General features: G+C 39.8%; 2 protein-coding genes, 1 long non-coding RNA gene and 1 pseudogene across 4 annotated transcripts in view; 2 read left to right on the top strand and 2 right to left on the bottom strand.

Annotated features, from left to right (window-relative positions):
- LOC143670249 (uncharacterized) overlaps positions 1–27 on the top strand; it is a 1,817-nt gene extending 1,790 nt beyond the window's left edge. The window contains exon 3 of the long non-coding RNA XR_013169304.1: positions 1–27. This exon is cut by the window's left edge and continues 102 nt beyond it. This is a non-coding gene — a long non-coding RNA (uncharacterized LOC143670249).
- Positions 28–33,522: 33,495 nt separating this feature from the next.
- On the top strand, positions 33,523–41,812 carry ZBTB33 (zinc finger and BTB domain containing 33). Its single transcript, XM_077145636.1, has 2 exons — positions 33,523–33,760; positions 36,191–41,812. The coding sequence occupies exon 2, from the start codon at positions 36,193–36,195 to the stop codon at positions 38,206–38,208; it is 2,016 nt and encodes a 671-aa protein (XP_077001751.1). The 5' UTR covers positions 33,523–33,760; positions 36,191–36,192; the 3' UTR covers positions 38,209–41,812.
- On the bottom strand, positions 41,506–92,001 carry TMEM255A (transmembrane protein 255A). Of its 2 annotated transcripts, XM_077145643.1 has the most exons (10): positions 91,813–92,001; positions 85,136–85,278; positions 76,311–76,373; positions 74,104–74,193; positions 69,025–69,093; positions 67,563–67,634; positions 67,073–67,161; positions 58,209–58,371; positions 51,523–51,666; positions 41,506–44,024 (listed from the first exon to the last, which is right to left on the bottom strand). In XM_077145643.1, exons 1-10 carry the CDS (start codon positions 91,868–91,870, stop codon positions 43,866–43,868), a joined length of 1,050 nt encoding a protein of 349 aa, XP_077001758.1. In that variant the 5' UTR covers positions 91,871–92,001; the 3' UTR covers positions 41,506–43,865. The 2 variants fall into 2 exon arrangements, with proteins under 2 accessions (XP_077001758.1, XP_077001757.1); XM_077145642.1 differs by lacking the exon at positions 67,563–67,634.
- Positions 92,002–108,077: 16,076 nt separating this feature from the next.
- Positions 108,078–109,005, bottom strand: LOC143671310 (mediator of RNA polymerase II transcription subunit 27 pseudogene; annotated as a pseudogene).
- Between the last annotated feature and the right edge of the window lie 35,174 nt (positions 109,006–144,179).

The raw sequence follows: 144,179 nt of genomic DNA, 5'->3' as shown, positions 1-144,179 counted from the left end.
CAAACATATATGTGTCCTGGTATGTATACTTGGGATACTCCATTACCCCCTTGACTGGAATCTGGGACCACACATGGATTTGTACTGAGCCCAGGAGGAGTGGAGGAGGTGCCAGCATGGGTGCCATTCCCAAATATTGTAAAGTTGTCTGTTCTTGATTCAGTGTGCATCTAGTTACTGCAAACTTTTAACTGTTTCCCGGACATGTGAGGAAGATGGTCTGCCAATTTCCAATAGATGTTCAAAGATTCTGTGACGGAATGGGATGCTGGAATGTCTCACACCACCATCTTGATTGACTGGAATCTTGAGTGATATTGTTTTGAAGACCAGAAGTTAAGCATTGGAGTCAAGGCATAAATTGGGTCAGTTTTTTGGGGTTTTTTTTTTTTTTTTGAGTCTTAGAAATTTTATTCAAGTGGCTCTCAGATATGATGTTTGGTGTCAATGTAGTGCTTTTATTATTTTTACTTTGACAATGCAAAACTTCAAATAAGGCTCAGAAAAATAATCACCAAGGCAGGGTTCAGCAGTTCTAGGTGTTATACTGACTCACCTTGAATAAATTGGATGGATTCTAAGAGGTTGCTCATACTAGCTTGGAGTTAGTGATTCATCTGCTGCCACACAAAGCAAGTGGCCATAAATGGATGTGGGCCAGAATTACAACTCCTAGGTAAATTCACCATCTAGGACACTGTTCACTGAAGGCATCAGAAGTGACAAGAGTTGTGGAACTCACAGGTGAGATTTCAGACTAGCGAGTTTCAGGGAGATGCCCCAGCCCGTGGGGGAAGGGCGGGTAAGTATGGGCAAGAAACATCTTCAGTATTTACATTTGTTGAAAACAATATCTCTTGTTTTCATATTGTAGACTCCTGGAAGTAAAAGTCTAACAAGATTGCTCTGGCTCCGGAAGATAACAGAAAATACAGAGCATCTCCTCTAGGGGCAGTTTCCGGTTGTTCATTAGGAGGCACATTAAAGGCGACTGGGACACCGCGGGGGACATTTTTACCATTTCCCTGAGCAGAGCAAAGGTTGTGGACATGCTCGCACCCTGGAGAGCGGGTCAGGCTGACCCAGCAGCCTGAAGGAGCCCCCCCACCCCGGTCCCTGTCAAGCTGCATATCCCCCTCCTCAAGCTGCACATCATCCCGCAGGCTACACACACTCTACCACTTCAGGCTCAAAGTCGTCCCCGACAGGCTACACTTCACCCCACGACACCCCTCAAACGTGACATCACCTCACAGTCTTACGTCTCCCCACCAGGAGCAGGTCTGGAAGGCGCTGCTCAAAGTGTCGGGTATTGGGCCAGGACCACCCTCTCGCAGGAGCGGCGCGGGCCTGAAAGCACAGCAGAGGGCGCCCGAGAGCCGCGCGCCACAGACTGAGCCCCAGTTTCGCTCCCAGGCAGGTTGCTCCTCCGCGTCTCGGTTAATTTCCTGGCGGGTAGGAAGCTTATTGAGCCAGTCGCCGCCTTTCTAGAAGACGAATTAATCTTTCTTCCTGTCCTTTTCTGGTCGGCAGTGTTTCCGCTATCCTTCTGTGTGAGAGAATTTTAAGTGACCCTATGGGAATCTGTAAAGTACTAGCTCTTACTAATTATTTTAATCAGGTGTATAGGTAGTGACAGGTGCCCTTAAGAAGAAAGAGGTCAACAAAGGGAGTGAGCTTTATTGGCGCAAAGTTTGTATTTTGGGATGCACATTATTTAAGTTAACTTGTATGGTCAGTTTACTTGAAGACCATAATCACATGGAATCTTGACTAGGGTGTGAGATCTTGTTAGTTTGTACAGATTAGTGTGCTGCCCCCATATATTCCAGAGTAATTTGGGCAAAGAATAACAAAAGTATTTGCAAAGTCACCTGCGGAGAAAGGAGGAAATGTTCAACTTCCCCATCTGGGGAATTCCTGATATTCTCGCAAGCAGTGGGGACAGACAATGCAATAGGCTGACACTCCGTCTTGGGGCTCACCCCTAGGAAGCTTATTTCTGCAAAGGACAGGCTAAGCCTATTGATAATTATGCCTAAGAGTCACCTTCAAAGAGCCTCTTTTGTTGCTCAGATGTGGTCTCTCTCTAAGCCACCTTGGCAGGTGAACTCACTGCCTTCCTCCTTCCTGGGACATGACTCCCAGGGGTGTAAATCTCCCTGGCAATGTGGGAAAGAACTTCTGGGGATGAGGCGGGACCCAACATCATTCAAATGAGAAAGGTATCTTGACCAAAAGGCGGAAGAGAAAAATGAGACAAAATGAAGTTTCAGTGGCTGAGAGATTTCAAAAAGTCGGGAGGTTATCCCGGAGATTATTCCTACGCATTATATAGATATCCCCTTTTCAGTTTATGGTGCAGTGGAGTGGCTGGAGGGAAGTACCTGAAACTGTTGAACTGTGTTCCAGAAGCCCTGATTCTTGAAGAAGATTGTATAACTATATAGCTTTTACAAAGTGACTGTGTGATTGTGAAAACCTTGTGTCTGATACTCCTTTTGTAAGGACAGATGAGTAAAAAAAAAAGGATAAAAATAAATAAATAATATGGGTAGACTGAAATACTGTGGGTCATAATCTTGGGGTTTGTTCATATGAAACTTAACTCCACAAGGGATAGGTCAAGCCTCCTTAAAATTAGGCCTAAGAGTCACCCCTAGGAGAACCTCTTTTGTTGCTCAGATGTGGCCTCTCTCTCCAGCCAACAGAACAAGCAAACTCACTGCCCTCCCCATGTCTACGTGGGACATGACTCCAAGGGGTGTGGACCTTCTTGGCAATGTGGGACAGAAATCCTAGAATGAGCTGAGACTCAGCATCAAGGGATTGAGAAAAACTTCTCCACCAAAAGGGGTAAGAGTGAAATGAGACAAAGTGTCAATGGCTGAGAGATTCCAAACAGAGTCGAGAGGTTATCCTGGAGATTATTCTTATGCATTAAATAGATATCACCTTGTTAGTCAAGATATAGTGGAGAGGCTGGAGGGAACTGCCTGAAAATGTAGAGCTGTGTTCCAGTAGCCATGTTTCTTGAAGATGATTGTATAATGATATAGCTTTCACAATGTGACTGTGTGATTGTGAAAACCTGTGTCTGATGCTCCTTTTATCTGCCTTATCAACAGACGAATAAAACATATGGCATAAAAATAAACAGGGGGAACAAATGTTAAAATAAACTTCGATTGAAATGCTAGTGATCAATGAAAGGGAGGGGGTAAGGGGTATGGTATATATGATTCTTTTTCTGTTTTCTTTTTATTTCTTTTTCTGAATTGATGCAAATGTTCCAAGAAATGATCATAATGATGAATCTGCAACTATGTGATGATATTGTGAATTACTGATTATATATGTAGAACGGAATGATCATAAGAAAGAAAAATACTGTGGGTCAATGACCGGGAGGGGTAAGGGGTGTGGGATGTATGAGTTCTTTCTTTTTTCATTTTATTTCTTTTTCTGGAGCGATGCAACTGTTCTCAAAATTATCATGGTGATGAATACACAGCTATGTGATGATTTTTTTTAATTCAACATACCAACATACAAACACATTTTTACCATATGATCATTCCATTGTACATATATAATCAGTAATTCACAATATCATCACATAGTTGTAGATTCATCATCATGATCATTTCTTAGAACATTTGCATCAGTTCAGAAAAAGAAATAAAAATAAAACAGAAAAAAAATTCATGCATTCTATACCCCTTAACCCTCCCTTTCATCAATCACTAGCATTTCAATCTACTAAATTTATTTTAACATTTGTTCCCCCTATTATTTATTTTTAATCCATATGTTTTATTCATCTGTCTATAAGGTAGACAAAAGAAGTATCAGACACAAGGTTTTCACAATCATACTATCACATTGCAAAAGCTACATCATTATATAATCTTCAAGAAACATGGCTATTGGAATACAGCTCTATATTTTCAGACCGTTCCCTCCAGCCTCTCCATTACACCTTAACTAAAAAGGTGATATCTATTTAATGCGTGAGAATAACTTCCAGGATAACCTCTTAAGTCTGTTTGGAATCTCTCAGCCATTGACACTTTATTTTGTCTCATTTCTCTCCCCCTTTCGGTCGAGAAGGTTTTCTCAATTCCTTGGTGCTGAGTCCCAGCTCATTCTAGGATTTCTGTCCCATGTTGCCAGGAAGGTCTACACCCCTGGGATTCATGTCCCACTAGAGAGGGGGAGGGCAGTGAGTTTGCTTGTTGTGTTGGCTGAGAGAGAGAGGCCACATGTGAGCAACAAAGGAGTTTCTCTTGGGGGTGACTCTTAGGTCTAATTTTAAGTAGGCTTGACCTATACTTTATGGGGTTGTTTCATATGAACAAACCCCAAGACTGTTTGAGCAATAGGGGCTCAGCCTATTGCTTTGGTTGTCCCCACTGCTTGTGAGAATATCAAGAATTCTCCACATGGGGAAGTTAAATTTTCTCCCTTTCTCACCATTCCCCCAAGGGGACTTTTCAAATACTTCTTTATTGTGATGATATTTTTTTAAAAAAATGGTTAAAAATAAGAAAGAAGTGTCTTTGGGACGGATGTGAGCTTGTACACGAACTGTTTTGTTTCTTTTTCACCTGGGTTGTGTGATGTGTTGTTTCAGCATGTAGTGTTTAAGTTCCTATGCTTTTTAAAAATACACATACACACACACACACACACACATATATATATATATGTTAAAAATTGTCTTTCTGGAGAAAGGTACTTTTTACCCAGAGTGATTTGACGCGGTTCTGGTGAAGTGCATTAACTTTCCTTTCCCAAAAGATTGAGGGAAAAAGAGTGAAGGGTACAGTAATGCCATATATCAAAGAAAACAAATAGGGTGTGATGAGACCAGTTCAAATATCTGAACATCGCATTTTTAAAATTGCATCTTCAGGAGGAATAAGGTCGATTAAGTTAAAGAACGTCAGAGCTAGAAGAACGTTGAAAATTCACTCACCTTTTCATTGTTATATATGTGGAATAGCAGATCCAGGGAGGATAAGTGACTCATCCAAGGTCACAAAGCACTTGAGTGCAGTTGGGGCTGACTTCTACTCTGTATCCCAAAGGGGAAGTAGTATCTTTCAGTGAAGGGACAGCAGGGGTGAGTTTTTAAGCTTTTGTTCTGTCCTTTATCACATGATAATTGTGGGGGGAAACTGGAAAACAGAAATGTTTTTACTTACTGGGAATCTGACCATTTCAGGATAATAATTGCTAGTACCTTTGCTGTATAATTTTCCAACATTTTAGTATATCAATACTGATAAAATGGTATATTTACTAAAACTAGACCACACTATCCATACTGTTTATAATTTTTGTTGCTCATCAACATATTTTGAACACTGTTCCATGTCAATTAATGTACATCAAATCTCCTGACAGATGAATAACCCTTGCATTGAATGGATGTAACTTCTGTACTTTAACCAATCCCTTATTGTTGGAATATGAGTTTTTTCAAATGTTAACCTCTTATACATACTACTGAACATTCCTGCTCATACGTCATTCACACACTATTTACCAGTGTGAATTTTTGTAGGATGTAGCATAACGATGTAGACTGGGTTTGATCTCTGGCCTGGGAAGTTAGAGAGTGTCTTTACTGAACTCACAACCTTTCTATGCCCCAATTTCCTCACCTTTAAGTGGAAGCAATCATAGTACTGATCTCCTAGGTATCTTGGGAGGATTAAGTGAGATAATACGTGCAAATTAATTGCTTAGTGCCTAGAATGTAGCACATCCTAAATCAATAGAAACCATTATTATGTTATTATTATTACCACAAACCCTGACAATTATGGACTCTTCAAAAGTACTTGATAGTTTTCTCTTAGTCTTTGAACATGAGTAACCAGAGTTTTGTGAGCAAGTTTTTAGGTGCTGAGCTCTAGTAAGTAAAGCAACATTTCCTTTTTCTCCACTTAGCTTGTCCAGAGGAAACACAATGAATTTAAATGACATTTGGCTGTTGTGCTACTTACCATGTTCTGGTTATAGAACTTATTGCCAATCAAAAGAGAAGAGCAGCCTTTCACTGACAGTTCTTAAGTAACAAGCAAGTCCTTTGTTATAAACAACCCCCTTGTGATACTTTCCCCTTTGGAAAATGCTCAAAGCACAGCGTATTACACAAAACCTACAGAATTTCTTTGCTATCTTAGGTTCTGCTTCGAAGTGCCTTCAAGCTGGTCTCCTGTGCTCTTCTCTTGTACCTTGCACCCCACTTGTATCCATGCACCTATTAGTCTTAAGAGATGTGGGTGACAGCACACCTGCCCCTGAAGTTGTAGCCTCTGAAACTTTGTTTATACTCTAGGGTGATATCCCTGAGTCACAATGGGACAGAAATCAGGTTGATATTCCCACCTAAAGCTTTGGAAAGTGATGATGATTCCTACAAAAACACATACAGCTAATCTTACCTATGTGTTACCCACACCTTCTGCCATGGTGTGCCATCCTTCCTTTCAAAAGTGACCAGTGACTTTCTGAGTTTGAGCTGGTCACAAGAAAAATTTCTTAAATATTTGGGAGGTGGAAGTAAAGCAACAGCCATTATACTCCAAAGGTTGGTGGAGGATCAGATGCTATAGTTGCTGGCACAGGTTGGTCCCAATCTCCCTGCACAGCTTGTTGATTTGGGGGACCCACGGCTCATCCAGTTCAACCTGGTCTCCTTCAACTTCTCCAAATCTTATCCAGGTATGCTTGCAGCCCCCATGGCAAATGATGCCAATTTCTTCCATAGGTTGGAACCAGTAAGAGACAGACACAAATTCTAGTCTATCTTTAAAGGTTTCAGTTTGTTCTCGTGGGTTTAAAAGTATCTTTGCCAAGTTCCGTTTGTCCATGCTCTCTCCCACTTTACATCCAGTTTTCCTTGCAAACTGTTGTCCCTGAATATTTACAGCGACTTCAAACCCATCACTAAATGCAGAGGTCTTCCACAGACTTCTTTACCATCTCCCAAGGTGTACAAGGTTTGAGCGCTTTACTAAATTTCTTATTCTTTATCACTATGGCTCTCTGATAAAACCCTACAACTGTGTTTAGGTGATTGTTGTTTTACATTTCAAATGTGACCACAGATACACGATTATACAAGTAACAAAAGAATTTTTGATTTTGCAGATAGAATTTGTATGTGACACTTAAGTACTCATCTATTACTCTCGTTTTGCTTTATGTCAGACTTCCTTGGATTGTACTCTATGTTTATTGACAACTTAATTTTCTTCCTCCTATTTTCATGACTACTGCCTTACAAAACACTCATTGAATTTACCATGGACTTGACAAACACCAAATCCAGGAGCCAGTCTACTTTACTTCCTCATACCTCTCAACACTATTGGCCCCTTCCTCTTTCTTAAATTTGGTTTCCATGACTCAGATCTCTAGGATTTCCTCCCCCCTCTCCAACTTCTCCTTCTGTTTGCTGGCTTCTCTTTTACCCCACTCCCCAAATTGTAGTTGTTGCCCAAAATCCAGTTCTTGGCACTCTTGAATTCTCACTCTTCCTTCTCCCTCTTTATGATAGCCCTCTACTGTCATGGGCTCAATCATCATCCCTTCACACACATGACTTACAAATCTGCACCTTTTCTCTGCTCTCTCTCCTGAATGCCGGGATTGTGTTTTGTCAGAGTCCATTGAGTCATACATGAATCTCAAACTCAACATATATAAATTGAATCATTTGTTCACCACAACATGCACTTTTTCCCATGTTCGCTAACTTGGTTAATGGCATTGACGCTATTCAGTCACTTGTGTTCAAAACTTCAGGCAGGGCTGTTCAAGACTTTTACCACCAGTGTGTCTCCCGATCCTTGAATTCTCTGATTCTCCCTTTTTCCCCATTCCCAGGTCCTTATTCTGTCTTGCTTGTATTGTACTATTATAAAACCACCTACTCAATACCTAACTTTAGCCTCCACCTCTCTCCTTCCCAACTCCCTGCAGTCTGTGTTATCTTTCCAATACATGAATAGGCTTATTTCACTTCTCCATTCAAAATAGCTTCTAGTTCTACATTGCATACAGAATAAAAACCTGCCAATCTCCTACCGCATGGCCTCTTCTCTGTTTCTTCCCTATCAATCTTACCTCCTACTCTACTTTCATCTCCCTTCCACCACCCTCACCATCTATGGGTCCCTGGCTATACTCCATCTCCTAGACATACTCTGCTTGCTCTTGGCCAGGGCCTTGGCTCAAGCCATTTCTGATTGAGCTATGTGTTCTATTGAAACCTTACCCATGCTCCTTGACCAAGCTTAATTATCACTCCTAGCTGAATAGCTTGGGAAAGAGTCTCTGAGTTAGAGAGACTATCTATAGCACAGGAGTACAAATGCATAGAACAGCAATAGCTCCCATTAATCACACACTCATTGTTCTAGGCACTGTTCTATGTGCTTTACTTATACAAATTCTTACATTCTCACAACTCTATGATGTAGCCACTAATATTATCCCCATTAGTGAGGATTCTAATATGGAAACTAAGGCCTAGAAAGTGTTCTAGCCTACCAAAGCTGCCAGAATGCAACACACCAGAGATGGATTGGCTTTTAATAAAAGGGGATTTATTTAGTTAAAAATGTATAGTTCTTCAGAGGAAAGGCAGCTAACTTTCAACTGAAGTTCTTTCTTACATGGGAAGGCACAGGGCAATCTCTCCTGGCCTTCTCTCCAGGCCTCTGGGTTCCAACAACGTTCCCCGGGGTGATTCCTTTCTGCATCTCCAAAGGCTTGGGCTGCGCTATGTTGAGATCTCTCATTTAAGCTTCCAGGAAATTAAATCAAACATCATTGCCAAGTTGACAAGAGGTGGACATGTGGTAGTTAGGTTCAGGTGTCAACTTGGCCAGGTAAAGGTGTCTAGTTCTATGGCTGTGTACATAAGCCAATGGCATGTGAAGCTCATCTGTTGCTGATTACATCTGCAACATGCAGTTGGCTAGGAGGTGTGCCTACTGCAATGAATGATGTTTGATTCATTGATTAACTCTGTGTCCCAGTGAGCTGTCACTGTCACACACACACACACACACACACACACACACGAGGCCCACCCAGAATTACTTTGAGGAGTGCACGAATTAATACGTGTACAGCATTAAGAACAGTGCCTGACGTATAATGAGAACTCAATGTGTTTGCTGTTATTAATATCCTGGTTTTTATCCTTACTAATAGAACATGGGCAATTACCATCGATCTTGTAAGAAAACGATCATAAAAGGGCCTGTCATGGTCAGGTTCATGTGTTACCTAGGCCAGGTGGTGGTGCCCGGTTATTTGGTCGGACAAGCGCTAGCCTGTCTACTGCTTTGAGGACATTTCATGGACTTAAATCTTGATCATGTTGGGTACATCCACAGCTGCATTTGCAATCAGCCAAGGGAAGTGTTTTTTGCAATGAGTGATGCTTAATCTAATCACCGGAAGGCTTTTAAGTATTCAAAAGAGACAACCACTCTTCCTGCTTCAGCCAGCCAGCCTCTCCTGAGAGTTCACTGAGGACCCTCACTGGAGCTGCCAGCTCACGGCTTGCTCTACAGATCTTGGACTCTACATCCCTACGGTTACGAGAGACATTATATTTACAGATATTTCCTGCTGATTCTGTTTCTCTAGAGAACCCTAGCTAATACAGGGCCAATTTGGAAGTAGTAGCTTGTAAGAGATACCTGATTCCAGGTGAATTGTTAATTCTTTCCTCTCTGCTGTATATTTATTTTGCCTTGTATATCTCACTTTTACTCAGTTTTAACTTATTTAATCTACTAATAATTTTTAATATTTTAAATATTAAATAATTTTTAATTATTTTTGTTTTTGAGATAATTCTAGACTCATGTGCAGTTGTAAGGAATAATACAGAGGGATTCTTGCACTGTTTACCTAAGTTCCCCCAATGGTGACATTTTGTACAACTATAGCACAATATCAGAACCAGGATATTAACATGGATATGGTCAAGTTACAAGGCAGTTCCATCACCATGGTCCTTCTATAGTCACACCCACTTCCCTCCCCCTTCCCCAGCCTTGTCCCTAATCCCAGAGTCAACTAGTGTGTTCTCCGATTCCATAAATCTGTCATTTCAAGAATGGTATATAAATGAAATCATGCAACATGTAATCTTTTGAGATTGGCTTTTTTTAAACTCAGCACAATTCTCTTGAGATTCATCTAAATTGTAGTGTGGAGCAAAGTTTGTTCTCTTTTATTGCTGAATAGCACCAGCAATGTATGAGTGATCCAGTTTCTCTGCATTCTCATCAGAATTTGGTGTTTTCACTATTTTTTATTTTAGCCATTCCGATAGGTATCTTACTGTGGTTTTATTTTGCATTTCCTTAGAGGTTAGTGATGTTGACCATCTTTTTATGTACTTATTTGCATATCTTCTTCAATGAAATGTCTATTCATATCTTTGCTTGTTCTGTAATTGAAATGCTTGGTTTTTTTTACTGTTGAGTTTTGTGAATTCTTTAGCTAGTCTACATACTAATCCTTTATTGTATATACTGTTTGCAAATATTTTCTCCTAGTTTGTAGCTTGTCTTGTATTCATTTTAAGCAGATATTTTGCAGAGCAAAAGTTTTTAATTTTTACAAGATCCAATTTATCAATTTTTCTTTTTAAGGATCATACTTTTGGTGTTAAGTCTAAGAACTGTTTGCGTAGGTAGCCCTAGATCCCAAGGATGCTTTATGTTTTTTCTAAAAATTTTTATAATTTTACATTTAGCCTATGATCCATTTTGAAGTCATTTTTGGAAGAGTGTTTATTTAACACAAATAAACCTCTCAGATGAGCTATCTATTCTTTTTCTTAGTTGCCACTGGGCATTGGAATGGCCAGTTGGGCTGCTCTTTCCATGATGGCTTTGTGATTCTTGTAAGAAATCTTGTGAACAATTTCAGCCCAGAAAGATTAGTTGCACATCAGCAGAACTCCCAGTTCCTTGACATTGTGGACCAGGAACTTTCAGAAGCCACTGGGCAGCATGTGCTTCATTTTCCTGTTGCTCCCATAACCTATGTTGGGTGTCAATTCCTGGCTCTTGAATCTTCTTCACACTGTTTGTCAATGCCTTTGGATTTCCTACAGCTAAACTTAATTTTGACATATTGGTATGACTTGTGCTAGATGAACACTAATGTTCAGAGCATAAGTATTCACAAAGTGGAAACAAACATCAAAATCTATTAATGATATCCATACAATGGAATCTTACTCAACCATAAAAATGAATGAAGTACTGACACATACTGCAACACTGTTGAACCTTGAAAACACTGTGCTAAATGAAACAAGCCAGACACAAAAGGCCACATATTGTATGATCCTATTTACAGTAAATATCCATATTAGGAAAATCCATAGAGACAGAAAGCAGATTAGCATGTTGCCAGGGGTTGTGGGTAGGCAGGAATGGGGAATGACTGCCTAGAAGGTACAGAGTTCCTGTTGGGGGAAATGAAAAAGTTCTGGAAGTAGATAGTTGTGATGGTTGCACAACATTGTGAAGGCACTTAATGTCACATAGGGCATAGGGATAAATCTTCATGATACGTGTTTTACTTTCCTAGGCTGCTCCAGCAAATACCATGAAATGGGTTGGCTTAAACAGTGGAAATTTGTTAGCTTACAGTTTTGAGGCAAAGAAAATGTCCAAATCAAGGCATCATCAAGGTGATGCTTTCTTCCTGAAGATCAGCTGGTGGTGATTGCTAGCTCTGCCACATGGAAAGGCATACTGCAGTGTCTGCTGGTCTCCCTTCTTTCCCCAGATTTCGTTAATTTTAGCCTCTTGCTGCTGTGGCTTTCTCCCTCTTTGTCAGAATTTCATTCTCTCATAAAAGACTCCATTTATAGGATAAAGACACATCGTGAATGAGGTGGGTCATACTTTAACTGAAATAGCCTCATCAAAAGGGCCTACCTATGATGGGTTTACAACCACAGGAATGGATTAGACTAATGTTTTTCTGGGCTACATACAGCTTCAAACCTCCACACCTTGATTGGCAAAAGATTCTTAGATATGACAATAAAAGCACATGGAACAATAGAAAAAAATAGATAAATTACACTTCCTCGGGCGGGCCGCGGTGGCTCAGCGGGCAAGAGTGCTTGCCTGCCATGCCGGAGGACCCCGGTTCGATTCCCGGCCCCAGCCCATGTAAAAAACAAACAAACAAACAAAATATAATAAAATAAGAAAATGTTTCCCTTTCTTCCTCCCTTCCTTCCTTCCATCCTTCCTTCCTTCTCTGTCTTTCTTTCCTTCCTTTCCTCCCTCTCTCTTAAAAAAAAAAAAAAAAAATTACACTTCCTCAAATTAAAAATTTTTGTGCGTCAAGACACTAGCAATACATTGAAAACCTACAAAATGGGAGAAAATCTGCAAATCATACATTTGATAACGATCTTGTATCTAGAATACATATATTTTTAAAACTCTTACAACGTCAACAACAAAAATAAACAATCCCATTAAAAACTGCACAAAAGACTTGAATAGACATTTCTACAAAGGACATATACAAATGGCCACAGGAAAGGCACAAAAAAAGATGTTGAACATTATCATTAGAGAAATTCAAAGCAAGACCATAATGAGATACTACTTCACATTCACTAAGATGTCCATAATAATGAAAACAAAACAAAATAGCAAGTGCTGTCAAGGATATGAAAAAACTGGAACCCTAATACTTTGCTGATGGGAATGTAAAATGGTGCAGCTGCTGTGGAAAACATTTTGGTGGTTACTCAATAAGCTAAAAATAGAATTACCATCTGACCCAGCAATTTCACTCTTAGGTGTGTGCCTAAAAAAATGGAAACAGGTGTCCACCAATAGGAGCATAAACTTTGGAATATCCACGAGACAACTATGGAATACTATACCAAAGTACAAAGAATGATATAGACCCGGGTTTCTCATCCTCATCATCCTTGATATTTTCAGTGAAATAATTCTTAGTTGTGGGGAGCACTGTAAGATGTTTATCAGCATTACTGGCTTTGCTCACTAAATGTCAATAGCACCACTCCCACCAAGTTGTGACAACCAAAAATGTCTCCAGACATTGCCAAATGTCACCTGGGGGTTAAAGTAGACCCAGTTGACAATCACTGATGTAGACTTATACGTACTGAGGTGGAAAAGTCTCCAAGTATATTATTAAATAATAATAATAAATGATAAATGAGGCCAAATGATACACAAAGGATGATCCAAGGTATGTATGTCTTTGAAAAACTATATATTTATATTGGTAATTTGATTATATATAAGAAATACACAGGAAAAAAGTCGAGAAGGATACATACCAGATCAAAAACAATAGCAACCTCAGGAGAGAGGGAAACGATTGCTTGCATATTTAGGTATGTTGCAGGTGTGAGGTAAAGAGGGACTTCTTTTTACTCTTTGCATTCTCAAAGTTTTTACAATAAAATGTATTCATAAATTATATTAAAAAGTTAAAGGAACTTGAAGAAAGCACTTTATAGACAGTAGGGCAATACAAAAATCTAAGCTACCATATTGTTTGCCAAAAGACATTTGTACAGATGTCTGATTGTACTAAGCTCTTGATTTAATCCTCAAACAAGTACCTATAATGCACAATTTCAGTTACAGATTAAAATGGTATTATCATTTCTCCTTCTGATCAGCTATAATCTACATTTAATATGTTACATGATTCTTTAGGGCAAGGTGATTCTTCCACTCTTATTGAGATGATGCCTTCAATTAGTCTTTGTTCATATACAAAATCCCAAGCAGCAGCATCAGACTCAGCTCAAGTAAAATTAAAGTGGTTTGATCATCAAGTCAAAAACCACAGATTGATACTACTTACTGAATTCCATATTCACCCCTTGCTTCTACCAACACTGCTTCTTCTCTTTTATATCCCCTGTGGTATTAGGATCTACTTCCTTTATTTGCACCTTAGAGCAAACACCCAGAGATCTTAATCTTATAAAAATGTTTTGTTTTAGCTTGGTTTTGGTACACATATCTTATGATCTTGGGTAAAAAAAAAGTTTGCTCAGATACCAATCTGCATTTTCCCTAGCTTTGGGCTTCTAAATCAGACCTTTATTTTTGCAGAAAATATACTATGGTTAGGTTTTGGGATACCAAGAGTTTTTGCACTCTATAATGGAAAGAAACTGCTATCAACTGCTAACAATAAAATGATGGTAAATAGACTGTTTTGAGGGATTTCGGAGCATTTCCTTTACAGACTTCTGAGGTGTACATCACATTATCTAGGTATCACTGAATTCCAGTCCACAATGTCCAAGGCCACAAAACCAGTAAAACCTAGAATAAAGACAACTTTGAAATTAACAAAGAAAAGAAACAGTAATTAAGTTTCTAACAAGCATAGTACTTAATTCTTCAAACAGGAATCAACATTGTCACATCACAAAAACCTTATCAGGTAGTCTTAACTTTGTTCTACAAATGAAGATACAGAGGTTTAGAGAAGCCAAACTCAAACTGCATATCTAAATTGGAGAACAGATTCAAATGGAAGCGTGTCCAACTATAATATAAAGTTTGTGTATTTCCCACCCAGGTGTACAACTGAGCCCTTTTAAATTGATCTCCTTTGCCTGTCGCTAATACACACCATTTTAGGTGTGTATTTTAAATGAAACTTAGATGCTTATAGGATTTATAATGTTTAAAAATGTACACCAGTACATAGAAAAGCAGTCATTAAACACCCATTTGCAAATCTTTTTAAAAGTAATGAGCAACCATTCTTTAGATCAATAACTTCCATTCTTTTTTATATAGGCCAGTACAATCTTAGAAACGATTTGGGAACCGAGGACAGTGTCACCAAGTTTTTATTTTGAAAAATATTACTATATAGAAATTACCAACAAGAGAGGTCTCCTGCAGAATAGAGCCTAAGGACATGGGTTGTAGCACAAATACCAGGTCTGACATTTCCTTACTAGTGTATGACCTTGGACAAGACATTAACTGAACTTACCTCAACCCTGAAAGACTGCTAGCACCAAGGTCACCTTACCTTTGAAACAAAGTAAACTATTCACTCCTGAGGCAACCCTGTTTTCCTAAAAATAGATAACTATTATTGCAATTTATAAAGATGAGTGACCCCACAGACTGATATCAGAACTTTACAAATATGACATTCTAGAAAAAGAAATCATTACTGAAAAAAAAACCAAGTTAACAAGACCAGAGCCCCCAAAATAGAAATCAATCCACTAAACTTCAGAATGAAGATGGTGTGCTCGTTTGAAACTGTTGTGTACCCCAGAAAAGCCATGTCCTTTAATCCTCATTCAATATTGCTGGGTGGGATCGTTTTTATTGTTTCCATGGAGATGTAACCCACCCAATTGCGGGTGGTAACTTTTGATTAAATGGTTTCCATGAAGATGTGTCTCCACCCATACAAGGTGGGGTTGCTTACTGGAGCCCTTTAAGAGGGAACCATTTTGGAAAAAGCTTTAAAGCCAAGACAGCCACACAGACAAGAGACCTTTGGAGATGCAGAAGGAGACCATCCCTGGGGAATCCTTATGAAATGAGAAGCCAGGAGAAAAAGCTAGCAGACGTTACCAGGTGCCTTCTCAGCTGACAGAGGTGCTCTGGACCCACTGGCCTTTCTTGAATCAAAGAATCTTTATCTGGATGTTTCAGTTTGGACATTTGCACGACCTTAGAATTGTAAACTTGAAACAATAAATTCTCCTTTTTAAAAGCCGTTCTGTTTCTGGTATATTGCACTCTGGCAGCTTTAGCAAACTAAAACAGATGGTAACCAGGACTTCTTAGAACATACTATTTTTTTTAAATAAATGTATAGTTTTATTAAGTCAGAAACTGTGTGGTATGAAGTTCACATTTAAACAAAGTTTTCACAGAAATCTAACACTTGCCTAAAAAGAGTTTATAATTTAGCTCTAGATGGTGCCAAGAACAGATGGATTTCATGATTCAAGACAAAGCATTTTGGGTATCAGTTAATTCTTAGGGTTTTTTTTTTTAATTTTGTTTGACGTGAACCACTGCCCCAATGTGAAAGTTTAATTTCTCCTGAGACCAAGGCTACTGAAGTCATTCAATCCTTGAACCGATTCAACGAAACTTGTGCTATCAGTGACTGAACCCTGCCACCAATGGTTTCAAAATTCAAAAAGCAGAGCTGCTCTAAGAATTTTTCACTCTTAGAACATGGGCCCTTGTTTTTCCCTATTCTCCCATCTCCTATACCACCCTCTTCCCCTCCCCCAAATCCTCAGCCAGTGGCTTGGATGGACAAGCTGATATATATATATATATATATATATATATATTGTTTTAACTTTTTTTTATTGTACAGTATAATATATATACAAAGCAAAGAAGTAAAAAAGCAATCGTTTTCAAAGCACTCTTCTAAAAGTGGTTAGAATAGATATCTGAGTGTGTCATGGGCTACCATACAATTCTCTCATATTTTTCTTTCTAACTGCTCCAGAATGTAGGAGGCTAGAGGGCTTAAATACTTTTTTTTTTTTTTTTTTTTTTTAAAGAGAGAGGGAGGAAAGGAAGGAAAGACAGAGAAGGAAGGAAGGAAGGAAGAAAGGGAAACATTTTTAAACATTTTCTTGTTTTATTATATTTTGTTTGTTTGTTTGTTTTTTACATGGGCTGGGGCCGGGAATCGAACCGGGGTCCTCCGGCACGGCAGGCAAGCACTCTTGCCCGCTGAGCCACCGCGGCCCACCCCTAAATACTTTTTTTTATCATCACAATCGACATTTTTTTCCTTTTTTTGTGAACAATAACATATACAAAAAAGCTAAAAATTTCCAAGCCAGCACCATAATTAGTAGTAGAACATATTTCAGACTTTGACATGGGTTACAATTTCACAATTTTAGGTTTTTACTTCTAGCTACTCTAAAATACTGGAGACAAAAAGAGATATCAATTTAATGATTCAGCATTCATATTCATTTGCTAAGTCCTACCTTCTATGTATAAATTCACCATCATCTTTGATCTTTACATAACTCTCATTGGGGTTGTTTGGGCTATGGCAATTCTGAATTTTTGATACTGGAAGGCTATGTCACTAATATGGGGTAGGGAGATGGAACTATCTGATGTTCTGGAGAAGCTGGGCTAGATTTCAGGACAAAGCTGGACCCAGGACCCATCTGGTGGTTGTAGGTTTCTGGCAAGTTACTCTAGTGCCTGGAAGCCTTGTGGAATCTTATAAATTGCCCTAGGTGTTCTTTAGGATTGGCTGGAATGGTCCTGGTTGGGGGTTGACAGGTTATGTTAGGTAGCAAGGTCTAACTGAAGCTTGCATAAGAGCAACCTCCAGAGTAGTCTCTCAACTCTATCTGAACTTTCTCTGGCACTGATACTTTATTAGTTACACTTCTTTTCCCCCTTTTGGTCAGGATGGAATTGGTGATCCCATGGCACAAGGTCTGGATTCATCCCTGGGAGTCCTCTCCCACGTTGCCAGGTAGACTTTCACCCCTGGATGTCATGTCCGAAGTAGGGGGGAGGGCAATTATTTGACAAGCTGTTATTTATAACTTAACTGGAAAAGAAAGGGTCTTCTTGTGAATTTCAAGAATTAGTACCTCAAAGACAGAATGATCTGCCTGTGTATATGCTCCAATAAAAGACTTTCCCTCCTCAGTTTCCATCTCCAAATGGTAGCTTTGGTAAATTACCAACTGGTTTAGTCCTTTGTGGGAGACAGCATTTAAACTCAGGCAGGGAACACCTTTTTTGGCTTGTAGGTTTCAGGCTTTCACAGCTTTGAAACAGTCTCTCACCATCCTCATATACGCAGCCAATGACATTTTTGAAGGGGTAAAATATTCTGGAGCTGTGTTTCAGTAACCAAGTTTCTTGAAGATGATTGTATAATGATATAGCTTTCACAATGTGACTGTGTGATTGTGAAAACCCTGTGTCTGATGCTCCTTTAATCTACCTTATCAACAGATGAGTAAAACATATGGAATAAAGATGAATAATAGGGGGAACAAAGGTTAAAATAAATTTAGATTGACATGCTGGTGATCGGTGAGGGGGGTGGGGGGTATGGTATATATAAATTTTTTTCTGATTTCTTTTTATTTCTTTTTCTGAATAGATGCAAATGTTCCAAGAAATGATCATGATGATGAATATGCAACTATGTGATGATATTGTGAATTACTGATTATATATGTAGAACGGAATGATCAAAAGTTAGAATGCTTGCATTTGTTTGGTGTTTTTTTTTTGGCATTAAAAATATAAAAATAAAAAAGATGTTCTGGTTTTTTTATATATATATTTTTTGTATTTTTTATTTTTATTTTTTTCTCTATATTATCATTTTCTTTCTTTTTCTGTTGTCTTGCTATTTCTTTTTCTAAATAGATGCAAATGTACTAAGAAATGATGATCATACATCTATGTGATGATATTAAGAATTACTGATTGCACATGTAGAATGGAATGATTTCTAAATGTTGTGTTAGTTAATTTTTTTAATTAATAAAAAAAAGAATAGAAGGTAGAAATGTGCCTTTTTAACCTACAGTAAAATCTGAAGCACAGATACCTCATTATCTCCCATTAGTGACTAAAATTAAGAGTTGATATTTAAAATATAAATTTGCAAAAAGTAAAGTATCACTGTTGGCTTAAACATGACTAAAATAGAACCTATTGGACTTAGAATTCAAAAAGTAACATTTTATATTATTATATAATATAAATTACTATGTATATTAAAAAAAAGATGTTCATTGTCATCCTCAAGACAACCCTTAAGAAAATAACTTTAAAAAAATACAGTAAAATAGAAAAAGGAAATTAAAAAAGTACACTACCAAATAGCTATCTAACACAAAAGAAGACAGTCATGGAAAACTAGAGGAACCATAGAAAACATGTAGGAAAAAACCATAAATAAATATTTTAAAACAAATCATGAAATGGTAGGTTTAAATTCTGCTTTATCATCAATATGTTAAATGTAAATGGCTTAAACTTTCTGATAAAAGGTGGAGATTGGCATAGTGGATTTTTAAATGTACATATTTGGTCCAACTTTATTCTGTCTACCAGACCCACTTTAGAATCAAACACACAAATAATTTGAAAGTTAAATGATGGAAAATGATATAGCGTACATAAAATAAAAAAGAGCTGGGCTGTCTATACTAATATCAGAAAAAAAATGAGAGCCAGAAATTATTAGATATATAAAAGGACATTTTATAAGGATAAAAGGGTTAATGCATAGAGAAGAAATAACAATTTTAAACATATATGCACTGAACAACAAAGACTCAAATACATGAAGTAAAAACTAACAGAATTAAAATGAGAAATAGGCAATTCAACAATAACAGTTGGCAACTTCAATACCCCACTTTCAATAATAGATGGAAAAAAATATTCTGGACAAAGAACCAAATCTTTAGTTAATTGTTTTTTCCACTGCTTTAGCATTTCCTTAATTAGGCCCCAAATTTCAACAAAAGTGATTCTTTTGTTAAAAGAGACAAAGAAGGATACTATCTACTAATAAAAGGAACAACTAAACAAGAAGACATAATAATCATAAATATTTACGCACCGAATCAGAATGCCCCAAAATACGTGAGGAATACACTGCAAACACTGAAAAGGGAAATAGACACATATACCATAATAGTTGGAGACTTCAATTCGCCACTCTCACCAATGGACAGAACATCTAGACAGAGGATCAATAAAGAAACAGAGAATTTGAATATTACAATAAATGAGCTAGACTTAACAGACATTTATAGGACATTACATCCCACCACAGCAGGATACACCTTTTTCTCAAGTGCTCATGGATCATTCTCAAAGATAGACCATATGCTGGGTCACAAAGCAAGTCTCAACAAATTTAAAAAGACTGAAATCATACACAACACTTTCTCGGATCATAAAGGAATGAAGTTGGAAATCAATAACAGGCAGAGTGCCAGAAAATTCACACATACGTGGAGGCTCAACAACACACTCTTAAACAACGAGTGGGTCAAGGAAGAAATTACAAGAGAAATTAGTAAATATCTCGAGGCAAATGAAAATGAAAACACAACATATCAAAACCTATGGAACGCAGCAAAGGCAGTGCTAAGAGGGAAATTTATTGCTCTAAATGCCTATATCAGAAAAGAAGAAAAGGCAAAAATTCAGAAATTAACTGTCCACTTGGAAGAACTGGAGAAAGAACAGCAAACTAACCCCCAAAGCAAGCAAAAGGAAAGAAATAACAAAGATTAGAGCAGAAATAAATGAAATTGAGAACATGAAAACAATACAGAAAATCAATAAGACCAGAAGTTGGTTCTATGAGAAAATCAATAAGATTGATGGGCCCTTAGCAAGATTGACAAAAAGAAGAGAGAGGACGCAAATAAATAAGATCAGAAATGGAAGAGGAGACATAACCACTGACCTCACAGAAATAAAGGAGGTAATAACAGAATACTATGAACAACTTTACGCTAATAAATACAACAATGTAGATGAAATAGACAAGTTCCTAGAAAGGCATGAACAACCAACTTTGACTCAAGAAGAAATAGATGACATCAACAAACCAATCACAAGTAAAGAAATTGAATCAGTCATTCAAAAGCTTCCCAAAAAGAAAAGTCCAGGACCAGACGGCTTCACATGTGAATTCTACAAAACATTCCAGAAAGAATTAGTGCCAACTCTGCTCAAACTCTTCAAAAAAATCGAAGTGGAGGGAAAGCTACCTAATTCATTCTATGAAGCCAACATCACCGTCATACCAAAACCAGGCAAAGATATTACAAAAAAAGAAAACTACAGACCAATCTCTCTAATGAATATAGATGCAAAAATCCTCAACAAAATTCTAGCAAATCGAATCCAGCAACATATTAAAAGAATTATACATCATGACCAAGTAGGATTCATCCCAGGTATGCAAGGATGGTTCAACATAAGAAAATCAACTAACGTAATACACCATATCAACAAATCAAAGCTGAAAAATCACATGATCATCTCAATTGATGCAGAGAAGGCATTTGACAAGGATGCAGAGAAGGCATTTGACAAGATTCAACATCCTTTCCTGTTGAAAACACTTCAAAAGATAGGAATACAAGGGAACTTCCTTAAAATGATAGAGGGAATATATGAAAAACCCACAGCCAATATCATCCTCAATGGGGAAAAATTGAAAACTTTCCCCCTAAGATCAGGAACAAGACAAGGATGTCCACTATCACCACTATTATTCAACATTGTGTTGGAGGTTCTAGCCAGAGCAATTAGACAAGAAAAAGAAATACAAGGCATCAAAATTGGAAAGGAAGAAGTAAAGCTATCACTGTTTGCAGACGATATGATACTATACGTCGAAAACCCTGAAAAATCCACAACAAAACTACTAGAGCTAATAAATGAGTACAGCAAAGTAGCAGGTTACAAGATCAACATTCAAAAACCTGTAGTGTTTCTATACACTAGCAATGAACAAGCTGAGGGGGAAATCAAGAAACGAATTCCATTTACAATTGCAACTAAAAGAATAAAATACTCAGGAATAAATTTAACTAAAGAGACAAAAGACCTATACAAAGAAAACTACAAAAAACTTAAAATAAATCACAGAAGACCTATATAGATGGAAGGGCATACCGTGTTCATGGATTGGAAGACTAAATATAGTTAAGATGTCAATCCTACCTAAATTGATTTACAGATTCAATGCAATACCAATCAAAATCCCAACAACTTATTTTTCAGAAATAGAAAAACCAATAAGCAAATTTATCTGGTAGGGCAGGGTGCCCCGAATTGCTAAAAATATCTTGAGGAAAAAAAAACCAAGCTGGAGGTCTCACGCTGCCGGACTCTAAGGCATATTATGAAGCCACAGTGGTCAAAACAGCATGGTATTGGCATAAAGATAGATATATCAACCAATGGAATCGAATAGAGTGCTCAGATACAGACCCTCTCATCTATGGACATTTGATCTTTGATAAGGCAGTCAAGCCAATTCACCTGGGACAGAACAGTCTCTTCAATAAATGGTGCCTAGAGAACTGGATGTCCATATGCAAAAGAATGAAAGAGGACCCGTATCTCACACCCTATACAAAAGTTAACTCAAAATGGATCAAAGATCTAAACATTAGGTCTAAGACCATAAAACAGTTAGAGGAAAATGTTGGGAGATATCTTATGAAACTTACAATTGGAGGCGGTTTTATGGACCTTAAACCTAAAGCAAGAGCACTGAAGAAGGAAATAAATAAATGGGAGCTCCTCAAAATTAAACACTTTTGTGCATCAAAGAACTTCATCAAGAAAGTAGAAAGACAGCCTACACAATGGAAGATAATGACATATCAGATAAAGGTCTAGTATCCAGAATTTATAAAGAGATTGTCCAACTCAACAACAAAAAGACAGCCAATCCAATTACAAAATGAGAAAAAGACTTGAACAGACACTTCTCAGAAGAGGAAATACAAATGACCAAAGGGCACATGAAGAGATGCTCAATGTCCCTGGCCATTAGAGAAATGCAAATCAAAACCACAATGAGATATCATCTCACACCCACCAGAATGGCCATTATCAACAAAACAGAAAATGACAAGTGCTGGAGAGGATGTGGAGAAAGAGGCACACTCATCCACTGTTGGTGGGAATGTCAAATGGTGCAACCACTGTGGAAGGCAGTTTGGCAGTTCCTCAAAAAGTTGAATATAGAATTGCCATACGACCCAGCAATACCATTGCTAGGTATCTACTCAGAGGACTTAAGGGCAAAGACACAAACGGACATTTGCACACCAATGTTTATAGCAGTATTATTTACAACTGCAAAGAGATGGAAACAGCCAAAATGTCCATCAACAGACGAGTGGCTAAACAAACTGTGGTATATACATACGATGGAATATTATGCAGCTTTAAGACAGAATAAACTTATGAAGCATGTAATAACATGGATGGACCTAGAGAACATTATGCTGAGTGAGACTAGCCAAAAACTAAAGGACAAATACTGTATGGTCCCACTGATGTGAGCCAACATTATAGAATAAACTTGGAATATGTCATTGGTAACTGAGACCATCAGGAGTTAGAAATAGGGTAAGATAGTGGGTAATTGGAGCTGAAGGGATACAGATTGTGCAACAGGACTGAATACAAAAACTCAAAAATGGACAGCACAACACTACCTAATTGTAATGTAATTATGTTAAAACACTGAATGAAGCTGCATCTGAGCTATAGTTTTTTTTTGTTTGTTTGTTTGTTCTGTTTTTTATATATATATTTTTTTTTTATTTTTATTTTTTTCTCTATATTATCATTTTATTTCTTTTTCTGTTGTCTTGCTATTTCATTTTCTAAATCGATGCAAATGTACTAAGAAATGATGATCATACATCTATGTGATGATATTAAGAATTACTGATTGCATATGTAGAATGGAATGATTTCTAAATGTTGTGTTAGTTAATTTTTTTTATTAATAATAAAAAAAAAAACACAAATTCTGTCTTCTGCCCTCTTACATCTTCACTTGAGAAAGGGGATAGGAGTCATTCTGGCCCAGAGATCCTACCGCTTCAAAGGGACACAAGACGAGTCTCCACCGAGACCAGGAAGAGGGTCTTCTCCTTTTTTCCCACTCTTCTCCTCCTCCAAATCCAGGAGAGCATATTATTGTAAAGCTCAGAAGCAGAAAACCTTGCCTTTGAATGTAGTTTGTGGCCTTCAACATTCTTGAGAGAACCTTGGTTCCTAATGATTAAACACTGAAAGGAAACCTTTTGGTTTAGTGCTACTCAAGGTTAAAAAAAAAAAAGGCATGAACAGAGAAAGAGAGAAGTCCAGCATCACCTTGATGACGCCTTGATACAGACATTTTCTTGGCCTCAAAACTGTAAGCAAATAAACTCCAGTCGTATCCCAGAGTGATTTGAACAGTGAATAAAGAAATATTTGCAAAGTCCCCTTTGGGAAATGGTGAGAAAGGGGGAAAATTCAACTTCTGCATTTGGAGAATTCCTGATATTCTCACAAGCAGTGGGGGCAACCAAACCAATAAGCCAAGCCCTCAATCTTGGGGTTTGTTTCTATGAAACTTTTCCTCACAAAGTATAGGTTAAGCCTACTTAAAATTAGGCCTAAGAGTCACCACCAAGAGAACCTCTTTGTTGTTCAGATGTGGCCTGTCAGCCAACATAGCAAGCAAATTCACTGCCTTCCCCCTTTCTATGTGGGACATGACTCCCAGGGGTGTAAACCTCCCTGGCAACATGGGACAGAAATCCTGGGATGAGCTGGGACTCAGCATCAAGGGATTGAGAAAACCTTCTTGACCGAAAGGGGGAGGGAAGAGAGAAATGAGACAAAATAAAGTGTCAAAGTGGATGAGAGATTTCAAACAGTCGAGAGGTTATCCTGGAGGTTATTCTTACACATTATACAGATATCCCCTTTTTAGTTTAAGGTGTATTAGAGTGGCTAGAGGGAAGTACCTGAAACTGTACAGCTGTGTTCCAGTAGCCATTTCTTGAAGATGACTTTATAATGATATAGCTTTTGCAATGTGACTATGTGATTGTGAAAACCTTGTGTCTGATGCTCCTTTTATCTACAGTATGGACAGATGAGTACAACATAGGGATTAAAAATAAATAAATAATAGGGTGAACAAATGTTAAAATAAACTGATTAGAGGGAAATACTAGTGGTCAATGAGAGGGAGAGGTAAGGAGTATGTTATGCATGAGTCTTTTTTCTTTTTCTGGAGTGATGCAAATGTTCTAAGAAATGATCATGGTGATGAATATACAACTATGTGATGATATTGTGAGCCACTGATCGTACACCAAGTATGGAATGTTCATATGTTATGAATGCTTGTGTTTGTATGTTATTTTGTCAATAAAAATACTTTTAAAAAATCCTGTTGTTTAAACCCAACCCATTTCATGGTATTTGTTTGAAACAGCCTAGGAAACTAAAACAGATGGTTTAGGGGATTATTATTAATATACTGTTTGAAATAACAGTATTGTAGTTAAGTAGGAAGATGTTTTTCAATTTTAAGGTGTAGAATAGAATAAAAGAAAAGAAAGTGGGAAAATGTGAGATGTACTTAAAATTCTTCAGTTAATAACAAAAAATGAAGATATACACCAGATTTAAACAAGTGTTATTATGTATTAAAAAATATTTTTAACTACTTACTCTGGTTCAAGATTCTATGAAGAAAATCCCCATACTTCAGGAGCTACCAATTCTCCAATTCTCTCTCTCTCTCCATTGAACTCATAAAAGATATAGGCCTGTCAATTATCAACCAATAGGTGTATTCTGTTTCCTAAATAAACTCTCAGATTAAACAGGAGTCCAGTCACAGTCCTATTTTCACTGTTTGCTTTAAATTTTAGATTAATAAAAATCTGGTGAAACTGTAAACTCAACATTTAGGATCTGATGTTCTGATAGTACATATCAAATTATAGACAACAGACAGACTGAACAGCTGAGCCCTGCTCCCAGACTGAGCTCAAATACAGTCTGGGAGGGTATCCAGTGTTTCCTTTCTACTGTATGCATGACATGGCTCCTAAATTATTGCTCATTTCATCTTCAATATGTGACATCTGAAATAATATCATTTGTTTATATATATATTTATGAAAGGAAAGTGAAGTCTGTTTGAACTTGGTTAAAACTTCAGTGTTAAGAAATTCAGGAAAAAACAAGGACAACAAAAAATGAAGCATTAGAAAAAGTAAAAAAGGGAGGGGTTCTGTTCCTGGAGCCTGCATCTGCCAAAAAAAAAAAAAAAGTAAAGGGAGCTCTGAAAATGAAAGAAAAGTTCTATGTGACAGCAGTTATATACATGGAGATTCTGTTATTCCCTTTCTCCATTTCCCATTTAGTTCTTTTTTGGAAAAGCAGTACATTGTCTATGTGCTCTTTGGAGGACATTAAAATTTTTTGCTTTGTTTTATTGTAATGTTTGTGATTTCTTCTGTGTTAATTTTTTCTATTATTCATAAATTAAAAAAAAAACACTGAGCTCAATTCTCCGAATTCTAGTTTTTTAAATGTCTGCTTTGTTTTTTTAAAAAAAATACTTTAAAATTATATATAACTGGGTTTATGTGAATAAATTATGCTTTACTTCTTTAGTCAGGGGAAAAGATAATAATGAAGAGTAGTACTCAGGGGACATCTTGTTATAAGAGGCAGATAATCTTGAAAGGAGACATACATATAAGCACACCTGGAATATATGAATATAGGGGAAAGGACGCCTGCCAGACTAAAGAGCATGTAGTCCTGTCCTCATTCCTGCTGCTATCTGGCTTTTTCTCTTAAGATAAACTATTTATATACTACACACACAAATGCAAATTTCATCCAAGCTGTTTTTACATCTTTTGGTTAGGCATCTGCAAAAAGTTGTTTATTTTTTATTGACACAGATGAAGGGAACCTTTCAGAAAAATTTAACTTGGAAAGGTATGTCTCCAACCTAACTCAGGACTGTTTTTACTGTTTCTGCTTCCAGGCATGAAACACTAACAGTAAATGACACTTATGGAGTGTTTATTATGTTCCAGGCACTAAATCATTACAACCCTAAAAGAGTTGGTGCTATTTTAATCCCCTTTTCGCAGGGGATAAAATAAAGCTCGGAGAGGATAAGTAACTTGCCCAGAATCACACATCTATTAAGTGGCAAAGCAGGGCTTCAAACTCAGGTGGTCTGAATCTGGAGGTTGTTCTCTTCATCACTCTGCTTTATTACCTCCCACTGCTGGAAGAAATTATGAGGACATTCTCTCAATTGTTAGAACTTCATTCAACCTGCCCCTCAATGTCTGTAAGTTTTTAAAATTTTCTCGTTTTTTAACATACGGTGTATGTAAAGCACTTAGTACAGTGCCTGACACTCTAAATAAACCTTAGATATTAATACTTACACAGTAATAATCATAACTCTTTCCCTTCTTCTTAAACCATCTTTTTTCCACTCCAATATCAGTCCCATTAGAGGGATTTCACCCTCGCCTCATTCTTCAAGGTCGAAACCGAGACAACACCATTCTCACGGTAGCCTCATCTACCAGATCACTTTTCCTACATTCATCCAATCATCTTTTCTCAGAGGAAGGTTTTCCTCCTCTCCAATTTAAACACTTAATCTCAACCCTTCCCAACTCTTACAAAGAAATCCCACTTACACATTCAGTTATTATATCAAACCTATCATGTCCATTCATTCAACACGCAATCGTTGAGCATCTACTAAATGCCAGGTACTGAAATAGGGTTCCCTCTTTCATGAACTCAGTCTAGTGCGGGAATAAAGTAAAAACATGCTCACGAATGATAACACAAGGCAAATCAATGCTGTAATTCGGTAGGTCTGCTGCTCCCGGGCGGCCGGCTCCACGCCGGGAGGTGGATAAGACTGAAGGGACCCCAGAGCACTCTAGGAAAGCGCCCCAGGATGCGTGAAAATGTAAGGGGAGGAAGAGGGCGAATAAGGGGTTGTCCTTATTTGGACACGTTCTTATTGGGACATGTCCTTATTGGGACATCTTTAAGGGTTGTCTTGAAGAAAGGGATGGATACCGGCGCAAAGGAGGCAGAGGGATCGAAAAGTGAACTGTCAGAAGCGAGATGAAACGTGGAGCAGGCTAAGAAAACGAGTGGGCTCGTGCGAGGGTAGGCGTGGTCGTCTCACTCACTTCTGTTGCAGGTTCTCCTCCCTCCTTGTCTACAGCTTGTCGCCCCCGTAGGGATGCGAGTAACCGTCACAGGCGGACGAGGAAGCCGAAGCGAAGGGGGTGCCGCGAAGGCCTAAAAGAGCGCTCTCTAGACAGAGACCGCGAGCGGGAGCGGTAGGAAAGTTTCGGGCGCCTTGGCTAAGACCCGCCCCCCGCAGCTGATGTCCGAGGCCACGAGCGGCGGCCCCGCGGGGAGCGGGCGGCTTTGCTGGGCTTGGGGCTTTTCGACAAACTGCGACGCTTCCCAGCGGAGCCCGAGGCTTCCCAATCCAGGCTCCGCGAGCGGAACACCGGAGCCATCGATGCCGCTGGGTTCCTGAAGCTGCGGAAGAAAAGGGCGCTCTCGCGAGCCTGGGAAGATCTCGATCTCGTTGCCTCGGATAACCCGTCGCCTCGCAACCGCTCAAAACCCAGCAAACCTTGGAAACAGTTCCGGGTACGACGGCCAAACGAGCCCACTGAGCTTCCAGCCGACGTGAAGATGATGTGTATCTGTGTAAATAACCCGGCAAGGCAACAGGTTCCTTGCATCCTTCAGGTTCCGCGTGAGGCTCCCCAAATCTAGGCTGGGTTAGGGACCACGTCCTTTCTCAGTCTGGAACTTGATATACCTGAAGGGAAGAACGGCGGACCACAGGATACATCTCACAGAAATAATAAGGGAATCACATAGCGCCCGTATGAACAACATACTCAATTTTGCTTGTGTTCCGGACGCTTCCTATGCTGAAACCTAAGTACATGTTGGATTTTTTTCTGAATGTATCCTGAATTAAAAGAAAAATTTAAATGGGACAGGAAGACAATATATTCAAAATATTTCCTGCACAACCGACAATGTTTATTTTAGTGTTTGTCAGATTAGCAAATAGAAATACAGCAGACCCATTTAAATTTGAATTCCAGATAAACAAAGAATAATGTTTGAGTATAAATACATCCCATAAAATGATAATGCAATATAGAATAATTTCTTTCTATTAAAGATGATATGATGACCACTGTTGCACCTCCTCCCTCCTCGCCCACTGCCTCCAAAATGTGTTCTTTGTAAGTCTCAGGCTTTTCACTTGCTGTTTGAGAAGGAGTAGGGGACAGCCCCTGCTATCTGGAACTAGCACTCACAGTTAGGACATGTGCTTCTCCTGAAGGACATAAACAATCTCCAGAACATCAACATCAGACAAGGTCACTCTGAGACTGTGAGGAAGAGAAACAAAACGAGACCACTTCACAATTCAGTCTAAGCACAGATAAACGAGGTCACTATGCCACCTAAAAACAACAAATATCCCTCTCTTTGCCAAAACATGTGACTGTTACTTTACCAATTGTAGCTTTATTCTCCTTCTAGTCTATCCTCCCTACAGATAAGATTTATTGAGCTGCCCAATCATACAGTTGCCCCCGCATTCAGACAGCATCTGATCTAGAGTGAACTCCCACTTCCTTAGACCTTTCTTCAAATTCCCCAATTCCTATAATAGATTATTTCTGACATTCTTTTACTGAGACACCCTGCAGTTCCCCATAGTGTGTGTTCTCGTTCTCCTTCTCTATGAGTAATACATCAGTGAGAAAACAAACGGCAACTTGTCAACTAAAGCACGCTCCTGGTTGTTTATGGCTAAAGGACATTAGCATACTCCACTGCCTAGAATATTCTTCCCCAGATAGTCGCAGGGTACTTTCTCTTAGTTGATTCAGCTCTTTTCTCAAGCATCACCTTTCAGAGAGCCCGCCTCTTGACCACATTATCCACAATAACACCTTTATCATTCTCCATCCCTTTACATGTTAATTTTTCTTCATAGCACTTATTTCTACCTGACATTATATTATATATTTAGATAGTATGTACATATATTTGTAGGTTGTAGATTTTATGAAAATTGGGACTTCAACTTGATGAGTACTGCGTCCTGGCTCAGAGCGGGCACTAAATAATAAACATATAATGAACAAATGAATTAATGGATATTTATTATGTCAGATTTATAACATTTTCATTCTGTCACGGAGTCAGAATCAACCCTGTTGTTTTATTTTCGTCCTCTATTTAAACAGAGTGACTCACTACAAAATCTCCATTCTTAATTCCTTTTTTTTTTAACTCATTTCTCTTCATATGACTTCACATTGCCAGGTAATTTTTTTTCACAAAGTGCTCATGGGTAGTATATGCCCTCATTTTTTTTCATGTTTGAAATAAGCTGATTGTTCCTTTTAAAAAATAGATTATTTATTGTTAGCAATTATCCATTCCCTCCTTCCCCGAATGAGGGTTATATATGTTTACCCCCATTCGTTCTGGAAGGTTTTAAAAATAAAAGTGCAATAAGCAGCATTAAACATGTCACTTAAGGAGAGAATTGTTGGGATTACGCAGAAATGGAGCTAGTGATGAAAAATGAACATATATTTAGCACTTATTAGGTTCTAGAAACTCATTCAACATTAAGCAAACATAGCTATTTACTATTTATTGATTCAGGGCAGGCTTCACAAATAAGGCATGCTTGAGTTGGGTCTTATGGAAGACCGGGCCGTTGCCAGAAAACAGGAGAGGTGAGGGCAGGCACAGATAAATGGAGGCAATAAGCAGCACTGCATATTCTGGGAACTGCAAACAGTTTGGCACTTTATTAGGTTAATTCATTTAATCCTCAAAAGCACCCTATGGGAAGGTATTATTATCCCTGTTTACAGATGAAGGATCACGCTGAAAGTCACAGAGCTAGTAAATTGCTGTTATGGTTTGAAGCTGTGTGTACCCCAGAGAAGTATGTCCTTAAAGGTAATCCAGTCCTGTGGGTGTGGAACATGTGACAGAGGAGTCCAGAATTGCTGGCAGCTGGTCTTGGAAGAAAGCATCATCTTGATGATGCCTTGATTTGGACATTTTCACAGGCTTCCAAATTGTAAGTCTGTAAGCTAATTAATTCCCATAGTAAAAGTCAACGCATTTCATGGTATCTGCTTTTGGCAGTTTTGTAAACTAAAACAGTGGCAGTATACCAGAATTCTAACCTACCCATATCTGCCCCTCAAGTCTTTGTTTTTGTCACTATAGGGTTTCTTTTTACTTGCCCTGTGACTTTACCATGTCTGTTTAACGTAGCTCAGGGGAAGGACTCTAAGAATGAATGAATGACATTCTTTCAATCTTTTATCACCATCAATCAATGTACATTAAACTCCACAAGATTCTTGGCATTTTACACAGGAACATTTCCTCACAGAATTCACAATCAAGTTCAAACAAGGCCAGCACAATACTGAAAATGTGGTTAAGAACCTTACTGATTCCACTATCAGCCAATCAAAAGTCTTTCCAAAAAGTGAAACAAATGCTACCTCCAAGACCATTTGATAAAAGTTCTTCTCTTTAAAATCTTTTGGTTTGAAGAAGACTCAAGCCTGCAGATAAAAAAAAGTGAAAGGTAAAAAGAGTCTTTGTGAATCATCCTGTTTACTTGTGAAATTGTTGAGAAATAGAAAGCTAATGAAATTTTCCAGTGTCCCAAAGACAATTATTAAGACCACTCAAGTTTCTTGGTCTGCTCTGCTTTCCTAAAACTAAAATTCATTTCCTGATAATTATATCGCCTTTAATTATAGGTAGCTTTTAATTTTAGTTTAGTTTTTCTGGGCTTGTGGGTGGGAGGTGAACACCTTCTCAGGTGAGAAGGGAACAGAAAGTTTCCTGTACTTCGAATTAAAGTTGGCGGCACTGGTGATGTTAGTTCTGGTGCAGAAGGAATTGTGCTGCATCTTCCAACTTACTGAGAGGTAACCAACAAATATTTGATAGCAAGAGTGGCAGCTATTCCCACTCTATTCCAGATTTCAGAAATATGGAAGGGAAATGCCTTATGTTTCATTTTTAGTTTGGTCAATTATGCTACTGAAAGATAAATAGATCCTAAATTTTCAAGATATAAGTTTTCCTGTTTCTTCGGATTTTTTTTCTACTGAATTTTCGGAAATGATGACTCAGGAAAATTGTCATTACGCTGATAACTAGTTTTCTTAATTGTTCAGTTGCCAGGAAAATACCACCATCAATTCAAGTTTCTTTTGTAGCTGTGCACTCTTATTTACCCCAAAATGTCTTTATATTAAGTAGTTGAACTTTCAAAAGTTTAAGTCCTAATAAAAAACTGATTATACAGTAATTCCCACATAGGTTATTTTATCACAATAGAACATCGTGAGAAGAGCTTAAGGAATTTATTTCCACGTGAAAATACAACTATATTACATCACTCTGATGCTTTACTATTTGGCTTCACTTTGTACAGGAGAATGTAAACTATTTTAGTGAGGATAGTTGATGACAGTTCTGTCTGGTTTCATGTCGTAGAAAATTAAATGTAGTTATGTTCTAACTCTGGAATGACCAGACGGACAATTCCAGCAAGATTTTTGTAGGACATAGGCACAGGGATTCTGACTGAAAGGTAAATAGAAGTCAATTCAAATTTTTGGAAGCCAATGCAATATTATCCTATACATATCTTTTTTTAAAAAATGAATGTAATGAGCGGCCTTCATTTGCTGCAGAAAAGGCTATTTGTTTTCTTAATTGAATGTGATCAATAAACAGCCTACAGGAAAATATTTTACTCTCCAAATACCCACCTCATTGCTTCATTCATCATGGTTCTCAGAAGTGCGTTACAAGAAGATTTTTTAAAGTGATGCAACTCACAACTAATTAATATTCATTCATTCATTCATTGACAATTTTGAACACCTACCATAGGTCAGACACTAAAGTCCTCAGAGGATGAAATGCTATGGAAATAATGATAAATTAACAACGCAAGTGTTATCTTTCAAGATACAATTCAAGTGGCAACATTGTTTGCTATTCCCTTCTCCGTACTTCCACACCTTGTACTAAAACTTTTATCCGCGACTGCGTGCCTATCGACTGAACTCTTTGAAAAAATAGAGACCTTGGCTTATTTATTTTTGTGTTTCACAGATCCTAATATAGGGTTTGCTGGAGATCAAACAGGCGGCCATAAACCGAAATGAAATGAAATAGGTGAAGTGAAGTAATCAATATTTTACTGCATCATTTGGTGTTCAAATAAGATAGTTGTCCAAACACTAGATTTCTTTTTTAAAAGTAGACACTGTAATGCAGTTTTTGACTTATCTTAGCACATGAATTATCATAATGCGCTGACAAATTTTATTTGTATTATATTTCTTCAGATTCCAGTTTCAGGTGGTCTATCGCGTAAACAAACACGCTAATAGAGCAGATCCAAAATTGCAACCGAAATGAAATCTGCACGGTCTCTAAAAGCTTTTGTACCCTAGAGACGCGCACTGTCTTGAGATGAAAGCGACCAGCTTTCTTTCCACTCCAGTCACTTGCGGCCGCATCATTCCGTCTTTCCCGTTCCCTTTTCCCACCCTTTCACCCTCCGGAAAGAGCCAAACCCTTCCAGAGCTTCCCAGTCTTCCTCCGCCCCTTTCCGGACAGAGCGGAAGGTTGAGAAGGGCGCGGAAGCGGAGCCTCCAAGAGCTCGGGCCCTTCCGGAAAGACCCGAACTGCGCTCGGAAGAGGAGGTGGGGTGCGGGGGGGGGGACGTTGAGTTCCGCCCTTCGCCCTCGCGCTGTGCCCTCTGTTGGCGGCCCTGTGCAGCTGTAACGGCTACGGCAGCAGCGGAGACGGCGTCGACGTCGACCAAGACTGGAGCGACGTTTAAAGAAGGAGCAGTACCGCCGGGGAGTTCGGCTTCTTGTTGTCGGAGGACTCCCACCCTTCGGCGCGGCCCGACGAGGAAAACCGGCGGTGCGAGGAAGCAGGTGAGGACCCAACCCGGATCTGGGAGGGGGCGAAGAAGCGCGCCTGCTTCCTCGTTCTCTGGGCCGCGCCGGCGTTTGCGTTCTCCTCACTTGAACCAGGAAGCCGCGGAGCTGGAGGCTGCGTTCCTCCGGCCCTTTCTTTGTGTGGGCCACGGAGTGAAGGAGGGGACGAACCCGGAGGGCCGTGGCGGCGTCCCTTTCGCCGCCAGAGGGGCTTCCGGTGCCCCGGTTAGGCCTGGGGCGTAGGAAGCCCGCCGCAGACACCCTCTTGGCTTTTTTCTCGCCCCTCTCCCTTCCTTTTGATGTCGCTTTTTCTCTTCCTAGTCCCCACTTGGATTTAGAGGTTTTCTGCCAGGCCCATCGTCCCCTTCCCGGGGCATAACAATGCCGCCTGCTTCGCCTCGGTTCCCCCAACACCCCACCCATCTGTTTGCCAGCTTCTTTCCCAGGCACCCCTTATTCCCCCGCCCTCACGCTGCTGTTTGCACTTCTGTCTGTATTTGCAAGAAGCCGTCTTTTCAAGGGAATGGGGGTTAAAAAGCTAGGTTGCTGCCGGCTGGGTGCAGATGGAGAAGAGGGAGGTGGAGGAGGGGAGATGGGGTTCAGTTGCTGCAGGGGAGCCGCGTGTCGGATTGTTTCACTCTTCTGACCGGTGGTTTTCAGCTTTTTTCTCTCTTGACCAACTCCTCCTTCACCTGCCCTCGGTCAAGGAATTTGCCTGGCAATGATGCGGAATTTGCTTTTCCACGACCAGGTCGCAAATTTGGGGTTGGTTCTGACCGACTTGTGCTGTCCCCGGGCCCACCCTGACCGGGAGGAGGGGAAATCTAAACAAAATGAAACCAAGTGCCAGTGTCACCTGGACGCGTACACTTGACGCGTGCGTACGTTGGAAAAATCCTATTCGCAAAAGACAAAAATCGGGGGACTGTACTCAGAAAACCTGTCTACTTAAAAGTGACTTCTGCCGAAATCCCCTTATTTCGGAAATCCTGGTTGTTGTCCAAAGGTCACCCTTTCCGATGAATGCCTTTATGACAACCTGGAATTCTTTGGATATGTTAACAAGGAACACCTTCTCATAGATGATGTTTTAAATACATGGCTTGTAGACTTCTTGCCTACTTTTTGTTCCTAAGCCATAGTTTTGAAAAATTCAGAAGGTATTTGAGACGTTCTACCTTCTGCACGTGTCTAATATTGCTCATAACTTAAGCGCTGTGACAGTGCTACTATTTTGGTAACTTTAAAGGGAACGATTATTAATAGAAAAAAATGTTTCTTTACCACAAGTACTTATTAGCTAATTGTTAATATTAATATGTAGTATTAAATTATACATATGCATATACATGGGCTTTTTTCTATCAACTCTTAGCATCATTGTTACTGGGAATATCTTCTGTGAAGTTCAAAAGTGTTTTGGAGGTGGTACACAGCAATGTTATTTAGTATTATTCTCTCTCCCTCTTTTCTAGGGTAATGTCTGCTCTTATGTTTTAATCTTCACTAGCTTATTTGGTGTGAAAAAAGTTCTTGTATCAATGCACATAATTCTTTACCAAGCAATGAAATAAAGTGTTCTATGTTTCCGTGCCAAAAAGCATTAAGAAATAATAACCTTTCCTTTTCCTTTGTCTAATTGTTTTCACAATAGCATCTATTGACTCCAGTTGGCACAATTTTTAACATTCTGCCTCAGAGATTGTAAAGGTAGAGAGGTAGGGGAAAAGGCAAGGGGATGAAGAAAAAGGAGAGGGTAGAAAGATGTTTGATATAGTTCATCAGGATGAAGCACTTCAATTTAAATAAGAGAAAAATAATAGGAAGTTGGGTAATAATTGTCAGTGGTTTTAAATGCTGATTCAGTTATTGGCTGCAGGGAGTAGCTTTCGAATGTTCTTAAAGATAAGATTAGTTAAAATTTTGGAAGAGTATGTATTTCGAACTCAGTATTACACACACTTAAAAGCTTTTCTGACAGTTGAGTCATTCATTTACAGATGAAAGAACTTCTATACATGCATGATCAAATTTTTAAGAAATTGAAAAGTTAACTCTTAACTTGTCTTGAGGAGAAGACCCAAAATTGAGGAATAAGAAAATTAACCTTGAAAATTGCTTAGTGGTAATGGGTGTATCTGACTTTCAAAGGAAGGTGACTATGAACAGTACTCTTCGAATCCGAAGAGCAATTTAAAACTTGTGTGACACTTCTTGGGAGAATGTCGTAAGATTTATGTTGACATATGGTCCAAAAACTAGCCTGTATGAACAATTTATATAAAAGCCAAAAAGTTATACCAAACTTCAGTTAAAACTTGAATGAACTAATGATTTTGTGGCTTAAATTCTGAATGATTAAGTACTTCTGTTTTTCCTCCCTAATCCTGCCCCTCTCCCAACCCCTCCTCCTCCTTTCTCTTATAGATATGGAGAGTAGAAAACTTATTTCTGCTACAGACACTCAGTACTCTGGCAGTCTACTGAACTCCTTGAATGAGCAACGTGGCCATGGACTCTTCTGCGATGTTACTGTTATTGTGGAAGACCGAAAATTCCGGGCCCATAGGAATATTCTTTCAGCTTCTAGTACATACTTCCATCAGCTCTTTGCAGTTGCTGGGCAAGTTGTTGAACTGAGCTTTATAAGAGCAGAAATCTTTGCAGAAATTCTCAATTATATTTATAGTTCTAAAATCGTCCGTGTTAGATCAGATTTACTTGATGAGTTAATTAAATCAGGGCAGTTATTAGGAGTTAAATTTATAGCAGAGCTTGGTGTACCATTGTCACAGGTTAAAAGCATCTCAGGTACAGCTCAGGATGGTAATGCAGAGATCTTACCTCCTGGTTCTAGTGACAAGAACCTTGAAATACAAAAGTCAAAAGATGAGGCCCAAGATAATGGGGCCACTATAATGCCTATTATAACAGAGTCTTTTTCTTTATCTGCTGAAGATTATGAAACTAAAAAGATTATTGTGACTGATTCGGATGATGATGATGATGACGTCATTTTCTGCTCTGAGATTCTGCCTGCAAAGCAGACTTTGCCGAGTAACAATACAGTGGCACAGGTCCAGCCTAACCCAGGCTCTGTTGCTATTTCAGAGGTTGCACCCTGTGCTAGCAATAACTCTCCCCCTTTATCAAATATCACACCAACTCAGAAACTTCCTACTTCTGTGAATCAAGCAACTCTGAGCCAAACACAAGGAAGTGAAAAATTGCTGGTATCTTCAGCCCCAACACATCTGACTCCCAACATTATTTTGTTAAATGAGACACCACTTACTACACCATCAAATGTCAGTTCTTCACTTCCAAATCATATGTCTTCGTCAATCAATTTACTTGTACAGAATCAGCAGCCACCAAACAGTGCTGTTTTAAAAGGAAATGAGGCCAACGAGGAGGAAGAGGAGGAAATTATAGATGATGATGATGACACTATTAGCTCCAGTCCAGACTCAGCAGTCAGTAACACATCTTTGGTTCCACAGGCTGATATCCCCCAAGACAGCACCTTTGATGGATCATTGATACAGAAGATGCAGATTCCTACACTTTTGCAAGAACCACTTTCCAATTCTTTGAAAATTTCAGATATAATTACTAGAAACACTAATGATCCTGGTTTAGGATCAAAACATCTAATGGAGGGCCAGAAGATCATTACTTTAGATACAGCTACCGAAATTGAAGGCTTGTCGACTGGTTGCAAAGTTTATGCAAATATTGGTGAAGATACTTATGACATTGTGATCCCCGTTAAAGATGATCCTGACGAAGGGGAAGCCAGACTTGAGAATGAGGTACCCAAAACATCTGGCGGTGACACAGCAAACAAACGTATGAAGGTAAAACATGATGATCACTATGAGTTAATAGTAGATGGAAGGGTCTATTATATCTGCATTGTATGCAAAAGATCGTATGTCTGTCTGACAAGCTTGCGGAGACATTTTAACATTCATTCTTGGGAGAAGAAATATCCCTGCCGTTACTGTGAGAAGGTGTTTCCTCTGGCAGAATATCGCACAAAGCATGAAATTCATCACACAGGGGAGCGAAGGTATCAGTGTTTGGCCTGTGGCAAATCTTTCATCAACTATCAGTTTATGTCTTCACATATAAAGTCAGTTCATAGTCAAGATCCTTCTGGAGACTCAAAGCTTTATCGTTTACATCCATGCAAGTCTTTACAGATCAGACAATATGCATACCTTTCTGATAGGTCAAGCACTATGCCTGTAATGAAGGATGATGGTATTGGGTATAAGGTTGATGCTGGTAAAGAACCTCCAGTAGGGACCACATCTACTCAGAGCAAGCCAATGTCCTGGGAAGATATTTTTATTCAGCAGGAAAATGATTCAATTTTTAAACAGAATGTAACAGATGGCAGTACTGAGTTTGAATTTATAATACCAGAATCTTATTGAACTCCTTTGAAATATTAGAAAGTTTTGGTTTGGGTTAAGGGGCAGGGGTTTCAGAAGACCTGTAAAATAAGTTAAAGCAAAAATAAATTAATTTGATCTGCCACATCTGAAGGTAGAAATCTAATTGGATTATTTGTTGATCAGTTTTAGAAGCAAATTTTTCTAAAAGTTTGGGTAGAGAATGAGAGAAGTCCTCCCACCCAAGTATCTGTTTATGTAGTTAGCTTTTGACTCATTTAAAAGAGGAAAAAATAGCTTGGAGAGATAGTTTTCTGAATAGAATTTGAAGCAGTCTGAATGTTCATTGAAAATACTGGAGTATTAGCATACCCTAGTACATCTTACAATGTTCCCCTTCCATGTTAGCACTTTACTGATTCTCAATTTTGTTAACATTGAGACTCTAAATGTGTTGTGTCTTGTATATGGCATAAAATGTAAACAAGAACTTGTAAAGTTGTTCTGGAAAATTTCAGAATAACTCCACTTGGTATGTATTCCACTAGTCCAGATGAATAGCAAACCCCTATCCCTTGTGAAATTGGCCATGCAGTTAAGTCTGTCATCTGAAGAATGGATTAGTCTTGGCTAATTAGAATAAGGCTTGCTTTTACTGCCATAATCTGGAAAAGACAGGTGGCTGGACCACTGTATACCTTTGCAACAGGGAAAAATACTTAACGGAAAAACAAATTTCCATAATGCAGATAGTAGATGAAAAAGTCTGCAACATTTATTTTGAATTCTGTGCTCTTACATGATAGAGACAGAAAATGGAATTGAGTGGAGAGTTCTATTTGCTCATTATGGTTAAAATATTTGTATAAAATTTTTCAGATTTCTGAATCTGAACACCACCAAATGACTAATTATGTATAAATCTATAAATGATAGACTTCTACATATCATAAATGAGACTTCTACATATTCTGGGCAGGAAGCTACTGGCATTTATTTTTAAATGTTCATGTTACATAGAATTCTAATAGGAAAATTTCATTTGAAATATTCAACTCAGTGATCTAGTATTTTCCTTTTGGCAAGACCTTTTTGGTTTTTACTCCTAAAATGAGTCCCATTCCATCTGCAAATTGCTGTAATTGGAAACTACATATGAAATGTTCTATAGGCTTGTCAATTCATATTTAGTTTGAGAACAATAAATAGCACCTTTATTCCTTTTAAAATGATATTTAAACACTTAGAAAATAAGATCAAAACTTATCATTGAAGCACTAGTACTAAAAGCGAGCGGGTTGGAACAAATGTATAGCCTAGCATTTATAACAGACTTGTTGAACTTCTGTAAATGACTTTTGCAAATGAAAAAAGTTAATAGATAACTGAAAGAAATATTGTTGTACATAGTTATTAGTCATTTGTAACCTTGTTTAAATATTCTTAATTCAATGTAGTATTTTCTTTCTCCTTGACTTATATTTTTAAAAATAGTCTATTTCTTGACTCTGAACTTAAAGCTTTAATCATAATTTCTCATACATACATCATTCTTCTGATGGTAAGCTGGATTTAAAAATAATGGTTTCAGAGCTTCTTAAATTGGTAGCTGATGGATTCAGGTATCATCAGTATTTGCAACAAAACAAGGAGAAAGAAAAATCTTTGCTTACCAAGGGATAGAGTGATGTATATCTGTTTTCTGTTCTGTGAGTCTAGGACCTTCAAACCATTCTGTAAACTAACCCTTGGAAAATTTGAAATTAGCTTTACCATAAGCCTGTGATCTCTGGAATCACAATAGCTGTTTTCTCTCTGTGTAGATAATTGATAACATTACTCCTTGACTATAGGGTGCACTCTGAAATGTTTTCATTGGAAATTTGAGTTTTATTAGTGCTATTTCACCAGTTAAAACATAATTACTTCTACAATTGTGAAAGATGCTAATGCCAGCAGAGCTTCCAGACCTTTCAGACTTAACTGCTAGATAAATTAGTTTGTCACAATAAAACCTGGTAGTTTCTATTAGCCTCTTATGACAAAACCAGGAGTTAATTCTACTGTGGAAAACTATCCATTATGAATAATGTGGATATAATGATTTGCTGCTGCTGGGCTCTTTGTAGTTCTGAATATAAATTTAAACTCTCTGCCTACTAAAGGTGTCTTCTGGAGTTTTTTGGGAGGAAGAAACTGGAAAAATTAACTTTTAAATGTGTTTTTTGCCAGAGAACTCTTACTTGCATGTGTCTCAGGGTCTTCAGTTTTCCTAGGTGAAGTTTCCATATCCAAGGTCTGAAGTTCATGTGGAAGACTCCTTTGGGGCTAAAACCCTTCCCACCCAGTATTTACTGGGCTGTAAATCTATTAGTAAGACTCTGTTTAAGATTTACTGTGGAGTTCTTCTACTTTATATTTCGTTTTCTGGCTATTAGATTTTTTTTTCTTTCAGGTTGGCTTCAAATTTGCTCCAATGCTAAATTACCTGTAAATATTCTGGGTAGGGACTGTTTAGAATAGTAATTTGTTAAAAGAAATGACATTTCTGAAAATGTTCAAACTAAGCAACTATTTTTTTGGGGGGTTGTTAAACTTTTATTAGCCCTACAAATGCAGGGGTTATAAAAATTTCATACAAACTTTGGATAACTATATAGCATATAGGTGTGTAATATACCAACTAAACAACTTATTTTTAAATGCCATAGCAGTCTTGCAAATCTAACTTTAAAATATGTTTTACGTGTTATGATTTTGGTGGTAAAAATCCCCCACATACGGCTACTATGAGGAACTAATGCCTCATTTTTTATCTTTACAAAAAGATAAATAGTAAAAATTGATCAAGGTATTTTGTATTATCAAGGCATGCATATTCAAATGCCAATTCGACAACACTGGCTTCCTCTGCTCTGTTATTCATGTGAAACCTTGTTCATTTCCCTCAACACTGTAATAGTCATTCTTGTATAGCCTTCCCATATCATGACTTTAAGTTCTACTTTTCATTAATCGTTACCTGATATTAGTTTTTAGTGCTTCTTACAGCAGAAATAAAATGTTTTAATTCTAAATTTTGAGTGTATTTCTTACAAGGTTATCTTTCATAAATTATATAGACATTTATATTTTATTGGTTTTCGATTTCTATAGCAGGAGATTGGAGGTATACTTCTGATGACAGCATGGCAACATTTCCCATTACGTTTTATGTGTCGGTTGATGACATCCCATTTACCTTGAGCCATAGTAGTCAAAAGTGAGTCAGCTGCTGTCAGTTGTTATAGAGAGTTTGCTATACTTTTGTAGATGCCAGGAGGACACATATAAGTGGATAAGGAGGAGGATAGTTTTATTAATTTGAAATATCACAAAAGCAATCTGGTTTTAAACATGGCAGTGATACAGATTTTAAGCAACATCCAGTTAATACAAGTTCTGGATTAATGTTTTAATGTTTCCATGCCCAGTTCAATACTTTAAAGCAGAATTAGGAACAAAGCAGTAAATATTACAAAATGCAGTCAAGGTACATATTGGAAATACAAATTCCTTCATTACCGCAAATGTTTTGCAAAAGAGTAAAGCAGCAAATATTAATTGTTCTAAGGTAACGTGCACTTTATATAGTTCAATGTAATAAAAAAAGAAGCTCAAATTAAGTGTTACAAAATCTATACTTTCAAGTTATTTTGTAAAGTAAGAAAAATACATAGAAATGAGTCATAGAATCTTAACACTTTAAGAAATGTGATAAATGTTGGATATACTGTGTAATGGTGCCTTTTAAAAAATTAAATACCTGTACACATTCATTAAAGCAAAAGGTAAGGTGTAAATGGCAAAAAAAATTCATTGCATATTACAAGTTGATATTTATATAGTAAGCCAATTGTTGATTAGTCTCTATTTGAAATCCAATAGAATTTTAATATGCTCAGAACTGTAGAAAATAATAGTAATTTTGTTTAATGCAAAAGGATTATAGTGTTTCAGATCTGAAATCTGGATGACAACATTCATGATGCTGAGAGTTGAATGTTTTGCAAACATTTACTATGAACAGTGAGTGCACTTTGTTGTGCCTTGATGATTCTTGATGGCTGGGTGTCTACAAGGTAGATGGGAGCACCAGCATTTGTCTGCTACCTTTAATCTGTCAAGTGTGGAGGTAGCAAAATTGGCTGGAAAATTTCCCAGTGTGTGTTCTGTATTCACAAAACTGTTTAATTAGGTACCCTCCTGTAGCCCCTGTATTGTTACATTATGCAAGTGTAGGATTATCAATCTTCCTTTATATCAGTCAATCCAAAGGTTAACATAAAATCCCAATGGAAGTGTTTGTTCTGAAGTGAAGGCATGAATGCCAAAGTGTTTTAAATTCATCAGGTTGATGGTTTGAAGCTATGTATAATTAAAAGAACAATACTTATGTGCCAGATGAGTATTAAATCTACAATAACACTTAAGAATTTATTTGGGTGCATGGATGGTTCAGTGGGAGGAAGCTTTCCTGCCATGCGGGAGACCCAGATTTGATTCCTGGCCCATGTACCCCCCAAAAATAAAAAAGGAATTTATCGAGTTGGCTACATTTGAGGTTTTGCAGACTTGAAGCGGCATTGTAATACTCTCATAATCTTGTATTGAATGTTGTCATGATTGGTCTCAACAGAAAAAGGGACCAGTAAGAGTGGTGGCTTTAAAATACAGATGATTCTTTTGGAGTGGTGTGCAGGGTACGTGCGGTTTGCAGGGGTTGAAGCACAATATTTGAAGATTAAATAGTCACAGAGATTAGAAACAATTCATATCATGACCCAAGATCCTAATCTAGCATTTTTTTAACTCTGAATTTTAACCATAAGCTTTATATTTCCTGTAGCAAGTGTACTTTGTAGTACTGCAACTTGTGGCAGAACCACTGTCTCCTAAATTATCAGATGTATTTCTGAGATCTACTTAAAACATCTCATGTTACCCTGTGTTTCTCAGTGCTTCCTGAACAATCAATCCCGTTCCCCACTACTCAAGATGAGGGAATATTGCACTTTTCCCTTTAGGAGGTACCAATAACAAAAAGCTGAGCTAAATGGTCACAATAGCCATTTTTACAATACTCACAGAGAAGAAAGGAGTAAGAGATATGGGCAGCTTTTTTCCAACATCCAGACATAAGCAAACAAAATCTTAGCCAGAACTCTCTGTACTGGAACTACTGTGTAGCCTTGTCAGCTGGGAAATTTTCCTTAGGGAATGACATTAGTGGTAGGGAGAGATAGGGCCTATAAGCCAGGTGCCTCAATTGAGGGACTAGGGTGGCCATCTGCCAGGAGCCTGAGGACAACACTCCTTTTACATAAAGTGTAACAGATGGCAACCAGGCTTCTGCTGAATACAGAGGTGGAGTCAGTGGGTAATGCAGGTCCAAACATAGTTTCTTTCCGGATTGACTCCCCAGCCTTGCTTAGACACTGTGAGCAGCCCGTCTTGGAAGCCCTGAGCTCTGCCTAGCCATTTCTGCTCTGCACTGATAACAAATAAGCTTCATCCCTATTTTTCCCTAGCCAGACAGGCCATTGTAAAACTTTAAACTATGCATAAGCATCACACTTTAAATTTTGTACCCTACACACTTCCACTAAAGCAGAAATACAAAAGCCACAATAATCTCAATAGCCAGCAGGTATTCCTCTTTAGGGACTGTAAGGTGGTGGCTTTTCAAAAGGTGGATAGTAGGGCGGAGAGTAACGGGGTGGAGCACTTGAGGACCACATGTAGCTGGGCGAGGGAGAGGCAGACTGGGGCTCGTCAGAAAGTCCAGAGGGAGGAGAGGATGGAAAGACATTGGAATGCTGTGTAATAAAAATAAAACATCAAGTTAGGCAGTGAGTTTGCAATTTCCTGGACAGTCATTACTAATTAAAAATGAATACGAACAAGTTTGCTTCTGTGTGGAATGACAAAGAGATCTTAAGCCTCACAAAGTTAATGAAAGGCATGAATCAGGTGGCCCCACATTCTCTCACTCTCCCAGGCTGGAGACCTCATGCAGAGATATCTTGGAATCTTCCTCTCCCCTTGAACTCCACATCCCGTCAGTTGCCCAATCCTGTTGCTTCTGCAGTATTTCTTGAATCCATCACTCCCTTTTCCATATTTACCATTCAAACCTTCAATAACTCTCCCCTGAGCTATGGCAACAGCATCTCAACTAGTCTTCAAAAATGGTAGTTTCGGCCTTAAGAACATTTTAATGGTAGTCTTTATTATAAGAATACACCACAGGGAGGTAGTAGAGTGGTCAGTAGCCCAGTTCATAGTTTAACAACAATTAAGGTCAGAGAGGTTAAGTGGCGTCTTCTGACTCCTAAGTTCAACATTTTCTCTTTCACCTTAACTGCTGCCCCATCACCTCCAAGTGCACTGTAGTTGGAGACCAAAGAAGAACAAAGTTATGGAAGTGGGAATACCAATGGTAAAAAGGACGAGCAATTTGTCAGGTTGCAGAGAGACACTGATGATTCAATTTTACTTTATGTTGTCTAACTTTGGCAGTCTTTAGGAGGGGAGGGAACATGGATAAAAATACTCAGTGAATCTCCACATGTGAGAAGTCATTTGCTGTTGCTTCTCTTTCCCTGACCCATGTACACCCTTGAACTGAATGATTTTCATGCTTAAGGAGAGGTGGCCTGTTTTGTTCATTGCTGTATTCCTCGACTTTAGAACTGTGTTTGGAAAGGCATAGGTGCTCTATAAATGTTAAATGAATTAATATAACTTCAGGAGTATATCAGATGGGCTTACATGTTTTGTTTGTTTTTTTAATAAAATCTCAAAGAATAGGGTAACAATCTGTGGGTACTGTTGCCTTGCTTCAGTGGTGGGGCAGGGCTCAGGTGAAGCCTGATGGCTGAAGGAGACTTAAGAATAGCAAACATAAACCAGCAAACAGAGCTGGTGGCCTGCAATTATTTTGTTGTGTCTTAGCTCTAGGAGGAGCTGGTGAAAAAAAAAGACCCATTTACACCAAAATTTCTCAAGAGTTCATGCCTTTACTTTGTTCTGCTGGCCTAAGAGTCTGAGTAGACTTTCATTTTGCCAGGCCTGGGGCAATCTAGAGTGAGCCTTGACATGAGGTTTGTTGAGCGTGAGACCCCTTGGTTGATTCTCCTCATCCCTACTCCTGACCTCTACACCCCTGGGAAAGGGATGTCTAGGTTCTAGGTCTTGTTTGATCCACTGGAATATCTGTCCCCTACCACATAATGTTAGGTCTGAGCAGAGACTGTAGCTGCCATCCTCCACCTCGCCCCCTTCCTCACTCCATACATTATCTTACCTGAGTGAAGGAATAATAGGGTCATAGAACCTGAAGACTCCTTAACGGCAAAATAGCTTGAGGCAGTGGACTTAAGACAAGACAGATTTCTTCCTAAATCTCAGTATTTCTCCTCCCTCCAAGAAGATGCCTTTCTTAAAGTATCAGTGTAGTGATTTCCTAGTTTTCTACTCCACACTCCAGAACTCTCTTTCTCCTCTCCCTCCCTCCCTTTTCTGTCTCTTTCTTCATTCTCCTTTAACCAGAGAGGAGAGCAAAAACTCTCAGGAACAAGAATCTCTGTGCTTGGGCATGTGGTATTCTGCCCTTCTAAATCTCACTGTAGGGATGGTGAGAATCAGGAGGCCAGTTTTATATATTTGCAGTCACAGAAGGGAGAGGCACATTTCCTACATTAGACCTTCTAATGGCAGTTCTGTCCTTGGAGGCACTAAAAGGCATTTCTGTTCTTGAAGGCATTAAAAGACTTCTATGGGCAGCAACTGCCATGGGTGGCAGTTGTAAACTTTGATAATAAAAGGGGGTGGCACAATGGCCCTTGGGTTTTCACTCTTCAGTTTCATGTTTAAGAAGTGTTGTGGGAGAAAAGGGGTTCCCGGGAGTCTTAAGGATAAAATTGAAGGGCTCCTGGCAGAGCTAGGGAGGTAACTGGCTATGGTCCATATACCCTTGGGGTTTGGGAGGGATATAGATAGGTAGGTAGGTAGGTAGGTAGGTAGGTGGTAGGTAGGTAGGTAGGTGGTAGGTAGGTAGGTAGGTAGGTAGGTAGGTAGGTAGGTAGGTAGGTAGGTAGGTAGGTAGGTAGGTAGGTAGAGATAGATAGATATAGATAAATAAATGCCCACAGTACCAGTGTATAGTTTCCTAGCAACAGGCAGGCTCTTTGGGAGAGATTTGGCTTCGTTACAGCTGGGGAGCTGGCCTGCTGCACAGCCTGGTGCATTTTGGTTCCTGCCTGAGAGTCTGACTTTATTAGTGGGATGGGCAGCTCAGGAGACAGGAGCTTTGAATCTTTCTTGCACATCACAAAGCATAAAAAGCAGTAAAGCATCTAAATAGTCCACTGCCAGGCCTAATCAGCTCTGACTTCCTGGGCTAAGGCTTAGAGGCTGAAGTGACCAACAGACTGATGGTACTAAAGTGGAGCACCACTCGTTTAGAAACCCCTTTAGCCTGTCTCTTCTCTGCCTGATGGCTGACCCACTCTTCTCAGGACCAATGTGCATTTCTGTCAGGGACTGCCTCTCTCTGTCTGAGCCCTGTGGGGCTGTGACTCTGAAAATAGCCCTGGAACTGGCTGGGTGATAAACATTACCAAGAAGAGATGCTATGTCCCCAAGGCAAAATCCTAGGATCTCTCTGCATTCCTCCTCTGTTCTGCCTTAAAAGTGGGGAGATGGAGAGAAGAGTGGATGAAATGAAAAGGAATAAAAGTCAGAGGAGGGGGACAGAAACAAGAGAAAGGAGGAGAGGAATGGAAGAAACTTGGAAGGAGAATGGAAAAAAAAGAGAAAAAGTTGAAAGTCAGTAGCAGCAAACTTTCTCAGGCTCCTGGTAACCTGTGCCATAAACTGCCTCCCACATGATTAAAGCAATTCTTTTATTAAATGGGCCCAGTTTATAAGGGGTCATTTTTAGTGGCTAAGATGAAACCTAGAGTATTCTTGTGTGATTTAATAAAAAGCATTAACAGAGGTGTTTGCATTTTGCGTAAGCTGAGACTTTTGTTTTAAGCTTAAACTTGGCAGATCACCAAATGGACAGAAAAGGGACCAATCCATGGTTAGAGCAGACTGACCCAGTAAGCCAGACCGGGAATTAGGGCTGGCATTCTTGAGGGCTTTATATAGAGCTATGCTGGGTTTAATTTCCTAGCAGAAGTGGAAACTGATGCTTTCTACCCTACAGAATTTGAAGTACTTGGTTGAAGCTGAAGGGGTAGTGGAGCACAAATGGAACGAGAAGTAAAGGAGGCTAATGTAGTCTCAGCATATATCTTTCCTGCTTTGGGGAATGGAGTACTCACTAGAAGCAGGGATACCTTGAAGTCCAATGTTTGAGAGTCCTGTTTTTCTAAGCTCATCACTCATACCTTTCTCAGGGTCAAGTGGCAATGAGAAATGTTTTCCAAGTTTCCTAACTGGACATCTACCCAATAGGGACATGGCATTTGAGAAGTTAAAACATCTCTTTCCTTTTCCTTCTATGAGCCTTAACATAAAAAGGATACCCAAACTCACATAAATTGTCCTATCTGGAAATGACCAAAATGGGGTAGTCATTCAGAAGAAAGTCCAGAAATGTCAATTTTCAGGCTGTAACATGGACCATTTTACAGTCTGAGAAGAGGAAGAGGGAATTCTAGCTTTTTTGGGGTTGCAGGTAGATTTGTGTTTCTGGTGTTTTTTTTTTTTTTTTATCAGAACAGGTATGTGTTTTGCAGATTGCTTTTTATTTATATGGGAACATAAGTGGATATTCCCCTGGCCTCTTGGTTTCCCTGGGTAGACTGGTATTTCCTCCTATGAAATATATAAAGCAGTGGGACTTGGTGAACAAAAGAGAGCGCAACTCAAGTGCAAAAATGAAGAAACATTTAAGTTCTAGAGGGAAATTAATAAGTTAAAAATCATACCCCTCAAGACCCACACAATACAACTATAAACAGTGGAGCCTAGGAAAAGAACCAGTAGAGTTCTTTTCTGTTCAAGTGGCCTCTAGATTGGAGAAAGCATGAAGGAAGGGAATCCCTTTTCAGGAAAGAGAAATTCAATAAATTAATAATTAAGAAAGAATAAAGAGACCCTTTATGAGGCTATCATTAGGAACTCAATAATTTAAGCCAGTAGAAAGTGTGAGGTTTTAAAATATCCTAAAACTAACTGGGAAAAGATCTGTGCTGCACTCAAAGTTACAGCTTGTACAAAGAATTCCTCAAGCCAATCCCTTGAGGCAGTATAAGAACATGGGCTCTGGGGTCAGACAGACCTGGGTACAAATCCTTGCTTCTCCACTTACCACCTCTGTGACATTGGGGAGATCACTTACCCTCTTTGTGAAATCTTCTTATCTTTAAAATGATGATGGCAGTAATATTTCTCACATAGGACTTCAATGAGTTAATATATGTAAAGTACTTAGCACAGTGCTTGATACATAGTGCTCAATGAATTAGAGGTGCTATTAAAAAATAGTAGACCTGTCCAAAATGGCAGCCTCCAGCCACACACACAGGTGTTAGGTATTTACTGTGTGATGCTGCAACAAAGCAAGCATTTCAGTGCTTATGCTGTCCGGAGGATAAAAGATATCTTCAGAGAAAATGAAAAGGTAAAGGATCCTGTAGAAATTCAAACTCTAGTGAATATTCCAAAAGAGACTTTGGAATAATTCATTGGCAGATCCACAGCTATACTCAACTAAGCTGAGAATCAAGTAAAGCCCATAACTTAGGGGGCTTGCGGACCAGCCACCACTGGCAGCCATGGACCACCTTCAGCATCCATTTTGCTCCTGCGAAAGGGGTTCCCAACACACACAAATGACCTCCCATACCAGCTTAAAATAGCCTCTTGCTCTGGCTGCCCTGTAGGAGCTGATAAACCAAGTCATGTTTCCATTTTTGTTTCCAGCCTTCATGAAAAAGGACTGTTTCTCCCTGTTTCAAGTGTTAGAATGTAAAGCTGGAAATACACTCAGAATAATGCTGTTATTGTGTCTCCTCTCCACTACCAACATGATTTTGTTGCCCATTGCATGTGTACAGAGCATATCCAGACTGTATTTCTTGGTCCTTGACAATATTAACAAAACTGTCTCCCTAAAAAGTCAAGTAGTAGAGGTTCCACGAGTCTCTGACGTCCCTGCTATAGGCCCACAGTGTAAGTTTGGGGTAGGTGGCTAGATCTGGATCCCTTCACTGGGTTAGTTACCCTGTTTTTCGGTTTCCATAGAACTCTGGGTAATAGTCTATTTATCTTACTGTTGTCCTCTGCCTTTCTCAAGTTCCCAGACTGATCTCTTGATGCAGGGACTGTCTTATTCAATCTCTATATCCACAGCTCCCAGTGCAGCCCAGCACATGGGAACACACACATGGTTGAACTAAAACCAACAGCCTTGGTCACAGTTGGCATTGTCAATCTTGATTTCATCCCTGGGATATATGGCTTCAATGAGGAACAATGGACAGAGAAATGGCTTCATACCCTGTAAGAGGGGCTTCCGATCTTAGAGTTTGCTGCAATCATCACTGGGGAGATTATTGTTCCTACTTCAAGGGTTCATTATAAAGTGAAAAGTCCTAGAATGACTATATTTACCTCAGTATAAGAATGGAGGAGGACTTTTGGGCTGGATCCATGTGTGGCCCCTCTATCCCAGGATAACTTTTTTTTTTTTTTTTTTTTTTTTTTAAAGGAAAGACAGAGAGAAGGAAGGAAGGATAGAAGGAAGGAAGAGAGGAAGAAAGGGAAACATCTTTTTAAACATTTTCTTGTTTTTATTGTATTTTGTTTCTCCGTTTTCGTTACATGGGCTGGGGCCGGGAATCGAACCGAGGTCCTCCGGCATAGCAGGCAAGCACTTTGCCCGCTGAGCCACCGCGGCCCGCCCCAGGATAACTTTTTATTATAGGGGCCGCAAGGGAATGGTGACCCTCCTTGTGTTAGCTTCAACACTGCATTCTCTTAAAGGACTTCAAATTGCCTCTGTTGCTCCTGAAATTATCTATCTATTTTCAAAGGGAACCTATTTATGTTTTCTAGTCTATACCACCTATTTGGGTAAGAAGTTCCCTGAGTTTTCTACCTGTGTATACAGTACGCTTTAAAGCAAGTTCTAAAATTATTGTTTCCAAACTTTGACATCTCTTTGTTCTACTAATGTATTTTATAAATAAATATGGTGAACAAGACTAGTTTCACATTTTATTTATTATTATTGCAACATAGTGTCCTAGACCTCCCCAAATAGTATCTAAATCAAAGTAAAACTGCACTTTATTCAAATAAATAGGGTTTTCCAGTTTCAATTATTTGTTAATCTGAACCTGAAATTAGGTTGTCCAAGGGCTTCATATTCCTAAACTGGTTGGTCAATTGGAAGTACCCCTAAAGATTTTTGCTTTTATGTCCCCTTAGAGCATCCATGTGCTCTTAGTCAAAAGAAGCAAAATCATTATGAACTTCCCTTCCTTCAAAGGTATCTCCTCTGGTGCCTCAACTTTGAATCAACTAGATTTTAGTGTACCCCTACTCTTCCATGGTCCAGGGTTTACAATCACTTTAAATGCCTAAGGGACCATTTTACTTATTTTCTCAAAGTGCCTTGTTCAGTGCTCTGTGCTTTTGTTGTTGTTGTTGTTGTGTTGTTCTGTACTTGGTCTCAGCTTAAAAGGAGAATGGGAAAATGCAAATTTGGTAACACCATCTCTGACCTATGTGATAGTAAGGCAAAAAAAGGAAAGTGTTATAAAAAAATTTTCATTGTGTAGTTAGAAAGTCTGGCGAATATGAAATAAAGGGACTTCCACCTCATGACCAGTCTGATTCAAATTCTTGTATGGCTCAGAATGTTCTTGTGCCAAGCAGCAGGGCTAGACTGCTCCTTGTGATAGAGGAATGACAAAAGCTACAGATGGACAGGGGTCCATGGTGGTATAATAATAAGCCACCACTTCTCAGCCAAGTCTTCTTCTTCTTGATGTAGGTCAAGGCAATCTGGGACACCTCATTCCTACCTCCTCTTTCTTTTTATTCCATTTCTGTTTCTTCTCCTCTCATCCCTTTCCAACCCTCCTCATCTCTCCCATCACCCCCTGCTTATAAACCTTCAGCTAGCCACGTGTATCCAAAGGATGCTAAAGGCCATGAAGGATAGAAAGCGTAGCTACCTCAAACATATTATGAAAACGATGGTAAGATTCCCTAATTGAATTCAGGAGGAGAAAAGGAGAGTATGAGCAAAAAGCAAAGGTAATGGAGAGTTCTTTTTCTCTGGAAACATACCTGAAAATCATAAGCAGAATATGGTGGCAGGTGAGGAGGGCTATGGTAGTAAGTATTGTAGGATGCCACTTGGGGACGAGCATAGTAAGAGACAGTTGGATGGGCATTTTCAACAGAACAGTTCAGTGCTGGGAGAGTTGGGCTCTGTAGAGAAACAAATTAGAAATAACATAAACATCCATCACTAGGAGAATGGTTAAATAAATCATGGAATACCATGTAGCTATTATAAACCATGAAGTGGACCTATATAGCCAAAGAAAGTTGTCCAGAATGTATTGTCAAAAAATGCTTAAAAGCCACAGATATATCAATATAGCATGATTCCAATTTATGTTTTAAAAGACCCCCCCAAATTATATATGTATGTATGTTTGTAAATGCAAAGAAATTAATCTGGAAAGATTCACAGCAAACTGTTAATTGTGGGTCTCTTTGGAGAGGCAAGTAGTATTAGGAGATAAAGGGGACTGCTCACTTTCTACCCTATATACTCCAAAGTTTTTAAACTAATATGTATTACTTGTGTCATTTTCCCCAACTTTATTTTGAAAAATTCAAACTCATGGAAAAGCTGAAAGAATAGTTTATGCAATTAAAAAAAATTAAAATGAAAAAAAAAAAAAGAACCAAAATATACACTGTCACATAAGCTGAACAGGGAAATGTGTTGTGAGATAAATGTGTTGGATCACAAAGTGTTTGTAAAAGTTGTCCAGGAGAGCCAGGGCCAAAGTACTGCTAAAGGAAATTACCACTGCTCATTAGTTCCCAAGTAGGACAGTGTTTTGTACCTAATGAGTGTCACGTGGGTCAAGGAGAGAAGTAGGTGTTTTGTGTTTCTTTACTCCATCTTCTATGTAATTGGCTCCTCTTCCAGTTGTGTGTATAATCGAGAGCAAAATCATTGTATCTTCTCTCTGGTACATATCTACTCTACATTAATGGAGAGCAGAAGCTTCCTCTAAAGTTGAAAGTGTGTGGGCAGACTTTGGCAGTGGCACAGGCAACCATGTTAGTGTGTTGGCAGGGGAAACACCCTTACAGCAAGTTTGAACACAGTTCTGTTGCTCTCTTCCTTGGAGTGGGTTACTGTTTATATTGCTCGGAGGTTTGAAGAGCTACAAACCTCAGTAATTACAATGCAGCTTACAGACAACCAAAGAAATGTTTGTCAGTCTCTCTAATGTGTGGGACAGGGCTGAGATTTGAGCATTCCAAGGGCTGGCTGCTTTACAGAGGAAAAGCATTCAGAAATGCCCTCACCTCTTCACCAGAATTCTAAGAAGAAAAATCTTACTTAGGGAGGTCCCAGAAATCATGTTTCCTTGGCCTCCTGTCAATTACAAACACACCCTCCAGCTCTTGCAAAATAAAACCAGCTCTTCTATGCAAATAACATAAGCCTAACTATGGAGAAACAATCACACAAAATACATTGTATCTACAAAAGGTTTTATGTGTGCAGTGAGGCCAGGGGTCTAGAATAATCTTTGGAAGGAAGTAGGCTATTATAGGAAAGAAACACAAAAATATCAGAGGAAGATTGCATGAGTAGTAAGGAGACCATTGAGGAGAAACGAGTCAGGAGTGGGAACACACAGGGCGACAAGAGAAAAAGAAAGAGGGCGCAAAGGGAGATGGAGGTGAGGAATCAGGTAGGGAAGGGACAAAAGAGATGGCCCAAAAGATTGGTCTGGTTGTATTTTAAATCACTTGCTCTGACTTTACAATAAATGTGGGCTCTGTATCTATTTGTGTATAAATGCAGGAGAGTGTGTGTATTTCTGCTAAAATTCTGGGGCTTAAGTTGTGAGACTCCCACTCTTGATCAGTAGCATTCTGAGCTCCAGTAAAACAACAGGTTACTAGGTAGCACAGGAAGCTATAAAAGCAATCACAATGAAACTATAAAAGCAATCTTGCCTGGACAAAAGTGTGTCTATTCTAAGACAGTGATTGTAGACTTTGGAAAGAATGTCACTTTTATACCTCCCAAGTTTATTCCAAACTAGAGATACCAATTAGGAGAAAAGGCAAGAGATAACTACCCTCTGAAGATTCATTTCAAGTCCTTTTATCTTTGTTTAATAAACACTTCATCAAACCTTTCTTTATTAAGATTCTTTTCACCAAGCATCTCTGGTCAGGGAAGGAAGGCATCATCTTTCCTTTTAGGATCCCACAACTCTGGAAATGGTGGCTCCTGGCCGATTCTGTTGAAGGCTGCGAACCCACTGCTTTTGACTCCTTTCCTCACTCCCTGGGAGTAGCTTCTATCAGCCAGCACCCCAGGACCTGCCTTCAGACCCCAGGGGGGAAGCACACCACAAATCACCAAATACATGTGGACCCAGGCCGAGGATTTTGTTTAGCCTCACCTGGTTGATGTTCTGGGACCACACCCTATTCTGATTTTAAAGAAAGTGATCAAAGTAATGCTTCCTCCCTGGTTGCCACCATCCTATATCCCCGCTGGTGTTTTCTCACCTCATGAATCAAATATCTGGTCTCTGGTCTCTGCTTTCATTTTCCCTGCTGGTCCTTATTTGAGTCAACAAGTTTCGCATTGATGATGCTTGGTACTTCCCTTGGTCTCCTCCCTTACTGCTAATGCAGCTCACAACATTTGGAAACAACTCACTTTTAATTAAAAAAAAAATTAAAGCAACTAAACAAGGAGACAATGTCTGTTAAAGCAGAAGGGCTATCCAAAAGTTAGTTAGGGGCAGCCGGTATGGGGTAGAAAGAGCAAAGACTCTGGCCTCTGATAAACTTGGGCTCCAGTCCCAGCTCTGCTGTTTAGCTCTGGGCAATGCGCTTGACCTCTGTTTCCTCATCAGGTAAATGGGGGTAAAAAATTTACCTCACAAGGCAGTGGTAGTGGTGAGGAGTGACTAAAGTAATTGTGCAAAATTTCTTTGTAGAACTGCTACCTATCAGTAATCAGGTACAGACAATCATCAAATCCTTTTCCTCTAGAGATCAAAGGGTGCAGTGAAATTGAGATTCCAGAAATAAACACATGTATTGATGGTAAACTGATTTTTGACAAGGGTGCCAAGACCAATCAATGGTGAGAGAACAGTCTCTTCAATAAATGGCGCTGGGAAAACAGGACATCCACATGCAAAAGAATGAAGTTGGACCCGTAATTAATGTATACACAAAAATTAACTTAAAATGGATCAAACACACAAATGTAAGAGCTAAAATTATAAACCTCTTAGAAGATAACAGAGGGGCAAATTTCCATGACCTTGGATTCGGCAATGGATTCTTGGATATGACATCAAAAGCACAAGCAGCAGTAGAAAAAATAGATAAATTGTATCTATCTATTACAATTAAAATGTTTGGGATTCAAAGGACACTACTTTCTTGTAGTACAACCCATAGAATGAGAGAAAATATGTTCAGATCATATATCTTCTAAGGGTCCAGTTTCCAGAATATATAAAGAAATCCTAAAACTCAACAACAAAAAGATAAAAAAAATGAATTAAAAAATGAGCAAAGGGCTTGAATAGACATTCCACCAAAGAAGTTATACACATGGCCAATAGGCAAATAACAAGATACTCAACTCTTTAGACATCAGAGAAATGCAAGTCAAAACCATAATGAGGTACCACTTTACTCCCACTAGAATGAATAGAATAAAAAAGGAAAATAACAAATGCTGGTGAGGCAAGAATGTGGAAAAATTGGAACCCTTGTGTGAAATGGTATGGCTGTTGGGGAAAATGGTTTGGCAGTTCCTCAAAAAGTTAAACATAGGTTTACCATATTACCCAACAATTCTACTCCTAGGTATACACCCCAAATAATTGAAAACAGGGACTCAGATACTTATACATGAGTGTTCATAGCAGCATTATTTGTGAGAGCAAAAATGTAGAAATAATTCAGATGTCCACCAATGGTTTAATGGATAAATGTGGTATATCCATTCAATGGAATACTATTCAGCCATAAAAAGACATGAAGTATTGACACAACAATAATGCAGATGAATCTCAAAAACATTATGCTCAGTGAAGGAAGTCAGACACAAAAGGTCACATTTTGTGGACCCCATTTAACCTATTTAGATAGAGGTGATGGTGCACATCATTGTAAATGTACTAAATACCAATGAATTTGTATACTTGCAAATAGTTAATTTTATGCTATATGAATTACACCTTAATTTAAATAATGGGGGAAGGGGGTGCAAGGGTAGTTCAATGTAGAATTCTTTCCTGCCCTATGGGAGACCTGGGTTCAATTCCTGGTCCATGCACTTCCCAAAAAACAAACAAACAAGCAAAACAAACAAACAAAAATTCAAAAAATGATGCTGCAATAATGGGGTACTCACTTGGAAAAATAATGAAATGTGACACCACCATACAGCATACAAAAACAATGGGGGAGGCATAGTGAGGGAAAACAGGAGTCTTAAGCCAAGGCTGAAAGCTTGGCAGGGCTATATTCCTTAGCACACCACCTTTCTGCTCTCCCACTTTCTTCCAAGTTCCACAAATTTCTTGAAGAAAAGTGTCCATTCAGTTGCCTTCTCTGTCTTCCACAGATACCCTTTGCCTTCTCATCCCAATTCCTTCTGTCATGATGGAAAAGGATTTTATCAAGTCCTATGCACTGAGTGGTTAGTAAGTTAAGGTATTATGCACCTCTGTGGCATATTAGCTTTTCTCTTTTCTCAATACAGTTTGAAAGTGGACAAGGAGAAAGGGGACAATGCCCAACTTAAAGTAAGGAATGGAAAATGATGGAAGTTTTATGACTATGACTTACAGAAGTCATTGGGGAGGGCAGAAGCCTTGCAGGAACCCCATAAAGCCCACCAAGTAGCCACCACCTACTCCATTTGTGCATCAGAGTAGCTCTGTCACCCAAGCCTGAGAGCTATAGAAACAATTTAGAGAACACTTAACACCCTGCCCCAATGTTCCATTATCATCTGGCTAACCCCAAGCCAGAGAGAGAGCTTCTTTCTCAGCCAAAGTGGCCCAGATTCTATACAATGCCTCTGCTTTCACTCGCCCCCTGGGGAAAGTCTTCAAGAACAAAGGGAAGCCCAGTCCTGAAACAGCTTTCTAACCTCAAACTTCCTCAGGCCCAAATTTACAGGAAATTATTCCTCCTAGGGCCCCACCTACATGGATGCGTCCCTTACTCCCTAGTCCTTGGACTTCCTGGAGTGGAAAGAGGGCAGTGGGAATGAGAAATCTGTGTATCAAAAAGAGAGAGAGAAAAACAGAGACAACCAGACAGACTTGGGGTGGGGAGGGAAGGATTTCTCTTGACTTAGGGTTACCAACCCGTCCAATCCTGGTGGAGATTTACTACCAAATAATGCAGAGGTTTTTCTTTTTTTTCCCTTGTCCTACTTCACCTTGCATTTTCCATTACCCACTCTCTTAACAGTGCGGGATCAAATTTAAAACTGACTTCTAGGTTCCTATTTTCTCTGGGACCCCACAATGGCTCAGACATAGCAGGGGCCAGGGGATCATCTCATTTCAGGATCAAAGAAAAGCCCCTTTTAGGGACAAAGTAATTCCCTGAACAGATATGGGGCATTCACTTAAGGCAGTGGTAAGCAATCCTGGCAGCAGCTCAGAATCATCTAGAAAGCTTTTAAGAAAATATTGTTGCCTGAGCCTGAGTTTAGACCAATTAAATCAGAATCTTTGGAGGAGGGCCCCATGCATCTGTGTTTTCTTTGTTTGTTTGCTTAGTTTTTCTTTTTAAACATCTCGTAATTCTAATGTGAAGTCAGGCTGAGGACCATAGCACTACAGCTTTCCTTCTATAATTACAGATCAGGGTTTATTAAATCAGCAAATAAATGCTTAGAATTGCTTTAAGAGCAAAGGAAACGAGGAGCCTACGTTACCGGCACCTACTAGGTGCTAGTGCACCTTCACAGATACATACATGAATATAATAAATGATTTGGAAGGGAAGAAAGGGAACATGTGGGGAGGCTGAGTTTGAGGTTGAAGGCAAGACCTGTCAAGCAGCTTAGCCTAAGGCTGGCCCTTCAAATGCAAAGTGAAAAGGAGCCCAGATGTTGTTTCTGGATAAACCCCAGGATTAAATTCCTAGGAAGGGTAAGAGTAGAATAACTCATACCTGTAGCTAAAAACAAAAACAAAAACAAAACTCTTTCCTTCCTTCTCTTCCAAAGTCTGTTAGGGAAAAAAAACTACCCCAGAAGGTTTCTGCTGAAAGTGTTGGGGGTAGGGTTGGGGTGGGGATGGGGGTTGAGGGGGAGTATGAAAGGCCACATTTACATATCCAGTGTGAACAGAATTGAGAACACCCCTCCCACCTCCCTCCCAGGTTCTGCCTCAAGAACACAGGTAACCCGTGTTAACAAGAAATATTTGCAAACTGATGACATTACCTTGCTCCTTCAACGCAAGACGTTTTGAAGGCAGCTACGTTCTTACCTTTTTTTTTTGCATGGGCAGCCACCGGTCTTCGGCATGGCAGGCAAGAAGTCTGCCTGCTGAGACACTCACCCAACGGCAGCTACGTTCTTTACAGAGGTCAGTTCATTCTTGTTTCTGTTTCTTCCTTTCAAAATACATGTCCCCATTGCCCCCAACCACCTAGCCTCATCCCCCACCCCCCAACAGGAACCTCTGTGGAATGGGGAATCACTTCCTTACCATGTCCTTAAAGCCTCCGAGGACAGCGGCAGTGATGATGCCCAGGAACAGGCCGACAATGTTGAGGATGGTGGCAGACCAGAGCAGGTGATAGAGGTGGATGATGTCCTGGCAGCTGCTGACATCAATGTATTCATAGTAGCCGCCGGTAATCTCCACCCGGCTGGACAGAGAGGAGTGCATCCCAGTCAGTCCCCAGGGAGCAAGATCCCTAGGGCTTTAGCTATTGTGCAGCTCGGGTGAAAAGACAGGAGGACAGGTGGGGAACTATCATAAGGGACATCATAGCCATGATTGTTTATCCAGAGAAAAAAAAAATCCTACCTGCTAGAGGAGCACTTGTTGCCAGCACTGGCACTAATCCTAAATAGCATTTATTGACACTTGCTATGTGCTAGGCCCTGTTGCTAAGCCCTTTACATACATGAGTTCATGAAATCTATGTTGTCCAATATGGTAGCTACTATCACATTGCAATTTAAATTTAAATTAATTAAAATGAAATAAAATTTGAAATTCAGTTCAGTCTCACCAGCTATATTTCAAGTTCTCAATAGCTACATGTGGCTAGCGGCTACTGTACTGAACAGAGCAGATTGTAGAATATTTCCATCTTTACAAGAAGCTCTGTCGGACAGTGCTGCAAATCTTTCCAATACCTCTATAAGGTAGGTACTATCACTGCCCCCATTTTGCAGATGAGGAGACTGAAGCACAGAGAGGTCAAGGAGCTTGTCCAAGTCATAAGTGGTTAGAGCTGGGACCAGAATTCAGGCTTCAAAGTCTTCAGTGTCTCCCCTCGCAAAACAAAACAAAAATCAAGCAAACCAACCAAAGACAATGCCCCATGTAGTAGCTAGGTTCAGGTGTCAACTTGGACAGGTGATGGTGCCCAATTGTTTTGTTGATGTGGACTTAAATCATCAGCATGTGAAATTAATCTATGGCTAATTAATCTGTGGTCAGCTAAGGGGAGTGATTTCTGTAATGAGTGATTTTTTTTAATTTAAAAAATTTTTTAAATACCAAAAACCACCAAACAAACGCAGACATTCTTAACTTTTGATCATTCCGTTCTACATATATAATCAGTAATTCACAATATCATCACATAGTTGCATATTCATCATCATGATCATTTCTTGGAACATATGCATCTATGTAATGAGTGACTCTTAATTTAATTAGCTGGAGGCTTATAAGAAAGAGGTAAGAAGAGGGCTCAGCAACTCAGACCCAGATGTTTGGAGATGCAGAAAGGACACACCCTAAGGAAAGCTGTTTGAACCCAGAAGCTGGGAGAGAAGGCCAGAAGTAGTCTCTGTGTGCTCCCCATGTGACAGAGAAACCCGGATGAAAGTTAGCTGCCTTTCCTCCGAGAAACTGTAAATTTGTAACGAAATAGATCCCCTTTATAAAAATCAGTCCATTTCTGGTGTATAGCATTCTGGCAGCATTAGCAAACTAAAACACCCCAAAACCTAAATATCCCTAAGATTGGGAGAAGGATCAAAGAAGAAGGAGAAGTTATAGCAGAAACTAACAAATGAGTATGACTACTGAATCATTGTATTGATTCAGTCTCCAATGTCTTGGAGCAGCTAGAAGGAAAAACTTGAAATTTTGGAACTGTAACCCATACCAAACTTTGAAATCTGTTCTATAATTACTTGTTAAAATGTACTTTGAAACTTATTGCTTTTTTGCATTTATGTTATATTTCACAATTAAGAATATTAATTAAAAAAAAAAGGCAATGCCCCAATAAAGAACTAAAGCCGAGCTGTTGCACAAAACCCAAATTTATCACCTCCTTGGAGAGGTCTTCCCTGACTGCTCTGTCCAAAGACACACCCGCCACCTCCCCAGTCCCAATGCTGTCACATTACCCATCTCTAATTCTTCTGTAGCATTCATTCCTACATGAAATTATCTTACAGATATGTCTACTTTATAATTGTCTGTCTCCCCAACTTCAATGTGAACTCCATGAGGGCAAGAACTTGGTTGATTTTGTTCACCGCTGGGCTTGACACATAAGTTGTGCTACATAAATACCTGCTGAATGAATTAAATGAAAATCCCTGTCTATCTGGATGTTGCAAATTGGTTTAAAATATGCCCCCCCTGGAGGTGATAATAAATCTAAAAACACTGTGGTACATAAAATTAAAGTCACGCCCAAACACCCTGGCATCAGTATGGCTATTACATATGACTCCCCTTCTGCAAAAACACTGAAAATGAGAAAGGAAAAAAAACGCAAGTTTTACCTACAAAATGAATCAGCCAGAACCCAGGAATTATTAACACAAGATAAAAAAACTTTTCAACTTTACAGATAAATTTATCTTAAGATTCTTTTAAACCAGTATTTCTCTGAGGAACTGAAAGCAGTGTGTGCTATTACATACCCCAGAAATGCCATGTTTTAATCCTGATCCAATCTTGTGGGGGTGGCTGTTTCTTTCAATCCTGATTCAATATTTTAGGGTGGAAACTTTTGATTAGATTATCTCCACAGAGATATGATGTGCCGAATTGTGAATGTGGCCTTTTGATTAGATGGGTATGGTAGATATGACTCCATCCATTCAGGATGGGTCTTGATTAGTTTACTGGAGTCCTTTAAAAGAGGAAATATTTTGGAGAGAGCTCAGAGTTGACACAGATGCAGATGCTTGGGGAAGAGTTGTTTCTGAGCTGACAGAGCCAACAGGAGACTCAGACATTTGGAGAAGCAGGGCCCAGCAGACATTGCCATGTGCCTTCCTATGAGATGCTAAGCAAGCCAGAACCCAGAGTTGTGTCCCAGAGGAGCCAAGAGAGGACTCACAGATGCCAAGTGAGGAACCCCCACAGAAAACAGAGGCTGAAAGCAACAGAGCCCAGGAGCAAGAGACCAGCAGATGCCAGCCACATGCCTCCCCAGCTGACAGAGGTCTTCTGGGTGGCATCACCCTTTCTTGAGTAAAGGTAACCTCTTGTTGGTGTCTTAATTTGGCCATTTTCTTGGCACTAGAACTGTAAACTTGTAACTTATTAAATTCCCCCTTTAAAAGCCATTTCATTTCTGGTATATTGTTCTCCAGCAGCATTTAGCAAACTAGTACAGTGTAAAAGGAAGACTGCATCAGAATCATTTGTGTTTGTATCTATGTATGTCTGCTTGTGTATGTCAGTGTGTTATTTATGTGTGTCTGTGTATGTCCATGGGTGTCAGCTCTTTGTGTGTGTATGTGCCTTTGAGAAAATAAACTATTAAACATGTAGATTCGTAGGTCCAGCACCAGTGAATCTGGTAGAATCCTGGGGTGGGGTTCAGTAGTCTGAGTGAACAAGCTTACTAATGTTTGAGACCCACTGTTTCAAATACTAAGCTTCCATAGTGAAATTTTAAGTGTGTTTCAATTCATCAGAATTTGAATTAGATTGCAGTAGTTTTCAGGAACATAGCTGAAGAGACCACCCATAAGCATACATTGAGTGTCTCCTGGTATTTCACACTGTGCTAAGCCCTGGGGATGGGGCAGAGAGGAAAAACAAATTACTTACTGCTCAAAGAAGGCACAGCTGTATGAGGACTATCCCCTAAAACCAGCAGGCCTGAGTAAGGGTGAGTGTGGGGTGGCAGAGGCAGGAGTGGGAGGTAGATGCAGTAGGGGCTTGGGAGTCAGCCTCTGACTTCCTCCAAATTATCTTTACCTACCTCCTAATACACTCAGGATAGGCTGGAAATATACAGTAGAGATAGGCAGTATAGCATGGCAGACTCTGGAGTGAGAATGCCTTTGATTCTGGCTTTGTCACTTATTTTCAGTCTGACCCTGAGTAACTTTCTTAACCTCTCTGAGCCTGGGGAATTTAATGAGAGATGGCGTGAAAGCAGTGCTTGAGCACATAATAAGCATCCCCTCCAAAAAACATGTAGCTATATATTTTTCCCCTCTAAGAGCCAGCTTCTGGCAACATGATTCAAACCAATGGAGCCTATTCTTTAATGTATTAATGCTTGAAGTACACAGGCCACATCACAGGGCTAGGTTAGTAGTTTAAAGATATTCAATAGTTTTAGAGAATCTATGTTTGGTTCCAGTTTGAGTGGGTTCAGCAGTTATTTAAACTTTTTAAAAATTGAATCATGAAGCAAAAGACATATTCCAATGTGGTTCAGAGTTCAGCAACTTAATGTGGATCATTTCTGTTTGAGATTCACTATTCCATTTGGTTTAGTTTCTGGGTAGATTTTTGTCTGAAATTCCATCTTTTGTATTCCCACCCCTGACACCTGAAGTCTCTATGACTACAAGGCTCTCCTGCCAGGCCCAATTAGTGCCAGATCAATCTTCCTAAAATATTTCTTTATGTCGTTCACTTAATCAATACCCTTCCATGGTTCCCCATCACCTTCAGGTAAAAGTCCAAATTCCTCAGTCTGGCATTCAAGGCCTACGATACTCTGGAGTCCACACTCCAGCCAAGCTGGGATCCTCAGAAGCCCCAAACTGGCCATGCTGGGTACTAATTCCAAACCTTTGCTCAGATTTCTCCCCATTCATAGAATGGGGAGTCACTTCCTTACCATGTCCTTAAAGCCTGTTCTCTGCTTGTCCTAATCTCTTCTGCTGCTCAAAGCCTCAATATCCACTTCCTCTAGGGCCTGCTTCAAGGACTCCAGTGCCCATTCATTAACTTTTTCCCTGGACTCCCTCAGTCTCAGACAGTCTGTTCCTCGTAATTTGGCACTTTGCATATGTCAGTCATTTAGCTATTCATTTACTCTAGTACTTATTGAGAGCCTACTCAGTGCTGAGTACTGTGCTGGGTGCTGAAGCTACAGCCAAGGCCAAAATGGACATGGCGTGTCTGTCTAGAGTGTAACTTCTTAAAGGTAAGGGTCATCTTTCACATTTCTTTTGTGTCTCCCTCACTGCCCAACACGGTGGCAGAAACATTATAGGTCATCAATAAATAGTTTGTGAAAGAGTAACTGAGTTCAAAGATGGATCATTACATTGATCATGTGATCGATTTACCCAATATGGGCTTTTGCTCCCTTCCTCTCAATTTTCTGGGTGAGCTTGGAGAAACAGATAACCTCTCTGTGTTTCATCCACTTTTAACAAAGGAGGAGGCAGCAGGGCTTAGATAAGGCAGGAGGACATCCTTCTGTCTTCAACAGGGGCCTAGAACCATCCACCCACTCGTGGTGGACAGGCAGTAGCAATGGTAGCCTCTGTGCCTAGCTCTTTCATTGCATGTATTCTGTATACGGTTCTAAGCCACCCTCCCCCAACCATCCTGGTAAATTGAGCTCCTTAAGGTCAAAACTGTCTTATTGATTCTTACTCTTCTAGAGCCTACTCCAGTACCTGGCATATAGTAGGAGCTCAGTAAAACTTTGTCAAGGGAAAGAATGAGTGAAAGTAAGCTACCTTCTTTTATTTTATTACCAGCTGAAGCACTTCCAGAACCACCCCATTTCCTTTCATTTTCTTCAGGTTACTCACTAAAACTGGTGATATTCACTTGTCCTCTTCAAGGATAAGTGAGTGGATGAAAGCCTGAACTATTCTGAAAGGGAGATGCTGAGGAACTGTGTCCTAGAGAAAGCCACCTTCCTACACAAGGCTAAATGGAATAATCTATGTTTGGTATTAAAACCTCACCATTCCTGACGTCAAAGAAGGTCTGTGGGTTCAAGGGGACAGTAGAAACTCTGTTTCAGTAGCACTGTACAAATGACTGCCTAATGTTTTTGTTCCCACTTTTTTTTCCCCCTTGGCCTCCTTTCCAGGAAATGGACTGGAGGAGCTGGCAATTGATTAAAAATAGGACTCGTGTGAGGAAAACAAATACGCATTTGGCAAAATGAAGGTCTTCAAGCCTCAGAATGCTTGTTGCTAGCTATATTTAGGCCTTGAGTTCAGGTCTCTTTGGGGCGGGTTGGAAAATGCCAAAGGTCAAATATCATCTCTTAAGTCTCATGGCATTGCTTTATGACGTAATGGGACTGTTTCCTGATGAAAAGCTGAAGTAAGGCCTTTTCTGGTGGCTTTACCCTTGGAATATTAGCACTAGGGACCTGGCAAAGTGCTTTGAGAGATGCCGGGTCCTGGCCTCTAAATATCAGGCAGGTGAAAACCATTTCCAGGCTTTAGGGGCTGTGTCCCATGATCCCTCTCAGTTCCCAGCCCACTATTTTATTTACCTGGTGAAAAGGGAGTTCTTCTTTTTGTCCCTTCTTAACAAAGGCCATTCCCTTTTCATTAACTCTTCACTCGGTCTTGGCCCTGGGCTGGGGCATGGGGCTAGGGACAGAGAAAAGATTAAGGGATTTCCCCTGCTCTTAGGGAGCCTATAGATTATCACAGCTCCTCACAAAATTTCTTTAGAGTTTTGAAGATGATACTGTTATAACTTCCTTTAAGAAAGCGAGAAAGTCCATTATTATGAAGCTCAGATTGATAGGAAGATAACTTGGGCTTGAGTCTTCACTTTCAAAAAAAAAAATATTCACCTAAGGGCTCAGCTAATTGGAATTTAAAATAGGATTTGGCTTATTCAAACCTTTTTAGGAGCACACCTATTTGCAGAAAGGCGTGTCTGCAAGGAACTACATCTCAGCCCTTTCCTCTTCTGCATCTCAGGCTCAGTTGGCCAGCTCGCAGCGCTCCCCCTGCCCCAGGAGGCTATGAAATGGCAAAGGAGAGGGGAGCTGGCCAGTGGAGAGGGAGGAGATCAGCAAGGAGGAGATGGAAAGAGGATGACAAGAAGGAAGGATAGAAGAGGGAGGAGACAGAGAAAGACAGGGCAGGGGAGAGAGGAATAAGGGGAGACAAGAGGAAAGATTAGCGATATAACCCCAAGTCCCTTAGGACCTTTTTACATTCCTTTGATCATTTTGGAAGGGTGGACTCAGGGAGTATCATTATATCCAGCTCTCAATGACCGCTGCTAAGGAGGGAAGTCCTTTACAAGTGTTAGCTATTGTTACATGAATAATTGACACCGCCCCCCCCACCATAATCTCCAAACCTCATTTGAGTCTTTAAGTTTCTCTTCTTCCACCGACAAACCTTTTAACGAAGTGAGACTAGTGCTAGCAAAGTAGATAGAAGACTGGTGTGAGTTCTGTCCCCCCTTCTCTGCCTCCAGCCTGTCAGATCTTAATCCTCAAGTCAGAAAAATGGACACCCAAATACCTAGAGTAGGGAATGTGAATGAGGAGGGATCTAGCTTCATGCAATCCCCCTCTGCCACCCCCTCTCTTCCTTTCTCCCTACCCTGGCCCTCAGCACTCCTGCACCGAGTCTGAAGAAACCCTGTGCGTGGGCAGGCACCCACATAAAGGGGTGTTCACTCATGCTCTGTGTCACCTGCTCACACATTCCTGTCGATTCTGCCTTCTGAACTGCTCTCAAATCTTTTCCCTGCTTTTCAATGTCCCCAAACCAACTTAATCTAGGTTGCATTCTTGTTGGCTTCCTCGTAGCCTCCACTCACGTCCAACCACTCAAATCTTCCATGTTGCACCATTCAATGGTTCCCAGTTGCCTACAGGGTCAAGTCCAAATTCCTTCCTATGGCCTATGGGTCCTCCATAATCTGACCTTTGTCTACAGCTCTGCCTTATCTTCCACCACACCTTCTGTGACTACCCCCACCCCACTCCCTACTTCCTGACAGCTGCCCAGAATACCTTCCCCATTTTTGCCCCCTTTTAGTTTTCATCTCCATATTCCTCCTTTAAATCACAGCTCCCTCATCATCTCCTCCTTGACATTAACCCTCCCTAGTCCACATTTAAAATTTGACTTCTGTAGACCCAGAATATATCCATTGGCTCCCTCTGCACTTTTCACATATTGCAATCAATTGCACACATGTCTGTATTCCTTACTAGTTTGCTGAGCTGTTCAGTGGCAGTCTCTGTATTCCTAGCACCTAAATATGTTTTGAAGGAAAGAATAAGTGACGTTTTAGCAATTGGAAGGCAGAGACCTAGAGTGGCTGTAGCAGAACTAGTACCAAGCCTGCTCCTGCTTTTGCAATTGCTATTCCTTCTGCTTCAAACATTCTTTTCCCAGCCATCTTCTCTGGTTGTCCTCTTGCTCTGTTTGAGTCTCTGCACAAATGTTACCTTCTCATAGAGGCCTTCTCTGATTATTCTACATAACATAGCACCCTCCTCCCACCTCATCACCATCTATCTCCCCTGCTTCATTTTTCTTCAGAGCTCTGATCACCACCTGGCATTATATTATATATTAGTGTGTTTATTTATTGTCTCCCCTACTAAAAGATAAGCTCCACAAGGGCAAGGACTTTGTTTTGTTCACTATTGAATCTCCAATGTCTACCACAGGGCCAGACACAGAGAAGGTGTCAATAACTATTTGTTGACTGGTGTTGAACCTGGACTCAGACAGAGCTGGATTTGAATTTTCAAGTTCTGTGTGACCTTGGGCTAATTATGTTTCTTCTCAGCCTTGCTCTCCTCTGTAAAATGGGAATAATAATTATACAGACCTTGTAGGTAAAGATTAAATGAGATCAAATGTGTGAAAGTACCAAGCATGGTACCTGGCACAGAGAGGATAGATAATGCTGAAGTTTGGTGATTGTCCAACGTCTTCCTTTTCTCTGATCCCTACCACATGCTCCCTCCCCACCATGTCAGTCCTTCAGTGTCCATCTTGGTCAAACTATTATTCCTGTGCCTGGGGACTCAAAATTTACCTTCTGTGTTCTAAAAATGATCACGGTGAAGAATACACAACCATGTGATGATGTATAATATGGTTGGGCTATACGTGTGTGGATATTTCTCAATTAAAAAAATATATATAAAAACAACTTACTTGCCGCAGTTGTAGAGGTCACAACAGAAGCAGGTGTTGCCCCGGATGCGAGGAGTGCAGAATCCACGGCTGAGGTGAGGGCAGTTCACCTGAGGGCAGACAACAGTGAGGAGATCAGCTGGCAATGGGTGGGAGGCAGGACCCTCTGGGATTGGAAATGAGAGTTAGTGACTGATGGAGACGTAAAGATGGCTGTGAAATGGACACACCAACGCATGGGAGGGATGGGGCTGGTCAGGGGGCTGGCTGAGCTTGCACATGAGACAATTCACTGTAGAGCTGAGGTCATGTCCAGCCTCAGCCACAACCCTCAGTGCCCCATCCTTGAAGGGTAGAGATGGAGAGGAAGGACAGACAGAGTACAGAAGAACAAATGGATGGTAGGAAATGAGGATAATGGGGAAGGGGAAATGAGGGTACAGGAGAAAAGGGGACTGGGTAGGAAGGAAGACAGAGGGGCTGTCACATGCACTCTGAAGTACAATAGTACCTCTCTAGCTGCCTGGGTAAGGTTCCTCATAACCCTCGCGGAAGGAGAATTTTTGGTTGAGGAACTTATGACCTTATACAGGAAAAATAGGGTTAGGGGGACCAAGGTTACAAGCGAACCTATGGAAGCATTATTATTATTTTTACAGTCACCAAATTAACACAAGAAAGGGATCACGACAAAATCAAGAGAACAGCAGTGATATTTGATACGTCTTGAATTTGCAAGGCAATTTTTTTCATAACTAAAATATTTAATTTCCATTTACCATCTTTTGTTTGTAAGAAAATCTCCAGGCTCTCTTCCCACTACAGATGCAATGAGGTGCTCAGAAGTCGGTTTTGCTTTGTTATACATAATATTCATAGGAAAAAGACACTTTTTTCTATATTGGGTCCTTTACCCCAATGTTCACTGCTTTTCTGATAAGCTGCTGGCCACATACATGTTTCTACTTCTCCCTTCTAACTCGAGGACAATTAGAAAAATGATGAATTTGCAGCTGGGAGGAGAAAAGGGAGGCAAGAGCCACAACAGAAATATTTGCCACGATGCCTGTGGAGCAGTCATCACTTTATCTAATTCTAAGGGCACCACTCATGTCGTATTTTATGTAAAATGTTTTCCCCTAAAGTTCTGCAGCACAGTGGCCACTTTACATCCATTTGCTTCCCTTTTGTCTTCCTGATCACAAATTAACCATTTTTTCTAACCATTCTTGGCAGGATTCACTTTCTACATGAGATTAATAGAGTACCAAATTGTCAAGGTTTCTGGAAGCATATGGTGGCGTTTCATATAAAGGCACCTCTGATTTGGGGAGGGATTATTGTGTATTGAAATTAAAGACCTTCAAAAGTGACCTGGATCCATCACTATCCACTGCCTCTAGTTCTTCCTGAGGAGACATGTTGCACAGGGAGACCTGTGTGGGTCAGGAGAGATACTTGCAATGTACCCACTCAAGCATGATTAAGCTGGCCTCTTGGAAATGTGGCAAAAGGGACCAGATGGGCAGTCCAAGCCTCTCTAGAACCTCAAAGTTGACCAGACTTCTCAATTATCCTTGTTTGGCCTCCAGACCCCTCCCAGTTCAGGCTTAGTGCCTTGGTGGAGCTCTCACTTTCAGCTGGGCTCCTAAGAGCAGGCAACTGAAACATCATCTACAGACATGGGGGATGGGCATGCCCTGTGGCCTCTGTACTGTTATCTGCCCCTCTTAGGATCAAAGCCACACACTGGGAGGCTTCTGGCTAGGGTCAAAGGTACAGCTTGTAGCCTTGGAACAAAGTAGATGTGATTAGGCCTCTTGAGTTTCTAAACTATGATCTGACCCACTAAATAAGTCAGCTGCTCCTAACAGCAATCCTTAGGCCCGTGAAAAGGAGTAAAAGAAAGGGATTTCAGGCAGAATGGGAGACTTTCCCATGAGGCAAGACATTCAAGCTCCATTCTAGCTCACCTCCTCAGCTTCTTTCTGGGATGTCTTGGGGACATAGTGGCACCGGTTAGCATAGAGTGGTTTCAGATCCTAGAAAAGGAAACACCACCAAAAGGGTTTTGGCTTTGGAAAATAAAACAACAGGTGCTCTGGTAATAAAAGATTGAACACACACACACACACACACACACACACACACACACCAGAACAGGCAGAGGGTTGAGTTAATTTCTGAAAGTTTCCTATCTAGGGAGCCTGAGAACCTGAAGGCCAAACAAAAATAAGAGACTTTCTATTGGGCTACTTGGTTAATGAGAAATTGGGTAAGTGACGGACAAATGGGTTACTTAAAATTTCCTCTATGGTTTTCTTTTACTTTTGGTCCTTGTGTTCTTACAGAGTCCCCAGGGTACAAGATTCAAAACTCCATGTTATTGCAACATCACACTCTCAAATAGAGGGAGTTTTTATTTCCAACAATGAGGTCTCATTAACTCCTGGGGACAGGGTTAGGGCAGACTGACATGTACTCTCTGCTGTCATTTCCACAGCTTCCTCAGGAAGCAAGCCAAGGGGGATAGGCAGCTACTGAGTCTGCTGTAGATTTTAACTCAACTGAACTGTGAGCCATTTTCACTCAACCACACAGATTAGATAAAGATGGTAAATTCCCCAAATACCTCTAAAGCCTAGAAAACTAACATGGGGCTCAAGGACAGTTGATTCAGCCTGCTGGCCTGGCCAGCTTCCTGGTGAGGTTCTCAGGCATGGGGGTTGGGATGGAACAGACAGACACAAGCCAGAGATGCCTGGAAGCTTGGGGTCAGGGGATGCTGTTCATTTCCAGGACTAAAGCTAAACATGCCCTGAGTGGTAGGGGACTACTGCCAAAGGCAGGTTAGGACAGGACAAGTAGTACTTGCAAATGACCTCAGGAGGTTGGCAGAAGTACCCTTGCAGAGGGTCTTTGTCTATTGCCTCCTACCACCACTTCTCTCACTATTTCCAATAATCTAGGTGGGTACAGGCGCCCAAGTACCTCCTGCCTCCTAGCCTGCCATGCTACCTAGGACTTTGCATCAGCTATTTATACATGAATCTCCAGGCTGCTCAGTGTTCAGAAAGTACATTGTCCTGTTGTTTTAGCCTGAAATCAGGCTGGAAAGGAATGAGATTTTTCAAGTCCATGCCTGACAGAGTTTATTTTCCATGTTTGGGCAATGACAGAAGTCATTATTATCCTGCTGGAAGGGGAGGCTCGACATGCTGGTCATAGAGGTCCTGACTTCCTGGTTTGGCCAAAAGCATTCAGCCGCTAACTGTCCTAAATGAAGACAAACAAGTATGATAATTGCTCATTTGCTGCCTCTGCCTGCTTTTCTGCACTGAGGCCCTGGAAGAGGAATAAACCCAGGCAATTGGCAGGTGGGAAAAGGTCACTCAGACAGGGCTCTGGTGGGCCAGCGACTACAAAGTCAAGGGGTAAAAATGGAAACAATTTTATGTTGAACGTCTACTTTGTGTCAGGCCCTCTATAGGGCATGTTTATACCCATTACTTCATTTCATTCTCATGTTAATCCTGAGTAATAAGTTACTATTATGTCTATTTGGTAGAGGAGGAAACTGGCACAAGAAGCTGAAGTGACTTTCCCAGTTTGTTGACGCTTATCTGAGGGAGAGGAGAAAGGATGTATGAAACAAGAGAGAGAAGGAATGAGATGCATGTAGAGGGATGTGCAAGAAGAAAGGCCTTGAGGGGAAGCTCATATTTGCTGAAGCCAAACGATCAAGACAAGGTAATATTAATGAGCTCCAATAACAGGAAAGGCTGGCTCTAACCCATTGAGGCAGTGATAGGGCCCAAATATGCCTTCCATTTAAGCTGGCTGTCAGATCATCATAGATTAATAAAGCCTCCTTCCTCAAAACTATCTGGGTATCAGTGATGACTGACAGATGTATTTGGACGGGAACATTGTAAGCAAAAATGTTTTCTTAAAGATTTATCCAGCCTTATCCCAAACCCTGAAACAGATGTTGTACCAGATGCCACTGAACTGTACGAGGTACAAAGGCCCCTAAATCAGAGGCAGGGAGGTGGTCATTAAGGGAAACTTTCAGTAAATATAATTTGGATTTTTGCCTATTGCCTTTAATTGAAGCCAGTGATCAAAAACTTTAGGAAGTCCAGGGAAATGCAAATAAAAATCACAATGAAATATCATGTCATACCCACTAGGATGGCTAAAATCAAAATGTCAGGTAATAACAAGTGTTGGTGAAGATGTGCAAAAATCAGAGTCCTCATTTCTACTGGTAAGAATATAAAAATGTTGTGGCCACTTTGGAAAGCAGCCTGCAGTTCCTGAAATGAATAAACATTGAGTTATCATATAACCCAGGCATTCCATTTCTAGGTATATATCCAGGAGAAATGAAAACATATGTCCTTACAAAGCCTTGTAAGTAAATGTTCATAGCAGCATTATTCATAATAGCCAAAAGGTGGAAACAACTCAAATGTCCACCAACTAATGAATGGATAAAAAAATGTGTTGTATCCATAAAATGGAATATTATTTGGCTATAAAAAAGAATGACATATTGATTCATGCTACAATTTGGAGAAGCCTTAAAAATACTATGTTAAGTGAAGGAATCCATTCACAAAGGACTATTATATGAATTCATTCATATGAAATATCCAGAATAGGGAAATCTACAGAAAAAGAAAGCAGAGTAGTAGTTGCTTAGGGCTGGGGGGAATTGGAGGTAAGGAAGGTAATAGTTAAAGGGTATGGGTTTGCTTTTTGAGGTGATGAATGTTCTAAAATTGACTGTGGTAATGGTTTTACATATCTGTGAATATATTAAAAATCATTGACTTGTAGACTTTAAGTGGGTGAATTGTGTGATATGTGAATTATATCTCAATAAACATGTTTTTAAAAAATTAAGAGTGGGAGGAGGAAGAAACCATTTTAGCTCATGATGCCATCAAAATCGACAGTGGGCTACTCAACACCAGGTCTGTGCTGCCTTGGAGATTGTCTCAGAGTGAATACTGTTTGTCAGATGGGGATAATAATGCCTGCCCTACATATCTCACAGGCTATTGCTGTGGGTCTCAAATAAGATGATAAATGTGAAGGCACATTAAAAAGCTAAAGGCAACTACAAAAAAGAGGAATTGTAGTTATTAAGATGGCTCCTGTTGAATATGAAGTAGCATGCATGCTAACATTGACTGCAACACTGCTACAAAAATAGGTATATGGGGCAGGCCAAGGTGGCTCAGCAGGCAGAGTTCTCGCCTGCCATGCTGGAGACCCGGGTTCCATTCATAGTGCCTGCCCATGCAAACAAAACAAAAAACAAAATAGGTATGTGCTCAGAGGGTAATATGCAAAAATGAAAAGAATTTCTATGTTACTGTGATGGAATTTTTGATGTTAGAAGTTACTGATGGTTATTTACTTTTTAAGAAGATGAAAAAGATGGCTGCTTTTAGCTAAGGTCAGAAGAGATAGGTCTGACACAGGGGCCTACATTTATATTCTTAGCCTTGAAAGAAAATTGGGCAAAGGGCCTTTCTCACCCACTCCATATTTTGCCCCCTGCCCAGAAAGTATTTCCTGTAATACCATTTCAGAAGCTGCTCATGAGGGTTCCTCTTATCTTGGCAAATGAGGGACCAACTCTTCTGTTTGCAAGAAGGGTCTAAGAGTGGGAGGGTCAGAACTGAAATAATACTGTCTCAAGTCATCCTTTCCCAGATCCAACTACACCCAAGACATTCCCTCAGGGTGACTTTAACAATTAGCTAGTGACTGAAATGGAATAAATATCATTTGATCCAGAGAATATTCTGATAATATAATTTTGCTCCAATTCAACTGTTTTATAAAACATAACTTCCACCTAGTCCATGGGATGCTTTCATTTCCCATGTTGGTTCACTTTTCAAAAACAAGTATTTGGGATTGTTCTGGGATCTCAGCAAGTTGCTGTGGCTCACTCTTGATTTTGGTTTGTGGGCCAGATCAGAGCTATATTATGACTTCCTGGGCCCTAGGCACTTCTGCCTTCATGGGCCTCTTCCTCCACTAAAACAATATTTAAAATGATATATTTTTTATTTATTTTAATTATGTTCTATGACTGCATTGGTATAAAGACAATTATATCTATATTGCATAGTAACATTTTTTTTCCTGACCAAAACGTCATTGTTTTTCTTCTGATTTGAAAATGCAGTGATGACACTTTTGTGGTCCCCTAAAAGTATTATGGGTCCTAGGCACTATATCTACTGTAGCTAATGGAAAAGTGGGCTCTAGGTCAGATGTCTAGAATAGTATGAAGTAGAATGCACTGAAAGAGGGACGAGAGCTCCTATAGAAAGCCAAATGAGAATTCCCTTGGTCCCAGGCCTGCCAGAGAAAAAGCACAAGCTTGGGCTTCAGAAGTAAAACAGTCCTTACTCAAGGCACAGCTTCTCAAGAGGCTTGGGATCTGAGTGAAAGCTTCTAGTCCTGGGGCTTTCTCTGGACCTTCTAATACATCACTGTTCTCCAATCACTGTTGTAGGGACAGCAAAGTTCATGTACCTGAGAAATGGTGATTCTGACTTCCCACTCTGCTCTTGTTTCTGTGGAAGGGGAGACCAGCCATTGAAACCTTAAAGACTCTCAAGAAGTCTGTGGCTTCTGGTTGCTCTCCCCCTTCCCTTCCACCTCAATATACCATATTAGTTCTGAGTTCCAAGCCATTCCACTGACCCCAATGTCCTTGCCTTTCCCAATTTTCCTCACACTTCAAAGGCCGTGCTCCTGCCAGATCTCCACTGGGAACCTTTCCTTGACCTCTGGAGTCCATGGTAAACTACAAAGGCACTTAAAGTTTGTACCTTCCAGCTTAGTCCCAGTTCTCTAGATGCCTGTGTAGCCATCCGTGTCCTCATCTTGACTATAAGCTCCTTGGAGCAAGGACTCTGTCTTCCCCCGCTTCTGTAGTTCTAATGGCACTTAGGACAGTGCTGAACAACCAGCAGGCACTCAATGGAGCCTTGCTTGAACCCAGGACTACAAATACTCACAATGTGTCTGGCAGCAAAGACTCCGTCAACTATAGCACAACAAAAAGCAGCAATCACACCGAAGCTGATAAAGACGATAGAAGCCACCAGCTGTGGAGGAAACAGAACAAAAGCAGGAGTGGTTAGCCTTCCACTCCTGCTCCTTTGGAGACTAGGTGATCCCCAAGAGACTGTCAGCCAAAGTAGAACTTTGGCCTACCACCCCATGGGGAGGATCAGGAAGGATGAGTGGCAGGGAGGTGGGGCAAGACAGAGAAGGCATCAATGAAGCATTTTTTACATTTTCAGAGAAAGCTGAGAAACTCACTTTGTCAGCACCAAATGAAGAGGAGGCTGCTGCTAACCAGCAGACTGTCTGTGGGGGAATTCGGCTGTGTGGCTCTTCCACCCTCAGACTCAGAAAAGTGTTGGACCTTTGACATCATGTAGTACATTCCTCTATTTTATTTATGTGGAAACTGACACACAGAGAGGGGTAGTGGTGTGCCCAGGGTCACCCTCTAGTCTATGGAAAAATCTAGTGCCTGCTAAACCTGAATCCAGTATTCTTTCCAATGACTCACACTGCTACTTAATGGTTCAGGGGGTACTGATAAATATAGGAATGATTCTGAGACCCTGCACAACCTTATACGGCCGTTGGAATCATTGAAGAAAGAGGACATTAAACTTATTAAGACTTAAATGTCAAGGACATTTTACAATGGTTCAGTTCTCTGAAACTCATCAATTCTGTGTGCTACATATGGAAACTTATTTCAAGTAAGAAAAGTGTTTGCTTGAATAAAAATGCCGTATTCTCTGATCATGTTTAAGATAGAAATTTTCCTAATAAGTTGTCCTCCATACACAAAGGGGGTACTACAACTCAATGTAGGTGGGGGGTGTTTCCACCCATGTAGACCCTCAAAAAAAAGCAGGAATCAGCATTTTGCTTCCTTTAGATGTTTGAGGGAAAAGAAATGAAATTAAGATTCTCTCCAAGAAGAAGGAGGAAATCAAAGTCAAGTTACCATAAGATTTTTCTAACTCAACAGGCTAGGAGGATATGCTTATTATCTCTTTTGGGATTTGTTCAGAAATCTTTCCCATAAATCTCACTTCACAGCACTGCAGAGAATTGGTAAATAATGGATGAACAATTTCATGAAATTGGCATTATTAGCTATGCTATGATCAGCCCTACAATTAAAACGCCCCCATTATTTTGAATAATTTAAGCCCAAAGTGCAAACACAACTGGCGGGGGGAAGCCCAGGTGAAATGGAAGAAGAGCACTATTAGAATTCCCCTGAGGGTGATTCTCCACATTGCTGGAGGAGAACATACAGTTCGAGTTCTCGGTCCCAGGAGATATTACATTATCTGATTAAACTTATCAAAGTTGTATTGCCACAGAAATTTGTCTAGGGGAAGCCTACTCAGTCTACCATCTGACCACTCACCAGATACCTTGATTCACAAGCCTATTAAATTGCAAAATGCTTGCAACTCAGGCTGTACCTTCTTCCCTTGCCTCTAGGACACCTTCTCAGATTGAGCTGGAAAATGCAACAGCTTGCCCTTGTGAGGCCCCATTAGGACATGGAACTTTCTAAGAGCCACCTCCTGTTTTATGCTTATGCTTCTTTTCAACTTTACAACATACTTAGCTTTAAACTATGGGTAATGGAAATACTTCAGGTTGGCTTCATAGTTTTATTTTGTCTTCCGTGTGCCCTCAGTACATTTGTTTTTTAAATCAAAGCCTCCTAGAATATAATCTCCAAAAAGGCAGGAACCTCCTGTGAAAACTTCCCCCAAAGATTATGCATCAGAAAGTAAGATGTGAAGGTTACTAATAATCTAGGGCTGCAGCAATGTAAATCACAGAAGCGAAGGCATTCTAGGCAAGGACAATAGCTTGACCCTAGGGCTGAAACACTCCTTTGGGAGTGAGAAGGAAAGCAAAAGGCACGATCCATAATATTCTATCCCCATGGCTTAAGGAGACTGGTTAGGCCACTGAGAGAGCATCAGGCAAGATGAGAACAAATAATGTCCCACAGGGTCACTGAAAAACATTCCCTGGGGGCTTAGGCAAAAAGGCAAAGGAGTAGTTTGTCTTGTGGCCCAATTTGGACAACCCTAAGAAATATGTTACTTATTCATATAAATGTTGAGCTTTTTCAGATGAAGAACTTGATTCTATATCGATGAAAACTTACCATCTGTCGTTTGTTCTCAACAAGATTTGAGCCGATGATTCCAAGGAATGATCCAAAGCCGAGCTACAAAGCAACATGGCAAACATAGCATGTGGGAAACGGTCAGCCTGACCACACAAGCATTCCAACTCCTGGTGTAGAATAATGGAAAATAACTGAGGTACAAATGCTAAAGCTGCATGCATAAATACAGCACATACAGTAAAAGTATTTCCCCCCACCATTTGCCAGTTATTCCCTTTAGATATGAATCACGCCTAAAAAGAAATTCATGTGTCCGGAAACTAAAAGTAAAGGTCAACCATAGTTTTTCAGAGCCTGCTTATTTCAATTTCAATATCTATTACCTAGTATGTAACAGGTAAGAATAAGAGACATGTAATGTTGAAAAGCATGCACTATACTCTAACCTTTATTTTTTTTTAAAAAAAGCATCCTTCCACTCTGATGCATGGATTGCAAAATAAAGGTTTGCAATAGCACTTTTTGATGCATCTAGCACACTAACCAAACTCGGGAAGTATTTTAAAAATCAGTAAGCACCTTAACCCAGACTAAAACAAAGAAAAGGAAAAAATAAAGAATTTTTTGAAAGCCTATATTTGCGGTTGACCTTCTGCAATTTATGTTAGTACTTATTCACCTCTTCTTTCATCTCTGCTTCATTTATGGACAGAAAGCATTCATTAAAGGGTGAACAGAAATGGCAGTGCAAAACCCTGAAAAACAATTTCCATATCTAAGTGGCTGGGATGATGCCTTGATGTAGCAGATCCCACTTCCCTCTCAGCTCTGCCATAAGTGGACTGAATCTCCCAGTCTCAGCCGAAAATGATGACTAACTGATGGATAGTGAAGGACATGAAAATTGAAGAAGTAAAAAGTGGTGAGAATGGAACAATAAATCTTAACACAAATTCAATGATGTAGTTACATTTCTGCTTAGCCTCACTAACAGTCTGAGTTTCCATCTGCAGCCTTACCCTAGGCTCACAGGGGCACCTTTTTTTCAGTCCGAGGCCCTCAAGCCTGGTAAGGGGTGCCTTACAGCCAGGTTTGGAAATCTAATGGACCAGGCTGGGCAGAAGCTTGGTGGAGCAGTGCAGGGGGACTGACTGGTTATTGCAGAAGCCCAAGAATGAAAGACTAAGAAGGTAAGGAATGAATGTGAACTTCACAGGTCTCATTTTGCAGGGCTGCTCAGCCAGCATCCCCGCTTGGGAAGTAGAAGCTGAGGTGCATGAGGTGGAAAAGCAAGGAAGGACAGAATGTTCCCACACCATCCAAGACTCTACTAAGAATAATCTCATTGGACAGCTAAACTATGCCTGTCTCTCATCTGGTTTTATTGCAAATGTAATTAAGATCAGTTATCATTAAGTGTACTGATTAAAACCTGGTTATCAGAAAAGTCTGAGTTCCAGCTCCAACTCTTCCACTTATGGCTATGTGACCTTGAATAAACTGATTAACCTCTCTGAACCTCAGTTTCCTAAGTTGTAAAATGGAGACGATAGTGGCTACCTTATATATTTGTGAGGATTAAATGAGATGATATATTCAAAGAACTTTTCATAGTGACAACATAGTAAGCACTCAATAAATATCATCGTTCTAGTAATTATCATTACTATTTTTTAAAGACACTTCATTTTTGAGCAGCTCTAACCTGATTTCAGCTGAAAAACCCTATCATTATTTGCTCTGTTTCATGACAAGAAAGTTTTCCTGTTCTCTCGTCTCCCCCTCCATATGTTCCACAGCTGTTTTTTCTTTTTAGGAGGAATTCCATGAATAGTCTGTGCTTATGGCACTCTGTGCCACTTGTGGAAACAGAGAAATTCGGAGGCAGCTTCTTACATGGAAAATAAGACCTTTTATTGAACAGCTCATTGCTTCCACAAATATTCACTGAATATCTCTTGAACTCTAACAGCAGTTTTTGCCCTAAGACAGGAAGCAAAGGCACTCACTGTTCCTGACCCTCTCAAATAACTCTGTGATGGCAGTGACCAGAAAAAAAGGTGAGCTGCAGCCTTGTAGAACTGACTGGAAAGACAAGGCACTCCAGGCCTGGGAATCCCTAGCCAGCCAGTGACTTCATCCAGCTCCCTTCCATTCCATTCTATTCCTTTTAATTTTCTAACATCCACTGAACACCTCTATGTGCCAAGCATTGTAAAGCTCTAAGACAGAGATGAATAAGGGAAAAAAGTAGTCCCTGCCCTCTAGTAGCTCATAGCCTAGTGAGGGAGAAAACAGACTGTGGGTTAGGGACCATGTACAAAGTATAAGGTGATATAGGAACAGGGAATAATTCATTCAGGATTATATCCCTGGCTCTGCTTCTTATGGACTGTGTGATTTTGGACCAGTCCCTTAACTTCTCAGAGTTTTGGTTTCCTCATCTATAAAATGGGGATCATAATAATACCTACCACACAAGGTTGCTGTGAGGATAAAATGAGTTAAAGTATGTAGTGTGATTTGTACTTAGTATTTAGGCTGCTAAGTAAATGGTAGCTCTAAGGTTTCACAGAGGAGGAGACATTTTAACATGGGTTCAAAGAAAGGATAGAGTTCACCGGCAGGGAACTAATATCTATTGAGCCATAGTTGGAAGAATTCACTTACCTGAACGGCAGGCTGATAAACTCACCAGTGCCAATAATACTACTTTACATTTAATGGAATTTTAAGTAAAGAAGCATTTTTACCCCATTTTGATCACAGGAATGCTATGGAATTTGATGGTGCTGATATCATCCCCATTTGATAGATAGTAAAATAGAGGCCATGGAATTGTATGGACTTGTCTCCTCTTATGCAAAATTAATGGCAGGTCCAGGACTAGCCTCCAGGTCCCCTAACAGCCGGTGTTCCTTTGGCCATATCTTGTTGCATTTGTGGCCAGTGTTAGTGGAATAGTGCTCCTCAAGGAAAAAGGCCTCATTGTTAGCCACATGGAAGGAGTTCTTGGCAGGGATGGAATGAGAAATCTTGTTTGAGGAAGAGCTGTGGAGTTGAAAATAAAAAAGGAAAAACTAACATAATTTTTGTAAAATGGGAAACTGCTTCTAATCAGTCATTTGCTCTCCTGAGGCCTCAGAGAGTAAGCTCTGTGGTTACCCTTCAAAAGTAGCATGGAATCATGTAGTATTTGAAACTTTGGACCTCTATCTTCATCCCCTGTTACCTGAACAAGTACCCAGTTTGCTTTGTTGTTTTTTTTTTATTTTTTATTAATTAACGGAAAAAAGAAATTAACCCAACATTTAGAAATCATACCATTCTACATATGCAATCAGTAATTCTTAACATCATCACATAGATGCATGATCATCGTTTCTTAGTACATTTGCATCGGTTTAGAAGAACTAGCAACACAACCGAAAAAGATATAGAATGTTAATATAGAGAAAAAGTAAAAGTAATAATAGTAAGAACAAAACAAAACAAAACAAAACAAAAACCTATAGCTCGGATGCAGCTTCATTCAGTGTTTTAACATGATTACTTTACAGTTAGGTATTATTGTGCTGTCCATTTTTGAGTTTTTGTATCTAGTCCTGTTGCACAGTCTGTATCCCATCAGCTCCAATTACCCATTATCTTACCCTGTTTCTAACTCCTGCTGAACTCTGTTACCAATGACATATTCCAAGTTTATTCTCGAATGTCGATTCACATCATTGGGACCATACAGTATTTGTCTTTTAGTTTTTGGCTAGACTCACTCAGCATAATGTTCTCTAGGTCCATCCATGTTATTACATGCTTCATAAGTTTATCCTGCCTTAAAGCTGCATAATATTCCATCGTATGTATATACCACAGTTTGTTTAGCCACTCGTCTGTTGATGGACATTTTGCCTGTTTCCATCTCTTTGCAACAGTTTGCTTTGTTTTGACTGCTCCCCACTTGGTGAAGAAAAAGACAAATCATTAGAAATCAAAGTCAGATTCAAAGGCTCTTTTGGACTGGACCCAATCACCTACGCCTATTCCCACCCACTGCTCCAGACACCTAGGGCTGAGGTTCAAAAGGATTAGTAATTTATCTTTTCCAATATTTGTTGAATGATTAATGGTTCAACAAATATGAATGAGACATCTACTCTGTGCCAGACACTGTGCTAAGTCTTTGATTTGGAGACCAGGAGGTGGGGTAGGGTGTCATACCAAGACGAATGAGACCCAGCCTCAAGGAGCTTATACTATAATTAGGTAAACTGGTTCACAATCCTTTTTCATAATTCTGAAATCCACAAGCTCTGGAAGTGAAACATTTTTATTTTTTGTAACGAAATTGTTTGCAAAACCTCACCTTGATCTGATGTGAGGTTATTTTATTATCTTTATCCCACTCGGTAGAAAATTTGCATTTTATTGTACAAATATGAAGGTCCTTGATTATGGGGTGCAGCTCAAGATGATATATGGTTTATACAATGTATTATCTTTCTAAAAACAAACAAAAATGTCAGAATTCTGAAGTATCTCACCTAAGGGTTCAGATAAGGGATTGTGGATCTGTATAAACAAAGCTAAATGAGAATATAACCCAACAGATGCCACAAAGAAGCACCTGAGTATTTTCCAGGAACAGTAAGTAGTAGGGACTTCTGATAGGAGTTCAAAGATGGCAGGCACCTCTGTGGACCCCTGTAGTTGAGAACTGTCCTATTTGGGTCTTAAAGTTGGATAGTACAAAGCATTTGAGTAAACACAGAGTGAACAGGGAGAACATTTCAGGCAATGGGAAACAATGTGAGTAATAGTACCAAGGCAAAAAAACAAAACAAAACAACAACAACAAACACACCCAAGACATCTTTAGGGGATTGTAAATCGAGACAATTTTGGCAAAACAAACAGTAGTGGAGAGCTCATGGGAGACCAGACAGAAATCTGCAGTGAGCTCTGAATGGCATGCTAAGGAGGCAACAGGGAGCCAAGGAAAATTAGAACTATGTAGCATTATAAAAGTTATATGCAGCAAATCAAGATTGGAGTCTTGCCTTTGAAATGTACTTACTAAGACAAGAACATGGACTTGCAGTTTAGAGACATTTTCAACAAAAAGTGGGAAAAGCTAATTCTTAATAAACCACAAAATCCCACTCTGTAGAGCCCCTTTTATTTTCTGAGCATTCAAGTTAATCAAAACTTTTTTTCTGACTTCTCAGGAATCTTTAGGTGGAGTTGAACCCACATATGCCTACAGAAGGTTTCTGGGTACTTGATTTTTGAATGGTTCCAGGTGCTAATAATCTCCTAATAATTGCATGGTGGTTTGGATTTGATTTTTAATTAACTGGCTTCTAGGAAAGTGGGGCAGAAACTCCTGGTTTCTTTCCGGAAAGAAAACCCAGGCTGTTACAGGCCCCCAAAATTCAACAGCTGGGTAAAGGCTACAAGAATGAAAGGCTTTTCCCACTGATCAGGGGGTACAATGTCATTTTGTGGGTTGCTTGGAAAACAGATTTAGAGGTCTTGTTCTTCTGGATCTAAGGTAAGAGGAGATGTAGAGGGAAGCAGCAGCCTTTCCAAGCCTTTTTCAGTGTCATACAGCACTGAAGCTTTTCATTTTTAAGGTCTTTTAAGTGGAAAAGAACCAGAACTCGTCTGGAATGGAATATATCTTGAACACTGGGAATAGTAAAAATCTTCTTTGCCAGTTTTAATTTTTAAAACATTTACAGGCTTATATAGATTAACACATGTTTAAAATGTGTATATGTCACTTAGGATGACGATGTCACATCCCAAGTGGTGTCATATGACCTGGAGTTTTGTAAACTGAACTATTTTTAAATGCCCGAGATCTCAATATTAAATGAATTGTTTAAGTCCTTTTAAAACCTAATTTGTCTGTTTTGAAAAGCTTAAATTCTCATATATTGCTAACAGCCATTTAATCAGAATAAGAAAATAAAGCAGAGTTCCAAATAACCTGAAAAAATTTCACAGTTCTATATAATGGTTAATATATTCAAAGTAACCAATTTGGCTGGTTCAGAATCTTGAAATACCCTATTATGCTCACTCTGATTTTATTGCTAAGTATATTTTATTGTGTTTTAGTTCTCTACATGGTTGCTGAATTATACTCCCCTAGGGTCCCTATACAGATTCAGCATGTATTACTTTTTCATTCAAAGATTAGCTTGTGAAAAGAAAATTTAGATTCCTGGCTTCACCCAGACCCAGATCAAAATCTCTGTGCACAGGGCATAGAGATCTGCATTTTCCACAGGTTCAGCAGGTCACTTTTATGAACATCGAGGTGGGAAAACCACTGGCTTAGAGTTTATACAGTGATTCCCTAACAACCAAACTATTCAATTAGTGAAAGTACCCCATTCCCAGACAAATGTGGATTCCCAGGCGTTTACTGTTTCAGATGGATGAATCGTAATTGTATTTGTTACAGCATGACCTGACCTATAATCTCACATGGATTTTTCTGCTTTTCGATCTGCGTTCTTTCCTCTTCACTTTCTATAATTAAAACTCATTTTAAAGAAACAAGCTACAAGAACTATAAGCAGATTTTCAAAGGTTAAACCATGGGGCATACTGTCTGTTAGGAATGGTTCTCCTATTAACATTTCTACATTAGCTTTTAGTGAAACACACACACACACACACACACACACACACACACACACACGCGCGCGCGCCCTCACATCTTCAACTTGGAGTGCAAGCTGAACATCAGTCATGCACCGGCCTTCCTTTGTTAATGTATTCTAACCTAGCCACCCACGGTCAGATATTCTACAGAGAAGGCTCATAGCTATGGTTTATGAATAGGAGTTCCCACTCTTAAAAGACATGGAAAATACCTTCCCCTCACCCACGGAGCTTGGCATTAGCATTTGCTCATCAGTCAGAAGTGTTTTACTAAATGCAGCTATCTGAAACGCAGAGACCCTATAAATTACTTTTCCACGCCACCAAAATGCAATCTTACTCCCACCCCCTTTCCTCCCTCTCTTATTTGTGTTTAAAAATAAAACCCAATTCTGCTGAGAACTGGTTTTCTTGTCTCACCACAGGAAGTGGACCGGGTAAATTCTCAAATCACATGTTTAACAGAGAGCACCAAATGGTGCCTGTGGGACAACTGCCGTCAGTTGGGGGTAGCCCTGCCGGCTCAAGGGCAGCGAAGAAACTTCCCCCCAGCAGCCTTCAGCCTGTGAGAGGCGCAGCCCCCTTCCCTACCCCACCCCCTCCAGCTTTGCTAGGACTATTGAGGAGGCTGACAGTGGAATTGGTGACCTAGGCAACAGGCGCCAGGCTTGGTCACTCACAGCGCTGACTTGTCAAAGGCTCCATCTTTAATCCCTCCCCCTCTCCCTTTGCTTCTCTCTCCAACCCCCATCTCTCTCAAAAATAAATAAATAAATAAATAAATAAATAAACGGAAAACAACAATAAATGCATCTGACCTCTTTTCCAGCCTAACAAATATAAAATATAAACCATCCTAAAGTTCCTGCTTTCTAGCAATTACAATTGGGGTGCTGTTTAATTGATTTTAAAATATGATAAAATCTCTAGATTTAGGTTTTTGGGTTCAACAGCAGTGTGTAGACCCAAATGGGGTTATTATATTTAAAGAGCTCAGTGGTCTCTAAAGTGAATTTTGAGCACCCTGGGAGTGGGTAAAACTATCGATGGCATGTGGGAAGAATCTATGAGAACTCCTATTTTAAAATGTATTGTTCATCTAAAAAATAAGAAAGAAATTAAGTTTTATTAATATTCAGTAAACAGACTGTCACTACTGCCCTCCAATATCAGATGACCAGGCGTGCTATCCTGTGGGAGGAAGGCAAGTTTCAAGCAGCAAAGCGTTAATTGGTGGTACCTTTTATGTGTGCCCAGATTGTACTATCTAGTTTCAACTAAACTAGTCCAAACAAAATGGACAGGTGGTTTGGAAAGATTCTGGAGGGGAAACCACAAATTGAAGATGAGCCAAATAACGTAAGCTACCAGCGAGCAATAAGAAAATGACCGTTGACACATCTACTTGTCGTAGGGTGAGCTTTTTGTCAATTACATTGTGAGATCCAGATAAAATACAATGATGCCAATGATTATTTAATCATATCTGATAGAAAGTCAGCCCCAAATGTTCAAAATATCTAGTGAGTTATTTGGAATAAGGATTTATAGCCCTTGTCTTTAAGATGAACTTTACACTAAGTATGTGTCATTCATTGAAATTTCAGTTAATGTTAGTAAGAAGATATTAAAAACAGTTTTATACTTTTTGTCTAATCTTTGAATTTCCATTTTTGTATAAGTTCTGTAAACATGTACATAATTTTTTAATGAATAAATGTATCTATTTTAGGAATATGTCTACCCCGTATTTTTCCTAATAGGAGTGCAAGACCATTGTGGAGATCAGTGCTGTTGGTCACACAATGTCGAGACGGCAAGTGTCCTCAGATTTCAAACAAGATCATGTGACCTCTATTATACAGGGAAAGCAGATGCCCAGAAGGGAAAGGACCTTAGCCTCAGGTTAACACTGCCACTTAGACTAGAAAACCAAGATCTGCAAGGGTGAGATGAATTGCTCTGGATCACACTGCTGGTTAGGGATGGAGCTGGGATTCTTCTTATTCTCAGCCCAGCGCTCTTCTTAATGGGCCCAGACTTGCCTCTCTCCGTAAATACAGAGAGATATAAAGGAAAACTGAGCAAATGCTAGGGACTCAAATAGAATTGAAAACCATCACAATGGAACCCGAATTTCTGTGACCAGCAAGCGACTGAGACCTACCTAGGCCTTCTATACTTACAATAACTCCTGGGTAATAACCTCCAACAGTCACATTCTGAGTCCTGGTGGTTGCGGCAAGGCCCACCGTGAGGATTAACACGGACACAATAAGCAAAGTCACCGTAACATAGATGGAGTTTCGTTTCCTTCGATTGAAGGCTCCTGAAAGCACACAGAGAAACTGAAATTGCTCATTTCAGTAAGAGATGGGAGTGACTTAAAGAGAAATCAAGAACATGCCAGGAAAATTTTCCTTTTCCTACTCCAACTGGTAACTGGGGTTACCTCTGGGGAAGGGATGAAGCTTTAGTGCTTTTACAGCCATCAGGTGCCACTTTTATAATAAAAATGATATTTCCATTTCAAAACTAAACAACAGAAAAGATTCCACAGTTACATCAAAACAAAACAAATTAGCATTCTATAAAAGATGTGTCATACCCACTTAGTAGAAATTTTTTAAGCCAAATTATAAGGCATGTGATAAATGGGAAGTGTGTGAGGGTATTAAATGAAAACATTTTAAAGTCAATACACAACTAAGAACTTTTCCCCCCCATATGCTAGAAGATGGGAAATTCCATTTTCACTGTAAATATCAGAACCAAGCCAGGTACTGGGATTTTTTTTTTCATTTATTTCTGACATTTGCCACCTCATGCATAAATTTTAAAATGGTGTGTTGACAAGATTTGTCACATAACAAATGTGTGTAGTAAAGTAAGTGTTTGGAAGCCATTAGTCCCAAAATTATATATGGGGGGAGGTAGATGGGGAGGATTATAACTTGAATACATTTAGTCTTATGAGAGGATGACGTAAATATAAATGTGAGAAATCTGTTCTCCTACTCAGTGCTTATCGGACATCGTTGTACAAACCAATATTTTTTTCTGAAAACAGACTTATTAAGTCAGATAGAAAAACAGTATTTAGGCTAGTTTTTCTGTTTAACTTTTTTAAAGGAACCGAGTACTGCTCCACACTCTGCATGCATTTCTCTAGCATGGGGGGGGGTGTTGGGGGTCTCTCAACAGAAAATACCAGGGGAGAGTTACCGCCTAGAAGTTCTCATAATAATAAGCAAGGAATGCTATGAAAGTCCAGGTTCTCAAATGGGAGCATGGAGGGGTAAGGAGAGACTTACGATGAGTTCACACACCCAGGTGGCTTGGTTGTCATTTGTGCCTAAAGAGGCCACCTGGGTCTGTTCATAAGACCCCGTCATTCTGTGAGGCCTCACTGCAGCCTCAGGAAGCAGCTGCGGAGAGAAGCCGCCCAGACTGCACCACAGGGAGGGAGGGAAGAGGGGATGAGGGAAGGGGGGGGAGGGAGTTGAGACAGCCAGGCCAGACCCAGGAGGCCTGGTGGTGATGGGAGGGAGGGGCTTTGGCTGGCCTTATGCCCCCCCCACACACACTTGTTTCACCTATGCTTGTATGGGAGAAAAGCCTCAGAGTGCCACCGTGGGTCAGCCCCACCGTCCATCTTGTCTTCCCCAGTGCGGTCCCTGCTGAGGACTCCAAGGGAGATGGGAGGGGCTGGCGGTCTCCCCTGACGTCAGCCTCGAAAGTGAGGTAAGTGATTCATCAGGGCCATTTCTAATACTGTACTATTCTAAGACAATTTTACATTGAAATGTGTAAGTGGCTTGAGCGTTTATGGGCACCCACATACTAAAGCACCACATCTCACCCCGGGAGGAAAATAAGGGGTGTGGTGGGAAATGAAGGCTCCTCTCCAGTGGGGGCCTGCAGCCCGGCCTCCACGGGGACAAATATTAAGGACCACTGGAGACACCTGTTGTATCAGGGCCCTTTGTATGAAAGGGCTATTAGGGATGCAAATGTTGGGCTTATTGGTGATATACAAAATGAGCAAATGTGGAGATCCTGGCTGTCTGGTACACAAAGAGGAATAGAAGAGGGGTGGGGATAGGGTTTATTCTGTTCACCTTGATGTTAGTTATCTTTACTTTTGATTTCAAGGGGCCTTAAGTGAGTCTTGAAACTAGGATCTCCGAGTCCATTTGATGATAGGCACTTCTCAGTGAATAGGCAAGTTAGTCTCACAGAGGGGCTCTAACATAAACCTACCAACAACCCCTCCCACCCTAGTCATCCTTTCTCCTTTGTCACCCACACCATCTCATGATCCCTGCCCCCCTCCCCTACTCCAAGTTGGCAAAAAAGAGTGAAGAAACCAAGATGCACCAAGGGTATCACTGAGACAAACGAAAGTGTCTCAACACCTTACATCTCAGAAACTAAATTGGGGGAGGGTGTGTGTGCATGCTCTTTCCAAATTTTTGCATCACACTCCTGCCCTCCCCTACAACCAGCCTTTGATCCTACTTACAACTCCTAGGTGTCCTTTGCAAATATCACTCCAACTCTTAAAAGCACAGGAGCCAGGTCAGAAAAGTGACTCAGCAAACCACATAGTGTCATTTGAAAATCCCCCCCCACTCCCGCTTTAGAATCTGAATTCAAAATTCAGTTAGTTGAGAAATCTAGGCAAAGATCTTACTGCCCCCTCAACAGGGGCCTTGCCTCCAGACAGGAATTGCATTGGATACAGTTTCTAAGAAAACTCCCTAATCCCTAGGTTAAATATCAATTCTGTCTGCTCACCCCCCAAAACCACCCCTTATATTGCACCATAAGGACCACAATAGTGTAAAGTGAAATTATTTTTAGCAGCACTTGAGGAATTAGCCGTTTTAAAGAACCCCGGGTTGCATCTTTTTAAAAAGTGAAGCATAACCCCTCAATTTATCTTTAATGTCAGTGTGATTTAATAAAATTCACATCTACTTAGAGCAAGACCCCATTTTCTTAAGCTAGGATTCTAAGAGGCAGCTTGCAATGCTAGAGTTCATTGTTGCTTAGGCCATTTTCCATGTGGTTGTTTTATTTTAGAAGGGAGAAGGGGAGCCCTGTTCTTAATAGGGTATACTTTGGGGCTTGTCTTAGATGTTCCTGTGAACATAGGACCATCTCATTCCAATTTTTTCTTTGTAAATCAACACATCAAAAAAACTCAGACACTATGAGGTACTTAAAGCAGCAGGTACTTGAAAACAGTGCCTAGCACAGTGTTAGATACCTCGTAAGCAGTAAATACTTGTTGAATGAACAAGAGGCAACATCTCAGAATTGCTTCCCTTCTAATAAAAAAGTCGTGGTATATGAATAAAATATGGACTATGCTCATAGAATTGATTTTTTGCACTAGGTTACACCTGAGCGTTCCCCAGAACTGTGAAAACCTTTTGGTTAACTAGTGTCTCAACTCCATTATTTACTTGGTGCCCAATATATTTCTTTTAAACAACAATCCTTGCAACCAACATCAGTGGGAGAATCTGAAATCCCGTCATTGGCATTGCCTGCACCCCCACCCCCCCAAGCAGTCTCCCTGCAGAAGCCCTGCAGCCCTCCCTTTCTGCAGTGCCCCACCCCCACCCCAGATTCGTGACTACCAGGATGTTCAGCTCTAGAAGGGCCCAATTATTTGCTGTCACCACCCTTCCATATACAACCAGCTTCTCCCTCCCTCTTCAAGAGTTCCCCCCTGGGCCAGAGCCCTCACCTGCACTGCAGACTTCATTTCTGAGTCCCTCCCTTCCTTTGGAATCTACTTCAAACTCACCTCCACCGGGAAGTTTTTCTTGATCAAGCTCACTCTAGTCTTTTACTATTCTATGTCCCCTGAAATCCTAGGTAACTTAATCAATATATCAATTGTAACTGCTGCAATTACGATTGTAATTGTAATTGTAGGTCTGTTCCACGACCCATATGATGGTCTAGCTGTCCAGGATCTGAACGGAACCAAGGTTGCCAGAAGGTAGGATGATTGTTTCTGCTCACTTGTGCTTTCCCTTGTACATGTTTTTGATTACCCTCTCCCGAAAGAGAAGGTTGGGTATGTAATCTCTATTGGGGTACAGCAAAGATAGGTGTCCCTTACACTATGTCGTTGATTATTGCCTAGTTCTTGGGGCTGATCTTTTGAACCAATTAAATTAGCTTACCTGAGTCTGCTTTGCTATACACGGAGGGTTCCAGGAAGTCACAATCTTGAGCATCCTTGGAAACAGGTGGCTGCCCACACAGTGTGCTGAGAGTTAGCTTCAAGACCCTCCCAATCTCCCAAACATTTCTGCAGAAGAGCTGACAGCCCCCCCCTCCCCCACTCCTTTGGTCTATTCTTTGAATGGAGGCAGCCAAGTCCTTGGGTGGATTATAATTGTGTTGTGGAGAGGGAAGGAGCGGCCCGCCGCAGTTGAGGTGCCTCAGCGCCTGGGGGCAGTGTTGCCAAAAGAGAAGAGGGGGTTACTGGAAAGGGATGGAGGGGCGATGGGGTCAAATTACCTTCTTCGTAATTGCCAAGCACCTATTGGGCTCAGAGGCTTGGACTCTCCCTTCATTCCCAGGCAGCCAGTAAGTATCAAGTGCAGACACCTTGGTGCAGTGTATGCCCGTGTGTTTTGAATTTTATTGTTTTGGCTGCAGCTGTTTCTTGCCTATAGAGGGAATCCCCTCAGAAAAACTGAACTTGGAGGTGGAAACTCACCCACTCTCACACATCCCACACCCCCATGCAAGGGAAGGTGGTGTTGCCAGAGCTAAGTGGGAGTAGCTCCTAAGTAGCCCAGAGGCTGATTCAGGCCTGGGCTGGGCGGAAACAGCGCTGGGAAACTCCAGGGAGGCTCCCCTGTCGGAACTTGAAACCCAGGGTTACCGCTTTACTCAGAAATTTGCTAGAGCCCTGGGTTTGCGGACCTCAAAACCCGAGCGGGTGGCGCGGGCTCTGTGTTTGTGTGGGGTCTGTGATTCCTTTCCCGCAGTGTTGAGAATGGCTTGGATGAAGCCCACCCAGTTTGTTCGTTGCGCAGACCTTTCGGGAAACGCAAGGTGGGCTGAAGGCCCCTTGGAGCCTAAGAAAGAATTCTCATTTTGTCCCTCAACCCACCGCACGGTTTGCCAAGTAGCAACTTTTAAAGCCCTGGGCCAATAACCTGTCCGCTGCCTTGCAGCGGGGAGGCTTTGCAGGTGGTTGTGGTCCGCAGCGGGCTAGGCGCTGCGGAACCTTCACCCTCTCGCACCCAGCTCACCCTAGCGCCACAGCTCGTCTTCGAGAAGGGCTGCGTTGGCGCCACAGCTGGCCAAGGTGAGGAGTGCAGCCTGTGGTTGTGTATGTGTGGTAGGGGTAAGAGGGATTCTGTTTCTGCTGGGCTTGAACTCATTCGTACCACGAGTCCTTGAACTCATTTGTACCACGTTGCGAATTATTACGTCCTTAAAAATAAAAAAAGAGCAAATTCATATGCAGAATATGCAGAACTCTAGAAAATACGACTCTTTCCGCCATCCAGGAGATAATGCTTTTTGGGGCCTCCCGTGAAGGAATTATTTTAGGACTGAGTCTTTTGCAGGGAACAGGGAGTCACATGGAGGGTTCAACCCTTGCCCCACCCCCGCCCCCGCCCCTCCAAATGTTCCCGCAAATTCGTCGGAGTGCATCTGAGCAGACAGGATGGGAGGAATTCAGGACGGAGGTATTTCGCAGAATGCAAAATTTGGGAAAGAGAGAATTCGATTTGATTAAAGTGTATCCGAGTCCAATTATATGATTAGCTGGAATCACTGTTTGACAATCCCCTCCCGCTCTCCCGGGCTCCAAATTAATTTCTCCACCCGGTGAAATCATAGGGCTTGGGAAGGTGCCTAACAGCTGAGGGGGCTGGGTTTGTTTTTGTTTGTAACTACCAAAAAGCAGCTTCGGGGGTAACCAAGTTGATGCCCGGAGGTAGCTGTCCCCCGGTTTTGATGAGGAAAGGTGTCAAGCCAAATCAGGCTAATGGATTTCCTCCTCCCCCTTCATTCCACCCAGAAAAGAAAAGCGCGACTTCAGAAGATGCGCGGGCTCGCTCTCGCTCTCTTTCTTGCGCTTTTACTCGTCCCCCCACCCCCTTCCCCCCCACACACACTCACGCACATTCCGTGTATTTGGAACCGACCAGGAATCAAAATCAAGGAATGTTGATCCTGCTGCTGTAGACGGCAGGGCAGGGCAGTCTTGAGTGATTCCACAGGAATTCCCCTCCCGGGAGACCCCCTCCCTTCACCCACGTTCCCCGCCCGGTCCCCCAGGGTTGCGCAACCCCCCCCCCCCATCGGCGAGGTGCTCAGTAACACCCACCCCCCTCCCTGCCACCATCATTGCAGCTCTGAATTTTAGGGCAGCTTCTAGAGAGTTGGGGGGGGGAGGGGGGAGGACCCTGCCTCTTCTAATTATTGTTAGTCCTCAGCTTTTAGAAGTGACGAGGACTTTTCAAAGAGGGAGCGTCGGCTGGAAAGCGAAGGCGCGGGTTGCAGGGAAGTGTTTTGATCACCAGACAGCTGGGATTTACTGCTGGCTCCAAGTCTAGAGACACACGCACACAAACACGCGCACACCCGCACTCCAGGGCAGGGATACTCCGACGCAAGCTTGGCGCTCAGATCTCAGCGCACCGCCCCCGCCGGGCCGCTCCTCTGGGGCTCTGGTTCACTACCCAGCTACTAGGGTGCACGGACCCCCGTAACCCGGTTTCCCGCTCCCTGGGTCTCCAGAGTGCTCGGAGACCAGAGAGCAGCGCACTCACCCCTTGCTGCCGCCGCCCCAAGAAAGGGCGGCTAGACTTACCCATGGAATCGGGCAGTGACATGTCGCTGGACCGCTGCTGAGTCAGGGACTGGTGCATGGTGAAAGCTGTCCGGTTGCCCTGGCCCGCCAAGCTGCTTCTGGCGCCCCGGGCTCAGGGCGTCCCGCAGAGCATCCCTACTCCAGGGCTGCCTTTCCCGGTCCCTCCTAGAGCTGAGCGAGACTGCCTCTGGTAGCGCGCTGCAGCCCAAGTGCCGCCTCCCCCTCCCTTCCCGTCTTCTACCTCCCTCCTTATCTGCCTGTCTCTGCTCCTGGAGGCAGCAGCATTGGCGGTCCGTGCAGCGACGTGCGCTTGCGCAGGACCCCCCCTTCCCCCTCGGCCCCCCCATCCTAGTTATCCACCTCCCAGCCTCCCAAGCCAGACAGGGAGCTGTTCTAGCCCCTTGGGACAAGGGCTGCGCATAGAAAGAGGAGACTTCAGCCCGGGGTAACCGGCCTGCTTCATAGTTGGGAGAGAGGGTCTTGGGCAAGCATCCTGTTCTAGGATTTATAACTGGGGGCGGGGGGGTACACTCAGAGGTTCAGAGCTGGGGAACACATACACACACGCGCGCGCGCACGCACACACACACACACATTTGTGCGGGCCTGGTCTTGGTGCTTCCAGAATGACATAATGGCGCTGGAGATGATCCAGAGAGGGACAACTCTATAATCAAGGGGATTGTGTGAAGGGAGGTGGTGGAGGGGGCTGCTATATCAAGATAGATTGAACAAGTGCAGACTCTTTAGTCTGGAAAGATGAAGGCTGGGAAGAGATGTGACCAGAGTGTATAAAATTATGCAAAGATGGAGAGGGAACACAGCCTTATTCACCAGATCTCTGAATTCCAGAACCAACTGCTTCTTAAGAGCTAGAAGGAGATGCAAATGCAAATAAAGCAAATATGACTCTGCATGAGCACCCCTTGTTCTTTTCAAGGTGCTATTATATCAAGGATCTCATTTTTCTATCATAGCAGCTATGTGGGATAAGAAGAGGAGGTCTCAATAATCCCACTTTACAGACGAGGAAACTAAAACTGATAGAAAGAATGGAAATTTCCTGTGATCAGTCATCTAGTAAGTGACAGAGGTGGAATTTGAACCTAGATCTGTTGGCTTCACTGTGGGTGCTCTTTTCTGCTATGACAACTGAAAAGAAATATTGCTCTATATAGTGTTTTGTAAACCTGAGGAATTCATTAGCCCGGAGAGATGCAACAGGGTGAAAACACAAGTGGCTTTGTAAAGAGTGAAGATAGGGTCATAGCTGATAGATCCACAGTGGATTGCTAAGGGAAACTGGGGATGAGGTGGGAATGGCCCCGATCTTGAAAGACAGTCAAGTCCTTCCTTCCAGAACTCCCAAATGCTTCCAGGATATTGAACTAGAAGCATCATGTTGTTAGGCTGGAGGAGTGTTTCTGATATCCTTAAATACAGCTGCAGAGCAGGATGAGGCCTCCTTGGAGTGCCTCAGAACTGCTACTTGGTGGCCAGGAGAGGTGGAAGGTGAGGAAGGGGTAGTGTTGGCTCCAGTTTCTTTTGGAAACTCTGCCCTGTGGGCCTGGAATTCCAGGGAATTTACCTGTTTGGAGGTGTCCATTCTGTCCCAGAGAGGTGCTTTCAGGTTCTGCTTGCCAGAGCTCCTTCCAAACAGCCCCGGCTGATGATTGCTGCAACCCTCTCTCCAGGGCCCTCCCCCTGCCCCCTCAAAAAGAAACCCACACAAAACACCAAATCAAGTCACATATAAAACACTCCTGAGAGTCTGTGGAATGGACAGTCCTTGGTTCTTTCCAGATCTGATGTCTTACTCTGCCCTGAGGCTCTGTTTCTTTATCCAAGAAATGGAACTGAGCCCCCTTTCCCTTTCCCTTCTTCCAAAGGAAGGAAAGATGCTTCCTAAAGGTTAAAATTTAAGCCCTCCAAAAAGAACTTGGGCACCCCTGGGGCCAGACTGAATGCTGTGTCAGGTATTATTAGCAGCCCAACACTACAGCTGTGGTTTGAAACATTTGTGGTATACGTCCTAGATAAAGACAAGATGCCCACTGTGGTAGAGAAGTGTGTCTGAAGTATCCTTGGTTTATTTGTCAGAGTCTCCATAAGCTCTCCAAAGCAGAGTGAAATCCCATATATGTACTCGTGCAATGTTCATCATTAGGTTCCCTTTGCCTGTCTCTTCTTCCCTTCACATTAAACATCTCATACATTTAATCTGAAGAACTGCATTCAGCAACAATTTCTCAGGAGTGCTTCACAATTAAGTTATTTCATCTCTGTGAAAGTAGCCTGGAAGTAAAATGGCTTTATTCAGGCTAGAAACAACTGCTTAATACCTTTAGAGATGCTGGATCCCCTAAGCAACCATACATTTAGATCCCTAGAGAAGCCAAATAGAAACTCATCACCATGCTGGTTTCAATGGACAGAATGAAGCCTTTTAACCTTCGAGACAAATACACTATCCACCAGCTGACATGGAGGACAGGTAATTTGGCCTGTACCATCAAAGCCATAGACTAGTGAAGTGCGTTTAACTGGGGTGAGCCTTGCTTTATACGACATCTGTATTCCTGAATCCTGCATGAAATTGAACCCTATTTTAAAAAATACTAGAGGAGCTGGTTATTTCAAAGAACTGCATACTGTATATTTCCTTTGTACCGTCTCTCAGCATGCCTTATGGGACTTAGAGCACAGCAGGCTCTCAGTCAAGTTAAAAATGACTTTGAAACCAGAAGCTGTAACAATAGCAGCAGCTGCAGCAGTTCAGAGAGGGAACTAGGAAAATAACCCCACATTTCAACCAAGTCTAGCACATAGCCCCCGCTTTTGCTCCAAAAGGAAATTTATTTGAAATCAGAATGAATTGGGCAATCCAAAAGAAAGAGGCATTTTTTTCATGAGCTCCATCCTGATTTTCTTTGTATTAAAATACACGTGGATTTTAACATAAATAAGCTGATAATAAAATTCACCAGTAGGCAAGTCACCTGGATGAAGGAACTAGTCTTTCTTCCAAGTGAAGGCTACAATAAAACTGCTTGGTTAGCTTCTGATGAAAAGGAAATTATTAAAATGGCATAAAATAAATCCTTTTCATTGCAAGCTTAATTAAACACACAATGTTGTTTTAGGTTGCAAGTTGTTTTGTAGCATTAGAAAACGTTTGCCAATGGGGCTGCAGTCTTCTCTCTGTCTTCTTCAAACCAGAGATTAAGGCCTTCCCTAGAAGCCTTCAGACAACTAGAAAAGTGCCAGATGGTGTGCTGTCTCTAACAGATTCACCCTGGTAATAGCCATAGCATGCAATCACCTCCTTATTTTGATATTCAGTTTGACTAGTTAAATTACCAAAATGCCTTCCTGATTCCAAATTTGGGAATGTGAGGTAGAGGGATCATGTTCTACACGTTTACATATATGTACATATAATCATGCATATTTAAAATGGTGGCCACACAAGTATTTACAAATGCACACACACGTACATAAACATATCCCAGTCATTCTCTCTCCAGCCTGGTTACCACCACCCACCTCTCAGCTCTTAGACTTAAACTGACCAAGAATAGAGATTAGCTTCAGAATAATGGAGCACCTCAAACATCCTTGGAGTTGTGCGCACGAGACGCCCTTAGGTTAATGCCTAGTACCCAGTGCCTATACCACAAATAACTGAATCGTCATTGAAGAGAATCATCATTGAGGGTGTTGTTTTGCCCTGTTGGTCACTTTCTTTGGGTAACAGGGAAATCTCTGCAGCATCAGGGAACAACATTGGCACTGTCCTTACTTTATTATTGTTTTCTTCCTATTTTGAGACTTGTTTTAGTTACCAAAGACCACATAATAAGTGTTTACCAATACCAATAAGAACTGTTTTGAGAACATGATTTTAAATGCTGGAGCATCATTTATTTACCATTTCCCTGTTTTGTTTCTTTTTTAAATATGTTAGAGGTTTCTAATTTTTTACCATTCTAAATAACACAATGAACAAATTTTTTGCATCTTTATTACCATAGGATACAATACTATAGTGGAATTATTGGTTCAAAAGGTCCAAATATATATATTTAATTTTTAAATGTTATTAGCATACTTAGAGTAAATAATATCAGAGTAAAGTGCACAAATTTTAATTCATCTTGATGAATTTTTACATATATATGTAAAATTTTTACACACACACACACACACACACACACACACACACACACCCTTGTAACCACCAGCCAGATCAAGATGTTGAACATTTCCAACATCCCATGAGGCTACCTAGAACCCCTTTCCCAGTCAAAAACCACTCTGGAGGTAACCACTATTCTGATTTTATCATCCAGTCCAATATTTTAAGGCTTTCAATACATGTCACGAAATTGCCCTCCAAAATATTTGCAGCAAAGTATGTTCTGTGAAAGTGTCTGAGTCTCCACACCTTCTTGGATTTACTTTGCAAAGGATATGTTTTAGTACTTAAGATATCTACTTACAGACAGCAACAGGAAGGGACGGTCAAGCAACCAGATTGCAGTTCAGGTGGGTACAAGGCATCCAGTGGGAACCATAGATCTAGAAGCTGGAGGTTGAGGGCAGTCCCAGCAGGCAGGGTTACTATGACACAGTCCACGTGTCCCATAGAAACCTTCAACAGCTCAGCTGTCCTCATTGTTGTAGGCATGATTGTTCTCTATTTCACATACCCAAATTCTTTATATTTAGCTTAAAATTTCTATAATGATCATGCAGTTGTGCCTGGTACATAATAGGCACTTAATAAACACTTGTTGAATATATGACACTTTTAATGTATTGCTTTATCTGCTTGCAGAAATAAAACATGACTATAAAAATTCCTCAAACTGCAGTGGTGCACAATGCAGCAAATTACCCTCCTCACACCCAATTCTACTCTCTGAATGACAACAGTTTACAGTTTGGAGTGCATTTTTCCAGATTTTCCTCCATGCATACTTTTACATTTGTTTGTTTGCTCATTTTGAAAGTTAAACGCTACATTTTAAAAAGTAAACTTTTAATATTAAAATAATAACTATTTTTATGAAGCATTGTAAGTTGCATTCTATAGTTTTCAAATATGCCCCACAAAGGTCCATCTGCAATAAATCAAACCCAACATTAGTTCATTCTTGTACAAGCTGAGTTAGAGCAAAATTTTCTCCAACTTACGTTATGACACCTATTTAGTGCTTATGGGCAGGAAATGTAAATCACATCTCATTTCTCATCACTAATGTGCGGTGGGGAGTATCAGAAGAATTGTATGAAAATGAATATAAAGAAATGGCTCTGATTTTAAACATTTTTTGGATACAAAACAAATACATCAAATGATACAAATATACATACTTGCACTAAATTCTTTTTTTTTAGACATAACATACAAAAACGAACATTCTTACTATATGATCATTCCATTCTTGGTATATAATCAATAATTCACTATATCATCATGTAGTTGTATATTCATCACAATGATCCTTTCTTAGAACATTTGCATCAATTCAGAAAAAGAAATAAAAAGAAAAAAAACTCATACATACCATACCCTTTACGCCTCCCTCTGATTGATTGCTAGTATTTCCATCTACCCAATATATTTTAGCCTTTGTTTCCCCTATTTTTTTCTATACCCCTTATCACTCCCTTTCATTGATCACTAGCATTTCAATCTACTAAATTTATTTTAACATTTGTTCCTCCTATTATTTACTTATTTTTAATCCCTGTGTTTTACTCATCTGTCCGTACCGTAGATAAAGGAGCATCAGAGACAAGGTTTTCACAATCACACAGTCACATTGCAAAAGCTATATCATTATCCAATCCTGTTCAAGAAACATGGCTACTGGAACACAGCTGTACATTTTCAGGCACTTCCCTCAGCCTCTCCAATATACCTTAACTAAAAAGGTGATACTATATAATGCGTAAGAATAACCTCCAGGATAACCTCTAGACTCTGGAATCTCTCAGCCATTGACACTTAATTTTGTCTCATTTCTCTCTTCCTCCTTTTGGTGTAGAAAATTTTCTCAATCCCTTGATGCTGAGTCCCAGCTCATTCTAGGATTTCTATCCCACATTTCCAGGAAGGTTTACACCCCTGGGAGTCATGTCCCACGTAGAGAGGGGGAGGGCAGTGAGATTGCTTATTGTGTTGACTGAGAGAGAGAAGCCACATCTGAGCAACAAAAAGAAGTTCTCTAGGGGTGACTCTTAGGCCTAATTTTAAGTAGACTTAGCCTATCCTTTGCGTGGATAAGTTCCATATGAACAAATTCCAAGATCGAGGGCTCAGCCTATTGCTTTGGTTGTCCCCACTGCTTGTGAGAATAACAGGAATTCTCCACATGGGGAAGTTGAATTTTCCCCCTTTCTTGCCATTCCCCCAAGGGGACTTTTGCACTAAATTCTTGATATGAAAATTCTGAAGAACAAACAATTTATTTCTAACTACAGATAGGAGGTAATTTTTTTTTAAGATCAGATTTTTGTTTTTCACAGAATTTCACATTTTGCTAATGTGAAGGTCTAAAACTCAATAGAGAACAATAATGCATACAGCAATGAATACATTAGAGACATCTTGATATACAAAAAGGCTAGATAATGCCTTTTGGAATTTTAGAATGCGTTTTGCAGAGATTAATAATCACAAAATGCTGAGGTTAGAGCAAGATCGCTTATTGAATAAATGCAATTAACATATTCACAAAGTAAACATTTTGTTGAAGAAAAACATCCGTACAAAAATATGCACCATACCTATTACTTTTTAATCAGGCAAAAAGGGCAGGTGACGAGAGTGATTGGCCTTGAGTACACAGGAAATGAATTGGGGGATCACTGCTGGGTCTCACAGTTTGGATGCCCTGGTTTGCCTGCGGGAGATGGGGGTTAAGTGGGGATTGTAGATTATTCAGTTAAGCTGTAGCTGTCTGTTTCCTTCCTCTAATTAATTGCAGAGCTCAGTACATCCTTTCCTTTTATCCCCCTCAAAAAACATTCATTAAACACCTAATTAGATGTGGCTTGTCATGGGCGTGGGTATGTGTGTCCAACTGCTTAGTTCAGGTTTAGACTGGAGAGGATTTCTGTATTCAGTAGTTTTGGAGAATCAACAGATTTGAAACCAGTTCAAACTGTTCCACAGCACCTTGAAAAATATTATACTCTGAGACCCAGTAATTCCACTTCTGGAAATCTCTGCTAAGGAAAGAGAAATCTGGACTAAGATTTTTGTGCAAGGATGTCCATGGTAGTGTTATTTGTGATAATGAAAAAAAAATGGAAAAGCCCCCAAATTAAGGGAATGATCAACCAGATGACAGTATTGTCATATGATACATACATTTTATAGCCATTAAAACTGTGTCTTTAAATATTTAAGGACAAGGAAAAGTATATAATATTGAGTGAAAAAGACTCGGAACTGTATGTATAGTTTAATCATAACTTTGTTTAAAATTGCAAAAATATGCAGAGAAAAATGACTAGAGGGAAATGCATAAAAATATTCACTGTGGTTATCGCTGAGTACACAATTACAAGTAATTATTTACTTCCTTGCATACTTTTCACTTTCTTAAATTATATTTCATGAGTAAGTATAATTTTATAAATTAGCAAAAAATACCCTACAAATTCTATTTTATAAAGGAATCCAATAAATAGGTGAATGCTTCAAAAATTGCACTCTGTCCTTCCTGCAGCCTGTGTCTGAGTTGGCTCAGCACTCACCTACTTTGATTTCCTCTGCCTTCCTTGCCTGAGTGTGAATTTCAGGCAATGTATCACTCAAGGGAATTTATACTTCTTTTTCGCTGTGTGATTGAAGGTTTGCTGGTCCTAGCAGGTGGGCAAATAAATTTCCTGGTCAGGCTCTTTCTATACCCCTGAAAGTATACCGGTAGGGGGCTGTCTACTCTGTGGTTTGCATGAAGGAAAGAGTTTTCTGGAAAACTGACCTGTCTGGGAAGATAAAAGGAACTCCTCCTAGGGAGAGTGTAAGAGTAAATTTGGGAGAAAAACAGAATAGTGGAGAGGGATAAAATTAGCAGCTTTGTGCATTAGAGAGGATTTCATTGGAAAGGTTGTATTTTGATGTGTTACTGTTTAAAAGAAATATGACATTGCGGTTCAGTTGCACCTGCAAGAAGTTCTATTGAGGGTTGAAATGCACCTAAATCCATGCCAACCTCTCAGCTGTATAGAAAGAAAATTCCACTACAGTGAGGAGGAATTATTCAATAAAGGCTACCACCCTTTAGCAAACAGCCAACAACTATAAAGTGAAGTATACATATAAAATTTGAGCAATACAGAGGTGTATAAATTTAAAAGTCAAAGTAATTCCCGCCCAAGTTCACTTTCAGAGGTAAACTCTATTAAAAGTTTGCATATTTTCCCAGACTTTTTTATGCATATACAAATAAGTGTATGTGTATATACAGAGAGACACACACGAATAGTGAGTGAACAAAAATGGAACCAAACTATAAATATTATTTTATGGCTTGTTTTGTTTTTTTAACCCAACACTATTTCACAGACATATTTCCATGTCAGTATATATAGGTTTACCTCATTTTTTAGCCTGCTGCATACATTTCATCATGTGAATATTTCATACTTATTTAAACAACCTCCCATGATTGGACATTTAATTCAGTTCTAGTTTTACATAGTTACAATGAGGCTCCAATGAACATCCCTGTATATATACCATGGAATCAATTTAAGGGAAAATCTTTCCATCAGCTGTGCATTACCTAACCATTTGCAATGGTTAAGAGTTGCAAATGGAGAAGCTATGGAGAAGAGTTTTTTTTTTTTAACTTTTTTTTATTTTGAATTTTTATTAATAAAACCAATCAACATACAATATGAACATTCTTTTTTTATCACATAGTTGTATATTCATCATCATGATCATTTCTTAGAACATTTGCATCAATTCAGAAAAAGAAATAAAAAGAAAACAGAAAAAAGAATTCATACATACCATACCTCTTACCACTCCCTTTCAATTATCACTAGTATTTCAATAGACTAAATTTATTTTGACATCTGTTCCCCCTATTATTTATTTTTAATCTTTATGTTTTACTTATCTGTCCATAAGGTAGATAAAAGAAGCATCAGACACAAGGTTTTCACAACCACACAGTCACATTGCAAAAGCTGTATCATTATCCAATCATGTTCAAGAAACATGGCTACTGGAACACAGCTCTACATTTTCAGGCAGTTCCCTCCAGCCTCTCTGTTATGCCTTAACTAAAAAGGTGATATCTCTTTAATGCATAAGAATAACCTCCAGGATAACCTCTCAACTGTTTGGAATCCCTCAGCCATTGACACTTTATTTTGTCTCATTTCTCTCTTCCCTTTTTTGGTCGAAAAGGTTTTCTCAATCCCTTATGGGATTTCTGTCCCACATTGCCAAAGAGGTCCAGACCCCTGGGAGTCATGTCCCACGTAGACAGGGGGAGGGCAGTGAGTTTGCTTGTCGTGTTGGCTGAGAGAGAGAGGCCACATCTGAGGAACAAAAGCGGTTCTCTTGGGGGTGACTTTTAGGCCTAATTTTAAGTAGGCTTAGTCAGTCCTTTGTGGGGTTAAGTTTCATATGAACAAATCCCAAGACTGGGGGCTCAGCCTATTGTTTTGGTTGTCCCCACTCCTTGTGAGAATATCAAGAATTCTCCACTTGGAGAAGTTGAATTTTCCCCCTTTCTCACCATTCCCCCAAGGGGACGTTGCAAATACTTTTTTATTCGCTGTTCAAATCCTTCTGGGATTTATCGAGGCATCACTCTGGACAAACCTACAAAATCTCATCCCCTACTCAAGGTTCCATGTACTTATCGTGTTCAATTGAGCTGTCCACATAAGTTATAATAGGAAATGCACTAGTCAAAATATAAATTTTGTACCAAATAAACATTTTTTGCTTTAGTCTCACACATAAGTTGAAATTTTAAATTATTAATTACCATCTCTTTTCAACACCCTGAATTATCGACATTCCTTTGTTCTTACTCATGCAAAACATTTTTAAATTTGTACATTTAGTCACTATCATTATACACTCTAGGCATTCCTAGATTATTCCATCTCAGTATTGTCTTTCTTTCTGATTTCATTTGTGCCCCCAGCCCTCCTCCCTCTATCATTCTCACATTTAGCTTCATTCAATGTTCTAATATTATTGTATTACAGTTAGGTAGTATTGTGCTATCCATTTCTGAATTTTTACAATCAGTCCCGTTGCACAATCTGTATCCCTTCAGTTCCAATTACCCAATATCTTACCCTATTTCTGTCTCCTGATGACCTCTGTGGAGAAGAGTTTTTAATGGCCATGCCAAATGTTCTGTAGCATTCTGAATGGTCCAAGGCATACTTTCTAATTAAATTGTAGTCTACTACACACTGCATTTTAAATTACATTATGCTTTAAGGACAGGGCACGGTCTTACATTATTGATACACTGTTATAATGTTCTATTTTAATATTAATGTCCTGGACTCGGTGGGGACCGCCAGGAAAGATTGGACAACCAGTGGCTGCTGGTACGTATCACCAAGGGCAGCCCAACCAAGATTAGCACAAATCTGTGACCATCCCCAGGAAGAAAGACTAGGGACCCTATACTAATATCTGATATGGTGAAGAAGACCAGGCTACTTTCAACCCCTCTACCCCATCTGCCTCTCCTTACCCAGGTGCTCATTGTCCTGTTAATGCCCCCTGGCTGCCTGCAGGCTTTGACTCTCTACTTGGACCTGACCTCCAGAGCCAATGCCTGAACCCCCATTGTCTTTCCTTAGAACTCTAAGTTGCCAGTTATCATTTGTATTAGCATGACAGAAAGCTTAAGGCTTAGCAGGAGAAGACCATTTTATAGCCCTAGGCCCTTGATGAAATGATCCATTAATCTCTTTGAGCCTCCATTTTGGCATCTGTAAAATGGGGCTTATAATAAAATCTACTTCCCAGGGTTGATATGAAGATGAAATATGATAACATATAGGGAAATACATTTGGAGTAAGAAAAAGTGCACTGTGATTGTAAGGTGCTGTTCTTATTTATGGCTTCTCTCTTTCATATAAACTATTTGTACTTGATTTTGTTTTAACAGAGGATTTCTGGAGACTCCAGTATTTTAACTCAGAAAAACCCTTATTATGGTGGAAATTTCTGGCAGTGGGGCAGGCCGGTGGGGAAAGTATTTTGAGAGAGTGAAACCCTTCCAGATCTTCAAATCCACACATATAGGGAGTTGATGTCACCATGAAGATGGAAGGCTAGCCAGGGTATCCCAGGCAACCATGTCAGAAAGGTCTCTGTTACTCTTTGCTGTCTCCAGGGGAGATGAAGACTGGAAAGGTAATGAGGACAGCATGGATTTCTGGGGGCTGGCCCGAAGATCTGTCCTCCTTAGGGAGATATGTTCTAGCAAGTGTTTGGTATATTTTTAAAGGTCAAAGAAGCTTTGGCTCTATAGGATAGGGTGGCTGAACACCTGATTAATGTCTGTACAGTACTTTCCAGAATGAAATTTAATCAGTAGAATGATTGCAGCAAGCAGCTGCCTGGAGGAAAATGATCCTGTTCTAATGGTGGCTTGTTTGATGTGTTGGCGTTGTAGTGGGGCACGTACCGTTATTAGTGCAGTCCAGGGGGCTCCAACTAGGAGACTGGATCATCTACTAAAGAAATGTAGCAAAAAGCAGCAGCTCATGCCTGGCTCTTTGAGGGTCAAAACTGTCAGATTGTCAGCTCTTCCCCACTCCATGGACCTTTATTGTCAGCCTCTTTCCCACCCTCAGGGTCTTCCCTGCCAGCATCTTTTAACCCCCCTCCTACTGTTGTTATCCATTCCCTGGTTCCCCTCAGATCCTTCACTCTTAGTGCCCCCTCCCTTTCAAGGCCTTTAATGACAGCTTCCTCTAATACACACACATACACACACACACACCTTCCCTCATCCTATAGTTACTTTCAAGGCTTAATGAAATGAAAAAAAAAATGGCCTCTCCTCACAAAATGACTGAAGTCTCCTGGTCTAATGAACCCTTCTTGGACTATTTTTCCATTAGAAGCACAGAGGTTATTATACTGGCTTGCAGAAAATCTGTAGTCAGTATTACATTCCCTAACAACTAGGAAATGCAGCAGAGACCTAGATGATTGTCATATCCCTCCACTCAAATGACATGGTGCGCTTCACATCCAAGCTGACAATGCTGGACCTCCCTCACCAGGATCTGAGTTATGAGGTGTTTTCCTAGTAGTAGAGTTGAGTTGGATGAACTAGTCACAATTTCCTGTTGGTCTTTGTTTGCCTAATTTGAAAATCATCCCCCTACTTCCTTCACAGTGTATCCCAGAATCACCACAGGGATCTGGTCCAGAATGAGTGACGTGCTTGAAATAATTAAGGTCAGTTTACAGTGGAAAAGGTAGCCCTTTAGGATCAAATTGATCAAAATAAAGAGGGCGGCAATGGTCCTTTCTGTTTTTTTAAACAATATTTTTATTGATAAATCTTCAGACACGCAAATTCTATACATGGTGTATGATAAATAGCTCACAACATCATCACATAGTTGTATATTCATCACTACAATAATTTTTGAGAATATTTGTGTCACTCTGGAAAAAGAAATAAAAAGGAAAAAGAAAAAACTCATACACACCACATTCCTTACCCTTCCTCACTGACAACTAATATTTCCATTTACCCAATTTATTTTACTCTTTCTCCCCCCATTCTTTATTTATTTTTAATCCATATTTTTTTTACTCATCTGTCGATACCCTGGCTGCAAGGAACATCAGACACAAGGCTTCACAATCACAGTCACATTGTAAAAGCTATATTGTTATACAGACATTTTCAAGAATCAAGGCCCCCAGAAACACAGTTTAACAGTTTCGGGTACTTCCCTCCAGCCACTCCAACACACCATAAACTAAAAAAGGCTATCTATGCATAAGAATGCATAAGAATAACCTCCAGGATAACCTCTCAACTCTTTGAAATCTCTCAGCCACTGAAATTTTATTTTGTGTCATTTCTCTCTTCCCCTTTTTGTTCAAGAAGACTTTCTCAATCCCTTGATGTCAGGTCCCAGCTCATCCTAGGATTTCTATCCCATGTTGCCAGGGAGATTTACACCCCTGTAAGTCATGTCCCATGTAGGGGGTAGGGCAATGAGTTCATCTGTCAAGTTGGCTTAGAGAGAGAGGCCACATCTGAGCAACAAAAGAGGTTCTTTGGGGATGACTCTTAGGTATAATTATCAGTAGGCTTAGCCTATCCTTTGCAGAAAAAAGTTTTATAGGGGCTTACCCCAAGATTGAGAGCTCAACCTATTTATTGATTTGGTTGTTACCACTCTTTGTGACAAAATGAGAAATTCTCCCAATGGGGAAAGTGAATATTTCCTTCTTTATTCACTGCCTAAATTATTCTGGGATATATCAGGGCATCTCACTAACCTGGACAAACCAACAAAATTTCACACCCTACTCAAGATTCGATGTACTTATGGTGTTCAACTAAACTGACTATATTGGTTAAATTAGATAATGCACTAACTAAAATAAAAATTTTGCACCAAATAAACATATCCCCCTTTGATTTCACACAGAGGTTGAAGTTTTAAAATATGGATGATATCATCCTTTACCCTGTATTCTGATTTACCTTTGTCCTAACTAAATCAGCTTCATTCATATCTCTACTCGAAATCTGATCACTTTTTCAACTTTTTAAATGGTTCCTGTATGGGGTACTGCTGACTTTCATAGCTTCAAAGCTCTAACTCTGAGTCTCAGGTGTCACATAAATACCCAAAGTTTCTGGGAATGACCAGGTTATAAACAAACAGCTTAATATCTCAGAATTTAGAAATAACATTTACAACTCCTGAATATATGTGACTGCTGTAAGAGCTTACAATCTAGGACTCTTTACAATAGGCCCCAACCTGATAACCCATGTTCTTCACTTCATTTCACTGAGTTTTTTGTTCTTACATTTTTACATGTTTTTTTTTTTAATTTGAAAAATAACATATACAAAAAAGCAACAAATTTCCAAGTACATGTTTTCCTGGATACAAAAGATTAATTGTTTACAAAAATAAATTACCTAGCATGACATACATGTGAACATAAGTGCTCAATCAAATGATAACAGCTCATGAAAATGACTTACAACACAGATCCAGAAAGATCAACTCACTAGTATCACAAACAAACAAAGAGAACATACTGTATAACTTTCTAATATTGTGTTCTGTATTAGCTAGGGTTGTTTAGAGAAACGAAATCAGCAGGTGATATCTGTAAATATAAAATTTATAAAAGTGTCTCACATTACATTTTTATAGCTTATCAAAGAAATTATTAAATATCACTACCATGGGCCAGGAATTGAACCCAGGTTTCTGGCATGGCAGGCAAGTGTTCTACCACTGAACCATTTGTGCAACCTTGTAGTATATACTTTTAATTTCAATTTAATTCAGCAAGAGATCAATATATAAGTTTTTTAGAGAAAGACCTTGATATTCTAATACTATGATTTCTTCTAGCTTGTATAAAATTTTTCTAGATGAGCAATTCCTTATTAGTAGAGTCCGAGATTTGTTTCTCTTTTGAAGGAAGAGAGTTTTAACCCATCTGCTGTTGGGATTCATAAATTTTAGTTAGAGGTCCATAGAAATTTTGGCGAAGTGGTGCATTTATAAGAAATACAGATGAGCTTTCTAGTTTTCCTCTGTTCTTTCAATTTTTAAATTAGGTATTAGCAAAAATTATTTTGATATTTGATTTTTAAATATTTGAACTAATATATTTAAGCTTGGTCTCTAAAATTTCAGCCCAGTTTCAGCCAATGAGATTTCAGAAAACATTGATTACCTTTCAAGCTACTTGGAATCTACTGATTTGCAAGCCTTTATATTTTCCCATTAACAGGAAAAAGGTTGAATTTATTCAAGATGATACCAAATAACCAATTATACCATTAAAAAAATTAGTGCCCTGTTTACCTCAGAGGATAATTCTAAAAGGAGGTAGAGGAGAATAATAGAAATGAAATAAAAATACTGAATATAGATCACTTTCTGCTTCCTGGAAGAAAGATAAATTTAAGAGCTCAGAATCAAAATAATCAACCTTTTGGAATTTGATCTTCTACTCTAGTACTCAGGTTCTAGATTACTGAACTTTCAGGGTAAAAAAATGATTGAATGAATAATATACAGAAATGAATATATTTCCCAATAGGACAAGTCAATGTAAATTAAATAGTTTTTTCTTGTATATTTTATACCTTTTGTTCTATTTTGTTTAAATGTAAACCTTTTTAAAAATACATATAATTGGATTTTCAATTCTTAGATGATTTGTTTAAATGTTCATATGTAATTTAGTATAAATTAATACTTTTATAACACTACTAGGCTTTATTTTGTTGTGGAACATGATTTTAAATTTTTGAAGTGCTTTAAACTGTCTTCATTATGTGACAATACTGATAAGAAAAACATTTTTTAATGTATTTAATTCACTTTGGTATTCAATAAATTCTATTTAAAAAAAAAAGTGTCTCACGTAACCATGGGGATATAGAGTCCAAGATCTGTAGGGCAGGCCTTGAGCTGGCAGGCCAATGAAGGTCTTCAATGAACTCTCAGGAGAGGCTGGCTGGCTGAAGCAGGAAAAGTGATTGTCTCTTCTGAATCCTCCTTAAAAGACTTCTTGTGATTAGATTAAGCAACACTCATTGCAGAAGACACTCCCCTTGGCTGATTGCAAATGCAGCCATCATGGTCATGATTTAAGTTCATGAAATGTCCTCACAACAACAGAAAGGCCAGCGCTTGCCCAACCAGACAACTGGGCACCACTACCTGGCCAAGTTGACACAGGAACCTGACCATCATATGTTCTGATATAAGATGTCTATAAGTTGGCTGAAGTATATAATTAGTCCCATCAACCACAGAGATGGAATCTGCTTTTTAAGAGGCTTAGCCTTCTTATACTATACAATGTTATATGAAAAGAAGAGAATAGCTTTACTGATATCTGAGTGGTGATGAATTGTTTGAGTCATCAATATTAGTTAGGGCTTGTTTGGGAAGGTGTTGGGAGAGGGACTGCATGTCATCTTTGGGCCAGAAATGGGACTGGGGGTGTGAATGGGGATTATTGTTGGCAGGTGTTATGGAAGGCTTCAAGCATTCGAAAATCTCTCCATGTCGGGGGAAGACCATCTTGCAGAAACTTTCCACAGTGCTGGCATGGGGCCTGAAACAGCTTTATGCAGCTTCTTAACCAGGTCATGAAGGATCTGACCATGACATCTGGCATCTGGGGCAGCTGATAGTGGAGCAAGGCAATAGTGGCACGGTCTACTGGAACACTTGATATTTGCATTTGGACCATATATCAAGCTTACAGTCTTCTGTGTAGATGTTTTCATTATACTTCTTTACTATTGTTTGATCAATAAATAGGTTCCAAATGATGATAATCACTTTCAACACTTTTCCCAAGGTCACCAGAAGCAGTGTTGATGTTTCATTGGGTCTGGATGAGTGGATTGACATTTCAGGAAACATCCTGTCAATGCGGCTAATCACATCATCAACATATTGAGGTTATGGTAAGACATGATTCATGGGTGAGCCTTTGGTCTACGTTTAGCAGACACTCCCATTTGGTTAGCAGAACGTTTCAATTACGCTGATTCAAAAAGCCAGATGCTAGACCTGCATGGTACCGCAACTTGTTTGACCACTTGTATGCTTGAAGGTTGACTATGGAGAGGAGTTTTGTCTTGCACAGGATCCAGGCTTAATAGCTCACTGTTCTGGAGAGGATGGTTCTCAGATGGCTTGCCTACCAAATTGCTCAGATGTTCCAGCTCATTGAGGTCCTGGTTGACTGAATGCAAGTTGTCCTGGAAGTGCACAATGAAGGCTTTCTCCTGGCCCTCCAGTGTCTCCTTGTTTCACATGCCATCCTTCAGGCAGTTGAATACCCTGCTCATGCTGGAGCACAAAACCTGAATGGCACTGTTGGCCTGGGCAAAAGTTTCCAGATTCACCCCTACACTTGGCATGTCTGCCATGCTGCCACTGTCAAAGGCTTCCAAGTACATTTTAACAGGTGGTTATACAAGAGATTTTAAAGTTTGGTATGGGTTACAATGCCATGATTTTTCATTTTTTTCTTCTAGCTGCTCCAAGACACTGGAGACCAAAAGAAATATCAATATATTGATTCAGCAGTCATATTAATTTCCTAAATCCCATCCTCTTTATTATACTCTTCCTTCTCTCATTTTTCTTTTTTTGTGCAAACATAGCATATATTAAAAAGCAATAAATTTCCAAGTACATTGCAACAATTAGCTGTAGAACAGATTTCAGAGTCTGGTATGGGTTACAGTTCCACAATTTCAGGTTTTTATTTCTAGCTGCTCTAAGGTACTGGAGATTAAAAGAAATATCGATATACTGATTCAGCACTCATACTCATTTATTAAACCTGACCTTCTCTGTATATCTCCACCATCATCTTTGATCTTTCTCTCACTCTTTAGGGGTATTTAGCCATTCTAACTTTTTCATGTTGGAAGAGGCTGTTGATAATATGGGATGGGGGTGGAACTAGTTGATGTTCTGGAAGGGCTGGGCCCTCTGCATTTTAGGTCTTATCTGGTCCTGGGACCCATCTGGAGGTTGTAGGTGTCTGGAAAGTTACCCTAGTGCATGGAACTTTTGTAGAATCTTATATAATACCTAGGTGTTCTTTAAGACTGGCAGGAATGATTTTGGTTGGGGTTTGGCAAGTTATGATAGTAGCAATGTCCAACTGAAGCTTGCATAAGAGTGACCTCCAAAGTAACCTCTTGACTCTATTTGAACTCTCAGCCACTGATACCTTATTTGTTACACTTCTTTTCCTGCTTTTTGTCAGGATGGCATTGTTGATTCCCTGGTGCCAGGGTCAGACTTATCCCTGGGAGTCATCTCCCATGCCGCCAGGGAGTCCACCAAGTATTTATATTATAGTTAGTCCATATGATTGAGGAATGATAATATTTGTCTTAATTTTTCCTGACATTTTATTCAATGTACAGCTCTTCAGTTTCATTCATCTAGTTGCATACCTCACAACTTCGTTCCTTCTTGTGGCTGCTCAGTAGTCCATTGTATGTATGCACCATAGTTCCCCTTTCCATTCCTCAGTTGTTGTACCCTTAGGCCACCACCATTCATTGTGGATCAAGAACACTGCCACCATAAACACCAGTGTGCAAATGTCCATTCATGTCCACACACTCAGTTCCTCCAGATATACCAAGCAATGGGTTTTCAGGATCATATGGCAACCCAACCCCTAGACTCCTGTGGAACCACCACACTGCCCTCCGAGGGACTGCACCTCTCATTTCCCTACTGACAGTGAATAGGTATCGCTCATTTTCCACATTGTCTCCAACACTTCTCTCTGTTATTTATTTATTTTTTCACATGGGAACCGAACCTGGGTCTCCGGCATGGCAGGCGAGGACTCTGCCACTTAGCCACCAATGCCCGCCCCTCTTTGTTGATTTTCAAACAGTTTTACTCACACATCATACAATCCAACCTAATTTTATAGACATGCCTTCATCATCATCATCTATTTGAAGACATTTCCTTTTCTTCCACAAAGAATCCACACCCCTCCCCATGCCTCTGCCTATTGACATTTAGTTTTGGCATAGTGCCTTTGTTACATTCAGTGGAAGCATATTACAATGTTACTGTTGACTATAGAACCTAGGTTGCATTGAATGTACTTCCTCCCCCCACCCATATACCATCTATTTTCAACACCCTGCAATGCTGACATTCCTTTGTTCTCCCTAATAAAAAATGTTCTTTTATTTATACATTTAATCACGATCATTGTCCACTCTAGGCCTTCCTAAATGATACCATCTCAGTCTTTATCCTCTATCTTTCCTTCTGTTTCATATGTGCCCCCAGCCTTCTCCCTCTATCATTCTTACATTCAGCTTCATTCAGTGTACTTATAATATTGTGCCACAATCAGGTTGTATTGTGCTATCCATTTCTGAAGTTTTACAATCAGTCCTGTTGCACAATCTCTATTCCTTTAGTACCAGTTGGCTAATCTCTACCCTATTTCTATCTCCTGATAACCTGTGTTCTCAACTTTAATTCTCAAAGTTCACTCATTAATGTTAGTTCATATTAGTGAGGCCATACGATATTTGTCCTTTTGTTTCTGGCTAATTTCACTCAGCATATTGTCCTCAAGATTTGTCCATGTTGTTACATGCTTCATGACTTTATTCTGTCTTACAGAATGTAAGAATGTAATATTCTATTGTATGTATCTACCACAGCTTGTTTAACCGCTCATCCATTGATGGACATTTGGGCTGTTTCCATCTCTTGGGAATTGTAAATAATGCTGCTATGAACATTGGTGTACAAATGTTCACTTGTGTCCTTGGCCTCAGGTCTTCAGAATATATACCCAGTAATGGGATTGCTGGATCATATGTCAATTCTATACTTAGCTTACTGAGGAACAGGCAAACTGCCTTCCAGAGCAGTTGCACCATTTTACATTCCCACCAACAGTAGATTAGTGTGCCCCTTTCTCTACGTTCTCTTCAGCATTTGTAATTTTCTGCTTCTTCTTCTTCTTTTTTATTTTGATAATGGCCATTCTACTGGGTGTCAGGTGATATCTCATTGTGGTTTTTATTTGCATTTCCCTAATAGACAGTGAAGTTGAGCATCTTTTCATGTGCCTTTCAGCCATTTGTATTTCATCTTCTGAGAAGTATCTGTTCATGTCTTTTGTCCATTTTTAATTTGGGTTGTTTGTCTTTTCATTGTTGAGTTCAAGAATCTCTTTATATATTCTGGATACTAAACCCTTATCTGATATGTGGTTTCCAAATATTGTCTCCCATTGCTTAGGCTGCCTTTTTACTTTCTTGTCAAAGTTCTTTGATGCACAAAAGTGTTTAATTTTGAGGAATTTCTTTTTTCAATGCTCGTGCTTTGGGCATAAGGTCTAGAAAATCACATCCTATTACAAGATTTATAAGATATTTCCCTACATTTTCTTCTAAAAGTTTTATGGTCTTAGCTCTATCATGTAGGTCTTTGATTCACTTTGAGTTAATTTTTGTATAGCATGTGAGATATGGATCCTCTTTCATTCTTTTGCATATGGATATCAAGTTCTCCAATCACCATTTATTGAAGAGGCTGCTCTTTGTCCCAGGTGGGTTGGTTTGACATCCTTATCAAACATCAATTGTCCATAGATAAAGAGGGTCTATTTCTGAACACTCAATTCAAGTCAATTGGTCAATAGTTCTATCTTTGTGCCAGTACCATGCTGTTTTGACCACTGTAGCTTCATAATATGCTTTAAAGTAAAGTAGTGTGAGACTTCCCACTTCATTTTTCCTTCTCAACATATTTTTAGCTATTCAGGGTAAATTTCCCTTCCAAATATATTTGGCTATAGGTTTCTCTATTTCTGAAAAGTAAGTTTTTGGGATTTTAACCGGTATTGCATTTAATCTATAAACCAATTTGGGTAGAATTGACATCTTAACTATATTTAGTCTTCCAATCCATGAATATGGTATGCCATTCATTTATTTAGGACTACCATTATTTCTTTTAGCAATATCTTTTAGTTTTCTGTGTATAGGTCTTGTGTATACTTAGTCAAATTTATTCTTAAATATTTGATTCTTTTGGTTGCTATTGAAAATGGAATTTTTTTGTTGTTGATTTCCTTCTCAGATTGCTCATTATTAGTGTATAGAAACACAACTGAATTTTGGGTGTTGATCTTCTACCTTGCTACTTTGCTGTACTCATTTATTAGCTTAATAGATTTGCTGTAGATTTTTCAGGGTTTTCAATATATAGTATCATATCATCTGCAAATAGTGAGAGTTTTACTTCTTCCTTTCCAATTTGGATGCCTTTAATTTCTTTTTCTTGTCTAATTGCTCTGGCTAGAATTTCCAGCACAATGTTAAATAACAATGGTGACAGTGGGCATTCCTGATGTTAGAGGTAAATCATTCAGTTTTCCCCCATTGAGGATGATGTTAGTTGTGGGTTTTTCATATATTTCTTTTATCATGTTGAGGAAGATCCCTTCTTTTCCAATCCTTTGAGTGTTTTCAGCAAGAAAGGATGTTGAACTTTGTCAGATGCCTTTTCTGCATCAATCAAGATGATCATGTGGTTTTTCTGCTTTGATTTGTTGATATGGTGTATCACATTAATTGATTTTCTCATGTTGAGCTATCCTGGTGTAGCTGGAATAAGTCCTGTTTGGTCATGGTGTATAATTCTTTTAATGTGCTCCTGGATTCAATTTGCAAGTATTTTGTTGAGGATTTTTGCATCTATATTCATTAGAGCGATTGGCCTTTAATTTTCCTTTCTTGTAGTATTTTTGTCTGCTTTTGTATTAGGTGATGTTGGCTTCATAAAATGAGTTAGATAGTGTTCCTGCTTCAATTTTTTTGAAGAGTTTGAGGAGGATTGGTACTAATTCTTTCTTGAATGCTTGGTAGAATTCGCATGTGAAACCATCTGGCCCTGGACTTTTCTTTTTCTGGAGCTACTTGATGACCGATTCAATCTCTTTACCTGTGATTGGTTTGTTGAGGTCATCTATTTCTTCTCGAGTCAATGTTGGTTGTTCATTCCTTTCTAGGAAATTGTGCCTCTCGTCTACATTGTCTAGTTATTAGCATATAGATGCACACAGTATTCTCTCATTATTTCCTTTATTTCTGTAGGGTCAGTGGTTATGTCTCCTTTTCCAGTTCTGATTTTATTTATTTGTATCCTCTCTCTCTTTTTTTTCTCAACCAAGCTAAGGGTCCATAAATTTTATTGATTTTCTCAAAGAACCAACTTCTGGTTTTGTTGATTTTCTTGATTGTTTTCATGTTCTCAATTTCATTTACTTCTGTTCTAATTTTCATTATTTCTTTCCATTTGTTTGCTTTGGGGTTAGTTTGCTGTTCATTCTCTGGCTCTTCCAAGCAAACATTCAATTCCTTGATTTCCACTCTTACTTCTTTCTTTTGTTCCTTTATTTTTAAAGCTTTTTTATTGCATAATATAACATACATACAAAGCAAAGAATGAAAAAAGCAATAGTTTTCAAAGCACTCTTCAACAAGTAGTAACAGGAAAAATCCCAGAGTTAATCAAGGGCTACTAAACCATCATCTCAGATTTTTCTTTCTAGCTGCTCCAGAACATCGGGGCTAGAAAGAATATATATATATATGTTTTTTTTTATCATCACTTTCTTTCTTTTTTGTGAAAAATAACATATATAAAAAAAGGCAATAAATTTCAAAGCACAGTACAACAATTAGTTGTAGAACATATTTCAGAGTTTGGTATGGGTTACAATTTCACAATTTTACGTTTTTACTCCCAGCTGTTCTAGGCTACTGGAGACTAAAATAAATATCAATATAATGATTCAGCAATCATACTCATTTGTTAAACCCTACCTTCTCAGTATAACTCCACCATCATCTTTGATTTTTCTTCCACCACTTAGTGGTATTTGGGCTATGCCCATTCTAACTTTTTCATGTTGGAAGGGTGGTAAATAATAAAGGGTAGGGAGATGGAACTAGCTGATGTACTGGAAAGGCTGGCCCCTCTAAATTTCAGGATTTATCTGGTGAAGGGACCCATCTGGAGGTTGTAGGTTTCTGGAAGGTTACCCTAGTGCATGGAACCTTTGTAGAACCTTATATATTGCCCTCATGTTCTTTAGGATTTGCAGGGATGTTTTGGTTGGGATTTGAAAAGTTATGATAGTAGCAATGTCTAGTTGAAGCATGTGTAAGAGCGTCCTCCAGAGTAACCTCTTGACTCCATTTGAACTCTCTCAGCCACTGATACTTTATTTGTTCCACTTCTTTTCCCCCTTTTGGGCAGGATGGAATTGTTGATCCCATGGTACCACAGCCAGAGTCATCCCTGGGAGTCATCTCCCACACCGCCAGGGAGACTTTCACACCTGGATGTCTTGTCCCACATAGAGGGGAGGGAAATAATTTCACTTGTAGAGTTGGACGTAGAAAGAGGGAGGCCACATCTGAACAAAAAAAGAGGTCCTCTGGAGGTGACTCTTAGGCACACATATAGGTAGGCTAAGTTTTCCCACTACATACATAAGCTTCACAACAGCAAGCCTCAAGATCAAGGGCTTGGACTATTGATTTGGGTGTCCCTAATGTTTGACACAGTGTCAGGGGTTTCCCCGTGGTAAAGTTTAATAGTTTATAATTTTTCTCCCATCCCTTAAGGAATACTGCCAATACTTTTTGATTATCTGCTTAGTATATTCTGGGATATATCCAGACATTGCATTAAGCTATATAGGATTAAAGGCCCTCATTTTTATTCTGGCCTCCCTGTTTTTGTTTTTTCTTTTAATATGGTTCACAGTGCTGTACTATCCTATGTTTTTCTTTTTTATTGTATTATATAACATACATACAAAGCAAAGAATGAAAAAAGCACTCTTGAACAAGTAGTTACAGGACAGATCCCAGAGTCTGTCATGGGCTACTATGCCATCATCTCAGATTTTTCCTTCTAGCTGTTCCAGAACATAGAAGGCTAGAAGGAATAAATCCTTTTTTATCATCAAAACAGACTTTTTTCATGAAAAACATAACATATATACAAAAAAAAGCAATACATTTCAAATCACAGCAGAACAATTAGTTGTAGAACAGATTTCAGAGTTCGGTATGCATTACAATTCCACAATTTTAGGTTTTTGCTTCTAGCTGCTCTAAGATACTGGAGACTAAAAAAAATCAATATAATGATTCAGCAATAATTTTCGCTTGTTAAACCCGACCTTCTCTGTATAACTCCACCATCACCTTTGATCTTTCTATTCCTCTCTTTAAGGGTATTTGGGCTATGGCCATTCTAACTTTTTCATGTTGGAAGGGTCTGTCACTAATATGGGATAAGGAGATGGAACTATCTGATGTTCTGGAGAGGCTGGACCCTCTAGATTTCAGGACTTTTCTGGTCCAGGGATTCATCTGGAGGTTGTAGGCTTCTAGAAAGTTACCCTAGCGCATGGAACTTTGTAGAATCTTATATATTTGGGCCCTCTGTGTTTTGATTGTTTACATGGGCTATCTAGACAGGTTGAGCTAGATTATGTACTACATAAAATTTAAGTTCTGGAAAAATAAACTTTCCTTCCTTTGGTCTCAGAGTAGGTGAGCTTCTAAAATGCAGACTATGTCTTCCTCACCCCTGTGTTCTGAATTACTTTAATCCTGACCTGATTGCCTTCATTATTATCTCTGAGTGCCAGGTTATATATATATATATAAAACAGCGTATAAAAATCCAGAAATAATAATTACCACTTTGGACAAAATGTGACTGTTACAAGAGCTTACAATTTAAGCCCCTGTTTTCTTATAAGCATTTTCTAAATGAGACCATACAATAATTGCTCTTTTGCTTTTGGCTTATTATGCCTTACCAAATGTACCACAGGTTCATTCACAATGTTGCACATCTCACAGCTTTGTTCCTTTTTGTAGCAGCACAATATTCGATCATATGTATACACCATCATTCACCAATCTACTCAGTGCATCCGTCAGCCACATGCATTCATTAGGCATCATGTATAATATCAAAGTCCATAGTACATCAACACTTTCAATTTTAGATAATTTCATTATTCCCAAGAGAAAGATAATGAATAAACACACAGCTAAGCAGCTCGGCATTCCTCATCTCAGCACTTGCAGCTCAGCCCAGGCCTTTGGAGATGCAGAAAGAAGTCACCCCGGGGAACGTTGTTGGAACCCAGGGGCCTGGAGAGAAGACCAGCAGAGACCATCCTGTGCCTTCCACATAAGAAAGAACCTCAGTGGAAAGTTAGCTGCCTTTCCTCTGAAGAACAAACAAAATAAATCCCCTTTTATTAAAAGCCAATCTGTCTCTGGTGTGTTGCATTCCGGCAGCTAGCAAACTAGAACATACAGTATATATCCTTTTGTGTCTGGCTTATTTCACTCAGCATTATGTCCTCAAGGCTCATTCATTTTTTCATGTGCTTCAGGACGCCATTTCATTATTTACTACTGCATAATATTCCATCATATATATATATATACCATATTTTGTTAATCCACTTGTTTGTTATTGGGCACTTGACTTGTTTCCATTTTTTGGCGATTGTGGGTAATGCTGCTATGAACATCAGTGTGCAAATGTCTGTTTGTGTCACTGGTTTCAACTCTTCTGGGTACATACTGACTAGTGCTATTGCCAGGTAATAAAACAACTTGATATTTAGTTTCCTGAGAACTGCCAAAGTGTCTTCCATAATGACTGTACCATTATACATTCCCACCAACAACGGATAAAAGTCCCAATTTCTCCATCTCATCTACAACATTGTGGTTTCCTGTTTGTTTAATAGCAGCAATTCTTATAGGTGTGAGGTAGTATTTCATTGTAGTCTTGAACTGCATTTCCCTTATAGCTAATGAAAATGAACATCTCTTCATGTGCTTTTAAGCTATCTGTAGTAGCTCTTCAGAAAAATGCAGATTCATATCTTTAGCCCATTTTATAATTGGGTTGTTCTTTTGTTGTTGAGTTGCATGATTTTTTTTATGTATTCAGGATATCAAACCTTTGTCTGATGTGTGATTTCCAAATATTTTCTCCCATTGAGTTGTTTGGCTTTTCACCTTTTTTGTTTAGAAAGTCTTTTGAGTTGCACAGGCATTTATTTTGAGGAATTCCCATTTATCTATTTTTTTCTTTTATTGCTTGTGCTTTGGGTGTAAAGTTTAAGAAGCTATCTCCTATTACTAGGTCTTGAAGGTGTTTCCCTACATTTTTCCCAGAAGTTTCATGGTATTATTTATTATATTTAGGTGTTCGATCCACATTGAGTCAAATTTTTTTGTATAGGGTATAAGTTAAGGTCCTGTTTCATTATCTATTGATATTCAATTTTCCCATGCCCATTCATTGAGAAGATTATTTGGTTCCAGTTCAGTGGGTTTGGGTGCCTTGTTAGAAATCAATTGACCATAAATTTGGTATTCTGTTTCTGCACTCTCAATTCAATTCCATTGGTCAATACTTCTATCTTTGTGCCAGCATGCTGTTTGACCACTGTGGCTTTATGATAAGTTTAAAACTAGAAAGTATTAATCCTCCCACTTCATTCTTTTTTAGGGCTTTATGACCCTAAAAAAGACCACTGTGGCTTTATGATAAGTTTAAAACTAGAAAGTATTAATCCTCCCACTTCATTCTTTTTTAGGGATGCTTTTTAGCTATTTGGAATCTCTTTCCCTTCCAGAATAATTTGGTAACTAGCTTTTCCAAGCCTTCAAAGTAGGTTGTTGGAGTTTTGATTGGTACTGTTTTGAATCTGTAGATCAATTTGGGTAGAATTGACATCTTAACTATATTTAACCTACCTATCCATGAGCAGGGGATGCCTTTCTACCCATTTAGATCTTTTTTGATTTCTTTTAACATTGCTATGCATTTTTCTGTGTACAAGTCCTTTACATCCCTATTTAAATTCATTCCTAAGTATTTGATTCTTATAGTTGCTATTTTGAATGGAATTTTTTCCTTAACTAACTCCTCAGTTAGGTCATTGCTTGTGTATAGAAATATTACTGATTTTTGCACATTAATTATATATTCTACCACCTTGCTGAATTTTTTTATTAGCTCAAGTAACTTTTTTGTTGATTTCTCAGGATTTTCCAAATATAGTATCATGTCATCTGCAAATAATGAAAGTTTTACTTCCACTTTTCCAAATTGGATACCTTTTATTTGTTTTTTCTTCCTGATTACTCTAGCTAGAAGTTCTAGTACAGTGTTGAACAGTAGTGGTGGCAGTGGGCATCCTTGTCTCCATTCCTGATCTTAGGGGAATGCTTTCAGTCTCTCTCCATTGAGTACAATGCTAGCTATCAGTTTTTCATATATGCCTTTTATCATATTGAGGAAGTTACCTTTGATTCCTATCTTTTGAAGTGTTTTTATCATAAAAGGATGTTCAATTTTGTGGGATGCATTTTCAGCATCAATTGAGATGCTTACGTGATTTTCCCCTTTTGAATTGTTAATGTGCTGTATTACTTCAACTGATTTTCTAGTGTTGAGCCATCCTTGCATTCCTTGTATGAACCCCACTTTGTCATGATGTATAATTCTTTTACTGTGTGGTTGGATTTGATTTGCTAGTATTTTGTTGAGAATTTTTGCATCTGTTTATTAGAGAGATTAGCCTGTAGTTTTCCTTTCTTGTAGCATCTTTACTTGATTTTGATATTAAAGTGATAGTGTCATAAAATGATTTAGGTAGTGTTCTTTTCTCCTCAAGTTTTTTTTGGAAAAGTTTGAGCAGAATTTCTGTTAGCTCTTTTTTTGGAATGTTTGTTAAAATTCCCCTGTGAAGCCATCTGGCCCTGGGCTTTTCTTTGTAGGAAGATTTTTGATGACTTATTGAATTTCTTTACTTGTGATTGGTTAGTTGAAGTCTTCTGTTTCTTCTTGAGTCAGTGTAGTTTGTTTGTGTGTTTCCAGAAATTTGTACATTTCATCTAAGTTGTCTAGTTTGTTGGCATATAGTTGTTCATGGTATAATCTTATGATTTCTTTTATTTATTCAGGGTCTGTGGTAACGACTGTCCTCTCATTTCTGATTCTTTTTATTTGCATCCTCTCTTTTCTACTTTGTCAGCCTTGCTAGTGGCCCATCTATTTTGTTGGTTTTCTCAAAGAACCAACTTTTGGTTTTATTAATTCCCTCTATGTTCTTTTGTTTTCCCATTCATTTAACTTTGCCCTCTTCTTTGTTGTTTGTCTTCTTCTATTTACTTTGGGGTTAATTTGTTGTTCTTTCTCATGTTCCTCCAGGTGAGCAGTTAAGTCCTTAATGGTAAATTTAGTCCATTAACATTCAAAGTTATTACTGAAAAGGCATTTAAAAATTTTAATGACAAAACAATGTACAAGTAATACATTCTTTTTAAAATTTAATTTATTTTGTATTATCAAACCAAAACAACATACAAAATGAACATTCTTAACATACAAACATTCCATACATGCAGTACAATCAATGACTCACAATATCATCACATAGCTGTATATTCATCAGCATGATAATTTTTTAGAACATTTGCATCACTCCAGAAAAAGAAATAAAAAGAAAAAAGAAAAAACTCATACATACCATGCCCCTTACCCCTCCCTCTCACTGACCACTAGTATTTCCATATACCCAATATATTTTAACCTTTCTTTCACCTTTTTTGAAAAGGCATTTATTGAATCCACGATCTTATCCTTTGGATTTTGTTTCTCAGATCTATATATTTTCCCTCTTTCTCTTTTTATCTTTTTTTTTTTTTTAATCTTACTGGTACTTTTCTAGTCTGTGCCTTCCTCCAGACCTCCCTCTCCTGTCATTTTTTTTTCAACTGGCAGAACTCCCTTTAGTATTTCATGTAGGGCTGGTTTCTTGTTGTCAAATTCTTTCAGGATTTGTTCATCTGTGACAATCTTAATCTCCCCTTCAGTCTTGAAGGACAATTTGGCCGGGTACAGAATTCTTGGCTGGAAGTCTTTCTCTTTCAGGATTTTAAATATATCATACCACTGCCTGCTCACCTCCTTAGAGCCAGTTGAGTAGTCTGAAATCAGTCTTATGGTTTCCCTAGTATGTATTAGATTGTTTTTCTCTTGCCAGTTTCAGGATTTTCTGCTTTTCGTCAACATTTGACAGACTGATTCATATGTGTCTTGGGGAGGGCCTATTTGGATTTACTCTATTTGGAGTCTGTTGGGCTTCTTTGATTTGTGTATTCATGTCCTTTATAAGGGTTGGAAAGTTTTCCCCCATTATATCCTCAACTAATCTTCCTAGCCCTTTGCTGTTCTCTTTTCCTTCTGGTACGACAATGATTCTTATATTTGTGTGCTTTGTTTTGTCCATAATTTCCCTGAGATCCAATTCAAATTTTTCTATCCTTTTTGCTATTTGCTCTTTTGAGTATTCAAAGTCAGTTGTCCTGTCCTCTTGTTCACATATTCTTTCTTTTGCCTCTTCAGATCTGCTATTGTGTGCCTCTAATATTTTTTGATGTGGTCTACAGCATCTTCAATATCTTGATATCTGTTGTTTTTCTATTTATTCTTTCAAATTCCTCTTTATGCTCTTCTAGTGTCTTCTTGATCTCCTTATGTCTTTAGCCATCCCATTTATTTTATTTAGTAGAGTTATATGAACATCTTTGATTAGAAGTTTCAAAGTCTATGTCTCCTCTGGTGTTTTAATTTGGTCATTATTTTAGGCTATATCTGTCTGATCTTGATATGCTTAATGATCTTCTGTTGTTTTCATGGCTCGTAAATATCTTGATTGGTTTACTTTGTGTGTTGATTTTCTTCAGTAGTCTAAAGCTTTGTATTGTTGGATAGATATGGAGCAGGATGTGGGGCACGGGGCAGGGCACAACAGTGAAGTGATGTGTTGCAATGCAGTTATAGGCACAGGCTGGGGACACTACACTGGTGCCTTTGAGCATGTGGTGCATGTCAGGGGGTTGTAGAGGTGTGGTGAAGGGACCGTGGGTATGTGGCACAGCTCAGGCAGACCTTGGAGCACAGGAACAGGGTGCAGCATGGGGGATACAAAGGTAGAGCATTCTTAGTACTGGCTCCCCAGCCATGCACTCGTGATGGCTCCAGACTTCCATTTGGAAAGGGGCAAGTTAGGCTGTTTGCACTAGCTGGATTATCTCCAGTTCTCTGCGTCTTGAGTCTTCAGCTTTTGTTGACGTGGCCTCCCTATGTGGTGTAGAACACCCTCCTGGGCCACTTACACCCTGGAATTACAATCTCAGTTGCCTTCCTGTCTGTTCTCTAGCTATTCCTTGGAGCAGTGATGAACTCGACCTGTCCTATTCCACCATCTTTCCAGAATGCTCTCTTCCACCATCTTCCTGAAATATTTGGTCCAGCCCTTTTGCAGTATTTTGTGCTGTCTGACTCAAAAAGCCTTGGTTTTTTTTTTTTCTTCATCAGCCCATCCCCTCTTTGCCAGGGCAAACATTTCTAGTGCCTTTAACGCTCATTCCAGGTTTCTCTGTGCTGGGGGTCTATTTTCAGTAGTCAGAATTTGTTAATTAATTCCACAAGTGGATCTTGGTTGAGCTAAGCCCTTGCTGCTAGTAAAGCCTACTTCCTTTCCCCTCAGGGAACCAGCCTGCCATGCCCAAGGAGGAAGATTGCTGGCCTCCACAGCTTGGGGGACTTACAGTTCTGTATGGGGTCTCAGCCAGTCCAGCTTGTCTAAACTGGTGTACCATGTGTGTCTGGTCACTGATGTAGTCCCTGCAGTTGTTCTGTACTGTTCCTGGCTATTTACTAGCTGATCTAGAGGATGGACTGAAGGATGAACTAAATTCCACACCTCACTAAGCCACCATCTTTCCCCCATCTCCTCCTCTTCTACTTATTTAAATTTTTTTTAAATTTATTTTTATTGAAAAATCTTGACACACATACAGTCCATACATGGTGTACAATCAATTACTCACAATATCATCACTTAGTTGTGTATTCATCATCATGATCATTTTTAGAACGTTTGCATCACTCCAGAGAAAGAAATAAAAAGAAAAGAGAAAAAACTCATACATCCCATACCCCTCACCCCTCCCTCTCATTGACCACTAGTATTTCAATCTATCCAATTTATTTTACTCTTTATCCCCCTGTTATTTATTTATTTATCCTTGTCCATATATTTTTACTCATCTGTTCATACCCTGGATAAAAGGAGCATCAAGGCACAAGATTTTCACAATCACACAGTCACATTGTAAAAGTTATATCGTTATACAATCGTCTTCAAGAATAAGGCTATGTGTCTTCCGGAGAAGATGGCGGCTTAGTAAGACGCGCGGGTCTTAGTTCCTCCTCCAGAAAAGCAACTAAAGAAACAGAAACAATACGAAACAGCTCCCAGAGTCACGACAGAGACCAAAAAGACAGCGTACCCCATTCTGGAACAGCTGAACGGGCAGGGAGAATCTGCTGCGGTGAGATACCCGAGGGGCGCGCGTTTTCCCGGCCGGGGCAGCTGGCGACTGGAGTCCCCTCCACGCACGTGGCTCCCCGGCCTGACTGGGAACGTTGGATAGCGGGGCCCTCCCGTCACGCTTGGCGTTTCGGGCCAGCTGGGCAATTAGGACCGGCACTCTCCCAAGCCGCGGTGGCCAGCGACCCCCACCTCCACGCGCGGTTTCCCGGGCCGACTGCCGTGCAGACAGATGAGCGCCACGAGCGCCACCTACTGGGCAGGAAAAGAAAAACAGAGCCCAGAGATTTCACAGAAAAAGCTTTCAACCAGCTGGGTAACACACCCAGGGAAATCTGATCAAATGCCCAGACACCAGCAGAAAATAATGGATGACGCTCGGAAAATTGAAGATATGGCCCAGTCAAAGGAACAAACCAATAGTTCAAATGAGATACAGGAGCTGAGACAACTAATGCTGAATATACGAACAGAAATGGAAAAATTCTTCAAAAACCAAATCAATAAATTGAGGGAGGACATGAAGAAGACATGGGCTGAACAAAAAGAAGAAATAGAAAATCTGAAAAAACAAATCACAGAACTTATGGGAGTGAAGGACAAAGAAGAAAAAATGGAAAAAACAATGGATACCTACAATGGTAGATCTAAAGAGGCAGAAGCTCCAATTAGTGAACTGGAGGATGGAACATCTGAATTCCAAAAAGAAACAGAAACTATAGGGAAAAGAATGGAAAAACTTGAGCAGGGGATCAGGGAACTGAATGACAATATGAAGCGCACAAATATACGTGTTGTGGGTGTCCCAGAAGGAGAAGAGAAGGGAAAAGGAGGAGAAAAACTAATGGAAGAAATTATCACTGAAAATTTTCCAACTCTTATGAAAGACCTAAATTTACATATCCAAGAAGTGCAGCGCACCCCAAAGAGAAAAGACCCAAATAGGCGTTCTCCAAGACACTTACTAGTTAGAATGTCAGAGGTCAAAGAGAAAGAGAGGATCTTGAAAGCAGCAAGAGAAAAACAATCTGTCACATACATGGGAAACCCAATAAGACTATGTGTAGATTTCTCAGCAGAAACCATGGAAGCTAGAAGACAGTGGGATGATATATTTAAATTACTAAAAGAGAAAAACTGCCAACCAAGACTCCTATATTCAGCAAAATTGTCCTTCAAAAATGAAGGAGAAATTAAAACATTTATAGACAAAAAGTCACTGAGAGAATTTGTGACCAAGAGACCAGCTCTGCAAGAAATACTAAAGGGAGCACTAGAGTCAGATACGAAAAGACAGAAGAGAGAGGTATGGAGTAAAGTGTAGAAAGAAGGAAAATCAGATATGATATATATAATACAAAAGCCAAAATGGTAGAGGAAAATATTATCCAAACAGTAATAATACTAAAAGTTAATGAACTGAATTTCCCAATCAAAAGACATAGAATGGCAGAATGGATTATGACCCAGCAATACCACTGCTAGGTATCTACTCAAGGGACTTAAGGGCAAAGACACAGACAGACATTTGCACACCAGTGTTTATAGCAGCATTATCTACAATTGCAAAGAGATGGAAACAACCAAAATGTCCATCAACAGACGAGTGGCTAAACAAACTGTGGTATATACATACGATGGAATATTATGAAGCTTTAAGACAGACTAAACTTATGAAGCATGTAATAACGTGGATGGACCTAGAGAACATTATTCTGAGTGAGTCTAGCCCAAAACTAAAGGACAAATACTGTATGGTCCCACTGATGTGAACCGACATTTGAGAATCAGCTTGGAATATATCATTGGTAACAGAGACCAGCAGGAGTTAGAAACAGGGTAAGATAATGGGTAATTGGAGCTGAAGGGATACAGACTGTGCAACAGGACTAGATACAAAAACTCAAAAATGGACAGCACAATAATACCTAAGTGTAATGTAACTATGTTGGAACACTGAATGAAGCTGCACCTGAAATATGGTTTTTTGTTTGTTTGTTTGTGTGTTTGTATCTTTTGTTTTTGTTTTTTTCTTTTTCCTTTATATATATATATATATATATATATTATTAGTATTATTATTTTAATTCTCTTCTCTATATTAACATTCTATATTTTTTTCTGCTGTTTTGCTAGTTCTTTTCCTAAATCGATGCAAATGTACTAAGAAATGATGATCATACATCTATGTGATGATACTAAGAATTACTGAGTGCATTTGTAGAATGGAATGATTTCTAAATGTTGTGTTAATTTCTTTTCTTTTTTTTGATTAATAAAAAAATTTAAAAAAAAAAAAAAGAATAAGGCTATGTGAACACAGCTCAACAGTTTCAGGTGCTTCCCTCCAGCCACTCCACTACACCATAAACTAAAAAGGGATGTCTATATAATGCATAAGAATAAACTCCAGGATAACCTCTCAACTCTGTTTGAAATCTCTCAGTCACTGAAACTTTAATATTTCTCATTTCTCTCTTCCCCCTTTAGGTCAAGATGTCTTTCTTGATACTCTGATGCTGGGTTCTGACTTATCCTGAGAGCTCTGACCTGTGTTGCCAGGGAGATTTCCACCCCTGGGAGTATTGTAAATAATGGGAATTTAATTGCTTATGGTTGAAACTGGGAAAATGTCCAAATCAAAGCACCATCAAGGCAGTACGTTGTGTCCAAAGACTAACTACTGGAAATCCTTAGCTCCTTTGCCACATGGCAAGGCATATGATGGCATCTGCTGGTCTCTCTCTTTGCTCTTTTTTTTTTTTTTGAAAAGTTTTTCTTTTTTTTTATTAATTTTTGAATTTTTTAAAAAATGTAACAGCAAACATTTTTAGCTTATGATCATTCTATTCTACATATATAATCAGTAATTCACAATATCATCACATAGTTGCGTATTCATTATCATGATCATTTCTTAGAACATTTGCATCAATTCAGAAAAAGAAATAAAATGACAGCAGAAAAAAATTCATACATTCAATACCCCTTACCCCTCCCTTTCATCGATCACTAGCATTTCAGTCTACTAAATTTATTTTAACATTTATTCCCCTTATTGTTTATTTTTATGCCATATGTTTTACTCATCTGTTTATAAGTTAGATAAAAGGAGCATCAGACAGAAGGTTTCCACAACCACCCAGTCACACTGCGACAGCCATATCATCATACAATTATCTTCAAGAAACATGGCCACCGGAGTACAGCTCCACATTTTCAGGCAGTTCCCTCCAGCCTCTCCATTACATCTTGACTAACTAGGTAATATCTATTTAAGGCATAAGAATAACCTCCGGGATAACCTTTCGACTCTGGAATCATTCAGCCACTGACACTTTATTTTGGCTCATTTCACTCTTCCCCCTTTTGGTCGAGAAGATTTTCTCAATCCCTTGATGCTGAGTTCCAGCTCATTCTAGGATTTCTGCCCCACATTACCAGGAAGGTCCACACCCCTGGGAGTCATGTCCCACGTAGACAGGGGGAGGGCAGTGAGTTTGCTTGCTGTGTCTGCCGAGAGAGAGAGGCCACATCTGGGCAACAAAAGAGGTTCTCTTGGGGGTGACTCTTAGGCCTAATTTTAAGTAGGCTTGGCCTGTCCTTTGCGGGATTAAGTTTCATATGAGCAAACCCCAAGATTGAAGGCTAGGCCTATTTCTTTGGCTGTCCCTACTCCTTGTGAGAATATCAAGAATTCTCCACTTAGGGAAGTTGAATTTTCCCCCTTTCTCACCATTCCCCAGGGGGCTTTGCAAATACTTTTTTTACTCACTGTTCAAATCACTCTGGGATTTATTGGGGCATCACTCTGGACAAACCTACAAAATCTCATGCCCTACTCAAGGTTCCATGTATTTATGGTGTTCAATTAAGCTGTCCACGTAAGTTATATTAGGAACTGCACTAGTCAAAATATAAATTAGGTATCAAATAAACATTTTTTTGCTTTAGTCTCACACATAAGTTAAAAATTTTAAATATGAATTACCATCTATTTTCAACACCCTGCAGTAATGACATTCCTTTGCTCTTCCTCATGCAAAAACATTTTTATATTTGTTCATTTAGTCACTATCATTATACACTCTAGGCATTCCTAGATTATACCATCTCAGTCTTTATCATTTATCTTTCTTTCTGATTTCATTTGTGGCCCCAGCCCTGCTCCCTCTTTCATTCTCACCTTCAGCTTCATTCAGTGTTCTAACATAATTGTTTTACAATTAGTTAGTATTGTGCTATCCATTTCTGAGTTTTTACAATAAGTCCTATTGCATAATCTGTATCCCTTCAGCTCCAATTACCCAACATCTTACCCTATTTCATTCTCCTGATGATCTCTGTTACCAATGAAATTCCCCAAGTTTATTCACTAATGTCAGTTCATATCAGTGAGACCATGCAGTATTTGTCCCTTGTTTCTGGCTAATCTCACTCAGTATAATGTCCTTAAGGTCCATCCATGTTGTTACGTGCTTCATAACTTAATTCTGTGTTACTGCTGCATAATATTCCATTGTATGTATATACCACAGCTTATTTAGCCACTTGTCTGTTGATGGACACTTTGGCTGTTTCCATCTCTTCACAATTGTAAATAATGCTGCTAAAGACATTGGTGTGCAAATGTCCATTAGTGTCCTTGCCCTCATGTCCTCTGAGTAGATACCTAGCAATGGTATTGCCGGGTCATATGGCAATTCTATACTTAGCTTCCTGAGGAACCGCCAAACTGCCTTCCACAGAGGTTATACAACTTGACATTCCCACCAACAGTGGATAAGTGTGCCTCTTTCTCCACATCCTCTCCAGCACTTGTTGTTTTCTGTTTTATTGGAATGGCCATTCTGGTGGGTGTGAGATGATATCTCATTGTGGTTTTGATTTGCATTTCCTTAATAGCCAGGGAAGTTGAGCATCTTTTCGGTCCCATATGGCCATTAGTATTTTCTCTTCTGAGAAGCATCTGTTCATGCCTTTTGCCCATTTTGTAATTCGGTTGTCTGTCTTTTTGTTGTTGAGTTGAACAATCCCTTTATATATTCTGGATACTAACCTTTATCTGATATATCGTTTCCCAATATTGTCTCCTTTTGTGTAGACTGCGTTTTTACTTTCTTGATGAAGTTCTTTGATGCACAAAAGCATTTAATATTGACGAGTTCCCTTATATTTCTTTCTTTCTTCAATGCTCGTGCTTTGGGTGTAAGGTCTAAGAAACCACCTCCTACGATAAGATTTATATGATGTTTCCCTACATTTTCTTATAACACTTTTATGGTTTTAGATCTAATGTTTAAGTCTTTGATCCATTTTGAGTTAATTTTTGTATAGGGTGTGAGATATGGGTCCACTTTCATTCTTTTGCATATGGATATCCAGTTCTCTAGGTACCACTTATTGAAGAGACTGTTCTGTCCCAGGTGAGTTGGTTTGACTGCCTTATCAAAGATCAACTGTCCATAGATGAGAGGGTCTACATCTGAGCACTCTATTCGATTCCGTTGGTCAGTGTACCTATCTTTATGACAGTACCATGCTGTTTTGACCACTCGTTTCATAATAAACCTTAAAGTCAGGTAGCGTGAGACCTCTGACTTCAGTTTTCTTTCTCAGGATACTTTTAGCTATTTGGGGCACCCTGCCCGTCCAGATAAATTTGGGTTTTCTATTTCTGAAATGTAAGTTGTTGGGATTTTAATTGGTATAGCACTGAATCTGTAAATCAATTTAGGCAGAATTCACATCTTAAGTATATTTAGTCTTCCAATACAAGAACACGGTATGCACTTCTGTTTATTTAGGTCTTCTGTAATTTCTTTTAACAATTTCTTGTAGCTTTCTTTGTATAGGTCTTTTGTCTCTTTAGTTAAATTTATTCCTAAATATTTTATTCTTTTGGTGGCAATTGTAAATGGATTTTTTTTCTTGATTTCCCCCTTAGATTGTTCATTACTGGTGTATAGAAACACTACAGATTTTTGAGTGTTGACCTTGTAACCTGCCACTTTCATGTGCTCATTTATTAGCTCTAGTAGTTTTACTGTGGATTTTTTCAGGTTTTTGACATATAGTATCATATCATCTGCAAACAGTGATAGTTTTACTTCTTCCTTTCCAATTTTGATGCCTTGTATTTCTTTTTCTTGTCTAATTGCTCTGGCTAGAACTTCCAATACAATGTTGAATAACACTGGTGATAGTGGACATCCTTGTCTTGTTCCTAATCTTAAGGGAAAGTTTTCAGTTTTCCCCATTGAAGATGATGTTAGCTGTGGGTTTTTCATATATTCATATTATCATGTTGAGGAAGTTCCTTTCTTTTCTATCCTTTGAAGTGTTTTCAACAGGAAAGGATGTTGAATGTTTTCAAATGCCTTTTATGCATCAATTGAGATGCTCATGTGGTTTTTCTGCTTTGATTTGTTGATATGATGTATTACATTAATTGATTTTCTTATGTTGAACCATCCTGGCATATGTGGGATGAATCCTACTTGGTCATGCTGTATAATTCTTTTAATGTGTTGCTGGATTCTATTTGCTAGTATTTTGTTGAGGATTTTTGCATCTATATTCATTAGAGAGATAGGTCTATAGTTTTCTTTTTTTGTAATATCTTTGTGTATGAGGGTGATATTTGCTTCATAGAATGAGTTAGGTAGGTTTCCCTTCTCTTCAATTTTTTTGAAGAGTTTGAGCAGGATTGGTACTAATTCTTTCTAGAATGTTTGGTAGAATTCACATGTGAAGTCATCTGGTCCTGGACTTTTCTTTTTGGGGAGCTTCTCAATGACTGATTCAATTTCTTTACTTGTGATCAGTTTGTTGAGATCGTCTATTTCTTCTTGAGTCGATATTGGTTGTTCATGCCTTTCTAGAAAATTGTGTATTTCATCTGCATTGTTGCGTTTCTTAGCATAAATTTGTTCATAATATCCTCTCATTTCTTCCTTTAAATCTGTGGGCCAGTGGTTATGTCTCCTCTTCCATTTCTGAGTTTATTTATTTGCATCCTCTCTCTTTTTCTTTTTGTCCACCTTGCTAAGGGTCCATCAATCTTCTTGATTTTCTCTTAGAACCAACTTCTGGTTTTGTTGATTTTCTCTATTGTTTTCATGTTCTGAATTTCATTTATTTCTGTTCTGATCTTCATTATTTCTTTCCTTTTGCCTGCTTTGAGGTTAGTTTGCTGTTCTTTCTCTAGTTCTTCCAAGTGGACAGTTAATTCCTCAATTTTTGTCCTTTCTTCTTTTTGATATAAGCATTTAGGGCAATGAATTTCCCTCTTAGCACCACCTTTGCTGTATTCCCCAAATTTTGATATGTCATGTTTTCATTTTCATTTTTCTCAAGATATTTACTGATTTCTCTTGTAATTTCTTCCTTGACCCACTGGTTGTTTAAGAGTGTGTTGTTCAGCCTCCATGTATTTGTGAATTTTATGGCCCTCTACCTATTATTGATTTCCAACTTCATTCCTTTATGATCTGAGAAAGTGTTTTGCATGATTTCAATCTTTTTAAATTTATTGAGACTTGCTTTGTGACCCAGCATATGGTCTATCCTTGAGAATGATCCATGAGAACTTGAGGAAAAGGTGTATCCTGCTGTTGTGGGATGTAATGTTCTATGAATGTCTGTTAAGTTTAGGTCATTTATTGTATTGTTCAAATTCTCTGTTTCTTTATTGATCCTTTGTCTAGATGTTCTGTCCATTGATGAAAGTGGGGTATTGAAGTCTCCAACTATTATGGTAGACATACCTATTTCTCTTTTCAGTGTTTGCTTCATGTATTTTGGAGCATTCTGGCTCGGTGCATAAATATTTATGATTGTTATGTCTTTTTGTTGAATCGTTCCTTTCATTGATACATAGTGTCCTTCTTTGTCTCTTTTAATTATTTTACATTTGAAGTCTAATTTGTTGGCTATTAGTATAGCTACTCCTGCTCTTTTTTCATTGTTATTTGCATGAAATATCTTTTCTCAAGCTTTCACTTTCAACCTATGTTTATCCTTGTGTCTAAGGTGTGTTTCCTGTAGACAGCATATAGATGGGTCCTGTTTTTTTAATCCATTCTGCCAGTCTATGTCTTTTGATTGGGGGGTTTAATCCATTAACATTTAGTGTTACTGCTGAATGGGTAGTACTTTCTTCTACCATTTTCCCTTTTGGATTTTATATGTCATATGTAATTTTTCTTCTTTTTACCTTTACTGATAGTCTTCATTTCTACACTCTTCCCCACACCTCTCTTCCTGTCTTTTCCTATCTGCCTATAGTGCTCCCTCTAGTATTTCTTGCAGAGCCAGTTTCTTGGTCACAAATTCTCTTGGTGATTTATTGTCTGAAATCTTTTAATTTCTCCTTCATTTTTGAAGGACAATTTTGCTGGATATAGAATTCTTGGTTGGCAGTTTTTCTCTTTTAGTAATTTAAATATATCATCCCACTGTCTTCTTGCCTCCATGGTTTCTGCTGAGAAATCCATGCATAGTCTTATTGGGCTTCCCTTGTAAAAAAAAAGATTCCTTTACTCTTACTGCCTTCAAGATTCTCTTTCTCTTTGACATGTGACATTCTGATTAGTAAGTGTCTTGGAGTACGTCTATTTGGATCTATTCTGTTTTGGGGTATGCTGCACTTCTTGGATCTGTAATTTTAAGTCTTTCTTAAGAGTTTGGAAATTTTCAGTGATAATTTCCTCCATTAGTTTTTTTTCCTCCTTTTCCCTTCTCTTCTCCTTTTGGGACACCCGCAACATGTATGTTCATGTACTTCATATTGTCATTCGATTCCTTGAGTCCCTGCTCATATTATTTTTCCATTCTTTTCCCTACATTTTCTTTTGCTTGTCAGATTTCAGATGTTCTGTCCTCCAGTTCAGTAATCCTATCTTCAGCCTCTTGAAATCTGACATTGTAGGTTTCCATTTTTTTTCATCTCTTATACTGTGCCATTCATTCCCATGAGTTCTGTGATTTGTTTTTTCAGACTTTCAATTTTTTCTTTCTTTTCATTCCTTGCCTTCTTTGTATCCTCCCTCAATTCATTGATTTGATTTTTGATGAGGCTTTCCACATCTGTTTGAACATTCTGGTTCAATTGTTTCAACTCCAGCATCTCATTTAAATTGTGGTTTTGTTCCTTTGAGTGGGCCATATCTTCAATTTTCCTAGTGTGATTACTTTTTGCTGGCATCTAGGCATTTAATTACCTTAATTAGTTCATTCTGGAGATTGTTTTCACTTCTTTTACCTAGGATTTTCTTGTTGGATGACTTTGTTGTGTATCTGTTCTTTGACATTCAGTTCAGCTCATTCTAGACCACTAGTTTACGTTTTGTTTAATAGAGAAGGATTTTTCAGTTCTTGTTTTCTTGTTTCTTGCCTTGCTGTATGGTGCCTTTTTCCCTCCACCCTTAGGAGGGTCTACTTAGGTATTAAAGAGCCCAGCCAGATTTTCCCCATCCAAACTGGCCTCCTGTCAGGAGGAAAGAGTCACCTGCATCAGTTTTCCCTGAAGGTGAGCCCCTGCAGGTTGAAAGACTTTCCAATGAAGTCTCTGGACTCTGTGTTTTTCCTATCCTGCCCAGTATGTGGCACTTTTCTGCCTGCAGTTCCCACCAGCATAAGGTGATATGGTACCTTTAATTTCCACACTCTCCCTGCTGGGGGCGTGGTGGAGACAGAGGAGACGTTGTAGACTGGCTTTAATCCCTTCAATTTTCCAAACCCTGGGGTCTGAAGTCCTTGAAGGAGGGAATGCACCTGAGCTGGGCCCCACCCCTCTCCTGGGGAAGGCACAGCCTCCAGACAAGCTATGCCTGGGGCAGTTGCAGCCTGAAAAGCCCTGCCGCTATATCCAAAGGCAGCCAAACCTTTGTAGAAACACAGCCACAAAAACCTCTGTTTCTTTTTTTTTTCTTTTTCCGTCAGCCCTGACCCCTTGGTGCCAGAGCAAAAATCAGCGACCTCCACTTTGGCTAGGTTCACCTGAGGGGGGGGCTGTTTTTAGTAGTCAGAATTTGTGAATTAATTCCACAATTGGTGTTTGGTTGGGCTCGCCACTGCTGCTGGTAAAGTCCCTTTCCTTTCACCTCTGGGAAGCAGCCTGTGGGGGAGGGGTGCCGCCCACCGGAGCTTGGGGAACTCACAGTTCTGGGGGGGCTTGCAGCCGGTCCAGCTGGTCCAGACTAGGATACGCTGTGTGTCCAGTCACTGACGTGGCCCCAGGAGCTGTTCTGTACTGTTCCTGGTTATTTAGTAGCTGTTCAGGAGGATGAACTAAATCCCACACCTTGCTAAGCCGCCATCTTGGCACCACCCCTGTCAGTGCCATCTTGATTTGGAAACACAGTCATTAGTGCCTCTGAGTCTAGTCAGAAAAGAAAACCAATTGTAAATACCCATTAAAAAAATTTTTTTTAATTGTGAAATATGACATACAAACAAAGCAATACACTTCCAAATACATTTTAACAAGTAGTTATAGAACAAGGGGTGCACCTGTGGTTCAGTTGTAGAATGCTTGCCTTCCATGGAGGAAACTCAGGTTCAATTCCCAGACCATACACCCCCCCCCCAAAAAAAAGGTCATAAACAAGTAGTTATAGAACAGATTTTCAAGTTTGGTATGGGTTACAGTTCCACATTTTTTTTCTTTTATTCTAGCTGCTCCAAGACACTGGAGACCAAAAAGAAATATCAATGTAATGAGTCATCAGTCATACTCATTTGTTAAATCCCATATTCTCTGTTATACTCCACCTTCTCTTTTTTCCCCCTTTTTTGTGCAAAATAACATATATACAAAAAGGAATAAGTTTCAAAGTACATCACAGCAATTAACTGTAGAACAGATTTCAGAGTTTGGTATGGTTACAATTCCACAATTTTAGGTTTTTACTTCTAGCTGCTCTAAGGTGCTAGTATCTAAAATAAATACCAATATAATGATTCAGCAATCACACTCATTTGTTAAACCCTAACTTCTGTGTATAACTCTACCATATCTTTTGATTTTTCTCCCACCCTTTAGGGGTATTTGGGCTATGCCCATTCTAACTTTTACATGTTGGAAGAGGCTGTCAATATTGGATAGAGGAACGAAACTAGATGATGTTCTCGAGTGGCTGGGCCCCCTGAATTTCAGGAGATATCTAGTCCAAGGACCCATCTGGAGGTTTTAGGCTTCTGAAAAGTTATGTTAGTACATGGAACCTTTGTAGAATCTTGTATAATTCCCTAGGTATTCTTTATGATTGGCAAGAATGGTTTTGGTTGGGGTTTGGCAAGTTTTGATAGGTAGCAATGTCTAACTGAAGCTTGTGTAAGAGTGACCTCCAGAGAAGCCTCTCGACTCTATTTGCGCTCCCCCAGCTACTGATACCTTATTTGTTACACTCCCCCTCCCCCCATTTTGGTCAGGATGACATTGTTGATTCTATGGTGCCTGGGCTAGGTTCATCCCTGGGAGTCATCTCCATGCTGCCAGGGAGACTTTCATCCCTGGATGCCATGCCCCATATAGTGGGGAGGGCAATGATTTCACTTGCAGAGTTGGGCTTAGAGAGAGGCCAGATCTGAGCAACAAAACAGGTCTTCTGGACGGGACTGTTAGGCATACCTGTAGGTAGGCTAAGCTTCTCCACTACATACATAATTTTCACAAGAGCAAGCCTCAAGGTCAAGGGTTTGGCCTATTAATTTGTGTGTCCCTCATGTTTGATGTCATATTTGGAGTTTCCCTGGTTGCAAAGTTTAATAGTTCCATATTTTTTTCTCCCATCCCTCAAGGGGCTTTGCCAATACTTTTAAATTATCTTCTTAATATACTCTGGGTTGTATCCTGGGATTACATTAATCTATACAGGGTTAAGGCTCTCATTCTTATTCTGGGCTCCCCGTGTTTGGATTGTTTAAATGATCTCTCCACACAGGTTGAATTAGATTATGTGCCACAGAAAATTTAGGTTTTGGTCAAAATAAACTTTCTTCCTTTGGTCTCAAAGAGTAGGTGAGTTTCTAAAATATAGACAATGGCTTCCTTACCCCCAATATTCTGAGTTACCTTAATCCCAACCTGATTGGCTTCATTCTTATCTCTAAATACCAGGTTATAAGGTATACCAGGTTTATACATTAAACAGCTTGTCAGAATCCAGAAATAACAGTTACCACTCTGAACTAAATGTGACTGCTATAAGAGCTTACAATCTAGGCCCCGGTTTTCTTTTAAACATTTTCTAAATGAGATCATAAAATATTTGGTCTTTTGTTTCTGGCTTATTTTACCTCATGAAATGTCCCACGGGTTCATTCACCTCATTGCATGCTTCACAACTTCATTCCATTTTGTAGCAGCACAATGTTCAATTATATGTATACACCATCATTCACCAATCTGCTTCTCAGTCAATAAATCATCTACTGGGCCTCACGTATAATGTCCACAGTCAACAGTCCATCAGTACTCTCAAGTTTAGATAATTGCATTGTTCCCAAGAGAAAGATTACCAATAAGCACACCCTCACCAATAGAAAATCCAAATTTCCCCTTAACTCTTATCCCTCCCCCTATTATGTACCCCTAGTATTGTTGGGGTACTGTAGGTATTTTCCTGTTAAATATAGCCCATATCATGCAGTAGCAGTTTCCCTCCATACCCCAAAATTATATACTCTTTGTACAAGATTCATACCTTTGCAGCAGTTCGTGCAAGAACGAATTCATACTTGTAGTGTTAATCAGTAGGACACATGTGTCTGTTCAACCCCTTTCAATCATGTTCACCTTCAATATGGTAATATTACTTATAGACCCACTAATGAACTGCCTCACTTCTGTCTATTCCCTTACAGTTAAGTTCAACCTCATAGCTAACTGTTCACCCATCTTATGCTTCCATGTATCTCTAGGCCCCATATATTCTGTATTATAAGCCTCTGATTTTACCTTTTCCATGGTCATAAAAGTGGAATCATACAGTGTCTATCTTTTTGTGCCTGGCTTATTTCATTCAGCCCTCAAGGCTCATCCATCTTGTGTAAAGACCCGTTTTTAAGATTCTGTTTCTCAAGAACCACTCCTGGTACCAGGCTGTATTAGTCAGGGTTCTCTAGAGAAACAGAACTAACAGGAGATATCTGTAATTATGAGATTTATAAAGATGTCTCACACAATCATGGGAATGGAAGAGTCCAAAATCCATAGGGCAGGCTGTGAAGTTGGCAGCTCCAATGAAAGGGCTGGATGAAATCCTCAGGTGAGCCTCACTGCCTGAAGAAGCAGTGAAAAAGTCTATTTCCTCCCTTAAAACCTTTCAAATGATTGGATTATCTCATTGTGTGGTGGGGGTCCCTTAATTAATTGCTGATGTAATCAACCACAGATGTAATCAACTGACTAATGATTTAATACACCAGTCTTCTGGTTTATCAACCAGCTGTGAAATATCCTTGCAGCCATGGTCAGGCAAGTCCTTGCCTGATCAGACAACTGAGCCTCTCATCACTTGGCTAATCTGGCACCAGAATCTAACCATCACAGGTGGTTTCCATGGAGATGTATCTCTGCCCCTTTAAGATGGGTCTTAATCCACCTACTGGAGTTCTTTAAGAGGGAACCACTTTGGAAAAAACTTCAGAGCTGACACAGGCAGAGACATTTGGAGATGAAGAAAGAAAACTCTCCTGTGGAAGATGTTTGAGAGGAGAAGCCAAGGTCTCCAGCAGATGCCAGCCACGTGCCTTTCCAGCTGACAGGTGTTCTGGACCTATTGGCCTTTCTAGAATCAAAGTATCTTTCCCTGGATGCCTTAGTTTGGACATTTTTGTAGCTTAGAACTATAACCTTGCAACTTAAAAAATTCAATTTTTAGGAGCCATTCCATTTCTGGTTTATTGCATTTCAGCGGCTTTAACAAACTAATACAGAGGACCTTGTCTGCCATGATAAGGCAGTTGGAGTATATGCTGAAGACAATGGTTAGCCATTGAAGGATTTTGAGAAAGGGAGTGACTGCTCAGATTCATATATTAGAAAGATCACTCTGGAAGCTGGGTGAAGAATTAAAAGGGGGGTAACAGTAGAAGACTGACCAGTTAGAATATTGTTGCAACTATCCAGATAGGAGATTATGGTGTGCTGGACTAGATAAATGGTAGCAGGAATAGAAATGAGAAAAAGCATGGGGGAGGTAAAATCCCCAGGGCTTGGAATGGGGAGTAAGAGAAGGAGGATGCATCTCAGAATTCTAGCATGAGTAACTGATTACTAAGATAGTGAATATAAGAAGGTGAACCGGTTTGGGGTGGGGTGGAGCAGTTAATTAGTTTAATTTAGGGATATTGGTTGCAATCATTTTTATATATAGTTTAAAAATTGAGATAAAATTCATTTACTATAAAATTCACCACTTTAAAAGTGTAGAAAGTCACTATTTTAAGTACGCAGTTTAGTGCCTTTTAGTGTATTCACAAAGTTATGCAATCAACACCACTCTCTAATTCTAAATAATTTTCATCATTCCCCCAAGAGATTCCTTATTCATTAGCAGTCATTTACCATTCCCTAGCCTCATAGCCCCTGGCCATTACTAATGTACTTTGTGTATTTATGATTTTGCTTATTGTGGACATTTCATATAAATGGACTCATACAATATGTGACCTTTTGTCTCTTGTTTGATTCACTTGGCATAATGTAGTCAATATACATCTATGTTGTAACATATATTGGTAGGTCATTCATTTTTATGGTCAAATAATATTCCATTATATGGATATACCACATTTTGCTTATGCATTCATCTGCTAATGGGAACTTGTGTTGTTTCCACCTTTTGGCTCTTGTGAATAATTCTGCTGTGATTAGTGGTGTTCAAATATCTGTTTTTGCCCCTGTTTTCAGTTCTCTTGGGTATAAACCTAGAAATAGTGTAGCTTGTCATGAGGTAACTCCATATTTAACATTTTAAGGAGATGCCAAACTGTTTTCTATTGTGACTGCAGTAGTTTACGTTCCCACCAGCAATGTATGAGGGTTCTAATTTCTCCACATCCTCACAAGCCTATTTTTTTTTTCATTCTAGCCGTCATAGTATTTCCCTGATAACTAATGATGTTGAACAGGTCTTCATTTGCTTATTGGCCATTTGTATATCTATTTTGGAAAAATGTCTATTAAAGTCCTTGGCCATTTTTTAAATTAGATTTTTTGTGTTTTTATTATTGAATTATAATAGTTCTTAATATATTCTAGGTAAAAGCCCCTTATCAGATATATGATTTGAGAATATGTTCTCCCGTTCTATGGGTGTCCTTTTTTTTTTCTTTAACTTTTTTTATTGTATAGTATAACATATATACAAAGCAAAGAAATAAAAAAGCAATAGTTTTCAAAACACTCTTCAACAAGCGGTTACAGGGCAGATCCCAGAGTTTGTCATGGGCTACCATACAATCCTCTCATATTTTTCATTCTAGCTGCTCCAGAATATAGGAAGTTAGAGGGCTAAAATACTTTTTTATCATCACAATTGAATTTTTTCCTTCTTTTTTGTGAACAGTGATGTATATAAAAAAATGCTATAAATTTCAAAGCACAGCACCACGATTAGTTGTAGAACATATTTCAGACTCTGACATGGGTTAGAATTTCACAAATTGTAGGTTTTTACTTCTAGCTGCTCTAAAATACTGGAGACTAAAAGAGATATCAATCTAATGATTCAGTATTCATATTCATTTGTTAAGTCCTATCTTCTATGTATAATTCCACCATCACCTTTGATCTCTCCATACCTCTCTTTGGGGTTGTTCGGGCTATGGCAATTCTAAATTTTTGCTATTGTAAGGTTCTGTCAATAATATGGGGTGGGAAGATGGAACTATCTGATATTCTGGAGAGGCTAGGCTATGTTTCAGGACTTATCTGGACCAGGGACGCATCTGGGGTTGTAGGTTTCTGGCAAGTTACTCTAGTGTCTGGAAGCCTTGTGGAATCTTATATATTGCCCTAGGTGTTCTTTAGGATTGGCTGGAATGGTCCTGGTTGGGGGTTGACAGGTTATGAGAGGTAGCAAGGTCTAACTGAAGCTTGCATAAGAGCAACCTCCAGAGTAGCCTCTCAACTCTATTTGAATTCTCTCTGCCACTGATACTTTATTAGTTACACTTCTTTTCCCCCTTTTGGTCAGGATGGAATTGTTGATCCCACGGTGCCAGGGCCAGATTCATCCCTGGAAGTCATCTCTCACATCACCAAGAAGTATGGGAGTCCTTTGAAGCACAAAAGCTTTAAATTTTGATGACATCCAAATTGTCATTTTTTTCTTTTGTAGTTTGTGCTTCTGGTATCATATCTTAAACCCATTGCATAATCCAAGGACATGAAGATTTATGTGTATGATTTCTTTTAAGAATTTTATACTTTTAACTCTTACATTTAGGTCTGGTCCATTTTGAGCTAATTTTGTATATGGTATGAGGTAGATTTATGTGGATAGCCAGTTGTTTTAGCACCATTTGTCGAAAGGACTATTCTTTCCCTGTTAAATGGTCTTAGCACTCTTCTCAAAAATCAATTGAGGAAGGATCCATGGGTAGTTCAGTGGTTAGAAAGCCCGCCTTTCATATGGGAGACTCAGGTTCGATTCCCGGACCATGCATCACCACCCCCGAAAAAAAAATCAATTCAGGAAGAAGGTGGAATAGGATAGGTCAAGTTCACCCCTACTCCAAGGAACAGCTAAAAAAGGGACAGGAAGGTGATTGAGATGGTAATTCCAGGGTGTAAGTGACCTGAGAGTGTCTTCTATACCATATAGGGAAACCCTGGTTGCAAAAGCTGAAGAACTGAGATGCAAAGAACCAGAGACCATCCGGTTGGTGCAAACAGCCTTTCCAAACAGAAGCCTGGAGCCCTCAGGAGTGCATAGATGGGGAGATGGGGACTGGGAAATGAACCAAGCTATGTTCCTTGAATGTGCTACCTTTACCCGTGCCTCCCCGCAACCTGCGAATCACCCTACATTCTATACCTGAACACAGTCACCCCCCCCCCCCCAAAGCATGTACACGCCTGCCCCAGCCCAACCCACATCTCTTGCACAAGGTCAGTCTTGCCTGTCCCTCCCAAGACCCACCACCCCCTCCCTGCACCCTGCAGGCAGTCGCCAGCACATTAAGTCTATGGGTGCTTATCTTCATACCCAGGTTACACCCACCCCCAGCCTACACAATTATGCAACCCCACCCCATCGTAACCCCCTGAGCTCTGTGCACGTATACATCAATTTACTGCCAACCTTACCAGATTCACACACATGCAGGGCCCCCAGTCATGCCCCCCAGCTCTGGGCAAGGGCTGACTTGAGCAGCTGGGTCACACCCGCCTGCAGTCACATATGTACAACCCAAGCACCTTACCCCTGAATGCTGCACCTGCACGCAAAAGGGGCCCTAACCCCAGACCCATGCACCCACAGCCACATCCTCCCCACCACCAACCACCCACACATTCATACACTGACTTCTTTTTTTTATTAATATTTTTATTGATAAAACAACATACAGACACAAACATTCTTAACAAACCTTCCATACACGGTATACAATCAATGGCTCACAATATCATCACATAGTTATTTATTCATTACCATGATCATTTTTAGGACATTTGCATCACTCCAGAAAAAGGAATAAAAAAAGCTCATACATACTGTATCTCTTAACCCTCCATCTCATCAATCACTAGTATTTTTATCTACCCAATATATTTTAACCTTTGTTCCCCCATATTATTTGTTTTTTTATCCATATGTTTTATTCATCTGCCCATGCCCTAGATGAAGGGAACATCAGACACAAGGTTTTCACAATCACACAGTCACATTGTAAATGCTATTTCTTTATACAATCATCTTCAAGAAACAAGGCTACTGGGACACAGCTCTACAGTTTGAGGTACTTCTCTTTAGCCACTCAAATACACTATAAGCTGAAAAGGGATATCTATCTAATGCATAAGAATAACCTCCAGGATAATCTTTCAACTTTATTTGAAATATCTTAGCCACTGACACTATTTTTTTCTCATTTCTCTCTTCCTCCTTTTGGTTAAGAAGGTTTTCTCAATCTCTTGATGCTGGGTCCCAGCTCATCCTGGGATTTCTCTCCCATATTGCCAGGGAGATTTACACCCCTGGGAGTCAAATCTGAAATAGAGGGGAGGGCAGTGGGTTCACTTGCCATGTGGGCTTAGAGAGATAGGCCACATCTAAGTAACAAAAGAGGTTCTCTGGGGGTGAATGTAAGGCTTAATTTTAAGTAGGTTTAGCCTATCCTTTTCAGGAATAAGTTTCATAGGGGGTTCATCCTATTGATTTGGCTGTCCCCACTGCTTGTAAGAGTATCAGAGATTCTCCAAATGGGGAAGTTGAATCTTTCCCCCTTTCTCCCTGTTCTCCTAAGGGGGCCCTGCAAATGCTTGATTTACTGTCCAAATCACTCTGCAATTTATCAGGGCATCACACTAACCTGGAAAAACCAAGAAAATCTCATGCCCTATTCAAGATTCTGTGTACTTATGGCATTCAACTAAACTGGCCATACAAGTTAAATTAGGAAATGCACAACCCAAAATATAAATTTTGCACAAATAAACATATCTTCCTTTAGTCTCACATAGAAGTTGAAGTTTTAAGATATGGACAATCATCCTTTACCCAGTCTTTGGATATACCTTAGTCCTATCCAGATCAGCTTCACTTATGTCTCTACTCAATGTCTGATCATTTTTTCAACAGTTCCTGTATGTGGTACTGCTGACTTTCATACCTTCAGAGGTCTGACTATGGGTCTCAGATGTCACATAATTACCCAAAGTTCCTGGGAAAGACCAGATTATACACAAACAGCTCAGGATCTCAATTTAGAATTAACAGTTATACCTCCTGTATATGTGGCTGCTGTTATGAGGTTACAATCTAGGACCCTTTACAGTAAGCCTCAACCTGATAACCCATGCTTTCGACTTTAGTTCACAAAATTTTTATATTATAGTTAGTCCATATAATTGAGACATGATAACGTTTGTCTTTTTGTACCTGACATTTCATTTAAATACAGATCTTAAGGTTCATTCATCTAGTTGCATACCTCACAACTTCATTCCTTCTTGCGGTGACTCAGTAGTCCATTGTATATATACACCATAGTCCCCCCATCCATTCCTCAGTCATTGTACCCTTAGGCCAACTCTGTTCATTGTGGATCACGATCACTGCTGCACAGACGTCTTGACCCCTGCACCCCAATCCCCTGCCCCACAAATGTGCGCACTTGACCCAGCCCCCAGCCCAAGCACCCTGCTCCCACACCTGGCAGGTGCTTATGGGTGAATTTGTGCTACATAGCTCCTGTCTTGCACATGCGTGCAAACATGCTCCAACACCCTCCCCACCTGTGCACCCATGCCAGGGCACCACCAACCCCACACCACACCCCCTCCAACCCATATCCTGCAACCCTGGTGACCTGTCCCAGCCCCTACATACTCCTACATCCACATCCAGCACCCTGTGGACCCTTTCCCTTGAGTAAGGACACACCCACACCCTGTTACCCCACACCCTGACCTCTGTGCCACCTACTCTACACTCAGATACCCACGACCCACATGCTCCACACACTCACCCACATCCTACCTGCACACCAGCTCCTGTGCATCCACACAACCTCCCCGGCCACCTCTCACCACACTTTACCTCAGTGCCCCCCACACCACACCCTACTCCTGGACACCAAGGTCTGCCTGAGCTGCATTCCACACCCTTGGCCCCCGTACCGCACCTCCACAACCCTACTACCTGCACCTCAAGCTCAGAGGCACCATTGTAATATCCCAAACCTGTGCCTACATCTGTGCTGCAAAACACCACCGCACATGCCCCATTCAATGCCCCACATCCATCCTGCAAATACAAAGCTTTAGACTACTGAAGGAAATAAACTTATAAAGTAAACCTATCAATATATTTACATACCTCAAAGACAATAGATGATCACTAAGCATATCATGATGCAGACAGATATAGCCCAACCTAATGATCAAATTAAAACACTGGTGGAGACACAAAATTTGGAACAACTAATCAAAGATGCCCAAATAACTCTACTAAATAAAATAAATAGGATGGCTAATGACATAAAAGAGATCAAGAGGACACTAGAATAGCATAAAGAGGAATTTGAAAAAGTAAATAGAAAAATAGTAGATATCACAGAGATTAAATATGCTGTAGACCAAATAAAAAATATACTAGACACACACAACCAGCAGATTTGAAGAGACAGAAGAAAGAATAAGGAAACTAGAGGACAGGACAACTGATTTCGAACACTCAAAACAGCAAATGGCAAAAAAGATGGAAACATTTGAATTGGATCTCAGGGAGATGATGGACAAAACAAAGTGCACAAATATAAGAATCGTTGGTATCCCAAAAGGAAAAGAGAATGGTAAAGGGCCAGGAAGATTAGTTGTGGATATAATGGGGGAAAACTTTCCAACCCTTATATAAGACATAAATATGCAAAGCGAAGACAGCTAATGAACTCCAGATAGAATAAATCCAAATAGGCCTTCCCCAAGACACATACTAATCAGTCTGTCAAATGTTGAAGAGAAGCAGAAAATCCTAAAAGCAGCAAGAGAAAAACAATCTACTACATACAAAGGAAACCGTATAAGACTGAGCTCAGACTACTCAATGGCACTATAGAGGCAAGAAGGCAGTGGTCTGATATATTTAAGATCCTGAAAGAGAAAGACTTTCAGCAAAGAATTCTGTACCCCACCAGATTGTTCTTCAAAACCGAGGGAGAGATTAAAATTTTCACAGAAAAACAAATCCTGAAAGAATTTGTCAACAAGAGACCAGCTCTAAAGAAATACTAACAGGAGTTCTCCCAGTCGAAAAGAAAAGACAGGAGAGAGAGGTCTGGAGGAGGGCAGAGAACTGAAGAGTACCGGTAAGGATAACTTAAAGGATAAAA

This window comes from Tamandua tetradactyla, chromosome X (genome assembly GCF_023851605.1).
Source record: "Tamandua tetradactyla isolate mTamTet1 chromosome X, mTamTet1.pri, whole genome shotgun sequence".
In the NCBI taxonomy this organism is placed as follows: Eukaryota; Metazoa; Chordata; class Mammalia; order Pilosa; family Myrmecophagidae; genus Tamandua; species Tamandua tetradactyla.
Note: the sequence above shows the minus strand (reverse complement) of the source record. Positions and strands in the feature narration are given on the sequence as shown.

Coding starts and splice junctions, on each gene's coding strand:
- ZBTB33 (XM_077145636.1), top strand. CDS start 36,193: ATGGAGAGTAGAAAACTTATTTCTGCTACAGACACTCAGTACTCTGGC.
- TMEM255A (XM_077145643.1), bottom strand. CDS start 91,870: ATGCACCAGTCCCTGACTCAGCAGCGGTCCAGCGACATGTCACTGCCC. Junction 74,194..76,310: donor TTGAGAACAAACGACAGATG/GTAAGTTTTCAT, acceptor TTTCCTCCACAG/CTGGTGGCTTCTATCGTCTT. Junction 67,162..67,562: donor TTACCCAGGCAGCTAGAGAG/GTACTATTGTAC, acceptor GTCTGCCCTCAG/GTGAACTGCCCTCACCTCAG.